At 39.2% G+C, this 144,179-nt stretch overlaps 1 long non-coding RNA gene across 1 annotated transcript; it reads right to left on the minus strand.

Moving 5' to 3' along the window:
- Positions 1-45,293: 45,293 nt before the first annotated feature.
- Positions 45,294-89,339, minus strand: LOC115893868. Its single transcript, XR_004053891.1, has 3 exons — positions 89,258-89,339; positions 83,908-84,006; positions 45,294-45,408 (listed from the first exon to the last, which is right to left on the minus strand). It is a non-coding gene; the product is annotated as an uncharacterized LOC115893868 (long non-coding RNA).
- Between the last annotated feature and the right edge of the window lie 54,840 nt (positions 89,340-144,179).

Raw genomic sequence — 144,179 nt, forward strand, 5'->3', positions numbered from 1 at the left:
GATTTGCATTTCTCTAATGACCAGTGATGACGAGCCTTTTTTCATATGTTTGTTGACACAGGAACAGAAAACCAAACACCTCGTGTTCTCACTCATAAGTGGTAGTTGAACAATAAGAACACATAGACACAGGGAGGGGAACATCACACACTGGGGCCTGTCAGGGGGTTTGGGGCTAGGGGAGGGATAGCATTAGGAGAAATACCTAATGTAGATGACAGGTTCACGGGTGCAGCAAACCACCACGGCAGGTGCATACCTATGTAACAAACCTGCACATTCTGCACACGTATCCCAAAACTTAAAGTATAATTAAAAAATAAAAGAAAGAAAGCCCAGAGACAAATCCAGGGGAAGAGTTCACTGAAATGTTCACATTTAATTTAGTTCTATGCTCTTAGTCTTTGGCACTGTGCTGACAAGAAGAGCACAAGGTTAGCAGCCATACACTATGGCCACTTCTCAGTTTTTTCTTGAATGTTGTCTCCATTCGTAGTGTCTTTCTCAAGGGTAGTAGAAGCTAGGAAATGAGGTTATGGAATTTGATATAGATGAGGAAAAGCCTGAAGTCAGTTTTGGGATTTCCTGACTTTGCTCACTTATCCCCTTAATTTGCCCACTCAAAGGTTGCTCTAGCAAGGCTTATTCATATCTATTTTTGTTTATTTACTTATATATTACCTCATTAGACGAAGATTTTAAAGCCATACATATAACATACAAAAAATAGTAAAATATTTGTTTCTAAATCATCACAACAAAAGAAAAAGAAATTGCATTAGAATAGGAGAGACAAGTCAAGGGAAAAACAGAATATTGTTAAGCAGGTGATGGGATCCCTACCATAGCTGTTTTTAAATTTTCCCCTAAGTTTCCCAATAGATAAAGCCAAATCAGAAACTAATTAGTGACATATTCATGAGGAGAAAACATATGGGCTCCTCAGAAGCAGCAAGTATTTCCTAGTACTAAATTCTAAAATGAATTTATCTTATGAAGTGTCCTGTAGGGAACTCTGAGAGATGCAGTGAATAACATCAACAATGAAATTTGTGTATGCTTCAAATGCAATGGAGGGTTTCTCCAGCAGTTTACAATGTTATCCAACTGCATGTGGGCTCCTATGTCTTCAGGTCCGCGAGCCCATCTTTCTTTCTGCTCTCCTTTCCTTCTGTTGCTCAGAGTGCACGCAACCCTGGCATGCACACACACGCACACATACTCTCTCTCTCTGTGTGTGTATCTTTGCCTCTCTCTCTCTCTCTCTCTCTCTCTCTCTCTCTCTGGGAGCTCCCTCATGTCCCAGAGGGCATTTCACATTGGATGCCTGCTTTTCTCCTGCTTGTCAGCAACATATTTTTCAAATTAGCACTTGGTAGCTTTGAGGGAAACCCAGACCTTTTGGGGAAGACAGTGAGAGGCCAGCTGAAAAAAACAAGAGGTCTGTTTTTTTCTCAGCTTGTAATAAATTTGCAATACAAGCAAAGAAAAATAAACACCCAGATTCTGCAACTAATATAAAAGTTCCCTGGATTGATGTGTTACCAAAGCTTGGTCTTCCCCTAGATCCTCTGCTATTTACAAGCAGGGCGCTGTTTCTCATGTGGAAGACGCATGGCATGGCAGCTTTGGTCCTCCTCCTCCCTGTCTTCATTGCTGTGCTTCCCAGTGGGTAGACAAGAGGTGGATGGACAATAGGCAAATAGAAGGCTTTTCTCAGGAGACTCGGGGATTCCACCCTGCCCAGGCAGCCACAGTAGGTCCTGGTGAGAAATGTCTCTTCTGAAGCTGTGCTTTTAACTCAGTGAGACACCTCCCTGCTATTGGCAGAGGAGAGGCTCAGGAGGCCCAGCTGATCTTCATTAACAAATGGACAGATCTGTGCTCACGCCAAGACCTTCCTTGTGGCCTCTTTCCTGCCCCCTGTGAGGACTGTTCTGATCTTGACTAGGAACTAAAGCTAGGGAAAAGCCAAAAAGGAAAATTTCTCTGGGAAAAAGCTAGGACTAGATCAAGAGAAGTGACTTCTCCATTTTGATTAGGGAAGTTGCATTTAGAGTCCAGTGGAGCGCTGTAGTGGAGAAACTCCTGATTTTGTAGTTAAGGGGTAGGAAAATGTTCTACCTACTAAACCCTGGAAGCTGGCAACAGAAGATCTGGGTCCCAAACTCTCCCAAATCTTTTAGCTCCAACATTTACTAGCTGGATTGTTTTAAGTCAATCCTTTGTTTTAACTGAGCCTCAGTTTCCTGCTGTAAGAATGCTGACAAAGGAAGTCACCTCAGATCCCAGGGCTGTGGCGAGAATCAAGTAAGATTAAACATCAGGAATTACTTTGACAACAGTAAAATGCTAGACAAATATGAGCTGTTAATTTTATTAAGCAACAGTCTAGAGGCCTGACCTCTGGTACCAGCTTTACATGTGTCTTTGCCCTTGGTGCTTTCTCGGCTGGATTTATCACATTCTCCTATGAGCTGTCTTTCCCCCCGACAGTTATTTAATTCCTTTCTCAATAACCAAGTTCTCTGAGTGGAGCCCCAGTATGCATGGGGAGAATAAATCTATTCCTATCTTTAAGGAACTTAGATGAGGCAAGGCAGAGAATAAATAACTAAAATGGCCGAAGGAAGACAAGGTATAATGGAAAGAATACAAATCCTGAAGCCAGAAAAGTTGTTTTTGATACCAGTGCTGTCTAAGTGATACAGACTAAGTATCTTGGCTTCTCTGAGTTTTAGCTTCTTTTTCTGTAAAATGTGTCTGATAAAAATAATAATACCTGCTTCATACACTTACAATGAACATGTGGTAAGATAATGCCTACTCACAACATCGTATAAATGTTAAAAATATTATCTGAAAGGAGCTGGTGCCTTAACAATAAAGATAGCTACAACTTACTAAATTCTACTATGTGCCAGGTACTGTAGAAGGCACTTTACTGGTGTTATTGCATCTACTCCTCACATTAGGAGAGGGCAATTATCTCCATTTTACAGATGAAAAAACTGAAGTTCAGGAAGGTTAGGAAAGTAAGTTGTGGAGAAAGTGCTAGAACCCAGGTCTGTCTGATTGCAAAGCTCGCATTCTATTACCTATTTGATTTTTTTAATAAAGTGATATAGTAACAAATACAACTTCTCAGGATTCACTTACTAGAGTAACAGTGGACTTCTGCAGGTACCTTCCACGCATAGTAGACTTTCAGTACATGTTTTCTTACTTGGCTTCCCCCAGAAGCAGACCCAAAGACAAAGATGTGAATGTAAGTATAGGGGAGCAGAGACATGAGACAGCCAATGAAGGGTTTCTTGCCAAGCCAGAAGTTTGATTCCATTGGAGAACTCTGGGGTCATTGTAAAGGATTCACCTCAGATTTTTCCCCTTTGAGTGAGTGAACTAATATGGTATTTATACACAAACTCCTGTCTGGCATTAATTTTGGTTTTTCTGAAGCAACCCAAGACACACACACACACACACACACACACACACATACACACATCCCACAGTGGAGAGGAAAGGTCTTTCAAGCAAGAAATGCAAATGCTGGAAACCATAGCATCACTGAGTACATAAATGAACCAAGATCAAACGAATGAGCAAGTATGTGGTAGTGGTGAAGGGTTGGGTAAGAGAGGGATACAGAAAAGACAGGGAAAGATAAAGAGAGTTACCAAAGCACTGGCTTGAGGATTTAATAGGCTCCAATCTTTCTTATCATTTTATGTCATACATACTAAGAGACCTGAGGCAAATGAGATTATTGTTTCAATTTTTCATTTCCTCCCCAATTTTATAATTCTATAAATTTTATAATTTATAGAATTATAAATCTACAATTCTTTGCCATGTAACTTTGTGGTACCCTCCCTTTAAGTGGGCTATATTTCCTTACCCTTTAACTGGGTGCTTGACCATGTGACTTACTTTGATCTGTGGGATGGTAGCAGACACAACACAAGCAAAGGCTTGCAATAGGGTTGTTTACTGGGACTTGCACTCTTATATGTTATGCCAGAGTTATCCTGTTGGTTGCAAAAGACAGATGAGTTACACCAGCCAAGCCCAATCTAGATGAGCTATACTCAGTCAGTTACAGACATGTGAGTGAAGCCAGCCTAGATCAGCTGAGCTGACCCACAGGCACATAAGCTTAAAAAATGCTTATTGTCATACAATGCCCAGACTTTTTGTGGGTATTGAATGCTCTGAAGCCATAAATAACTGCTGCAAAAACTGTACTTCTTTATTCTCTGATAGTACCAAATATTCATCCAAAAAATTAATTCATCAAACATTTTGTAAGCAGCTACTTTGGGTCACCATTTGAAATTATTTATTTATTTGTCATGTATCATCCCATCACTGAACTGTGACCTTCATGAAGTCAGGAACCTTTTCTGTCTTGTTCATTCCTATATTCCAAGGGTCAAGTACAGTGTGTGTCATACGGTGAGTGCTGAATAAATATATATTCACTGAAGAAATTGGTATCAGTTATTTTGATATCTACTGCAAATATTCAAAATGTCATTCTGATTACACTCAATTTATTGGAGGAGACAAATGGACACAACTCTAATTTCTCTTATCATCATGTTATAGAAGCATAGAGAAATATATAACTCTAAGTGGAGAAATACTGAAAGACTCTGCTGAAATAATGGCACTGGAGCCATTATTTGTTGACACAGAATGAAGACTGATGAAAGTGGGAAGAGAGGACATTCCAATCAGAAAGGACATCATAAATGAAAGTATGGAGGTGTACAAGAATACCTAGAGCAGCTGAAGTAATAACACAGGCATACAGGGGAACAATGGGTAGAGTCCAACTCTGAGGAACCATAAATGAGATGCTACAAAATTTGTACTTTGTCTTCTAGGAAATGAGGAACTAGGAAAGATCTTTAATCATAATATTAATACAACTTTATCTCTTTCAAATAGCTCTTTAGACAGCCATGTGGGAGAAAAAATGGATTTACTACATATTCTAAATAAATTTGCCTTGCATTACTGTCCTTCCTTAAGCCTTCTTTGTCCCAGTGGCAAATAACCACCATAAGCTCTGAGATGCAAGTTACATATGCTCCCTTAAGTCTCCTCCCTTTCTTTCCCCTGACCCCAAAACCCTGAGTTTTCTATACCCCCACCCAAATACCTAGTACACATGCTCCACCCCTGTGGCACATCTGATGTCAACTCAAAAAACAGGCATGTTAAAATTAATCAGAAATGCAACTTTCACACACTTGGGAATCTTTCAGCACAGCTAAGATTAAGAAATCTTAAAGGTAGATGAGACAACCCTCACTTGCAAAACAGCAAAGGGAAATGTTCATGTGTAGAAAGAATCCCACTGGGCAACTGTTTCCTGACCTTAGTTAGACTCCCCCAGGGAGTTAATCTAAGGAGATTCAGCACATACCAAATAATATAACTCCAGAAATCATAAATGCAAGAGCCAAATTAAAGTTACACATGGTAGAAAGTATCTGTTTTATATAATCAAAATCATTATCATCAATACTCACTAAGTCTTCTTTCAATATGATTATAAGCTGGGCAATATAATATTACATATGGTCACTGACCTGCAGCTTAATCATCTAACTCTCTTTGACTTATGGGGTGTATCAGCGACCCATTGCATTTCAGTAGGTAACGTGTTATGAGGTGAATACAGACAGTATATGACGGAAATAGCCATTTTTTATGTACTCCATTGGTTCACAGAATCAGAGAACTAGGTGGTTGTGCAGTATATGATCTCACTTCAATCTATATCATTGGTAGTCAGTAAAAGAATAATATCCATGGTATGTGGCCCAGAATATGTTCACAACAGTGTGCCCATAGTTCTAGATGTAAGAATAGCTTTATCTGTACCCAAGAAGCCAATAAAGTCATTAGCCAATCCATGCATTCTGCCTATTCAAATACAAGTCTAGAGAGATATCCCCTTATGTGCAGATGAATAAAAGAAAAATCCAATATAGAGCATGTGAAGTAAAATTGCAGCTAGAGGGAAGGATAGCATTATCCTTAGTAATCCAAGAAGACATGATATCTTTGAAAAATAACATATAAACCAAAAGATAATTTTATTATATTACAATAAATTTACAAAAGAATTCAAGATGGCGTGACTTCTGTAAAATGAAAATAATAAGTATAATAATAAATAAAAGACTAAAAAGAAAGGAGAGGTAAAAGGATAATAGGATAAGGTGCAAGAGAGTTAACTGAGATTAAAACAGGAGCCAGGTAAGAGTAGAAAGCAATAACAGAAATGATATCCCTGTTAGAAATAGAATTGGTGTTGTGATAAATCAAGACACTCATATAGAGGGAAAACTGAAGTCTCTAAGAACTCAAAGGAGAAGTCAATAATTTTTAATTAATTAGGTAAACAAAGAAAAGGAAAAAGAAAAGTATGATATAATCTAAGGATGAGATAATTTCAGAAATCTTGAGTAAGATAAAATAACCAAAGACATAACTGAAGAAAACTTCCCTGAGCTTAAAAAAAAAAAAGAAAATTTTGACTTTTAAAAAAATATTTGACCCAGAAAAACTAAGATAAACAAGCCCAAACCTAGATATCTGGAATTTTTGTTAATCATATAGTTAAGGGAAGAGTGGTGGTTGTTATCTTGAAAGAAACAAAATTCAGACTGGCTTCAAAATTTTACTCTGGAAAACCAAAATATCAGGAGGTAATAAAGCATTCTGAATACTATGCTTTGTAATATGAGTATTCTGAGCTAAGGGAAATCATTTTCTTCATGTGATTTTGTGTTATATGTAATATTGGAAGAGCCTCCCAATTGGTCACCTTTCCACCCACCTCTCTGCCTCCAATACATCTTCCATATCCTTTGCATCGATCCTGCTTCCTTGCTGAAAATCTTTTAGAGCTATGTGATTTTTTTAAAGTATGATAAAATATTAATGATATAATCTAGATGGTGAGTATGCAGTCATTCAATGTTAAAATTCTTTCAATTTTACTGTGTTTTATTTTTATAATTTAAAAACTATTTCACATCATCCTCATTGTCGACTGGATAGAATCCAAATTCCTTGCATAGTGTACAAACCTCTTCAGAATCTAACCTCAATCTACCTCTCTGGTAGCACCTTCTGCCTATTATTCTTACCCCATCTAGTCACCATGAACTCCTTGCTGTTCTTGAAGTACCTCTGTTAGGAGGTCCTAAAAGGATAATTTTGATTGAATTTGTCCCATAGCAGCTGAGTTTGAGGACAGAAAAAATATGAATACTCTGACATTTCATACAAGTTATGTTTTACTGTAGTGTGCAGTACAGGCTATATAGCTTATGAGGTACAGTGCAAAATGAAATTTCAGAACCCCTTGTTCAAAAATTCTTAAGAATTTCAAGATGGCAACAGCAAAGCAATACACCAAGCGTGAGCCCCACCTTTTTCGTTTGGAGACAAAATCTCATTTTGACACCCAGACTGGAATGCAGTGGTGTAATCAAAGCTCACTGCAGCCTCACACTCTTGGGCTCAAACGATCCTCCCACCTCAGTCTTTTGAGTAGCTGGGACTATAGGCATGCACCACCACATTTTTTTTTTAGAGATGGGGTCTTGCTCTGTTGCCCAGGCTGATGATATTGAACTATTGGGCACAAGTGATTCTCCCGCCTCAGCCTCCCAAAGTCCCAAAGTGCTGGGATTATAGGCATGAGCCACCACAACCAGCCTGTGGGCCCCTTTTGAGTGCCGTTCCCTGTGTGATCACTCATGGAGCCAGCTGTAACTACCTAAGGATATCAAACTGACTGAGGCTTCTCAAGTATTTACCAGTTTCCTTGAGTGGCAGTAGTGGTGGTATCTGCTTGCCTGTGGTGATGCACTGACAAGGAATGGGAGCATTCAAGTGGAAGATTACCAAGTCTTTTCTGTCTTCCTAACATGTCTTTTGCAAGCTGTATTTCAATTGAATGTCTAGGTCCTGCATACAGTTTCCTCTACTGCTAGCAGAGTCATGGTGTTTTATTATGGCACTTGTATTGCAAAGAGGTAATGATGACTGGTTTATGATCAGACCCAATCTTTATCTCCCACTTGAAAAGACTTAGAATGAACTGAGTAGGGCATTCTAAGAGAATAGAATTTTGTGCTAGTCAGTCTTCTCATTCAACACTATAGAACATGCTGTGTCACTCTAGTTATCAAAATATTCTTTACATTACTCTGTATAATTTTTAAATTTCTTCATGCTTTAAAAATATACTGTTTTTATTGTTGTCACAATTATAAGTTAGATGTTTTTTCTCTATCACATCACCTAAAATTTTTTTTGTTCTACTTACTACATAAACTCTATTAATGTTTATATATTTATCTCATATGTGGTGATTTTACTAAACTCGTTCATTCTAAGAGTTCTACAGTTGATATTTCCAGGCTTTCTATGACTATAAACTCATGAAAATCATCATGTCTTTGTCTCTTCCTTCACAATAGTTATGTTTCTTATTTCTGTTTGATGTCCTATTGGGTGGTCCAGAACTTTCAGAAAAAAAGTTGTGTAAAAATATCTCATTCTTGATCTTGGTGGCAATAAGCCTAATATTTCACTATTAGGTATCATCATGACTATTTTTAAATAGTTCATTTTCAGCACATTGCAAAAATCCTACTCTTAGTTTGTTTTTCAAAATCTGAAATAGCATATTATTAAATGCCTTCTTACTACCTACTAACATAGTGTAGCTCTTGTCGTTTTGCCTAGAGTTGTGATGTACTATGTTAATCAATTTGTTTTTATTGTGGAATAAATAAAGGAATTATCTTCATATTCCTAGAATAAATCACTCTTAGTAATTAGGGGTGATTCTTTTGACATATTACTGTATTCAGGTTGCTACCATTTTATTTAAGATATTTGTATCAAATACATAGTAAGAATGTCTATAGTTTTCTTTCTTATAATACTAGTATTATGTCACTCCAAAAATATATTTATATTGTGCATTGACCATACATGGAGAAATCAATATAATATTGTAAGAATTTCCATCCCCACAATGTTTACTTCTTTGATGGAAGCACTAATCACTACAAATTCCCCCAAAAATAGAATATTGTTTTTTTTTTTTTTTTTTTTTTTTTTTTGGCAGAACAGGAGAATTCCAGAGACTTCCATTTGGCCTTTTCTACTTATATTGTCCCTTTATCTAAGACTCATAGAGCCAAGATAAGAATTCTTCTAGTTCCTGAAGTTGTATATTCCAACTATACTGTCACTGTACAGTATATTCCTTCTATATAGTGAACCTAGTTGTGCACTTTGCGTGGAAGGAGAAATGGCCAGATGTGTGATTATATACTGACTCATGGGCTGTAGGAGCTGATGGTTTGGCTAGATGGTCAAGGACTTGGAAGAAGCATGACTAGAAAACTGGTGACAAAGAAGTTTGGGGAAGAGGTATATAGATGAACCTTGCTGAGTGAGCAAAAACTGTGAAGACATTTGTATCCCATGTGAGTGTTCACCAACAGGTGACCTCAGCAGAGAAGGATTTTAATAAGCAAGCAGATAGAATGACCCATTCTGTGGACATCACTCAGCCTCTTTCCGCAGCCACCCCTGTCATCGCCCAATGGGTCCATGAGCAAAGTGGCTATGGTGGCAAGGATGGAGATTATGCATGGGCTCAGCAACATGGACTTCCACTCACCAAGACTGATCTGGCTACAGCCACCACTGAGTGTCCAATTTGCCAGCAGCAGAGCCCAACACTGAGCCTTCGATAGGGCACCATTTTGGGGGCTGATCAGCCAGCTATCTGATGGCAGGTTGATTATATTGGACCTCTCATCATGGAAAGGGCAGAGGTTTGTCCTCACTGGAACAGACACTTACTCTGGATATGGGTTTGCCTATCCTGCATGCAATGCTTCTACCAAGATTACCATCCATGGACTCATGGAATGCTTATCCATCTTCATGGTATTCCACACAGCATTGCCTCTGACCAAGGCACTCATTTTACAGCTAAAGAAGTACAGCAGTGGGCTTATGCTCATTGAATTCACTGGTCTTACCATGTTCCTCATAATCCTGAAGCAGCTGGATTGATAGAATGGTGGAATGGCCTTCTGATGTCACAATTACAATGCCAACAAAGTGACAATACTTTGCAGGGCTGGGGCAAAGTTCTCCAGAAGGCCATGTATGCTCTGAATCAGCATCCACTATATGGTACTGCTTATCCCATAGCCAGGATTCACAGGTCCAGGAATCAAGGGGTGGAAGTGGAAGCAGCACCACTCATCATCACCCCTAATGATCCACTAATAAAACTTTTGCTTTCCGTTCCTGCAACATTATGTTCTGCTGGCCTAGAGGTCTTTAGTTCCAGAGGGAGGAACACTGCCACCAGGAGGATACAACAACAATTCCATTAAACTGGAAGTTAAGATTGCCACCTAGACACTTTGGGCTCCTCCTACCTTTAAGTCAACAGGCTAAGAAGGCAGTTACAGTGTTGGCTGGGGTGATTGACCTGGACTATCAAATTGAAAACAGTCTACTACTCCACAATGGAGGTAAGGAAGAGTGTACATGAAATACAGGAAATCCATTAGGGTGTCTCTTAGCATTACTATGCCCTGTGATTAAGGTCAATGGGAAACTACAACAGCTCAAGCCAGGCAGGACTACAAATGGCCCAGGCCCTTCAGGAATGAAGGTTTGGGTCACTCCACCAGGAAAAAAACACGACCAGCTGAGGTGCTTGTTGAAGGCAAAGCAAATACAGAATGGGTAGTAGAAGAAGGTAGTCATCAATACCAGCTACAACCACGTGACCAGTTGTAGAAACGACTGTAATTGTCATGAGTATTTCCCCCTTCTTTTGTTAAAAACATGTTTATGCATGTATACACTTGTACTAAGAAAATATTTTCATTTTATTTTTTTCCTTTATGATGTGACATAAGATTTATTGACTTCATATCAGCATTTAAGCATTGTTAACTTTATGTAACAGCATTTGAGTTGAGATTGGTGCATTTCTGGTTGTACAGTCATTAAGCATAATTATGACCTATTATTGTCTTTATTTGAAGATTATGTATGATCTCAGGAGATGGGTATGGGTTCAAGTTGACAAGGGGTGGACTCATGATGGTTAATACTGAGTGTAAACTTGATTGGATTGAAGGATGCAAAGTATTGATCCTGGGTGTGTCTGTGAGGGTGTTGCCAAAGGAGATTAACATTTGAGTCAGTGGGCTAGGAAAGGCAGATTCACCCTTAATCTGGGTGGGCAGCATCTAATCAGCTGCCAGTACAGACAAAATATAAAGCAGGCAGAAAAACATGAAAAGGCTAGACTGACTTAGCCTCCCAGCCTACATCTTCCTCCTGTGCTGGATGCTTTCTGCCCTCAAACATCAGATTCCAATTTCTTCAGCCTTAGGACTTGGATTGGCTTCCCTGCTCTTCAGCTGGCAGATGGCCTATTGTGGGACCTTGTGATAGTGTGAGTTAATACAACTTAATAAACTCCCCTTTATATAGATAGATAGATAGATAGATAAATAGATAGATAGATAGATAGATAGATAGATCGATCGATCGATAGATATCTATACAGACATAGATGTATCTTAATAGTTCTGTCCCTCTAGAGAATCCTGACTAATACACACACCTTACAAGGTGTATTAGCATTCTCTAGAGGGACAGAACTAATAGGATAGATATGAATATATGAAGGGGAGTTTATTAGGAGAATTGACTTACACGATCACAAGGTGAAATCCCACAGTAGGCTGTCTGCAAGCTGACGGGGCAGGAAGCCAGTCCGAGTCCCAAAACTTCAAAAGTAGGGAAACTGATAGTACAGCCTTCAGTCTGTGGTTGAAGGCCAGAGAGCCCCTAGCAAACCACTGGTGTAAGTCCAAGAGTCCAAAGGCTGAAGAACTTGGAGTCTGATGTTTGAGGGCAGGAAGCATTCAGCACAAGAGAAATATGGAAGCCAGAAGACTCAGCCAACCTAGTCCTTCCACGTTCTTCTGCCTGCTTTTATTCTAGCTGCTCTGGCAGCTGATTAGATGGTGCCCATCCAGAATGAGGGTGGGTCTGCCTTTCCCAGTTCACTGACTCAAATGTTAATCTCCTTCGGCAACACACTCACAGACACACCTAGAAAAAATTCTTTGTATCCTTCAACCCAATCAAGTTGACACTCAATACTTACCATCACAGTGTGGCAGGTCCCTTTGGATAAAATTAGGAGGAAGACTCCCAGTACATAGCTGTGATGTGACTGTGGGGTTATGCCATTCCAGGAATGCAGTCTCCTCTTTAATCAAAATATGTCATGACCTTACTCAGGCTTGGGGATTTGGTTACTGGACATGATCTTTTTAGTAGCTCATGTCAGGCCATAGTTCATCAGATTGCAGGGAATTTTCTTTTTTCAATCATACAAGTCAAGAACTTTAGTGTGCTGCCTTCCATTTTGGTCCTAGTCACTAACCAAAGATCCCTGCCAATTCTGATAATGGTGATAACCTCTGTTCTTTCTCCTCTAGTTGTTAAGTGTCAGGAATGAGTCTCTTCACCTCCAAATCTTCCTATGCTGATTTCACCATCAGTAAATGCTGCTTTCTCCCATCAGTATCCCTGGTCTTACAATAAGTAAAGAAAATTCTGTATGTAAGCTTCATTTAATATGGAACGAGATTACAAAACAATATCTTGATTTCAGTCAACCAACCAAACAGAACTGTTCCATCTGCTAAATACGGCACACTCAATTCAGAATTTCTGATAAGCACACCCATTTCAAAGTATTCAGCCCTATGTAAAGTTATGTTTTTCCTTCCCTGATTGAACACCCAGGCAAGCATTCTCACACACATTCTTCAGAGTCTTGCCAATATAAATTGGCAAAGTCCTACAGTCATTTTGGTGTTGAAGTCTTTTTCTTCTGGGTTGTCTTCTGAGATGTGCTGAATTCTTTTAGTTTGTTTAGAAATAAAAAAGGACAGGAGTACAAACTGGCTTTCCTTTAAAAAATAATGCTCTCTGGTAAAGAAGTTACAGTATCATTTAGCAAGATATTACTAGCATTATTATATGTAAGAGAGAATGGGCTTTTTGGTTAACAAGGAAAGCTGGGAGATGGGATCTCCTTTCCAAGTCTTCGGGTATCATTCTTTTCCATATCTTTCACATAATACACCTGTTAAGTCTATGCATTTAACTGACATTGCACCTCAGTAAACCACATTTTGTTTGAACTAGCAAAAGGAAAGACAACTCTTCAGCACAGATATTAACATTTCCTGGGTTTCTATTTATTTGTTAAGCCAAGACATTTGAACAAGTCTTCCTCTTTCTTTAAGTTACTCAGAGCTATTAGAAGCACCTACTCTCTCTGACCATTCTGGCATTCCTTATCCTCTCCATGCCAGGCTATTTCATGGTTATGGCCCCTTGATTTCCTAAAGCCTCCACTAGGCACTTCATTCTACATGACCACAAGATATATAATAATTTGCTGTTTCATAAATGCATGCCAGGCACTGCCAGTTTCCCTGACAATCTGGATCTTCACCGCCCTCATTTCTAATTAGGGCAAATAAACAATTCTAGTTGCACACATGCACGCACACACACACATGCACACACACACTTCCCTACCTTCTGAGAATCATTTGCATGTAATCCTCTCCTATGACAATTTCTACACCAGTTAGGGTTCTTGGTTGAAAATAACAGGAATATTTCCAGGTGAAAGTAACTAGGAAGGAAAGTGCATTCAAAACTCTGGTACATATGAACTTTAAAGCAGTTTTTTCCCGCATTGCCAAGACAATCCTAAGTCAAAAGGACAAAGCTGGAGGCGTCACGCTACCTGACTTCAAACTATACTACAAGGCTACAGTAACCAAAACAGCATGGTACTGGTACCAAAACAGAGATATAGACCAATGGAACAGAACAGAGTCCTCAGAAATAATACCGCACATCTACAGCCATCTGATCTTTGACAAACCTGAGAGAAACAAGAAATGGGGAAAGGATTCCCTATTTAATAAATGGTGCTGGGAAAATTGGCTAGCCATAAGTAGAAAGCTGAAACTGGATCCTTTCCTTACCCCTTATACGAAGATTAATTCAAGATGGATTAGAGACTTAAATGTTAGACCTAATACCATAAAAACCCTAGAAGAAAATCTAGGTAGTACCATTCAGGACATAGGCATGGGCAAGGACTTCATGTCTAAAACACCAAAAGCAACGGCAGCAAAAGCCATAATTGACAAATGGGATCTAATTAAACTAAAGAGCTTTTGCACAGCAAAAGAAACTACCATCAGAGTGAACAGGCAACCTACAGAATGGGAGAAAATTTTTGCAACCTACTCATCTGACAAAGGGCTAATATCCAGAATCTACAAAGAACTCAAACAAATATACGAGAAAAAAACAAACAACCCCATCAAAAAGTGGGGAAAGGATATGAACAGACATTTCTCAAAAGAAGATATTCATACAGCCAACAGACACATGAAAAAATGCTCATCATCACTGGCCATCAGAGAAATGCAAATCAAAACCACAATGAGATACCATCTCACACCAGTTAGAATGGCAATCATTAAGAAGTCAGGAAACAACAGGTGTTGGAGAGGATGTGGAGAAATAGGAACACTTTTACACTGTTGGTGGGATTGTAAACTAGTTCAACCATTATGGAAAACAGTATGGCAATTCCTCAAGGATCTAGAACTAGATGTACCATATGACCCAGCCATCCCACTACTGGGTATATACCCAAAGGATTATAAATTAGTCTACTACAAAGACACATGTACACGTATGTTTATTGCGGCACTATTCACAATAGCAAAGACTTGGAATCAACCCAAATGTCCATCTGTGACAGACTGGATTAAGAAAATGTGGCACATATACACCATGGAATACTATGCAGCCATAAAAAAGGATGAGTTTGCGTCCTTTGTAGGGACATGGATGCAGCTGGAAACCATCATTCTTAGCAAACTATCACAAGAAGAGAAAACCAAACACCGCATGTTCTCACTCATAGGTGGGAACTGAACAATGAGATCACTTGGACTCGGGAAGGGGAACATCACGCACTGGGATCTATCATGGGGAGGGGGGAGGGGGGAGGAGGGAGGGATTGCACTGGGGAGTTATACATGATATAAATGATGAATTGATGGGTGCTGACGAGTTGATGGGTGCAGCACACCAACATGGCATAAGTATACATATGTAACAAACCTGCACGTTATGCACATGTACCCTAGAACTTAAAGTATAATAAAAAAAAAAAAAAAAAAAAAAAAAAAAAAAAAAAAAAAAAAAACAAAACTCTGGTACAGGAAAAACACTTGAAGAAACTGGTGGAAGACTTGAGTGTATTTGAGAGGTATTATCAAATAGAACTGTCATAACAGACACACTGGGAAACTTCATCACAGAATGGTTTGATTAGTAAGACAGTGAATAACTCAATAATAATAAATTACGAAGCTAGAAGACCAAGCCCATAAACCAAGGGAAACCAAATACGCCAGGCCACAGCTAGTGTGCTGTCAGGGACAGTACCATCATTGGGCTCAGGAGCCACTCCTACCATTTCAGAATATCTGCTCTGCTACTGTTTCTTTGCCTTACTCATTCAGATTCAAAACCCTGGGATGGCAGCTTGCACAAGGCCCAGTTTCTGTATCCAAGGAGAGCAATTATATGACCATCTGAGAATATATTATGGGATGTAGGTCTTGCCTCCTATAAAAACTCACACAAATGTAGGAAAAGAGCTCAGAAGATGCATTACCTCCCCCACAACAAAAAATGCTTTCTACATGAAAAATTCCTTTATTTTCTATGTGAAATAATGTATGTGTGTAGCTGTTCTTTCAAATTTTGAAATGATTCACTACTAAAGCCATATGGCTCCAGGGTACTTTATTAATAATTATTTATTAAAACTATTTATTTTATAATGATTATTAGTATATTTTAAGTACTTGTATTTGGCATATTCAAGGGTGACTAATACACAGCTATTGCCCTCAAAGAACTTATAACCAATGCTATGATTATTGTATTTCTTCTTATACTCAAACATTAAGCAGAATGCCCGGCACTGAATAGGTGCTCAGAAAAGTTTTCTGGGGATGCCCTCTCTCACCACTCCTATTCAACATAGTGTTGGAAGTTCTGGCTAGGGCAATCAGGCAAGAGAAAGAAATCAAGGGTATTCAGTTAGGAAAGGAAGAAGTCAAATTGTCCCTGTTTGCAGATGACATGATTGTATATTTAGAAAACCCCATCGTCTCAGCCCAAAATCTCCTTAAGCTGATAAGCAACTTCAGCAAAGTCTCAGGATACAAAATTAATGTGCAAAAATCACAAGCATTCTTATACACCAGTAACAGACAAGCAGAGAGCCAAATCAGGAATGAACTTCCATTCACAATTGCTTCAAAGAGAATAAAATATCTAGGAATCCAGCTTACAAGGGATGTAAAGGACCTCTTCAAGGAGAACTACAAACCACTGCTCAGTGAAATCAAAGAGGACACAAACAAATGGAAGAACATACCATGCTCATGGATAGGAAGAATCAATATCGTGAAAATGGCCATACTCCCCAAGGTTATTTATAGATTCAATGCCATCCCCATCAAGCTACCAATGAGTTTCTTCACAGAATTGGAAAAAACTGCTTTAAAGTTCATATGGAACCAAAAAAGGGCCCGCATTGCCAAGACAATCCTAAGTCAAAAGGACAAAGCTGGAGGCGTCACGCTACCTGACTTCAAACTATACTACAAGGCTACAGTCACCAAAACAGCATGGTACTGGTACCAAAACAGAGATATAGATCAATGGAACAGAACAGAGTCCTCAGAAATAATACCACACATCTACAGCCATCTGATCTTTGACAAACCTGAGAGAAACAAGAAATGGGGAAAGGATTCCCTATTTAATAAATGGTGCTGGGAAAATTGGCTAGCCATAAGTAGAAAGCTGAAACTGGATCCTTTCCTTACCCCTTATACGAAGATTAATTCAAGATGGATTAGAGACTTAAATGTTAGACCTAATACCATAAAAACCCTAGAAGAAAATCTAGGTAGTACCATTCAGGACATAGGCATGGGCAAGGACTTCATGTCTAAAACACCAAAAGCAACGGCAGCAAAAGCAAAAATTGACAAATGGGATCTCATTAAACTAAAGAGCTTTTGCACAGCAAAAGAAACTACCATCAGAGTGAACAGGCAACCTACAGAATGGGAGAAAATTTTTGCAACCTACGCATCTGACAAAGGGCTAATATCCAGAATCTACAAAGAACTCAAACAAATATACGAGAAAAAAACAAACAACCCCATCAAAAAGTGGGGAAAGGATATGAACAGACATTTCTCAAAAGAAGATATTCATACAGCCAACAGACACATGAAAAAATGCTCATCATCACTCGCCATCAGAGAAATGCAAATCAAAACCACAATGAGATACCATCTCACACCAGTTAGAATGGCAATCATTAAGAAGTCAGGAAACAACAGGTGTTGGAGAGGATGTGGAGAAATAGGAACACTTTTACACTGTTGGTGGGATTGTAAACTAGTTCAACCATTATGGAAAACAGTATGGCAATTCCTCAAGGATCTAGAACTAGATGTACCTTATGACCCAGCCATCCCACTACTGGGTATATACCCAAAGGATTATAAATTATTCTACTACAAAGACACATGTACACGTATGTTTATTGCGGCACTATTCACAATAGCAAAGACTTGGAATCAACCCAAATGTCCATCTGTGACAGACTGGATTAAGAAAATGTGGCACATATACACCATGGAATACTATGCAGCCATAAAAAAGGATGAGTTTGCGTCCTTTGTAGGGACATGGATGCAGCTGGAAACCATCATTCTTAGCAAACTATCACAAGAACAGAAAACCAAACACCGCATGTTCTCACTCATAGGTGGGAACTGAACAATGAGATCACTTGGACTCGGGAAGGGGAACATCACGCACTGGGGCCTATCATGGGGAGGGGGGAGGGGGGAGGAGGGAGGGCTTGCATTGGGGAGTTATACAAGATATAAATGATGAATTGATGGGTGCTGACGAGTTGATGGGTGCAGCACACCAACATGGCATAAGTATACATATGTAACAAACCTGCACGTTATGCACATGTACCCTAGAACTTAAAGTATAATAAAAAAAAAAAAAAAAAAAAGAAAAGTTTTCTGAGAGAATAGTTTCCAAATGCAAATTTTTTTAAAAGAAGTTTCGTTTAAAATACTGTTGTGTTTGTTTAGGTATTCTCCTGATTTAGTGAAGCATTGTTAAGATTAATCTTGAAGAAATCAAACCCACAATTAGATAACTGGATGGGGCATTATGGGTGATTCCATGCATACAGAAAACCAGTAAATCTATGGATTATGGAGGGACTGGAGAAGCCAAGTGTAGGTACCAATATCTTCTTCAAAACTGGGTCATTCAAATGTAACAGTGAACCAAAAGTAGTGAAAGTTACGTGTATTATACACAAAAGTACAATAAAAATTGTTTTTAAAATTGCTGAACATTATTAATGGTAACCCCAGAAGGAATACAGAAAACTAATACTTAAATTGAGCCAACCACCTAATTTTGTGAGTATACAGAGTGACTGCTAAAGACAAGGCCATCCACCATTTGTCAGAAACATGTTGAGATTTGGAACCATCAAAAACTAAACCATCCAACTCAGCCAATCCTTTAGATGAAAATTATAAATATTCTGGTAATCATAAGAATCCCTTTAAAAGGGAACATATGTTTACAGAAGATACCATTATGGCCCTGCTTTCTTAACCAAGGAGTCCCAACTCAGGCACCTGAATAAGGATACGAGGCCAGAATTAGACAGGAAATGACCATTTCAGAAATCTCTGGCTAACTATGAGACATGGGAGTGTTTTCTTAAGGCTTTCTTTTACTGCTGCTTTTTTTTTTTTAATTTAATTTTATTTTTTTTTTGCTAACTGGTCCAGAAGGAAAATTACAAGGTGGAATGAGAAAAGGATGAAAACTCCCAGCAAAATGATGACATGTCAGTCCTTTTTAAAGATGCTTGGAAGAGTCTTTACAATGGCCCCTGTTGATTTTTAAGCATCCAAAATGTGAAAATCATTGCATTATTTTTCATCATGCCAGAAGGTATTTGCATTTTTATTTTTGTGTGGTTGGGGCAGATGAATTCCTAGAAAGGAAGCTGGCACCATGCCAACTCTCAGCAGCTGGTGTGAATGGGGATCCTGCATCTTCCAGGCAGAAAGGTGACTAGTAAATGTGTTGTGTTGCTGTTTCCAAGTAACTTTTTTGACATCCACCATCCCATCACAACTCCATAAGATAAGTAATTAAGATCCCAATTTAACAAAGAAAATTCAAGAACAGTGAGTGACTGACCAAACATCAGTTCTGTGTAACAAGATTTGGCTTCAACATTGATGCCTCAAGCAGATTTGGTTAATGTGATCACCCAGGCAGGTGTCACCTTCCCCCCAATTGCTCTTTCGAAGCTCCACAAAGAAACCTCCCAGCCAAAAGACCATCTTAGTGACTTTTCTTAAAAGCTACAGCTTCAACGGAAACTCCAAACCAACTTTGGCAGTCCCCTTGAGTGTAGGTAGGAATTGGGACTTTCCTCTAGCCCATATAATACAGCAAAGGGGGTGGGATGTCATTCCTGTGATGAGGTTACTGTACATAAGACTTCACCTTATCAGTAGACTCAGTTTGGCTCTCCTGCTGGACTTGAAGAAGGAAGCTGCTATGCTGTGAACTGCCAAGGCAGAGGTCAACGTGGTGGGGAACCGCAGGTGAACTGTAGGACCTGCAGATGTCCTTCAGCCAATACCCAGAGAGAAACTGAAGCCCCCAGCTCCCATAGTCCACTGAGAAATGAATTCTGCCCACAACCTGAATGAGCTTGGAAGTGTGTTCTTCTTCAGTCAAGTCTCCAGATGAGAATGCAGCCAGCCAGACACTGTGATTTAACCCTTTGAGACCCTGAGCAGAAGACCCAACTGAGCCATGCTTAGATTCCTGACCTATAGAAACTACAAGATAGTAAATATGTGTTGTTTCAAGCCACTATGTTTAGATAACTAATGCAAGCAAAGCTAGACTTGAACCGAGATTATTCTATCACAAATCTTTCTTTCTTGAGTTGCACAAGTAAGAACCAAGCTACGCAGCTACAGAAAGCTTATAAAATGTAAACCTAACTGAGGCCGGGCTCAGCAGCCCCAGTGTCCCATTACTAAGTGGCTATCCCTTCACTAAGGAGCTATGCTCACTGACCACCTCTCCATAACCATGAAAAACAAACAATGAACAGGATCGGATTCATCTGGGTCCTCCCTTCTACCTAGAGACGTCCTGGCATTACGGAAAAAGCCATGAAAATCTAGGTTTGCCATTCCTGTGCTTATCTGGGCTCATTTGAACTAGTCATATCAGCTCCCTTAGCCTTCATTATTCTTTCCTTTAAAACAGGGGGCATCAAACATACTTTGCAGGATTATAGAGGAATCTGGAGCTAAAATACATACCTGACACATATTAATAATTATATATAGAAATTGTTAATATTATATCATCTATGTTATTTTCCCCATATGACAGATGCAAAACAAAAATGACTTGTCCAAGACCATGCAGCTATTAATCTGCAAAGCTGGGAATGGAGCCCAGGTTCTCTGATTCCAACTATAGAGCTTTTCCTATTACATTCTCCTTCCTAATTTTTGAAAAACATTCAAAATACAATTTAATTTATGTGAATTTGAAAAAAAATATATTCCATTCAGTTCTTTGAGGAGAAGGGTTGCTGTGTAATGAAACAAAATATTTGAGCTGCCTCAAATCCTTTGCAGAAGAGGCCAGGATAGCAATGCATTTCCAAAAAAGATGGGAATCCCTGGTTTAAATAATTATGCCTCAGATAACCACGGCAATTAAGCAGTTCCTTAGCATCAAGTTTCTAAATTTTGGCAGAGGCAATTGACTTTTTCTTGAATTCTTTCATCCTAGTTACAAAACTGGATTAATTGAATCACTACGTCCAAGTTCCTTCTGAAATCTTGGGGAAGACTGCTACCATAAGCGTGAAACACATCTGTGACAGAGTATTAAGGCTTTATCCACAAATTACCAAGGGACCACCAATTCTCTAGGACTCGTGGCAGTCAACACATTCTAATTTAACAAAGAAGAAAAAGTCTGCTGTTTTGAAATTAACACAACCACGGATATATTCACCAAAATGAAGTTTGGCCGCAGAATTCAGTACCACACTTTTTTTCCTAGTTTGTCCACCTCATAAGCAGGTGAGGGGTTCTGATACCTCTATATTGCCTAAGGAAGTCAAGAAAAGTATCAGATAGGGATTTGAACTAGACCTCCTTTCAGGTCCCATACAGCCCTGGGAACCCATGATTCGAATGTGTATTTTGCTATTCCAGGATACAAACCACAAGTCTGTGAGGGAAACCAGATTGAAAATAAGACTCATAGGTTCTATTTAAGTGCTGCTGCTTTGATTCACATAGCTAGAGAAGTTTGCTAGAGGCACTTATGCACCAGTTAAACTACAGGCACACAAGCATTTCTATTTACTGCCTTAAGAAGGAAAGGCAAGAAGGGGAGAGCCACCAAACCAGGAAGAAACAGAGGTGATGTTCAAAGGCCAGCTAAAAGCACATTCAAGGTTTAAAGCAATCTAGAAATGGGAAACCAGGCCACTAAATAATAAGCATTAGATGAAACAGCAACAAACATTAGATTAAGAAAAACATCCATAAATATCAACTAATATAGTACTTTGATTAGCAAAAATATTGCATTATTAGAATATATTCCCAGTAGAGAAATGGTAATGGAAACTATTAGATCTCCTGGGAAAATGTGCATAGAAATGGAGATAGAGAAAAAGAAAAGGAGGAGAGATATGGAACAATTATGCTGCATCTGTTTCTTACACATCAGCGGGGGGCACTTTTCCCTAAATCAGTTGAACAGTCAGTGATGTGAAAGATGAGGGCTCATTAGGCAGCCTGCAGACAGCACCTGAAATGGTTTGTCAAACAGTCGTGCCTCTGAAAATCAACAAGGAACCAGGACGTGACGCTTCATTTATAGGGGGAAAGGCAAAAGCAATCAAGACCCAAAGACAGGGCAACTGGGCTCTATGTAGGCTCGTTATGCTCAACTCTGCCAAAAAAAAATGACAAAGAAGCAGAATGCCAGGGTAGGAAATAAAAATTAAGGCAGCAACAAGGAAGGAAAGGACAAATATTTCTTGAATGTTCAGCAGGTGCCCTGTACTGCATATCATCTCTTTTTCATTTACAGCAACCCAGTACAGTGGTATTGCTTCCACTCTTCAAGATAATGAGACAAAGAATAATTTGCTCAAAGTCACAGTGCACTAGATTCAAAAACATGTATGTCCAACTGCAAACTCAAGTCTCTTGAACACAGCAAAGCTGTTTTCCAGAAAGTACAAAATATTAAGGATAATGTCCATCAGTGAAAGAGACTAAGAAAGAGTTTTAGGAGCTCAGTAGAGAAAACAGCTGCAGACCTGTGAATTAAGAGCTGATTATGGATTCAGCTTTTACTTCTCACATGTCAGGAAATGGAGGATCCACAGTTCCAGCAGGAATGAAGGGGAATGGGGGAGTAACTCTTTGTGGACAGCATCTTTGTATGTCTTTCTTTCTCTACAATAGGGATTTTGCTGAGGCACTGGTCCAAACATTCTTGGGTAGTTCCTACAAATGCTTACCAAGTCAAGTACCCCCACTTACATGGAGAACACTGCATGTGTCCTTCCAGACCAGGAGCCATTTGTCAGACTGTGTGAATTATCTACTAGAGGAATTTAGAGTTCTCTATTGAACAGAAAAGGTTGGAAGTAAGAAATATTGCTTAAACAAGATAAGTCTCAGATCTCCTTTTGACCTCAGTTTTATAACTTAACATGCAGCCAGGAAAAAGGCTTTTATTCACAAATATTTAATGAGCCTCTACTATGTGCTGAGCATTAGGTTTCATTTCACTCGTCTACTTATTATCAGTCTTAGAGAAATCCATAGAAACCGTCAGGTCATCTTACCCAACTATCATGTGAAAAGAAAACTCACCCTTAAATTCAAGAAAAAAAAATATTTCCTGAGAAGTCAAGATACCATGGAACCAAGAAGCACAAAGCATGGCTCCTATTGTCTAAAAGGTTTAAGATTATACAGTATGCAAATGTAAGTCCCCTTGCTGATTCATAAGAGAAGCTGTTATCAGCTTAGCTTCTGCCTTCCCTAGCATTTCCACTACCAGAACTTCCATCTGAAGTCATGTTCTCCTTCAGGTTCCAGTACAACAAACAAAAAAGCAAAAACTAGTCTGGCTCATGGACTCTTCAGAATCCTTATTGGCTTCATGATCCTCCTTTACAAACCATAGCAGCAGGTTATGTCAAGCCTTCTTCCAAGTTCCAACAAAAAGATGTAACAAAGGTTATGGAGGTTAAAATCCCCTTCCTACCACACCACACCATAACAGTACATATTTTCCAGAATCCTCACAGAATTATAACAGCCAATCATGAAAAGCATGAGGCACATTTTCAGGAGGGACAAAAGGAACAGAGAGTGCTTAGCTCTGCTGTAGAGATGTCTGTCCTCAATTATATCATCTCATGATCTTAGATTCTTCTGAGGGTTCTTGGCATCTAGCGATGAATTGTACCATTGCAAGAGCCCTGGAAAAGTCTAGACTAAACCAAAGAATATACTGAAGAATGCTACGAAAGTGGTATTACGATTGTGGAAGTATCACTTGAATCTATATGTCCTTCCCCAATATCCAGCATTACTAGATTAGACAGCACTACATTTACATAAATTATTTTTTAGTGCAGAAAAGCAAGAGATTTGGACAGTATGGTTGCAATTATTTCAAGCCTAATGAGAATGTAGGTTATTAAGCAGCCCATCCATAGACAAGAAAACAGAAGACGCTTGAGTGTTACAGCAATAACTAACTGGAGAAGAACATGAAGAGAAACGTTGATCACTGCAGTTTTGTACTCAGACCCCAACTAAATCTCCAATACGCTTTGCTCCAATTCCCATTCAGGACCCACCTTAGTAATCCTCCCCAAACAACCAGCCCTGCCCAGCTGTCAGCTCAAAGTCCTCCACCTGCCCAGACTGTAACCAGTGGAGCAATTCAGCAACTTCAACTCTAAGGTCTAGAAACAGGGCCTGTTTCTTCAAGAGGGGCCTAGACATCCATGTGAATTCCATATCTTAACCTACCTAACTGGGGGACCTTGGGTTATTTAACATCTCTATTCCTCAGTTCCTCCATCTTTAAAATGAGAATTGATCCCTACTGGGGGACCCGCCCCCAATACTTCCATGTAGGTTCTTTCTTTTTTCCATAAGTGTCAACCAGCCAAGAAATAAAAAGAAAGAGTACAAAGAGAGGAATTTTACAGCTGGGCCATGAGGGGTGACATCACATATTGGTAGGACCATGATGCCTGCCTGAGTCTCAGACCAGCAAGTTTTTATTAAGGGTTTCAAAAGGAGAGGGGGTGTAAGAACAGGGAGTAGGCACAAAGATCACATGCTTCAAAGGGCAAAAAGCAGAACTACTACTAAGGGTCTAACAAAGATCAGATGCTTCTGAGGGAACAGGACAAAGGGAAAAAGCAGAACCACTGATAAGGGTCCAACAAAGATCACAGGGCAAAGGGCAAAACCAGAACCACTGATAAGGGTCTATGTTCAGCAGTGCACATCTTAAACAACAGAAAACAGGGTTCAAGAGCAGAGAACCAGTCTGACCACAAATTTACCAGGGTGGAGTTTCCCAATCCTAATAAGCCTGAGGGTACTGCAGGAGACCAGGGCGTATCTCAGTCCTTATCTCAACCGCATAAGACAGACATTCCCAGAGCAGCTGTTTATAGACTTCCCCCCAGGAATGCATTCCTTTCCCAGCATATTAATATTAATATTCCTTGCTAGGAAAAGAATTTAGAGATACCTCTCCTACTTGCATGTCCATTTATAGGCTCTCTGCAAGAAGAAAAATATGGCTCTTTTTGCCCAACCCCACAGGCAGTCAAACTTTATGGTTATCTTCCCTTGTTCCCTAAAAATCGCTGTTATTCTGTTCTTTTTCAAGGTGCACTGATTTCATATTGTTCAAACACACATGTTTTAAATGTTTTAAAATCAATTTGTACAGTTAACACAATCATCACAGTGGTCCTGAGGTGATGTACATCCTCAACTTATAAAAATAACAGGGTTAAGAGATTAAAGACAGGCATAAGAAATTATAAAACTATTATTTGGGAACTGATAGATGTCCATGAAATCTTCACAATTTATGTTCCTCTGCCACAGCTCCAGTTATTCCCTCTGTTTGGGGTCCCTGACTTCCCACAACAGATCCCTAGAAGGATTAAATTAGCTAATATATGCTAAATGTTTAGAACAAAATTCAGCCCATTTGTGAGAAACTTTGTAAGTGCTTGTCATTATAATAATAATTATTATTATTATTTTCCTTCCCACCACCACAATTACTTGTCATAGGCTATATGAGAGGTTTCTGGCTTGATTTCTCTCCTGAACCCAGATCCTTGCCCAAAATCTCAGCCACCTATGTCCTAAACATGACAAGGCTCTCACTAGCTCCCTTTCCCAGTAAGGTGCAACTTTTCTCTTTATTTGCAACACAGAGTTCTGCCATGAACCAAAATACACTCTGATACCAAGAATCACACCTGACTGGACCTACTCACCTTCTCAGCTCTCTAGTTTTGGCCTATGTAGCTAAAACAAACCCAGTAAGGTCTGGAACCTAGAGGGACCCAGAGGAGAAGCAAATGACTAAAGGTAACAGGTCCCAGGGCTCTGATCAAGCTGAGCAGTATTTTTCTAAGGGATATAGACCTTGGGAAAATACTGAATATATGTATGTGTGTGTGTGTGTGTGTGTGTGTGTGTGTGTGTGTGTGTGTGTGTGTGTGTATGTATTTTCCTACTATTTATTTTATTTCCCTGGATATATATAATTTTCATTATGCATAAAATAATAATTATTATGATGATGACAAGCACTTACAAAGTTTCTTACAAATGGGCTGAAAGCTGTTCTAAACATTTAGCATCTACTAATATATATCCAGAGAAAGAGTCTGGGTCACATCAGTGAAGAAAATCCAGAGAAGCAGTCTCAGGTCTTTGCTGTAAGGTTAAGCTAAAGCAATAAGCAAGCAAATAACCAAGATGTCAGAAACCAACAATATTGGACACAGGTCAAGAAGTAAAGTATGAAATGGCCTAAAACAAGTAGTTCAAGCCAAAGACATGAATGGCATGCCCACAAGGACAGAGATTTTATTTCATTTGTTCCCTTGTATAACCTCATACTAAAACGTCCTCCAGTATTCATGGAATGAACAAATGAATGAATCATCAGATTGTAGAGTTCCTCTCGATATAGTGCTACCTGAATGGTACAGGAAAACCAAGAAGAGGATAAGCCTCAAAATGCTAAGGATTTGAAGACCTAGACACAGATTTTCTAGGGATCAAGTCCGAACATATCTCCAGCCTGGACCCTGGACAGCTGGCTTGATTCTCTGGTCTTCATGGTTTGGGATCTCTCCTCTGCTATTTGAGCAGAGGGGACTTCCCTTTGTCATTGCACTGATTACGCTGCACTGTAATCTTCCACTTCTCTGTCTTCTGGACTGAATGTGACACAGGACCTGGCACATAATAATAATTCAGGAACGTTGCTTAATGGCCCTTCCCTAAGGATCCTCCCAGAGAGGTGAATGGGCAAAGAACAAGAGAATAATTCAATTTGGTGGTTTAAATCTTATTTTTGCCTGGACAGCAGGGCACTAATTTCAGCAAGAGGCAATAAGATAAATTCAGAACTAACTAGAAAATAACCAAAAGAGTTTGACTCTATATCTCTAGACTCACTAGGATGGCAAGGGAACTGAAAACTGAATTTAAAAATTAAAAATAACAACAACAATAATAATAATGGCTGACATGAAGAGTGAATGTAGGAATATTAGTTGATGAGGTACTGAACCTGAATCAGCAGAGCCACGTGATCGCCACAAAAAAATTATGCAGCCCTCAGTTTCAATGTTAGACTAGCACCTAGAACAATGGGGAAACAGCCCTGCTCATCTCTGCACTAGCCAGACCACATCCTGAGGGCTACCTGCTCTCAGCTTAAGATTTCACACTCTGAGAATGAAAAAAACCAGACATATTCAGTTGAGCATACCGGTAAGGTAAGCAAACTCAAACCTATAACAAAATAAGACCTGTCAAAAACAAAGCAATACAAAACAATACAAAAAGTTGTTTGGCCTGGAGATGGCCTGCAGAGGCATAACAGCTATAGTCAATACCAAAAGGCCCATTAGACTAGAAACTGAGGCTCAAGGAGGTTAAGTTACTTGATCAAAATCACACCATGACTTGGTGATATATACCTGGGAGTCAAACTCAAGTCTAATTCTAAAACCCAAATTAAGCATAAAATCATTATGCTTGAACTGGAAAGACCTTGATGTCTTAGGGAAACCTCTCTGGGTCTCAAGTCTCCATCCACACAAGGGCAAAGCTACATCACTTCAAAGCACCAGTGGTGTTTTGAAGATCTCTGCATTTTATGTACATTCAGTGAAGGAAAGAAGACCTGAGTGTCCTTAGCAAATTGACCCCAAACTTTCTCACAGGATCAGGGTGCTGATACCTACATGTTGGAACAGTACCTTTAGCCATCCTAGCCTGACATGTGTAATAACAGATATTGGATCAGAGTCACATTTATCAAAGTCCCATCAGGACAATGGCTGGAACCCCCACATTCATTCAACAAATACGTTTGTGTGTCTGCTCAAGCCAAAGCCCCATGCCATGTGCTGGGTGCATAGTGGTTAATAAAATGGCATTCTAGTGAAAGAGACATGCATTGATCAATAAACCATAAATAAGTTGTATGTAATTACATCCTGTGATAAAAATAATGAAGGCAAATAACTAGATTTTATAAGAGAAAATAACAGGCAGCTGGGGTTTAGTAAACAATGCAAGCAGTACATAACCCACAGTGTTCTCTCTGGGAAAAGTTGTTTTTTGTTTTGTTTTGTTTTGTTTTGTTTTTGTTTTTTTATTGAGATGAAGTCTTGCTCCATCTCCCAGGCTGGAGTGCAGTGGTGTGATCTCGGCTTACTGTAAACTCTACTGCCTGGGTTCAAGTGATTCTCCTGCCTCAGCCTCCCAAGTAGCTGGGAACACAGGCTCATTGTATACAGGAATACAATAACGTGCACCACCAAGCATGGCTAATTTTTTTTTTTTTTTTTTTTTTTTTTTTTTTTTTTTTTTTTGGTATTTTTAGTAGAGACAGGGTTTCTTCATGTTGGCCAGGCTGGTCTCAAAATCCTGACCTCTGGTGACCCGCCTGCCTCGGCCTCCCAAAGTGCTGGGATTACAGGCATGAGCTACGATGCCCGGCTGAAAAAGCTGTTTTAGAGCAAAGTTTCCCCTAAAGCCAAAATTGAGAACTTAGAGGTTCAGGCACACCTTAAGTGAGCTCTTCAGACCTTCAGTAAAAAGGTGGGACAGAGAGAATGATGTGCCCCAATAAAGAGGAGGCACTAGCTGAGTATGTGTTACCATAGCAGAATCAGAAACACAAGAGGAGTTGTCTTGAGTTGAGTTCCAGAAAGGAAAAAGGAAGAGGAAAGCAGGCAGGAAGGGGCACTGCATATGAGCAGTATTTGCCTTTAACACAGGACACAACCCACTAGTGGCAGTAGCAGTAGAAATGACAACTTATGTCCACACAATGACTTATACATGGACGTTCATATCAACTTTATTCATAATATCCCAAAATGGGAAAAACCAAAATGTTCAACAGGCAAATGAATAATCATGGTATATTTGTGAAGTGGTATAGTCATCAGCAATAAACAGGAATGCATTACTGATACACTTGATGGTATTGGTGAATCTCACAGACATGCAAAGTGAAAGACCCAAACATGAAAGGACACGTATCATATGATTCCATTTACATGAAGTGCTAGCAAGACAAAACTAATCTGTAGTGATAGTAAATCAGCACTGGTCCAGAATGGGGGAGTAGGTACCAGAGGCAAGGGGAAGAGATTGAAAAGAGAGACACATTGAGAGAATGTTCTAAGGAAATGGGAATCTTCTATATCTTTATTGGGGTGAAAGTTACATGGGTTTGCAACCTATACATTAGCATGCATAAATTTTGATGTATACAAATCATACCTCAGTAAAACTGGTTTTAAAATCTCCTCGTTCTTACAATTTTGTCCAATATTCTTTCAGAAGCTGAAACAAGTTCCTTAGAAGGAGGAAGGTCAACACCATGACAGTGCTGTACCCCAAATCACCTCGCTATCCTGGAGTTTAATTAATGGCTGGTGAATGTCAGCCCTTCCTGGCATCCAGTCCACTGCCTGAGAACTGAGGACATCCTGTTCTCCCCTGACAAGGAGCAGCCAGCCCCAGCACTTCTAGCACTTCTTTCAGAAGGCCTGACAGGCACTAATTCGTACAGACCCACGCTGCCAGACTACAGCACCCCTGGTGGTCATTCAGAGTAGGACCTTTTTGGGGAAAGTATTTTTTATAAAGCCAAGACTTCTACCCTATAAAACTCATTATGTTGTTGTTGTTATTTAGCAAAAGTTTTTGAGGACATAGTTCTCTACTTTATCCTGTCCCCGGTAAAAAGAAACATAAGAGAAATTCTTCTTTGTTCTTAGTCCCAGGATTAAGTGTGCTAAACTGCTTTTCACTTATGGATACTATTATTGTTTTTGCCTTAACTGCTCAGAAATTAAATGTGTACCCCACCTCTAGCAAATGTCCACACATTTTATTCATTAACCTTACCCAAGTTTTGAACTTATTTCTCCGTTATTATTTCCTTTTTTTCCTCATTTCCTCAATTGCTTTTTTAAATATAGATTTTATCTTTTTAGAGTAGTTTTAGGTTCACAGCAAATTTGAGCAGAAAGTACAGAGTTCCCATATTCTCCTCTTCCCCGCCCCCAACCACACAGTCTCTCCTGCTATTAATATCACACACCACAATGATATTATACATTTGTCACATTCCATGAACCTATAATGATACATCCTTTTCATCCCAAATCCATCATTTACATTAAGGTTCACTCTTGGTGTTATATGTTCTATGGGTTTTGATATGTGTATAATCACATGTATCTACCATTATAGTATCATACAGAGTAGCTCACTGACCAAAAAATCATCTGTGCTCTGCCTATTCATTCCTCTCATCTCCCAAATCTCTGGCAACCACTGATCTTTTCACTGTCTCTGGAGTTTTATCTGTTCCAGAATGTCATACAGTTGTAGTCACACAGTATGTAGCATTTTCAGATTGACCTCTTTCACTTAGTAATATGCATTTAAGGTTATTCTATGGTTTGATAGTTTATTTCTTTTTAACACTGAATAATATTCCACTGTCTGGATATACCAGTTTATTTATCCATTCACTAACTGCTTCATTGCTTTCAAGTTTTGACAATTACGAATAAAGCTGTGTTAAAGATCTGTGTACAGATTATTTTGTGAACATAAGTTTTTAATTCATTTTGGTAAATACCAAGGAGCACAATTGCTGGGTTGTAAGGTAAGTGTATGTTTTAATTTGTAAAAATAAACTGCCAAAATGTCTTCCAAAGTGGCTGATATGGTTTGGCTGTGTCCCTATTCAAAATCTCATCTTGAACTGTAATAATCCCCAAGTGTCAAAGGGATTATTACAACAGTATGGTCGTTTTCCCCATACTTTTCTTGTGATAGTGAGTGAGTTCTCATAAGATCTGGTGGTTTTATAAGGGGCTTCCCCCTTCACTTGGCTATTATTCTCTCATCCTGTCTCCTGCCACACTATGAAAAGGTGCCTTCTGCCATGATTATAAGTTTCCTGAGGGCTCCTCAGCCATGCAGAACGGTGAGTCAATTAAACCTCTTTTCTTGGCCAGGCGTGGTGGCTCATGCCTATAATCTCAGCACTTTGGGAGACCGAGGCTGGTAGATCATTTGAGGTCAGGAGTTCTAGACCAGCCTGGCCAACATGGTGAAACCCCATCTCTACTAAAAGTACAAAAAAATTAGCCGGGCGTGGTGGTGGCACATCTGTAATCCCAGCTACTTGGGAGGCTGAGGCAGGAGAATCCCTTGAACCCAGGAGGCGGGGGTTGCAGTGAGCTGAGATGGTGACACTCCACTCCAGCCTGGCAACAGAGCAAGACTCTGTCTCAAAGAAAAAAAAAAAAAATTCTCTTTTCTTTATAAATTACCTAGTCTCGAGTATGTCTTTATTAGCAACATGACAGTTCACTAATACAGTGGCTGTATCATTTTGCACTCGCAACAGCAACCAGCAACTAATGAGAGTTCTTCTTGCTCCACCACTTCCCAGCATTTGGTGGTGTCAGTGGTCTGGATTTTAGTCACCCTAAAAAAGTGTGTATCTCATTGTTTTAATTTTCAGTTCCCAAATGACATATAATGTGAGCATCTTTTCATGTGCTTATATGCTTGCTTGACATTTGTGTATCTTCTTCGGTGAGGTGTCTGTTCAGATATTTTGCCCATTTTTTTAACTGGGTTGTTTATTTTCTTATTGCTGAGTTTTAACAGTACTTTGTATATTTTGAATAACAGTCCTTTATCAGATACATCTCTTGCAAATATTGTCTCTCCATCTGTGGGCAAGTGCCCTGTCATTCTCAATTACTTTTTAGAAACCTTTTTGTAGTGTGTATTTTTAAAAGTCAGCCTGATCCTTTCTGAGACAAATTCATATATTGATAATTTTTACATAGATTTTACATATAAAATAGAATAGGGAAGGCTATGTCACAGGTGATTTCTCCTGCTTTGTTATCTGTTTCACTTTGTTTTAGCTCATTTACTGACTGTCAAAGCTTGAACGAATTCCTTCCTCTTAGGACCTCAACTTCTTCTGTAAAATGAGGTAGGTGGATCAGATCATGCCCAGCGTTCCTTAAAACGTTCACAGGACACATGCCAACAGTCCAGCCAGTAGAGGGCCCAACCCTGGCTCATCTGGTGGCAACAGAGAGACCTACACCCTGAAAACTCTGAAAAATGGATTCAACATCCTGACATAGGGCATGATTCTCAGTGACTCTCTCTAATCTTCACTAACATCTGTCTGAGCAAAAAACTGTATTATTTGATTAGCTTTTTGGAGGAATATCTGGGATAGAAATGTCCCATGCTCAACTATTGGCTGACAATATGGAAAAACAGACATTATTGATTACAAATCAATGTAGGGGAGATTGGGAAAAACACAGAAGTGAAAATATTTTGCAAATCTAAACCTGAAAATGGTTAGGAAAGAAGTCAAATAACAATAAGCATTTAAAGTTCATAGAATGCTAGCACCTCCAAGTATTCTCATAGCCCTTAGCATCACTTAAATTGCAGTGAAGATTCCTTGGAAGCTCAAATTCATTTTCTGTGATTCCCAATCTTACCTGGTGTTACTAGTCACACTTTGTTATTTTATTTTGTTGTTGTTGTTGTTGCTTTATGGATGAATAAACTGAGGCTTAGATATATTAAATAATCTAAGACCACACAAGCAACAGAAAGAATGAGGGACCAGGTCTTCTAACTTCTGGTCCAGAGCTCTTTCCACCCCACACTCCTGCGCCATGATTGGTTCAATTTTAAACCTTTCTTGGGTAAATATCTCCCTTCTATGTCCATTTCCATTCTTTCCCCTTCAATTCCAGCCACTGGCCAGTTTTACAGGGCTTTATGGACATATTTCAGATGACTCCAAGTCAGGAGAGATTTTTAAAATCGCAGATGTCAGGATGAAGAATTGAAAATAATCCTAAAAGGCTGGAATGCAGAGCAGAAGCCAGTATGCTGAAATTTTACAGGTTTAATATAAAAATCTGAACAAGTTATGTCCCACTACATGCTGTGTGCTGTGTTGTAGCTCCAGGTTTCTTGCTGAGAATGCCTTTCCACCACAGTCTACCTAACCAGGACCTGCAGTTAATCCTGCAAATCCTAGCTGAATTACCTCTCTTCCTGGAAACCTTACTTAGCACATTCAGGCAGAATCATCAAATCTTTCTTGTGTCACCTAGAACACACTTCTGTTGAGGCACTGGCCTCGATTCCTATATAAAATTATATGTGTCTATGTCTCCCTACTCTGTGAAAGCCAAAAGTAGATAGTCACAAGAATCTTGTGAGCATTATAAACTATTTCTTTACATGACTGAAAGTTCCTGGGGAGTAGGATCTGGGTCTTATTAATGCCCATAACCCCAGCCAGCACCAGGCCAAAGTACATAAACATCTGCGCCACACAGTATTCTAGTGAATGAGACAAAGTTTATATACTCCTGGTTCTTATGTTCTAGCAGAGAGAAGCAGATAATATGCATCAAGGTAAAAAAAAAAAAAAAAAAAAAAGAACACTTGAGATTGCTGTACTAGGAAAAAAAAAAAAAAAAAAAACCTAGATAACTTAAGGGGCTAGCCTAGGGTTATTTTTTTTTTCTTTTTCTTTTACATTAAAGTTCAAGGATACATGAGCAGAATGTGCAGGTAAATGTGTGCCATCGTGTTTTGCTGCACCTATCAACCCATCACCTAGGTATTAAGCCCCATATGCATCAGTCATTTGTCCTGATGCTCTCCCTCCCCTCATCCCCTTCCCCGACAGGCCCTGGTTTGTGTTGTTTCCCTCCCTGTGTCCATGTGTTCTCATTGTTCAACTCCCAGTTATGAGTGCGAACATGCGGTGTTTGGTTTTCTGTTTCTGTGTTCGTTTGCTGAGAATAATGGCTTCCAACTTCATCCATGTCCCTGCAAAGGACATGATCTCATTCCTTTTTACAGCTGCATAGTATTTCATGGTGTATATGTGCCACATTTTCTTTATCCAGTCTATCATTGATGGGCATTTCAGTTGGTTCCATGTCTTTACTATTGTGAATAGTAGCCTAGGGTTATTTTTAACCAGGGCAAGAAGAGCCTTTGGAAAAAGCAACCTGAGCTCAGACTTGAATGATGCCTAGGAGCCAGCCATGGGAGGGGAATCTAGGGAACAACTACTCCAATCAGAAGAGCAGCAGTGCCAAATAAATCATGGAGACAGGAAGAAGCATGACACATTCGAGGGACAGCATTAAACTGCTTATTAAGTTTAAAGTCATTTCACAATCTTCCATGAGGATCGGGGTGAAAGATAGAAGAGTATGTGATTAATTTTTCTCAAATGCCTTCCAGATCCCTGGAACTTCACATATGTGATCTCATATAATTCTCACAACCACAGAGCGGATTTACCCCATTTTACAGATGAGGCCCAGAGAGGAGGGGTGGCAGAAGCCAGATCTGGCAGACCTGGCTTTGGTTCTTCCCACCTTGTCACTCTACAGCAGTGGCCTCCTCATGTAGTAGAGGAAACGAGAGAAGAGCACAACGTACTCCAATGCTAGGTAAAAAGCCCCAAGTAGCACTGAAATGTACAGCCCAACAGCTGTTGGCATTTTAGGACACGAAGGAATGGAACCCACCCATCTTTCCAGCTTCTGTCCATCTGTCAATGCCACAGCATACCACAGGCACCTAGCGAAGTCTTTGAAAAACATTTTCTGAGCGATATGTTAAGTATCCAATTTGAAAAGAAAACTGGCTATGAAAACTGAGCTGTGGATAATTCCCTAAGCTCTTTCCCCTTAATTATGGTGCACACAGACAGCCAGCGAAACAAAGACTTAGGCCCTCTGTTGATTCTCTGATGCCTCATCTGAAGTCTAGGTATTTATTTTAATTCAGGACTTGGTTCCTTTTAAAGAAAAATCAGAGTCCCTGAAGAGATTCTCCTGCTAAGATTTCAATCTCCATTTCCTCCGAAATGGATGTCAAAGACAAAATCCCCAGGATCCTTGTGACAGTCCACTTTGGGTTTCTAATTTTGACAAGGAAACCATAATCTGATGGTTTAACCCCTGAGGATGAATGCAAGAAGGAATGAGAATCAAATGGATGAATCGATCAAATAGAAACAGAGGTCTGCACAAAACAACATTCATGGAAATAAAATCTCCTGAGGCTCTAAGCTAATAGAAGCAGCTGGTGAAGACCACCAAAGACAAGAGAGTGAGAAAGGGCTTCCAGTGCGAGAAAGCAGAGTGGCTTCTCAGGGACAATGGAGCAGAAATTAGCATTCCAATGAACCAGCACAAAGGGACCCTGGCCAAGCCTGGGAAGGAGGCCCCTCTCCTCCTGGCCACTTCTTAAGGTCCATTTGTATCCCTCTGCAGCCTTCCCACAAAATAAGTTGGTTTCCTACACGTTATCTTCTTCTGTATTTTTAATCAAAATATGTTTTCTGCTTCATTTAGCTAGAAATAGAGGGCTCTTCTGCTTGATATTTGGGCAAAATATGGCCCCAACATTGAAACACTCACTTGTTATCAGAACTGTGCTGTCTCCCTTTCCCTTTCTTTTAATAAAAGTTTGGATTCCACAGAGTGTTCTTCCACTCTTAAGCTCCAAACATTTCAAACACCACAAAAGATATGACAAGATGAAAGGAAGTGTCCGCAAATAGACAGCTAGACAACTAGTTAGCAGCTGTCTGCTTTTCTTCAGGGTTTGCCTTTCTTCAACTTCTTTTTCTGCAGGGGGGGAAAAAGTTTATTTTTCATTCTTGAAGAAGCCTGACTACCGACTGACACTGACACTGACTCTCTCTCTCTCTCTCTCTCCCCCCCTTCCCCAACCCCCTCTCTCCCTCTCTCCCTCTCTCTCTCTCTCTCTCTCCCTCCCTCTTCCCCTTTCCCTCTCTCTTTCTACGTCTCTAACATTGGCCATTTTCCAAGCCTGTTGAGTGTTAGAAGGAGAAAAACACTTACCACGCCATGTGTAACCCTGACCTTTGGAACTCATTGTCCTTCTGGGGCACCGTGTGGAGGGCTGCAGCAGCTAAGTAGAATTGCTCATTCTCCATCTTTTATAGTCCAATGTTTGCAATTTAATGAGGTTTTGATGTTCCATCAAGTAAGGGCATTTCTTTAACAAAAGGAACCTGAAACACAGGTTTTGATTTAAAAACCTGCCCAGGCTTTGGAGAACTGATTTAAATCTATTTTAGATCTGGATCAACTGAGGTTTGATTTGAAGTTATTCCTCTTGTTCCCTAACAGATCAGGCAAGGACATTATTCTTTAATTCTTGATTTTAATTGCAGCTGCTTTGCAAATTTCTCACCTTTCCTCTCTCCAGGTCTTAAGCTCATGAGACGAAGATTCTGTAGCATAAAGGCAAACCTTTAGAGTGCAGCTGAGAACATCTCTTTCCTATTAGTCCAGATCCCCTCTCAGATCTCAGGTTGATATCACTGGATGGCAGAAGAGGCAACAAGAGCTTCCCTGTGAGTTAATTGAGGGCTGGAAGTGTGTACCTCTGCTCACACTGGATCACCATTCCCCCCTGCCTATTAAACACTGCCATGGAATCTTCTGATGTACCTGACCAAACCCTACCCATCTTGCCTATTTTACAAGCTGGGTATAAAATGAACATCACATGTAAAACCACTTTGCAAACCAAGGGTGATGCAAACTATCATCCTCATGCTCATCACCTGTTCCTCCCCTAAGGCTTCCCTTTCTTGTGGGAGACCATATCCTCCACCTGTCCAGGAATTAGATGGTGCCTAAGGATTTTCCTCTCTCTTTTATTTATTTATTTATTTTTTTTGAGACGGAGTCTCGCTCTGTCACCCAGGCTGGAGTGCAGTGGCCAGATCTCAGCTCACTGCAAGCTCCGCCTCCCAGGTTTACGCCATTCTCCTGCCTCAGCCTCCCGAGTAGCTGGGACTACAGGCGCCTGCCACCTCGCCCGGCTAGTTTTTTTCGTATTTTTTAGTAGAGATGGGGTTTCACCGGGTTAGCCAGGATGGTCTCGATCTCCTGACCTCGTGATCCGCCCGTCTCGGCCTCCCAAAGTGCTGGAGGATTTTCCTCTCTTAAGCATCACCATAACCCATCCATCTCTACCAATGTCAATTACCTCTCCTAACCACCTCACAAATGTATCCCTGTCCTCTCCCACAGCCTGGATGGTGCCCATGTCTAGGACCTCTTCCCCTCCTAACTGATGTTACAGCCTAAAGTCTCATTTCTCTCTAAATCATCCTCTGCTGCAAGAAAGATTTTTTAAAATTGCTATTATCACCCCCTTTATTACCATCCCTAAGCAATTCTCACCTGCTTCGGCATAAAGTTTAGACATAGTCTAGGTTCTAGGGCCCCTCACAATCCAACCTCTGTCAATTTCCATGGCTCTTGTCCCATCACTCACCCCTCACCCCAACACCAGTCACACTGGCCTTTGCACTCCCAGGCTTCCATGATTTTCTTTAAGGCTGCCCCTCTGCTAGAATGCCCTTTCCCCATTCCAGCCTGATCAACTTCTCAGTTCACTCCATTAAAACTTTCCCTGCCATGGTTTTGGTTAACGGTCCTGCCCCTGTTCTCCCACAACACTGTAAAAACACCGCTATCACTGCAACCAGCAGTAGGCCACTTACTAAGCCTCATTTGCTGTTCCTCATTCCTGTGCATTCTGGCCAAAGAACAAATTGTACATTTCTTTTCCCACAGCCTAACCCAGGACTAGGCATCAATAAATAGTTGATAGGCGGATTAACTAATAATTAAATACTTATCTATGAAATAGGTCAAAGTTTTCAGCAGTCCTGTAAGTTGTGGTAGAAAAAAAAAAGACCAAGAGGGCCTCTTCGTGAAAGATCACTTAAGGCATCTTATCCATCTAGAATTGACTGTATGTGGGACAAAGGATGGTATGTACCATGCCATAGATAAAGAAACATCCTGTGCTCAGATGGGCACTTATGAGGCATAGCTTACTCAGTGACAGGGCTAACCCTTCCAAATCATATTGAAGCAGTCTTAGGGTAGCAGAATGAGACTTGGACTAGAGTCCAAAGTCCTGGGTCCACTGACATGTACTCACTTTGCAACTCTGTGGAAGTTATATAACCTCTCTGATCCTTTTTCATGAAATAGAAAAACACTGCAGATCCTGCCTATTTCACAAGCTGGATATGAGATTAACATCACATGTAAAAGCACCTTGCAAACCAAGGGTGATGCAAATTATCATCCTTATTTGATTTAAAGTCAGCTTAGCAAATATGCCTGAATTTTTTTAAAGTCTACCCTCCACAGATGTTCTCCTATTAAAATCTTGCATATATATTTACAAGCAAGTAGGACATAATATATAATAATAATTTGAAGTAGTAATTAGTGTGTTTTCCTTCATGTCTGCTTTCATGGAATTTCCTCACTGTTTTTCCAAGGACATCCCCTCTTTGCCTAGACACCTAGATGTGAGCCACCTACTGCTTGGAGGTAAATGACACAATGAAGAACTAGAAAACCACAAGGGACTATTCTTAAATATTGAGTTCAAAAGCCACTGGGCTAGATGTAAAACAGATTGAGAGCAGACATTGAGAGGAGATTGTTTCTGTCCCTAGACTAGATAAAAGTCTCCACAGGCCAAGAGAAAGGAAGAGGAGGAATCACATAGACAAAATGAGTGAGATGGAGAGACCACAGGCATGTGCCCCAGCAGGAGCCATTCATCATCATCGTCAGCCTGGGAGCAGAAAGAAAACCTGGCTTCCCCATTGTTGTCTACTAACAACTACCAATCAATGGAAACCAGTGCATCACTCATGAGATATTCACCTCCTTTCTGCCCTTAAAGATTTCCCAGCCTCTTATACAGTCCACTCCATGTCAAAAATGCTTCATTCAATGGCCCAGATCACTTGTAGGGACACACATACACACACTCACATACACATGGCTGCACACACACACACATGCACCCATGCACTGAGTAAAAAATAGGGCCCAGAAGACACAGAAGTGGTTATCCTCATGTTTGTGGAAGTGAGACTAGATGCAACCAGCAGAAGATCTCCCGCCAAGCTGACACTGGGACACACACACACACAACCCTATCTCCTTCCTTTACACATTGTAAAGTACCTCTCAGTCTTCATACAGAACATCAGAAATTGAACTGATAAATAAAGGATACATTTTTAAGGGGATAAAAAAGCTTGGCTTCTAAACAAATACAGTAGAATATTTACTATGAAGAATTGACTTAGAATAACATCAAGGTCTTACCTGAAGTAGCTTTTGTCATAAAACTTCCTTCTGAGTGCATCGTCCTTACATATCAAAAGTGTTTGGTACATTTTGCTGAATACTGAGGAGCATTTATGAAGCCAGGTGATGTTAGGTGCAGAATGGCTAAATATTAGCACTCACGAAGTTGGTGAGAGAAAGAAGGGTCACCTTGGATGTGTTACACAGAAAGTGCCAGAGCATCCATACTTCTGTCCAACAAGAAATCTGCTTATAATTCATACTCTGATCTTTGTGGCAAGAAGCAAGCAGGATTCAACCCACCCCCACCCCCCACATCTTATAGAGCACAGTGGCTGACCCAAGCCTGGAGCATGAAGATGAGGAAAAGGCAGAGGGGGTGGGCAGAATCCTGCAAATAAATGAACAGCCCAACTCCTAACGGAGTAGTAGAGAAGTTACAGCAGGTTCATGGCCACGCAGGTTGGAGACAGGAATACTGCACGTAAGAACAGAAGCCAGCAGGATACACAGAGCTACTGCCCATGTGGAGGTTACTACAGACGATGAAGGAAGAGAAATAACTGCCTAGGCAGCTATAACACAGTGGGATAAGTGCTAGGATAGGGAAAGAAAGGCTTCCTGTAGTGCCTCCTATTACAGAAACACCCTGGAGGGGAATTTGACATAGCCAAGGGTTAAGGGCAGCAGCTAAGAAAGGTTATTGTCAAAAGTAACTTTTTTATTGAGAAATAATAATTCTATATATTTATGGGGTACAAAGGGGTGTTTGATACATTTAAGAATGAGTAAGAGTTTTCTAAGTAAATTGGATGTGATGAGTGAACCAGGCAGTTGGCGGTGTTCTCATACTAGATATTCAGGAAAAAAAAAAACAAACCCACAGATCCATTAAATCTGGCTCTCAGAGCTTTGTGGGTTTGTGGACGTTGTTTTTAATTACTGTCATTAATGAAGGTTTTCACATTAAAATTCTGATTTCTGATTTCTCTTGAAATACCCTCATGGTAACAACTGACTAGAACTGAGTAATGACTGCCCCTTTAAATGGGGTCTGATTTACCGCAGTTGCTATCACTTTTTCTTGTGCCTTTCTATGGTCTGAATGTATCCCCCCAAGTTCATGTCAAAACTTAATGGCAATTAATTATTATTAATATGAGAATGGTAAGAGGTGAGGGCCTTTGGGGCCACCAAGTTATGAGGGCAGAGCCCTCATGAATGGGATTAGTGCCCTTATACAAGAAGCTTGGGGAGCCCCCTTTGTCCTTCTACCATGTGAGGACACTGTTCATCTCTCCTGTCACATGAGCACACAGCAAAAAGGTTCCATCTATGAAGAGCAGACACCAAAGCGGCTGGCACCTCGATCTTGAACTTCCCAGCCTCCAGAACCATGAGCAATAAACTCCTATTATTTATAAATTACCCAGTTCTGTAATTTTGTTACAGAATCCAGAATGGACTAAGACATGCCCCTAGCAGTGAGGCCTAGGTCAGCTCCATTTATCATTAAGCTTGTGCTATTGTCTTTTAAATAGTACAGTTCAAGGAAAAACAAAATGTTTCTTATGTTCATGTTTCTATCAAAGGTGGAAAAGGTAGGATAGCGCAAGAAAGACACGTTTCACTCACTCTTTTCCCACGTAGTAATGGCCGTCCCAGCCCCTGTATACCTCTGAGTGCTGAGTCCTGGCCTAGACCTACATGAGGATAGGAACCACATCTTGTTCACCTCTACGAATGGCACTTGGTAGAGAAGAAATGAATGCTTTTTGAGTGATTTTTTTTTAATGTACAATTGTCTACAATCCAGTAAGAACATATTTTGTTCAGAGAACTGGAGGGAAAATTAGGATGAATATAAAGAAATAAGGAGAAACCTGGCATGAGGGTAAAGAGGAAGACAGAGGCCACATCAGGAAGGTCTAGCCAGGCTTTCTAGAGTAGAGAGCTTAAGAGCATTGGGAACGTTTTGAAAGGTTTTAAGCAGAGGGAGTATACTTCCCTAGACTTACATTTAGAAAGAGCTCTCAGCAGCATTGTAAAAACTGCGTCAGAGGAGCTTTCATTTTTTTCATATACAGGCTGGTCTAAGAAGGCATCACAATGGTCCAGGTGAGCACCAACGGCCTGAACTGGACAGGGGTGGTCGCAATGGTGAAAAAAGAGTTTTAAGGCATCAGAATCCCCATCAGAAGCTGACCATTTGAGGGCAGGGAAAGGAGAGTACAGGTCAGACTTAGGCCCAGTGGGTAGAGCCATCCATGTCTAGAAATGAACAAGGCTTCCATGAATGCACTGAAGTGAGATGAGGCCACCTTCCCTAGTCACCTTTTTCTGTTCCATAATCCCTTGTCTTTCTGGAGGTTTAACTACTATTTCAGCTAGGGTTTGATAGACAAAATATTGGGTGACCAGTTCATTTGAATTTCAGATCAACAAAATTTTCTTTAATATAGGTATGCCTCAGAAAACATTTGGGCATCCTATATTTTTATTTGCTAAATCTGGCAACCCTGGTTTCAGCCCCATTTCTTCCACCAGGGTTCGCCATTGTAACCCACCCTCATCTCCCAGAGTGATGGATTTGGGCAGGCATTTTCTTACCACAGGGTAGAAATCTCCAAACGCTGTTCTAGAGCAACCTTACATTTGGAAATTGATGGAGTTGTTTTTCTGTAAAATATTCCCGTGGCCCATCAAGTTTTGGTGTAAAAAAACTATCACCATGCTCCCTCAGTGCAGTTTCCAAAGGAAGCAAGTGAGTACCCCAAAGGCAGAGCCAATGAACCAAAATCACAGACACAAAAGGAGACAGGTGACAAGAGAGAAAGGGCAACTATGAGCAGAGAAAAGAAGAGGAGTGGTGGAACAAAGAAAACTACATCTATCGTGAATCAGGCAGAAGACTCCAAGGTCCGCAGGGAGTCTTAACATACTCACATACGGGTGATGGAATTATCAATAATATTCTATTTCTTCATCTTCACACTTTTCTATATTTCAAAAAGTGCTACACTGAATATGTGCTACTTTTATTTTTAAAAATAGTAAATGCTATTTTAAAAAGGAAAAACAGGCAGGCTATTCAAAGTTTTTGCTACAAAAATTTTAAGATTTGTCTTCAAACCCATGATAGCAGTTAGCACCATTTGAGTTTACGGGGCAAATGCATTTGTAGCAAAATTGGTGGAGGCGGCTAGGTTGTCTGATGACTGCATAAGTGATAATAAATCCAAAGTACTTGCACCTAGGAGCAGCACCTCCTAACAAAGAAGCTACTGGAACTAAAATGTCTCAAACCTTAGAGAAATCCTGCAACATGCCACATCTTTTTAGCAGAACTTTCACAATCTGATGACTCTATACACCCAAAGTGTAGACCCAGAAAAGGAAAATATAAGATGATATGTTTTCTTGGTTATAATGCTTTTTTCCCCCACACATGAATTCCAATGGGTGCAAGCTACTCTCTCTAGGGAGGAGGGGGAAAGAGGTAATCATGACAAATTATCCTTTTTCCAAGTTATCATCATCTTGCTCTGTCTCTGTCAAATTGTTCCTCCAACACAGCAGCCTGCAAGCCCTGCTCAGCCTTCCCCTTCTAGTGCTATTTATACCTTTTGGATCAAACCAGCACTTTTGCATATCTCAGCCATTTCAGGGGCTGTGATGGTGAACTGTACCGTTTTCAATCATTCCCATCAGAGTCACTCGTCGTCATGTCCCTGAATATCTGTAAGGACAACGCATTCCACAATCACTTCAATCTAAATCTGTCGATAATTATGATAGAAGGGGATAGTCTAAGTTTCACCTGTGAAGGAATGGGTCATTTTTCAAACCTACACATTGCTTCCAAATTATCTGCAAGCAGCAACACAACCTTGATCTGCAACTTTGCAAAGAAGTGATTGTGAGCCTCTTTTTTATAATTCTCCCAGGAAACAAATCACTATTTCTCCTGAACAAAGACTGTATTTTTCTCCTTAAGCAATTTTCTTTCTTTCATGTTGTTTGTTAGGTATTGGCTTATTTTATTGAAGAGAACACTCATGGAAAAAAAACTCAATATTCAAGGTGTTGGAGCAGATAAAGGAGGTAAAAGAAGGGAAGGAAAGGAAAGAGTGCGACAAAGAAGGGAGAGAGGAGATGGGTGGAAAGTATGACATTAACGAGGTGATGATGCTTGTCCTGGAACAATCAGCTTAGCAGAACATTGCAGCTGCTTCTTTCCAACTATTTTTCTGAATGGGAAGTAAGTTAGAGTGGCTGCAGAATTTTTAAGCTTCCCCACAATGGTTTAACAAACTTCCCTTACCACAGACTCATTTCTCCCACCACATTTCCCTCTTTATTTAGTCAACATCCTAGAAGTTTATATCTAAAGTATTTTAAATTACTAGATATAAATAGACTCAAAACAAATTATTGATGCTATGAAATCAGGAAGTTTAAAACTGAAAATGATACTTCTGTAAAACTTAAAGGGAATAATAAGGTGTAGAAGGATAGGAATTTTTTTTAACTCCAAGGCTACTTTTCCCAACCCATCAAGAGTTCACACATGTGGAAAATTCAAGAACATGTATGGTATTTACTAGAAACTTGTGGGTTTCTAAACAATCAATTAGGCTGTGTTTCACTCATCTTCCCCAATGAGGGTTTGAGAAAATATATAGGAAGGAGCTTCACACTAGCCAGCATTTCTCTTAACCCTCAAACAAGGAATGCACTGAGTAGCTAGATTGTGTCTCCATGACCTCAAGGGAAAACTAGCTTTCACGTTAAATTTCTACCCAGTGAGGGAGAGTACAAAGAGTATGGGATGTGGAATCATGGGACCTTGATCAAGTCTTGCCTATTTATAGATATGGAGTAAGTCAGTCTCAGTTTTCATACCCTTAAAATTATAATAACTAAAAATCTGTGAGCATTTAATAACATGGATGTTTTAAAACACTACATAAACTATAGAGCCCTAAGTGTTTTGTTATCAGAAGCAACTATCCTGGCTCAAAGGGAGGATCAGTCCCCACATCATCCTCATCATTTGGCTCTGGCGTTTGCTTCCAAAAATTAGCCAGAGACGTTTCTATTTACCCTCTGAGCATGCTCAAGCTCTGTAAAAGGGCAAAATAAAATTTAAAGAGATGACCCTTGCCTCCATGATTAAAATGTGTCTCTAGACCAAAATGCTCACATCTAAAACTAAATTAGAAGTATTTTCTGTATGTTTCTTACAATGAGAACAAGGTAATTTTAAAACGCAGACAGGAAAGCAAGATGGAAACAAATGAGCTTGCCCTAATAATGATAATAGTAGCAAACTTACATGGAGCCTTCTCTATTTAACCCTCACTCTACTCCTGTGAAATAGGTACTTTTACTAACCCATTGTACCGATGAGGAAGCTGAGGTAGAAGGCATGGAAGCAACATATGCCCAGAAACTCCTATGGGTTCTTCAAGCTAGAAATGTGTAACTTAAATGAAGATGTAAATTCACAAATCCTCTCTCTATTTTCCCATTTCTGTCTCCATGCAACTGCTGTTGTACGACTCAGCTGGACAAATGGATGAGTCTTTTACCTAGATACTTACCCCAAATGTTAAAGGCAGAAAATATTCTTTAGTGCATCATGGTTGCAGCAGTAGTACGTGAGAAGCACCAGGAGGAAGGCGAAGCTTGCAAAGAAAGGTTGAGATTTCTTAATTCGTTTTTCCTTCCTTTTTAAGAAATTCTTCTTACAGTGCCAACTTGGAGGTTTCTGTATCTTATTTTTATTAGGAATATGGCTTTTCCACATAAGTGCTAATTAGATCTTAGAGATTTTAGAGGGAATTTGAGATATTTCTTGCTGTTATCCTTGTCCTGGGCAACCCCGATTTGTAGAACCATAAAAGCATCTGTAGAGGAATCAAGAGATGAAGAATCAAAAGTGAGGGAGGGGATCACGGCAGATGGGAGGCAGGACTACATTGCAGCTCTGACTTAGATGAGCAGAGCAGCACGTGGAGGCTCCCATCATGAATTTTTACTCCAAAATGATTGCAGGCATAAATCAGGAAGCCTGAGAGGACCCACAGACCCCCTGAAGGAAGCAGATTGCTCCTGTAGGACCCAGGAGACAACCCAAATAGTGTGCTGGTATCCATGACAGAGAGACCGACAGATGGTTCACATCACAGGACTCTGTACAGACAACCCCCAGTACCAGCCTGGAGCCTGGTAGACCCAAGACAGAAAGTGTTCTTTAGTGGACAGCATCATGGTGGTAGCAGCAGTACATGAGAAGCACCAAGTCTACCAGGCTCTAGGCTGGTACTGGGGGTTGTCTGTACAGAGTGGCCAGATTCAGAAAAGAGACAACAATCACTACAGCTCTGGCCACCTTGTGGGACAAAAGAATCTGAAAAACAGCCTTCTGCCCTAGACTTTCCCTCTGACAGAGGCTACTCAAATGAGAAGGAACCAGGAACCAACTCTGGTAATATGACAAAACAAGGTTTCTAATACCTCCAAAAAATCACACTAGTTTACCAGCAATGGACCCAAACCAAGAAGAAATCCCTGATTTACCTAAAAAAGAATTCAGGAGATTAATTATTAAGCTAATCAGGGAGGCACCAGAGAAAGGTGAAGCCCAATGTAAGGCAATCCAAAAACTGATACAATAAGTGAATGGAGAAATATTCAAGAAAATAGATAGCATAAACAAAAAACAATCAAAACTTCAGGAAACAATAGACACACTTATTATAGAAATGCAAAATGAACTGGAAAGTCTCAGCAATATAACTGAACAAGTAGAAGAAAGAAATTGAGGGCTCAGAGACAAGGTCTTCAAATTAACCTAATCCAACAAAGACAAAGAAAAAAGAATAAGAATATACTAACAAAGCCTCCAAGAAGTCTGTGATTATGTTAAATGACCAAACCTAAGAATAACTGGTGTTCCTGAGGAAGAAGAGAAATACAAAAGTTTGGAAAACGTATTTAGGGGAATAATCAAGGAAAACTTCCCCAGCCTTGCTAGAGACCTAGACATCCAAATACAAGAAGCACAAAGAGCACCTGGGAAATTCATCAAAAAAAGATCATCGTCTAGGCACATTATCATCAGGTTATCTAAAGTTATGATAAAAGAAAGAATCTTAAGAGCTATGAGACAAAAACACCAGGAAACCTATACAGGAAAACCTATCGGATTAACAGCTGATTTCTCAGCAGAAACCCTACATGCTAGAGGGGATTGGTGTGCCTCCTCAAACAAAACAATCACCAGCCAAAAATTTTGTATCCAGTGAAACTAAGCTTCATATGTGAAGGAAAGACACAGTCTTTTTCACACAGACAAATGCTAAGAGAATTCGCCACTACCAAGCCACCAGTACAAGAACTGCTCAAAGGAGCTCTAAATCTTGCAACAAATCCTGGAAACACATCAAAACAGAACCTCTTTAAAACATAAATCTCATGGAACCTATAAAACAAAAATACAATTTAAAAAACAAAAAACCAGGGTATACAGGCAACAAATGGTACGATAAATTGTACCTCACATCCCAATACTAACATTGAATGTAAATGGCCTAAATGCTCCACTTAAAAGATACAGAATTGAAGAATGGATAAGAAGTCACCAACCAACTATCTGCTGCCTTCAAGAGACTCATCTAACATATAAGGACTTGCACAAATGTAAGGTAAAGGGGTGGAAAAAGATATTTCATGCAAATGGATACCAAAAGCAAGCAGTAGTAGCTATTCTTATATCAGACAAAATAAACTTTAAAGCAACAGCAGTTTAAAAAGACAAAAAGGGACATTATATAATGATAAATGGCCTTGTCCAACAATCCTTAATCCATCAGAAGAAAGGAAATAAAGATCAGAGCAAAAATTAATAAAATCTAAACAAAAAAATAAAATTAAATTAATAAATGAAACAAAAAGCTGGTTCTTTGGCAAGATAAATAAAATCGATAGACCATTAAGATTAACCAAGAAAAGAAGAGAGGAAATCCAAATAAGTTCAATAAGAAATGAAACAGGATTATTACAACTGACACCACAGAAATACAAAAGATCATTTAAGGCTACTATGAACAACTTTATGCACATAAACTAGAAAACCTAGAAGTGATGGATAAATTCCTGGAAAAATATAACCCTCCTAGCTTAAATCAGTAAGAATTAGATACCCTGAACAGACCAATAACAATCAGTGAGATCTAAATGGTAATTTTTAATTACCAACAAAAAAAAGTCCAGGACCAGATGGGTTCATAGCAGAATTCTGCCAGACATTCAAAGAAGAATTGCTACCAGTTCTATTGACACTAGTCCACAAGACAGAAAAAGAGGGAACCCTCCCTAAATCATTCCATGGAGCCAGTATTACCCTAATACCAAAACCAGGAAAGGACCGATATCCCCAATGAACACAGATGCTAAAATCCTTAACAAAATACTAGTTAACCAAATCCAACAACATATCAGAAAGATAATCCACCATGATCAAGTGGGTTTCATACCAGGGATGCAGTGACGGTTTAACATATGCAAGTCAATAAATGTCATACATCACATAAACAGAATTAAAAACAAAAATCACATAATCATCTCAACAGATGCAGAAAAAGCATTCAACAAAATCCAGCACCCCTTTATGATTAAAACACTTAGCAAAATCAGCATATAAGGGACATACCTTAATATAAGAAAAGCCATCTATGACAAACCCATAGCCAACATAATACTGAATGGGGAAAAAGTTGAAAGCATTCCCTTTGAGAACTGGAACAAGACAAGGATGCCTACTCTCACCACTCCTCTTCAACATAGTACTGGAAGTCCTAGCCAGAGCAATCAGACAAGAGAAAGAAATAAAGGCCATCCAAATCAGTAAAGAGGAAGTCAAACTGTCACTGTTTGCTGATGATATGATCGTTTACCTAGAAGATCTGAAAATCCTCCAGAAAGCTCCTAGAACTGATCAAAGAATTCAGCAAAGTTTTCCAGATACAAGATTAATCTACACAAATTAGCAGCTCTTCTATATACCAACAGTGACCAAACTGAGAATCAAATCAAGAACTCAACCCCTTTTGTGATAGCTGCAAAAAATAAAATAAAATACAATACTTAGGAATAAACCTAAGCAAGGTCATGAAAGACCTCTACAAGGAAAACTACAAAACACTGCTGAAAGAAATTGTAGACTACACAAACAAATGGAAACACATCCCATGCTCATGGATGGGTAGAATCAACATTGTGAAAACGACCATACTGTCAAAAGCAGTCTACAAATCCCATCAAAATACCACCATCATTCTTCATATAATTAGAAAAAAAAAAATTCTAAAATTCATATGGAACCAAAAAAGAGCCTGCATAGCCAAAGCAAGACTAAGCAAAAAGAACAATCTGGAGGCATCACATTACCTGATTTAAAACTATACTATCAGGCCATAGTTACCAAAACAACATGGTACTGGTATAAAAATAGGCACATAGACCAATGGAACAGAATAGAGAACCCAGAAATAAACCCAAATACTTACAGCCAACTGATCTTCAACAAAGCAAACAAAAACAAAAATGGGGGAAAAAAGCAAACAAAAACATTAAGTGGGGAAAGGAAACCCTTTTCAACAAATGATGCTGGGATAATTGGCTAGCCACATGTAGGAGAATGAAACTGGCTCTTCATCTCTCACTTATACAAAAGTCAACTCAAGATGGATTAAGAACTTGAATCTAAGAACTGAAACGATAAAAATTACAGAATATAACATTGAAAACCCTTCTAAACGTTGGCTTAGACAAGGATTTCATGACCATGAACTGAAAAGCAAATGCAATAAAAACAAAGATAAATTGCTGGGACTTAATTAAATGAAAGAGCTTTTACATGCCAAAAGGAACAGTCAGAGTAAACAGACAACCCATAGGGTGGGAAAAAATCTTCACAATCTGTACATTGACAAAGGACTAATATCCTGAATCTACAATGAACTCGAACAAATCAACAAGAAAAAGAATCTCATCAAGAAGTGGGCTAAGGACATGAATAGACAATTCTCAAAAGAAGATACATAAATGGGCCAACAAACATATGAAAAAATGCTCAACATCACTAATGATGAGGAAAACGCAAATTAAAACCACAATGTGATACCACCTTACTGCAAGAATGGCCATAATCAAAAAACCAAAACATAGTAGATGTTGACGTGGATGCAGTGAAGAGGGAACACTTCTACACTGCTGGTGGGAATGTAAACTAGTACAACTGCCATGCAAAACGGTGTGGAGATTCTTTAAAGACCTAAAAGTAGAACTACCATTTGATTCGGTAATCCCACTACTGGTATACACACACACACACACACACACATACATATGCATATATACACATACATATATATACACATGTACATATATACACATATACATATATATACACATACATATATATATATATATATATGATGGACTACTATTCAGCCATAAAAAGGAATGAATTAATGGCATTTGCAGGAACCTGGATGAGATTGAAGACTAGTATTCTAAGTAAAGTAACTCAGGAATGGGAAATCAAACATTGTATGTTCTCACTGATATGTGGAGCTAAGCTATGAGGACACAAAGGTATAAGAATAATACCATGGATTCTGGGGACTTGGAAAGAGTGGGAGGGGGGTGAAGCATAAAATACTACAAATAGGGTACAGTATATACTGTGTGGGTGATGGGCACACCAAAATCTCACAAATCACCACTAAAAATTTACTAATGTAACCAAACACCACTTGTTCCCCAATAACCTATGGAAATTAAAAAAAAAAAAAATTTGAAAAAAGAGATGAGGAATCAAGTGCTCAGAAAATAACACTGATAAAACCCTAAACCAAGCATACAAATTTATAGAGACCCTAATAGAACAACAAACCCTTCACTCTAGACACCATCCACAGTGGCATCCAGGATGGTGCCGCAACAATCTTTAGATTGTTGCCAGGGGAGGTCTGAGCTCTTTAACATCAGTTGAGCCCTTAGTGTGCCTAAACAGGCATTGCTCTTAATCATATGTGACCAGTTCCTTCTTTGCCCCTTCAATGGTGGCTCCAAACCTCTCCACTCACCTGAAGCCCCCTATGTCTTCCCTTCAACCCTCTCCTTCAGATGATCTCACAGACAATATTCAACAGACAAAACAAGTGAGCCAGCCTGAATTTCCTCATCCTCTTTCGTCTACACCAACAATCATCTGACTCACGCACTCCCTCTTAAACTTCTCCCTCCAGTTCCCAAGGAAGATATGTTCCTCCCACCGCTCCAGGCACATTCTTCCAGTTGTTCTTCATCTTATCCCTTTCCACCAGTGGTCCTTCAATCTGTGATGGTCCAGATTCTCCTTTCTCCTGGATCCTTCCTTTACTCCTGGGAAACACGAGCAAATGTCTCGTGTCTCCTAACTTTAATGTCCCTCCCCTAGCTAGTAGCTACCGCCCTCTCCTTCCCTCTTTTTATAACCATGTGTCTAGAAAGAGTTATCCAGTTTCACTGTGGTTAGATTCTATCATTCACTCCTCAACTCAACCCTAGACACTCTCACCTAGAACACCTGTGAACTCCATATTGCACAAGCCAATGGATACATCTTAATGCTCACCTCCATTATCCCTCATCAGGACTACTACTAGCTCAATTATCTGGGAAACATTTATTTACCCCTAAAATTTGGTTTAAGAGAGTCACCTCTTCTGTGATTCATCCACAACCTCTCTAGGGGTCTAGGGTGACCTCTCCCTCTTGGCACCTATGCAGTACTGAACACTGTATGCATACTTCTGCTACCCATCATCTCACCTTGTACAGCATTTAACTCCTGACATCTCTCTCTCTGCTCCAGGTGTGTAAGTTTCTGGAAAACACAGGCAATGTGTTTTCAGTACCTGACATGTAGGCCTCCAATAAATGTATCTCAAATTGAACTGAATTCATTCTAGTCTTAAGTTCCTAGAGAGTAAGTTCAAATAATGCTTATTTGGTTAAGAAAATCTTGTGGACTGATGTAAACTAGAACCAAGTCTCTGAGTTTTTATCAAACAGGAAGAAAACAGAAGCATGAAAATATTCTCCACATTGAAACTAAACTTCACGTTTTGATTCAAGTTCACAGTTGCCACCGCTTTGGGTATGTCTTATGTACATGGTTACACACTAATGTTAATAGTAAGAAAAGAAGTCTCTCTGGGAAGATGCAGTGGTGCAGCTGAAAAAAATCCCCAAACAGAAAAAAAGACACTTGGGATCTATTCTCTGCTCTGCTAATAACTCACTTGGTCAAGTCCCTTCTTCTGTCACCCTATCTGAAAAATGATAGGGTTGAATTAAATGATCGATAAGGGTACTTCCTGTTCTGAATGGCTAAAATTCTGGGTTTTTCTAGCTTAAAAGATTTGATGTACAGAGTACAGCTGAAGGTCACAGATTTCAACAGGCTGAGAAACTAGCCTCTGGGAAGGGATGTAAGCAAGGATGTTGAAGTCAACAAGGTCAGCCAGGGCTGGAATTCAAGATAATTTCTTCATCTGCAAAATGGGAACAATGGTGGTCATCTAAATTAACCCTTGTGGTAATTGTGAAGATGAGTTTAACTGATCAGGTGAAAATGCAATATCAGCAGTCAAGCAAGCACTTTAAAAAGTTTATTTTTGTTTTTCATAATAAATTATTAATAAGAGTAGCTAGCTATAGGCAGAAACTACAGTAGAAATTTCTCAAGAACTTAAACACATAAATCAACAAATACTCTGTCCTACTCAGTTGAGAGCAGTTCCTCTAATATTCATCTAAAAAAAAAAGCAGATTTGATATCTCTAAGAGCCATCTAGATTCACTATAACCACAGTAAGAAAGATTTACAAAGGTTACCCTGATATTTGAAATATATTCAAACTGCGTTATTAATAATAATAACAAAAACAATAGTTTTTCAGGATGCACTTTAGAGTTTACAAGACACTTTCATTTTACCCATGAAGATACTGAGTCTCAGAGAGGTTAAGTAACCTGCCCAGTGCTTCACTCCCAATAAAGAAGGATGCTGGAGTTTACCTTACATAAACCAGGATTCCATTTCCCATGGAACTACTAAGAAAATTTCTAAAATACATATATAAAGACATAGACAAAGTGATACATGCGATAAATAAAACTGAAACTCCCCATGCTACAGAGCTCATAAAAATGATCAGTGTGTGTGTATAAAATTTTCATTGTTTTAGAATGAAAAACCTGACAAAAAGGCCAGAGAAATGTATCCCCAATCACATAGCAGTATCTGAAAATTCACTGAGTCCAACTTTGCAATGGGAAGGTTTGCTCCTAAGTAGATGGCAAGCAAGGTTTCATTTTCCAAGGTGATAGCACGCAAGAGGACATGGGGAGAATAGGACACACACACACTGAGCAGAGATTTCCCAAAACCTCGGACCCTCATTGTATAAACACACAGGCAAAGTAGTCACCAAAGGAAATGGCACTTGCCCAGAGATATTTCCTGGTATATAAAGTCTGTCTTTTATTTCACCAATGCACTACTTTGTAAAAGCATAACATTCGTGAGATTCCTAACTCCATGCAAATCCAAACACTCATGAGAGGGTGGGAACTTCTTAATTGCGGCCTTTCACAGACTGGTGGGGTCTAGGGTTACTAGGTGGCAGACTGGAGGTTAAAGCTAAGAAGAAAGTTCAAAGGAAGCCTCTCCCTGACCTCCCCCTTGATCAGCAGGTGGATTTGAGGGGATTTGCCTGGGAATATCACATCTACTCTGTCACTTTAATCAAGAACCTTACTTTTTTAAATTTTCTAACCCATTGCAGTAACATTCTAACTAGAATCTGAATGCCTAATCTCAGTCCCCTCCAATTTATCTCTTCAGTGACAACTAGTGATTTTTGTAAAATGCCAATCTGACCATGTTACATCCCTTAATTAAAAAAAAAAAAATTAACCTTCCAATAAATTACACCTGCTTTCAGGATGAAAGATAAATCTCTCAGTGCTGAATCTAAAGCTCCCTCATCCTCTGCCTCCCTCCTGCAACTCACTCTCAACCCTAAAATTCAGCCTTCCCAAGTTAATTTCAAGACACACTCCCATGGGTACCATATTCTGCCATGTACCCATGCCTCCACTCAAATCAGGCTTTTGGTTGGAAATGCCCTTTCCCTTGTCCATTAGGCAGCTCCTATAATGCTTCAGCGCTTCCGGTCACATGCTACCTGGTCTAAACATCAGCACCCACCCCTAAACCCCCCCCCAAATTAGTTGCTGTCTCTGTGATATGCTCCTTCAGCCTTCTACTGACCTGTTTCCTAGCATTGTTCTCAGTATGTTACAATTGCCCCCTGTCTTTCCCCCTAACTAGACTGTGATGGCAGGAGGGATTATGTCTTATATATCAGTATATTCCCAGTTTTGGCAAGGACACAGAATAGATGTTCAATGCAGCTTTGTTGAAAAAAAATGCCCATGGAGCATTTATGGAACTCCATAAGTGCACTGTAAGTATTGGGCACTGCATGTATACTATATTAGGATCTCTAACTTTGTTAAATATCAGGGGAACAAATTGCTGGAGTGATTAAGCGAGCACACCCACTTACTGGCAAACATTGGCTCACTGACCACATCCAATTTCTAATAAAGGTTTTACTTTTTATGTAGGTCACAATAAAATACGAATAAAGTAATATAATTAGATTTTCTACCATTATTCCCATCTTACTTTTTTCAGTGCTAAAACATCTTCATTTAGTAAGATAAATAGAGCGGTAGTAGACAGCAGTTTTGTTTGGGTCTTGCTTATTTGTTTACGCCCTTACTTGGCAATCTAAAAATAAGCAAGTCAATATTGGTCTTTGTAACAGTCAGGGTCTCAGCAGGAAACAGAATTCTCCCCAGATGGTTCAAATAAAGAGACGTTAATGAAGAAACCACTCACAGAGCTGGGAGGGGTGGGAGAATAAACAAGGGCAATGAGATGCCCAGAAGGGTCAAGGGGAGAAAATTGTGTCACTGGAGCCTGGTGAGTGCTGGAGCCATGGAGAAGGGGCCACCAGCAGAAGCCATAGCTTTGAAGGAGTATCACTACCTCTGACATGCCACACTGCAGCAGAGTTTCTCTCCTGTTACCACTCAGTCTCCTGCCAGGGACTCCCATTGGTCAACTGGAAGCCAGCCAGCAAGGAGCTGGTACAGCCCACAGGTCAGCCTCTTGGACACAGAGCAGGCCTGGGATGGGCCCAGAATGAAATGAGGGAAGAGAAGAAATGAGGAATAAACTGCACAGTTTCCCCCAATTGTTAAACTGGTCCGTGAAAACCAAATCTTGGCTACTACTGAACGAGTGGCCTGAGCACCAAAAAGGGAAATAGAATCCTGAATTATAACTTAATCCCTTTTAGTTACTAGCTGGGTGACCTTAAGCAAGTCCTTTAACTTCTCTGTAAGATATTTTCTTCATCTGTAAAGTGGAAATAATAATCACTATCATACCAACTCCCACGGTTGTTGCAAGAATTAAAAAGTATACCATATATGCAAGGACTTATAAACTGCCAAGTACTATAGTTTAATTTAACCAACATTTATAGTCCTTACTGTGTGCCAGGCTCTGTTCTAATCCCTTACCAAACACCAATCCAGGAAATCCTTCATGCAGGTTTCCCCCACATACAATATCTTTTCCTCATAGGGGCAGAAAAATATTCAAAGGATGAATGATACACTCATCATTACTTTCAATGTTATAAGAGGAATCAACTTCATTCATTCTGAAACAAGAACATTAAGTTAATATTTACATATTACACTAAGAGGCTGTAAGATATCCTGATTATTTTATTCAAAATAACACTAAAATTTACCTTAATTTCATGGATTTCACTACTGGAGGAAAATAAGAACCAGTGGCAGACTATGGACATTTACTATTGCCATTATTCTTCTTACTATTTTATTGTCAACCAAAATTGAGACTCTGCAGCGGCCTAGAGATAAACACAGATCATTCTCCTGGGAAAATAACACATTTTTATGGCATTTCTTCAGCTTGTTTTTCCAAACACTCTATAAAAATAATAATCATGGACACCATAATTGGTTCCATCAAAAATGAATAATCAGTGTGGTTCATCGCCCACTCATTTTGCCAGTTAGCCAACTATGACCACCTGCAGATTTAGACTGGTAAACAGGCTTAAAGAGTTGTTTGTTCCAAACCTGTTCCAAACGCTGTTCCTTGTGCCTGGAGCATTCATAAAACATGTTCACAAATCATCACAGACAGAGAATTTCCAGTGGAGATTTTAGAGGGCGTGGCTGGAGGGCAAAAGTCTCTGAGTTCAATTACATATTGTTATTAGGAGTATTTCTCATCCTAGAGCTCCACAAATCCTAAGCTATAATAAGGTTGCAGAAAGAAGATAGGCTCTGAAGTCACACTAGGACTTAAATTGCAGATTCTCCACTTACTAGGTATGTGACCTTGGGTAAATTACTTAATGTGGCTGAACCTTGACAAAGTAGGAAAAGAATTTCTGCCTTATAGGATTATTGTAGAAATACATGAGATAATATATGATGCACCTGGTCTGGTGCCTAGCATATGGCTAGTGCTCACTAAATAAAGATAATGATGCTGATGATAAGGAAAGCCTATGATGTCCTGACCCAGAAGGGGTGGCTGTGGAGGAAGACATCAAAAGTGGATGAATATATCGGGCGGAGCAAGATGGCCGAATAGGAACAGCTCCAGTCTCCAACTCCCAGCGCGAGCGACACAGAAGACTGGTGATTTCTGCATTTTCAACTGAGGTACTGGGGTCATTTCACTAGGGAGTGCCGGACAATCGGTGCTGGTCAGCTGCTGCAGCCTGACCAGCGAGAGCTGAAGCAGGGCGAGGCATCACCTCACCTGGAAGCGCAAGGGGGAAGGGAATCCCTTTTCCTAGCCAGGGAAACTCAGACACACAACACCTGGAAAATCGGGTAACTCCCACCCCAATACCGTGCTTTAAGCAAACAGGCACACCAGGAGAATATATCCCACACTTGGCCGGGAGGGTCCCACGCCCACGGAGCCTCCCTCATTGCTAACACAGCAGCCTGCAGCGATCTATCCACACGGCAGCAGCGAGGCTGGGGGAGGGGCGCCCGCCATTGCTGAGGCTTAAGTAGGTAAACAAAGCTGCTGGGAAGCTCGAACTGGGTGGAGCTCACAGCAGCTCAAGGAAACCTGCCTGTCTCTGTAGACTCCACCTCTGGGGACAGCGCACAGCTGAAGACCAACAGGGGAAGCAGCGGGGGCCTGTGCAGACGCGAACGACTCTGTCTGACAGCTTTGGGGAGAGCCGTGGATCTCCCAACACGGAGGTTGAGATCTGAGAATGGACAGACTGCCTGCTCAGGTGGGTCCCTGACCCCTGAGTAGCCTAGCTGGAAGACATCCCCCACTAGGGGCAGTCTGACACCCCACACCTCACAGGGTGGAGTACACCCCTGAGAGGAAGCTTCCAAAGGAAGAATCAGACAGGTACACTCACTGTTCAGCAGTATTCTATCTTCTGCAACCTCTGCTGCTGATACCCAGGCAAACAGGGTCGGGAGTGGACCTCAAGCAATCTCCAACAGACCTATAGCTGAGGATCCTGACTGTCAGAAGGAAAACTATCAAACAGGAAGGACACCTATACCAAAACCCCATCAGTACGTCACCATCATCAAAGACCAGAGACAGATAAAACCACAAAGATGGGGAAAAAGCAGGGCAGAAAAGCTGGAAATTCAAAAAATAAGAGCGCATCTACCCCTGCAAAGGAGGGCAGCCCATCGCCAGCAGCAGATCAAAGCTGGTCAGAGAATGACTTTGACGAGATGAGAGAAGAAGTCTTCAGTCCATCAAACTTCTCAGAGCTAAAGGAGGAATTACGTACCCAGCACAAAGAAACTAAAAATCTTGAAAAAAGAGTGGAAGAATTGACAGCTAGACTAATTAATGCAGAGAAGGTCATAAACAAAATGACAGAGATGAAAACCATGACACGAGAAATACGTGACAAATGCACAAGCTTCAGTAACTGACTCGATCAACTGGAAGAAAGAGTATCAGCGATTGAGGATCAAATGAATGAATTGAAGCGAGAAGAGAAACCAAAAGAAAAAAGAAGAAAAAGAAATGAACAAAGCCTGCAAGAAGTATGGGATTACGTAAAAAGACCAAATCTACGTCTGATTGGGGTGCCTGAAAGTGAGGGGGAAAATGGAACCAAGTTGGAAAACACTCTGCAGGATATCATCCAGGAGAACTTCCCCAACCTAGTAGGGCAGGCCAACATTCAAATTCAGGAAATACAGAGAACGCCACAAAGATACTCCTCCAGAAGAGCAACTCCAAGACACATAATTGCCAGATTCACCAAAGTTAAAATGAAGGAAAAAAATCTTAAGGGCAGCCAGAGAGAAAGGTCGGGTTACCCACAAAGGGAAGCCCATCAGACTAACAGCAGATCTCTCGGCAGAAACTCTACAAGCCAGAAGAGAGTGGGGGTCAATATTCAACGTTCTTAAAGAAAAGAATTTTCAACCCAGAATTTCATATCCAGCCAAACTAAGTTTCATAAGTGAAGGAGAAATAAAATCCTTTACAGATAAGCAAATGCTTAGAGATTTTGTCACCACCAGGCCTGCCTTACAAGAGACCCTGAAGGAAGCCCTAAACATGGAAAGGAACAACCGGTACCAGCCATTGCAAAAACATGCCAAAATGTAAAGACCATCGAGGCTAGGAAGAAACTGCATCAACTAACGAGCAAAATAACCAGTTAATATCATAATGACAGGATCATGTTCACACATAACAATATTAACCTTAAATGTAAATGGACTAAATGCTCCAATTAAAAGACACAGACTGGCAAACTGGATAAAGAGTCAAGACCCATCAGTCTGCTGTATTCAGGAGACCCATCTCACATGCAGAGACATACATAGGCTCAAAATAACGGGATGGAGGAAGATCTACCAAGCAAATGGAGAACAAACAAAAGCAGGGGTTGCAATCCTTGTCTCTGATAAAACAGACTTTAAACCATCAAAGATCAAAAGAGACAAAGAAGGCCATTACATAATGGTAAAGGGATCAATTCAACAGGAAGAGCTAACTATCCTAAATATATATGCACCCAATACAGGAGCACCCAGATTCATAAAGCAAGTCCTTAGAGACTTACAAAGAGACTTAGACTCCCATACAATAATAATGGGAGACTTCAACACTCCACTGTCAACATTAGACAGATCAATGAGACAGAAAGTTAACAAGGATATCCAGGAATTGAACTCATCTCGGCACCAAGCGGACCTAATAGACATCTATAGAACTCTCCACCCCAAATCAACAGAATATACATTCTTCTCAGCACCACATCACACTTATTCCAAAATTGACCACATAATTGGAAGTAAAGCACTCCTCAGCAAATGTACAAGAACAGAAATTATAACAAACTGTCTCTCAGACCACAGTGCAATCAAACTAGAACTCAGAACTAAGAAACTCAATCAAAACCGCTCAACTACATGGAAACTGAACAACCTGCTCCTGAATGACTACTGGGTACAAAACGAAATGAAGGCAGAAATAAAGATGTTCTTTGAAACCAATGAGAACAAAGATACAACATACCAGAATCTCTGGGACACATTTAAAGCAGTGTGTAGAGGGAAATTTATAGCACTAAATGCCCACAAGAGAAAGCTGGAAAGATCTAAAATTGACACCCTAACATCACAATTAAAAGAACTAGAGAGGCAAGAGCAAACACATTCAAAAGCTAGCAGAAGGCAAGAAATAACTAAGATCAGAGCAGAACTGAAGGAGATAGAGACACAAAAAGCCCTCCAAAAAATCAATGAATCCAGGAGTTGGTTTTTTGAAAAGATCAACAAAATTGACAGACCGCTAGCAAGACTAATAAAGAAGAAAAGAGAGAGGAATCAAATAGACGCAATAAAAAATGATAAAGGGGATATCACCACCGACCCCACAAAAATACAAACAACCATCAGAGAATACTATAAACGCCTCTACGCAAATCAACTAGAAAATCTAGAAGAAATGGATAATTTCCTGGACACTTACACTCTCCCAAGACTAAACCAGGAAGAAGTTGAATCCCTGAATAGACCAATAGCAGGCTCTGAAATTGAGGCAACAATTAATAGCCTACCAACCAAAAAAAGTCCAGGACCAGATGGATTCACAGCTGAATTCTACCAGAGGTACAAGGAGGAGCTGGTACCATTCCTTCTGAAACTATTCCAATCAATAGAAAAAGAGGGAATCCTCCCTAACTCATTTTATGAGGCCAACATCATCCTGATACCAAAGCCTGGCAGAGACACAACAAAAAAAGAGAATTTTACACCAATATCCCTGATGATCATCGATGCAAAAATTCTCAATAAAATACTGGCAAACCAGATTCAGCAGCACATCAAAAAGCTTATCCACCATGATCAAGTGGGCTTCATCCCTGGGATGCAAGGCTGGTTCAACATTCGCAAATCAATAAACGTAATCCAGCATATAAACAGAACTAAAGACAAGAACCACGTGATTATCTCAATAGATGCAGAAAAGGCTTTTGACAAAATTCAACAGCCCTTCATGCTAAAAACGCTCAATAAATTCGGTATTGATGGAACGTACCTCAAAATAATAAGAGCTATTTATGACAAACCCACAGCTAATATCATACTGAATGGGCAAAAACTGGAAAAATTCCCTTTGAAAACTGGCACAAGACAGGGATGCCCTCTCTCACCACTCCTATTCAACATAGTGTTGGAAGTTCTGGCTAGGGCAATCAGGCAAGAGAAAGAAATCAAGGGTGTCCAGTTAGGAAAAGAAGAAGTCAAATTGTCCCTGTTTGCAGATGACATGATTGTATATTTAGAAAACCCCATTGTCTCAGCCCAAAATCTCCTTAAGCTGATAAGCAACTTCAGCAAAGTCTCAGGATACAAAATTAATGTGCAAAAATCACAAGCATTCTTATACACCAGTAACAGACAAGCAGAGAGCCAAATCAGGAATGAACTTCCATTCACAATTGCTTCAAAGAGAATAAAATACCTAGGAATCCAACTTACAAGGGATGTCAAGGACCTCTTCAAGGAGAACTACAAACCACTGCTCAGTGAAATCAAAGAGGACACAAACAAATGGAAGAACATACCATGCTCATGGATAGGAAGAATCAATATCGTGAAAATGGCCATACTGCCCAAGGTTATTTATAGATTCAATGCCATCCCCATCAAGCTACCAATGAGTTTCTTCACAGAATTGGAAAAAACTGCTTTAAAGTTCATATGGAACCAAAAAAGAGCCCGCATTGCCAAGACAATCCTAAGTCAAAAGGACAAAGCTGGAGGCGTCACGCTACCTGACTTCAAACTATACTACAAGGCTACAGTAACCAAAACAGCATGGTACTGGTACCAAAACAGAGATATAGACCAATGGAACAGAACAGAGTCCTCAGAAATAATACCACACATCTACAGCCATCTGATCTTTGACAAACCTGAGAGAAACAAGAAATGGGAAAAGGATTCCCTGTTTAATAAATGGTGCTGGGAAAATTGGCTAGCCATAAGTAGAAAGCTGAAACTGGATCCTTTCCTTACCCCTTATACGAAGATTAATTCAAGATGGATTAGAGACTTAAATGTTAGACCTAATACCATAAAAACCCTAGAAGAAAATCTAGGTAGTACCATTCAGGACACAGGCATGGACAAGGACTTCATATCTAAAACACCAAAAGCAACGGCAGCAAAAGCCAAAATTGACAAATGGGATCTAGTTAAACTAAAGAGCTTCTGCACAGCAAAAGAAACTACCATCAGAGTGAACAGGCAACCTACAGAATGGGAGAAAATTTTTGCAACCCACTCATCTGACAAAGGGCTAATATCCAGAATCTACAAAGAACTCAAACAAATATACAAGAAAAAAACAAACAACCCCATCAAAAAGTGGGCAAAGGATATGAACAGACATTTCTCAAAAGAAGACATTCATACAGCCAACAGACCCATGAAAAAATGCTCATCATCACTCGCCATCAGAGAAATGCAAATCAAAACCACAATGAGATACCATCTCACACCAGTTAGAATGGCAATCATTAAGAAGTCAGGAAACAACAGGTGTTGGAGAGGATGTGGAGAAATAGGAACACTTTTACACTGTTGGTGGGATTGTAAACTAGTTCAACCATTATGGAAAACAGTATGGCAATTCCTCAAGGATCTAGAACTAAATGTACCATATGACCCAGCCATCCCACTACTGGGTATATACCCAAAGGATTATAAATTATTCTACTACAAAGACACATGCACACGTATGTTTATTGCAGCACTATTCACAATAGCAAAGACTTGGAATCAACCCAAATGTCCATCTGTGACAGACTGGATTAAGAAAATGTGGCACATATACACCATGGAATACTATGCAGCCATAAAAAAGGATGAGTTTGCGTCCTTTGTAGGGACATGGATGCGGCTGGAAACCATCATTCTTAGCAAACTATCACAAGAACAGAAAACCAAACACCGCATGTTCTCACTCATAGGTGGGAACTGAACAATGAGATCACTTGGACTCGGGAAGGGGAACATCACACACTGGGGCCTATCATGGGGAGGGGGGAGGAGGGAGGGATTGCATTGGGGAGTTATACATGATATAAATGATGAATTGATGGGTGCTGACGAGTTGATGGGTGCAGCACACCAACTTGGCATAAGTATACATATGTAACAAACCTGCACGTTATGCACATGTACCCTAGAACTTAAAGTATAAAAAAAAAAAAAAAAAAAAAAAAAAAAAAAAAAAAAAAAAAAAGTGGATGAATACAAGACTTGGTTTTCTCTTCAGACAGGAATCTGTGCTAATCAATGCTCCTTGGCTGTAATGAGCAGTTACCTTTTGTCTGCCTAACATTCCTCCCTCTTTCTGGGAACAGCACTCCCCATTGGAATGAGAATGGAGTCTCCCCTTCTCCACCTCTTCGACTTCAGTATACTCCCCACACCACCTCTGGCCACAGAAAGCAAGAAAAACTGATCAGAGTCCTTCCACAGGACTTTCCAAATTGGAACTAAGAGAGTTTTTTCCACCCCGGAGTCAAAGCTAAGAGGATGTGAGCTAGCACCTGTCTGTGCCCAAAACTTGGCGAAAAGAAACTAACATGCAGGGTAAGGTAAAAGCAAAGCCAGCGCATGAGAGAGAAGCCTGGTGGAAATTGAGTCCCTGGTTCCTGACATCCCTAAGGCCAGCTGTACCCCTGCCCATCCATTCTACAGTTTGGTATCAGAGCCAATAAATCTCCTTTCTGTCTAAGCCAGTTAACTTAGTTTCTGTCATGCTCAATCATGCTGAGTAATACAGGGGCCATTCATCTAAATACAGGACAAAATCTAAAACAACACCTCTCCACCTCTTCAGAATTCAGAGTAGCAGAGAAATATCCATGAGAGGAAGCCTTGGTAGTAGGGGCAGGGGAAACTGCATTTCTTCCTCTCTTCAGTCAGTCATTCAACAACCATTACAGAATTTTATTATGCCCCATATGCAAATCCAAGATAATTCATCATTTTCTATATCTTCATAGTCTAGAGATCAATGTGAATTAATAATCATTATATAAGAAAATAATTTTATTAATGAAGGTATGTACAAAGGGCAGAGAGCATAAGGAATATTTTTCAGGCCTTCACAGAAGAAAAAAGCTAAGCTAAGACTTGAAAGTTGAGATGAGTTTGCTTTTTCAAACTCTCTCTAGTGAAAGCCCAGTTTAGTTTGAGTGAGAGTGTGTGTGTGTGCATGTGTGTGTGTTTTATTGCCAATCCTTTGCAGGTTGGTTTATGGTCCTACTACATCTGAACTTGTACCACCTGTGACTCACTGTACAAGTTCAATAACTCCTAAACTGTCAATAACCTCTTCAATGACACGTTTACTAATCAAAGTCCTGTATGTTACAGCAATACTAAGTTGTTATAAATTTTTTTAAATGCTCACTTTCCATTTCTGTATTTATTTTGTCCCAGAGTAGTAACTAACCCTTCATGGCCCAGTAGTGTGCTAGAGGAGCAGCAGAATTCTAGAAGGCAGGCTGGGCCAGAGCATCTCAGGCAGCATAGTGAAGGCTTCAGAGACTTCAATAACAAGGAAAATGAAGCTCCCTCTTGGAGTTAAACCATAAAATAAACACATAGTTACAGGCACCTTAACCATGTTGACTGGCTTCTAGATGAGAGTAAGACTTCACTATATTGGTGATATTATAGTCTTGAGGCAAGAAGCAGAAATCAGAATATTATAAGGTCATCATAGAAAATAAAGAAAAATTAGGAGGAGCATCTCCAGTATCTGCCTAGCCCTGGCCCAGGGTCCCCATCCTGGCCCTGGATCTGGCACATGTTAGATGGCTGCTTTTATAGACCTTTCTCTTTCTGAAATTACAGGTGTTACAGAGTGTCTGACTTTGAATCCCGCTGCTATGTCCAGCTGAACTTTCAGCATTCCTGTTGTAGAAATGGATGCATCAGAGCTAAAGGCCACTGAACACAGGGATCTTCCAACCTAGTCTTCCCTTTGTTCTAAGCTCTGACTCTCCAAACTCTCCTCGTCCTGTGGTGCCCCATGAGCTGGTGTTAGGAGACAGACCTCTGGTTAAGTCAGTGAACATCGGTCAGTTGGTACGAGAGACCTGAGTTTTCTCTCACACATAAATGATGAACTGGGAATCCTGGTATATAAGTTGGTTATCATTACATAATAAACTATCTAAAAGCTCGGTGGCCTCAAACAAGATGCACATATTACTGCACAGAAGTCTGTAGGTCAGCTGGGTGTGCTACTGATCTGAGCCAACCTTGGCAGATCTTGGCTGGGCTCACTTATGTGGTCTGCAGTCTCCTGGTAGATCAGCTGAGGGCTGGCTGCCTAGGGGTTGGCTGGCTTCTGGCAGCTGGCTGACTGGTGACTGTAGGAGCAGGGGTGACTCATCCTCTAAAAGCTGGTTTGGTCTTGTTCACATGACAGTGGCAAGGATCTGAGAGTGGAGGCTTGAGCGGCCTCTTGAGGCCTAGGTTTGAACTAGAACACCATCATTTCCACTTCACTCATTTTGCCAAAGCAAACCACAGGATAACCCAAATTCAAAGAGTGGAGAAACAGGCTCCATCCCTTGATAGGAGCAGTTACAGAGTCACATTGCTAAGGGTAGGACTTGGGGGCCCAAGAATTGGGGCCATTTTTGCAATCCATCTGCCCCATCTGGCTTCCACTTTGGGTGTTTCCTCTGGATGAGTTACTGACCAAGTATTAAGTTTCTGAATCCGCCAAATCCAGCCCCTGAACCATAGAAAATTCCCCAAGGTAAATGCCACTCTCCGCAGCTTTGGCAAGCAAGATCCACATCTGACTAGGTGCTTTTTGTTTGTTTGTTTGGAGACAGGGTCTCACTCTGTCAACCACGCTGGAGTGCAGTGGTATGATCTCAGCTCACTGCAACCTTTGCCTCCCGGGTTCAAGTGATTCTCATGCTTCAGTCTGCAGAGTAGCTGGAATTACAGGCAACATGCCATCAGGCCAGGAGAATTTTTGTATTTTTAGTGGAGACAGGGTTTCACCATGTTGGCCAGACTGGTCTCAAATGCCTGACCTCAAGTGATCCTCCCACCTCAGCCTCCCAAAGTGCTGGGATTACATGTGTGAGCCTGACTACGTGCTTTCTTTAAAACTCCAATCAGTATCAAGCTGAACATCCTTTTTGGGGGAGGGAGAGAAGGAGCATTTAAGTTAACCAAGGAGCTCATGAGAAAATGTTATCCTTACGTTAGAAAAAAAGCATGCAAGAATATGGGAATGATAGGATTCAAAATTCAATTCACTCATTTAGTTATCCATTCAATAAATGCTGGTTTAATACCTTCTAAATGCATGATGCACCTAAGATGTTTTGGGGCATATAAAGGCAATTTAGACCTGCATAGTGCCCTTAAGGGAATATGACCTCATATATAGTCAGTATCAGAGGGTTTGGTGCCCAGTTCCCCTAGAAACTACAGTTGTTTACCTATTTCTCCTCCAGCTGCCTACGAGATCCTCAAAATTGTGGATCTCATTTTATCTACATTTAACGCATATTAAGCACTCAATGAATGTTTGCAGAAATACAATTAAATAAATATCTGAACAAAAGAAAACTATAAACATTGACAACATAATTTACCCTTCACAAACAAAATGGTTTGATTTACCCACTCCCCATTTAACAGAGTTAAAACATGTGGAAATGATACAACTTACCCACAAAATAGTGACACTATGGCCCCTTTACAAAAAGCTTAGTGAGTTTATAAGTCAATAAAAAGGGCATTTTTGTTTTTCCCCACTCCTCTGTAGGAGCGTCTCCTCCGTTGGAAGGAAGAAACAAGACAAACAGCAGCCTGCATGCTTTTGAAGCTGGACTATCAACAAAGGATCTTCTCCATCAATTCATTACCAGCAACAGAATGCAGGCGGTTCTCAGAAATGGCTCACAAAGAAGCACAGAGAAAGGCTCTCTGAAGGCAGAAGCAGGAGATGTTTCCCTCCTGAAGATGGAAATTGGACCTACAGGCTTTTCTGTGGAGTCAGAAGTGCCATGGCCATCTCGGTGCGGGTGATTCAGAGAGGGTCAGAACACTTCCTCCAGGCCACCCAGGGGAGTTTTCATTAGAGCCATAGAAGTCAGATTCCCCAGCTGCCCTCCTCCTGGGCTCTCCAGCCTCTGCCAGCACGAGGCCCAACAGGCAGTGCCCCCAGCAGAGGAACAAGAAGCATTGAGGAGGAGCACCAACTTGAGCAGCTGCCAGCACCATCTGCGCATTCCACCGATGGAGGAGACAGAAGCAGCCTCAAACCCCACTGAATTTAAAGAACAGGGATGTTAAAGAGTGAGACTGATGACATCAGCTGGACTTCACGGGGGCCAGGACCTAAGGGGACTCAGTGGGTCCACTCAGCTTTCCAGGCTCCAAAATATGATTTTGCCCATGCACTCTGAGCTTGTAAGAGCTGCTGTTCCAACTAATCTCATTTTTAAAATGATCTTTTTGAAAAATAGACTATTTTTTAAAGTAGTTTTAGGTTCACAGCAAAATTGGGCAGAACAAAACAACTATATTTTTAAATTTATAATTGGTTCAATAAACATGCCTTGAGCTGGATGAAAGTATAGCAAATAAGACAGCATTGTCCCAAAACCGAATTGCTCAAAGTGGATGAGACAGAAAAATACGTGTAAGAGTTTCCCAAGTTAGTGAAGGGTTTAGGGGACATTTTATTTTAGGAAAAATTGATGTCCTATGATCTCTCCTTGTCCAAATCTAAGGCCAAATGAGCCTTAGAAAATCCCTGCAACCGCCTTCTCTGAATCCAGGAAGTCCTCCATGTCCATCTCTAATATCCTACTCTAATGCTTCACTTTCTTCCCATTGCTCCTGTTTTCACGTGAATTCAACTCCACTTGGCAGCTCCTTCAGGGGAGTGACCCACTGGATGGTTTCCAAACCTGGATTTTGGTTTCTGCCCCAGATGCTGCCTCCTTTATCACATCCACATGTGGGTGGGCTATTTCCCAGGTTACTATATCTGAGCCCAGAGCTCCATGACCCCTCTGGCTTGGTAGGGAATGGGGAGATTTGACCATTGCAGGCAGTGGAAGCAGATGTACAATGGCAAAAAACCCCTCTCTGAAGAGTGCTGTGCCTCACTCAGATCCCAGTGTCTTCAAATCAGGAGAAATAGGTGTTTGGACAACATTAACTCCACACCCAGAGAATCCTAAAAGTGAGTTCTTCAGGTTGTAGCCAAAGCCCCATGAACGATTTATCCCTATCAGAAAGGTGACTGAAGAGTGAATTCTCAATAACCTGAGAACACACACTGCTCTTCTTAATTCAATGTGAACATCTTTAATGTTCATTAAGTGACATATCTGAGGACCATCACCCCAGCTCTTTTCTTAGGAAGATAGCCAACCTCAGCCATTCTAGACTGATGTCTACAACTGCCCCCCTAGGGAGGGAAATGCCTTACAAATGCTGATGACCTCCAACTGTGAGGTCCTATGTCTTGCTGCAATCCCTCCAACATAATTGAAATGAGGTATTTCACTAACAATCTCCATAGGTTCCTCCCCATTCCTCCTCCTAGAGAGAACTATTTCCTTGAAGCCACCCTAGGCCTCAGCCCACTCTTATACCCATCTGTAAACACAGCCTGAACTATTCCATATAACAGAGTTTCCTCTCCCCATCTGAATTGGGAGCTCCGAGAGGGCAGGTGCCACATCTTAAGTCATTTTTTTGTGTATGCTATGAACACACATTCAATGTGTGCACTAAACAATGTGGAGCAAATGAGCCTCCCTGTAAAATTGGAAGAAATAACCAAATGGACGTCAGAGGTTCACTAGGTGCATTACATGGAAGGATGTATGAAAAATCCCCAGCATGGAACATAGTAAGTGCTCAAAACTTATTTGCTGCTGGTCTGTGTTGTTAATATCTTAATTAACTCACTCTGGGTCTTAGCTCCCTCATTAGTTCAATAGTAATAAAATAGGTACTTTATTGGGTTACAGTAACTAAATGAGACAACGCTCATAAGAACCTAGAATGCTGATGTTCTCACTCATAGGTGGGAATTGAACAATGAGAACACTTGGACACAGGAAGGGGAGCATCACACACTGGGGCCTATGGTGGGGTCGGGGGAGCGGGGAGGGATAACACTAGGAGAAATACCTAATGTAAATGACGAGTTAACTGGTGCAGCACACCAACATGGCACCTGTATACATATGTAGCAAACCTGCACGTTGTGCACATGTACCCTAGAACTTAAAGTATAATAATAATAAAAAAAAAGAACCTAGCATGCTGCCTGGCACATACTAGTCCCTTTGTAAATGGAAGAATTAATACTAATGCACTGAGAACTTGCCTCCCCTTCTTCCCTATTTCCACCCATGGAGAGGGGTAGTTGATCTGGTCCCTCTGAATTTAAGTACTACTAGAAGACCTAAGGTACATGAGGTTGAGGGTGCTCCTCTCCCCAGGGTTCCTGGGAACTCTGAGAGATACCCTGCCCAGTGCTACCGCAGACGGCTGTGATGGGGCTCACCAGAGGCATCAGCAACCTGCCCCAGGAAAGCTGAGCATCTGAGCGAGGGACACACACCCCAAATAGGAAACAAATGCCTACCACTGGTGAGGACTGCAGAGGGATGCTACAGCCCACTCCCCTGGGTTTTATGAATTTTAAAGCCAGGGCAAAGAGAACACTGCTTGAGAGCCTACTGAAAGTCATCCATTCATTTGCTTATCTAACCATCCATTCAGCCACCCATCTGTTCATTTACAGCATAGAGGCTCCGGAGGTAGGCTTCCTGAATTGAACCCTGACTCAATCACTTACTAGATGTGTGACTTGAACAAAGCACTTAATACCATACGCCTCATATTCCCCCTTTTATAGAATGGGAAATAATAACAATAAATGCCCCATAAGTTTATTCATGGAAAAAACAATCCCTGAGTATAGCACCTGGCACAGCATAAACATCATCACATGCTACCTGCTATTATGACGATGATGATGATGATGATGATGATGATGATGATGATGTAGGAAGCCTGCACAAAGTGGAGGATAGAGCTGCATAAATCAAACTGCAGATGGAGTGCACACAGGCAATACCATCAAAGCCAGCCCTGAATAATTGGGGCTAGGGCTGCTGCTTCTGTTATTAGGCTGTTTTAAGATCTGTTGTGTTTTCAAAGGGAAGAAGATATGCTGCCACTTCCCTTGAAGTTTCCAGTTTACACGGGTCAGTTGCACACCTGCAATTAAACCTTGAAGGGATTTTGGGAAGCCCTCTTTTTCAGCAGCTACTTTTTTTTAACCATCCTTTTCCAGGTTTGTTCCCACAGTCACCTGTCAATGTGTCACTTCCCTTCAACCTGCCCTCAAATGCACTTGCTAAAAAACAATTTACAAACTCTCCTTGTTACCAACAGAGATGCTGAGAAAGAGAGAGGAGAGCTGGAAAAGCTACCGATTCTCTTTGATGAGTCAAAGATTCTAGCATTTTCCTTTCTTGATGCTCTGTCTTTGACTGACATTGAGGCCTGTTTATAAATCTCTAACCTGAGCCAGTGATCATTTCTCAAAATCTAAAACTGCAGACCAGAATCAACCTTAGAATTGATTGCAGTGGATTTGTTTTGGTTGCTCATTTCTCCAGAGCCTTAACAAGCAATCTTTCAAGGCTTGCTGGTGGGAGGGATGGATGGCCTGAAAGGAAGTAAGTGAGGTGATAAGAGCTCCCCAGGCTCTCGCACCACCCCTGCTTTCTCTCTACTACTGGGTGATTTCTTCTCTCTACTACTTTTTGAAGCTACCAATTAAGTCTCTCCACCACCCTCTGCCTAAGTCAAGCACTGCTTCTGCTTATGCCAAGTCACATTCAAATTGAAAAAATTAAGGAAGTGTAGTAGCAAGAAAGATGGCCCTAAAATCCTGTTCAGTGAGTTTCAATAGTTCCATTTTTTAAAATTACCAGAACATCAAGACATGGTGCACGTAGGAAAAATACGTGATCTACACGTTGGTGTGTACATGCAAACAGGGGATGACCCCCTTGTGTCACACTGGAAGCCTCTGACAACATCAGATTCTAAATTATTAAAGTAACGAAAATTTAAAATGGCCACAGCCCCTCACAATGCCCAATAACAAACAGCTGTATCTCTAATAAGATGCGTTCTCAGGCCACAAGCCCGGAGCCTGCTGAGCCATTCCGCAGCTCATCTTGTTCACCAAGGCCTTTGCAGCTTGAAGGTGACAGAGTCCACACCTGCAAGGGCAGGGTCATCCCAGCAGCCACCATGGCCCCTTCAATCAGCTAATCCCAGATATGACCTCTTTTCACGGAGACAAGAAACTACATGGATCTTTCCACTTGGTCACATCCTGGGGATGGAGCCTGGTACACGAATGTGCTCAGAGACATGCCAGCCAGACAAATTAACTAACAGGCCTGGGGCACAGAGGCCAGGGCCACCTGTGCAGGCAACCTGTGATTAGGCAGGCTCCTGGCATATCAGCAGAGGGACTATGGCCCAAGGGACAGAACCACATACCCTGTTAGGCCCAAATTTGCCCTGTCAGCCTGCAGCCTGGACAACCTCTGTTCCCACCAGCTTATACAGAGCTGAAAGAATTGTAGGCACCTTCGCCACTGCTGAGAGTAATTGAGCAATAGCCTCCCAGCAGGTTGAATCACGATATGTTCCTTGGGAAATTATATACTTTTAACCTCTAAAACAATATAATTTAAAAGTGAAAGTATTTTTCCTCAATAGTTACAGAGCCTCTTATTTCCTCTAAAGAGCTGAGGTGGGAAGTTATTTTGCTGCTCCTACATATATATTTAAAGAGATACTTACAATGGATTCACCTCCAAATGTAAGTTTTGGTAGAGAGGTATTTAGAAGGCCTCTGAAAGTAACATTTCTGTATAGGAGTTTACTTCCAATTAACCCAGTTTTGTAACCAAAGTGTATGTGCCCACTCCGACCCCTTACAGAGTTTCTATTTATGACAACAGAATCTTCCCAAACACCAAGACAAGAAGAGTTATAGTCATGGTGAAGAATGAAGGTGATCTCATCACTACCCTTCATTCCTCATATTCCCTCATTCAATAATTCCATCACCGAGAGTTAGTCAACCATCCAATCTGGCCTCTTTTTCATTGAAGTGGCTCTTGTATTCATTCCTATTCAGTTCCAATATCCCTACACAAGGCAAGACTCTTCCACCCTCATGCTGGGATCACTGTGTCCGTTCCAATTAAACCCCCTGGGTTCCAGCAGCTTCTCCACATGATACAATCCTGCACACAGCTGCTAGCAGCATCCACTTTCTGCTACTTTTTGCGAGGTCACTCCTCTGCTCAAAAACCTTCAATGCCTTTTATCCTACCATGGTATTCAAAGCAGCATTCTCTGGCCATCTCACAAGCAAGATCCACCCTGCCTATCCTGCTGTATTCACAATATTTTTCAGCAGGTACTCACTATTCCAGTCACACCAACAATGTTTGGACCCACAATCACATCAAACTCATTCATATCTGAAACTTCTGCATCTTTGCTCACCCTGTTTCCATCATTTGGAATTCTCTGTAATCTTCTCACTTCCTAACTCAATTCTAGGCATCCTCCAAAGTTTACTTCTTCCATGAAGACTTTCTTGATTGCCTTGTGCCCTGCTATTCTCCCACAAGTGCTATGTCAGTCAACGTTGTGCTTTATTATGGACTATTTGTGACCAAGTCACTGTTTCTTGTTTTTTTCCAATGTCCTATTTTTTCAAAATTGCAAGAATTTGAGCGTCGTAAGTCATCCGTATCATTTTTTACACGAAGTCTAGAACTGATTAGCAAATAGGCAGCTTATGCAGACTTGGAAATAAATGAAAAGATGCTGTGATGCCAACCTGAGCTCATCAAGGACAAGTCACACCAGACTAGCTTAATTCCTTCCCGTTCAGGGATTTTAGAAAGGTATAATAGGAAAATAGAATAAATGCAATGCTCTGCATTTCACCAAAGTATTTAACAAAGTCTCTCCTTCCCAAAAATTTATGAGCAAAAGTACCTTTGATGAACTTTCTAGATAATCATTTGATTATCTAGAAAGGATGCCAATCATTGCACTGCTGTCAACCAGCTAGGAGAGCTCTAGTGGTATGCTCATGAGTCTATCTCAAGAATATTTTTGTCAATGGCAGAATGGTAATATTTATAGCACTCTGGGGAAAATACACAACTTGGAGGGAAAATTATAATATTGAATGACCAAATAAAGTTACAAAATTTTCTGAACTGGCTGGTGAAAGAAACAAAGCTGTCAATATGGCATTCAATAGAGACAAATTTAAAGCTTCACCCACGTCCATTCATCCAATATGACAAGTATGGAATTCCAGTTGCTGAAGTTTTTCTGATATAAGTTATTTTTTCATTTTTATGATATACAAAATATCCAGTATCCAAAAGAGGGCTGAACTATATGATGTCAAAAAATCTTCCCAACTTTTGAGATCGTAGTGATATGTGATTCTGTATATCTCTGTCTCTATCTCACACCGAAACTAGATTGTAAATCTATTGGCATGAACATCATGAACATCACGGTATAGGGAAAAGAGCATGGAATTTGGAGACAGATAGACATGAGTTCAAATAATAGTTTTTCCAGTTACTCGGTGGATAACTTCTGTTTCTTTTTCCACAAATTAGAATATGTGCAAGGTATGATAGTTGACTTGGATAATGTTCCAAACATATGACCTAGTCTAATGTCTGGCACACAGTGGGCATTGAATAAATGTTAATTATAAATATTTCTCTGTATCCTACCCAGCTGATAGACTATTAGGAATAAATTGGAATTTTAGTAAGAAATCATTTAGTTCTTTGATTTTGAAGAATGTCTTAGCGAGGTTACTTGCTCATTAGAAAAGGTTTGAAGAGGTTTGAAGATGGAGGAAGAATAAATACAGGTATTCTAGCAGAGGAATGGCAGGAGGAAAGGCACGGAAGTGTGAATATGTAGAACATGGCATTTGCAGAGAATGGGAATGACTACAACCCAATAGGACTAAAGGTTGGAGAGAAGGTTAGGTTGGTAGAATGGCTCAGATGGTGCAGACCTTGAAGTGCCACTGAGCCAAACTGTAAGCCATGGGTACTTTCTGATACTCACATGATAACTCACCTCTATACTCTCTTTTTGGCACATTTTAGGAATATTAAATAAATATTATGACCAAGACAGTTTCTCTTTGAGAGCAATGGCATGACAAAAACAATTCGCAAGAGATGTCTCTTCCAGCAGCAATCAAATTATTTCATCCTCATTTTTCTAGTTTGCTTTCAAAAGCCAAGGTTTACTGATTTGAACCAGGTGCCCCATTGTACCCATGCAGTCTCTCTAGCCAGCAGAGTTTGAAGGTCTATTTCACCAGTTCTATTCTTTTTCTGACACTAACATATTTGACAGGAATATGAGTAGGTGGAAAACACAATGTTTTCAATTGAAGTTCACTAGCAAGTCTCCAGTAGAGTTATTTTAGAGATTAAAGAAAGGATCATTTGGACACATGAATTTGAATATGATTTATAGATTACTTCCACAGACATAGAGTTGCTTATCTCTCAGACAGCTGTGAGAATAGACTTAGAAATCACATAGGAGGTACGTAGTCCCTAGAATGGGAAAAAATATATATTAAATCTTAAAGTGGCTGATGCAGCAATTAATATTTCAACCTTCCTTGTGCAAGGAAGAAAAGAGTAAGATTACAGGGATGTCGGATTCCCATGAATATGTGATTTCAGACTTGCGGGGAAAAATGCCTAATTATGTATTACAAACCTAAACCCCTCAGGCACTAATGGGCTATTTCACAATGTTTTTTAAAAATTGTGGAGACTAAAAAATTGTTTCTATCAAGGTTTCAGTAGCATATTTCTAGCACATTCCTAAATAAGGTTATGGAAAAGAAACAGTATATAGTCAAGCTCCTGTGAGAATGAATTTTCATTGCTTTTTAATTTATCGACAAGTATTTAGTAACCATGCTCTGTGGGGCTAGCAGACCACATCCTTTTACCCTCTAAACCCCACTCATTTTCCAAAACACACAGTTTCTTGCACAAATACACAAGAAAAAAGATATATGGGTCAGTCCTAAAAGGTTTTATCATCAGTTTAGGGATAGAAAACAAACAGGAAAAACCTATAAAAAATTTTTGTGCATTCACCTCGCTGACCCTGACTTGAAGTGCTTCTGGAGTTCCAGAAAGGCTCTAGGTGAGCTAAAGAAGTCAAAAGAAGTTTCAGAGAGAAAGTGCAAAGGCATCTGGGCCTTTGAGGTAGAAGGCAAAGGAGGCCGGGTCTACAATGAAATGAAGAATTTGTATGTTTGGCCAAAGGGAAGAAGTCATTTAAATGAAAAAGGAACACCTTTAAGTTCATCAAGCACTCTACCAACTCTATACACACTTTCTCAAAAATTGTATTCTGCCTTGCATTTCCAACTGATAGACCCAGCGCATGCATCACCTCCCCATTTATTGAGGTCAAGTTGATATATTGATATGATAGAAAAAAACTTCTTATGAAACCAAATATAAAGGAAGCCAGCTGTCACAAGAAATATTGAAGAAATCCTGTAAAATATAAAGCAGCTAGGACAAGTTCAATGAAGAATAAGAGTTGGGAAAACTATAGCTTAAAAATAAACAATCAAAGCAGTCCTTCCCAAGCATATGACAGAGCCTGAATGGGCAGAGGACTCATTATCAGGATAATAAACTACAGAATTACAATAGGAGTGTGAATCTTAATCAGACCTTTGCTGTGTCCTCAGGCTTAAAGAGCCTATGAGAATGGCAGCAGCATTTTATGCCCTCAGGATAAAGCATGACAACTTCTCTCTAGGAATATTAGAAATGTGACTGGAAAGGGAGTTAGTACAGGAGATGGGGCCTGAAAGAGTTTGAATAGATGACTATACACTTCCACATTAGACCAGATGGATGGGAGATAGGAGAAGTCAGCTACATTTAGGAGTAAAATAAACTAAAGTTTTCTAACTGCAGAGTAAATTTCTATTACTTTGGAAATTGTGAGTAGTTTGCCAATCTACATGCTTCTTCTTTGTTTATGAACCTTATCTCAAAATCTGCCAATCTATTCACCTTTTTGGAGCCCTAAGTAAGACCTCCCAATCAAAAGAGAAGCCTACTGAGAAAACAGACTTCTAAAAAATGCAGAGAAAATCCCATGTAAGTTACCTATATGAATCAAACCACTCCTTCATTTATAATCAGGATCACAAGACATTTGAGGAAATAAATTTACATTAAAACAAGATGAACCCAATATGACATCAGAAGAAATAAAAATGATTCAGAAAAGTGAAAATAATTATTAAATGTTTTCAGATGTTTCTTTTAGAGATATTTGAGTGGGTGTTGAACACACATAAAAAAATGAATAGATTATAAAAGCTTCTATGAAATAAGAGTAATCAGAGTACATGAACAAATGTTGGGAAATTAAAAATATGGTTACTGAACTTTAAAAAATTCAATGTATGGAATAGATGATCACAACAAATAAGGCTGAAGACTGGATAAAGAAAATTTCTCATGAAAAAGAGCAAAAATGAAAAGAGATAGAAAATATGAGCTTTTGGAAGATAGAGCTAGGAAGGCAACATATATCTGAGTCCTAGAAGCAGAAAATTGCAACAATAGAGGGGGAAAAATAATCAAAGAAATAAAGGTGAGTGGGAATCCTAGGGGTAAAGAAAGATAATTCGTAAGAATGAAAAGACCAGCTCGATGCAGGGGCTCACCCCTGCAATTCCAATACTCTCAGAGTCTGAAGCAGGAGGATTGCTTGAGGCCAGGAGTTTGAGACCAGCCTGAGCAACATAGTAAGACCCTGTCCGTAAATTTTTTTTAAAACTTAGCCTGACATGATGGCCTATGCCTGTAGTCCCAGCTGCTGGACAGACTGAGGCGTGAGCCCAGGAATTCAAGGTTATAGTGAGTTATGATCACATCACTGCACTCCAGCCTGGGCAATAGAATAAGACCTTGTCTCTAAAACAAATACATAATAATAATGAAAAGACCTACCAAGTTAATGTGTGAACAGAAACAATATACATCTGAACAAATCTTGGTGAAATTTCAAAAATCCTAAAAATTATCATAAAGAAGGGAGGTTCTTACAGAGTAACAAGATCAGAGTGATAGCATACTTCTCAACAGCAATAAGGGAGCAATTCCTTCAAAGTTCTGAGGAAGATGTTTGAAATCAGAAATATATACTTAGCCAAAGTGTCAATCAAAAGTGAAGTAAAAATAAAGACAGTTTTAGATATTCAAAGATTTTTAAATGTTGCTCCCTTATATTTCATATTTTTTAAAGTTCTGATGAAGGACTCCAGTAAAACAAAATTGGAATATGACAAGAAAAATGAGAGGAGATAAATATTTGAGAAAAAAAATTACATCTGAACACGACCCAGAAGAAAGCAAGCTCCAAAGAAATGAAGAGAGAAAACTCTCGCTTCTGTGTCTTAGGGATCTGTTGAGTGATTTGGGACTACATTCCTTTCTCTTTGGATCCAATCTCTTCACAGGGATAAGTTTTATAAATACTATTTTTCCTTGGTTAATAATTGCAACTAACCCATGGATAAAGCATTACCAAAAACAATTGTAGTGACAACAGAATGTAAATATTTTAAAACTTGACAACATAAAAATAAGTGCAACAAAAATCTAGAACAAAGGGGAAATGCAGAAATAAATGTAAATGTGCTACATAGTGGGAATTCCACAGATAATGTCTAAATATAAGTCATCAAACAGAGAATGGAGAATTTTAAAGCTATAAAGCTAACCATTAGAATATCAATAAAATCTCAAGAGATAAAGAAGGGGAGGGAAAGTGTACAATACTAAAAATAACCAAATACCTCAAATTTTCATAGCAGGATGTCAAAATATACTCTAAAATGTTGATATACAAAAAACATAAAATTATATGACTTACAATTTTAATTGTTGCCACCAAAAATCCAAAAGCAGAAACTTGAATTTCTTAGGGATAAAATTGGGGTACAGGGGGGAAATAGACAAGATAAATGTTTACTTTCCATTTTAAACTCATGAGTAGTTCAAATAATTTTTTCTGTTTACATAGGCAGGTTGTTTAAATTAATTCAAAAAAATCATAAAGAAAAAAATAAGTTATATTTTCTCAGCTTATCAGTGAGTGGTGCCCCCAAAATGAGCTGGGTCCTTTTAGGTATTAGGAATTTAATATGGCAGCTGAAGCCAAGAACTGGTATGTGAGATTTGAAGGTCAAAAATTTTAGACATGTAAAATCCACAACAGGGCCAGATCAAGACTAAAAAGACGTGTAATTGATTAATAAGCATAGAAAAATCATTCATTTATACATGCATTCATTCACTCTCTCATTCACTCATTTATTCCCTCTGACTCATTTTCCAACTTACAAATCATTAATTCTTTCATTGATTCACTTATTCAATGGTTTATCAGAAAACATAAAGCAGGCTCTCTCTGCCTTCAAAGAGTTTAAAAAATCAGCTGGAGGGAAGGCAATAACCTAATACACTACTCTCAGAAAGCACCGAATCATGCTAAAAGATGGGCATGGGCGAAAGTCTCATGAATGGGATAATAAGTGTACTGGGTTTTGAAGAATGAACAACCTCTGACTCGGAGGAAGGAATTTGTTTCGTTTTACATCTTCATACTTTTATTTTTAAGTTTTATGCTACCCTTTGAGATATTGAGGATAACGGTAGTGAGTAAGCTTTCTATAAACTAGAGGTAAGAATCCATAGATCTACTATCTCGCACTAGTCAGAATAGCAATTATTAAAAAGTCAAAAATAACAGATGCTGGCGAGGAGAAAAAGGATACTTTTACATTGTGGGAGTGTAAATTAGTTCAACCATTGTGGAAGACAGTTTAGCAATTCCTCAAAGACCTAGAGGCAAAAATATCATTTGATCCAGCAATCTCAATATTGGGTACATACCCATAGGAATAAAAATCATTTTATTATGAAGATACATGCATGCATATGTTCATTGCAGCACTATTCACAATAGCAAAGGCACGGAATCAACCTAAATGCCCATCAATAATAGACTAGATTAAAACATGTGATACATATACACCATGGAATACTGTACAGCCATAAACAGGAATGAGATCATGTGCTTTGCAGGGACATGAATAAAGTCTGAAGTTATTATTGTCAGCAAACTAATGCAGTTAACAGAAAACTAAATACCATAGGTTCTTACTTACAAGTGGGAGCTGAATGATGACAACACATGGACACTTGACAGGGAACAACACACTGGGGTCTGTCAGAGGGCTGGGGGCAAGAGGAGGGAGGGCATCAGGAAGAATAGCTAATGGATGCTGGTCTTAATATCTAGGTGATGGGATGATCTGTACAGCAAACCACCATAGCACCATAGTACATGTTTAACTATGTAACAAATGTGCACATCCTGCACAGGTACCCCTGAACTTAAAATAAAAGTTGGAAATCAAAAAGAAAAAGAATCCATACATAAATCCACAATAGAGCAGGCAACTAGTCCACAGAAGAAAACAAGACCTTCTTCAACCACAGAGAAAGTTCTATCACCCCCTGGGGTACTTGTTTAAGCTGTGTCTGGGTCCTCCAAAGGGGATAAGTTGCCCTGAGTAAGATGACTGACCACCCCAATTTTCCCAGGACTGTCCTGGTTTTAGCACTTAAAGTCTTGTGTTTCCAGCAGCCTGTCACTCTCAAGCAAACTAGAACAGTTGGTCACTCTAGAGTCAGCATTCAGTTTCTAACACTTCAAGACTTACTTCATTTGATTCACACCATGAGTTTACTGTGAGTTGAGATACTCGTATCCCTACTTTTCTGATGACAAAATTGAGGCACGAAGGGGTCCACTGATTGCTAAACGACACATACACAAAGAAAGTGGTAGAGCCAGGATTGAATCCCAGGTCTGTCTGCTTTTATCTAAAACTCTCTCTCCAACAACCTCACTCCATGCCCTGTGTTTCTTCACATAGACAGGCGTGAGAACAGAGGTAGTACATACTAGGGAATTTCAATTCTCCGTGTGCAGAAGTGACAGAGGAGCAGGAGACCTTGAGTTCACTGGTACCTTGCTCCAACCCAGTGAGCTAGGCAGCACAGTTATGACGATAAGGCAATATCTACATATAGCATTCAAGATCCACAGAACTGCTTGCAGGGTCTGATGAAATGCCATTTAATTAGACAGGTACTCAATAATTTTTCTGTAAATTGAGACAACATGGCTCCTTATTTTCTACAGCATACATAGTTTATCATTCCTGGATAGTCATAATAGTCATAATAATAATAATAATAATGTACCACTTAGGCACGGTAGGATTTTTTTAACAAAACCTTTGCAATACCTTGTCAAGGATGTTGAAGATTACATATCTATCCAGTACAAAGAGGAAACTTCTGAGGCCTCTTCCAAGCCTAAAAGATGACAGTTATCAGACTCAGAGACAATGTACCCATATTCCTGGATAAAATCTTTGCCTATGTGTACCCTACTAGGGATTTTTTTAAAGAATAGATTATATAAAAAAGAAAGAGAAGAGATCTGGGAGAAAATGAGATAAGAGGGAAAAGAGAGGGTGACAGAAATAATGAAACAGGTAGATAAAGGAAGGAATGAAAGAAAAAGAAGAGCTAGACCTGCATAATGAGAAACTAGAACAGATAAATGAAAAACGACAGTACGGAAAGTCATGGAGTGTTCAATTAATTAGTTATTGTCCATTTCCTTGAGAGACCTCTAACAAATCTGTCCTTGTCAGTGACAGGAAATCTTTCTGAATTCTTTGTAAAAGGATATTAATGGCCACTGCAAGCTTCGGCAGCCCTCCACTGTGATGCTGTGATGCAGGGAGGTTGCCGAAGTTCCTCTAGGTCATACCAGGAGCCAGCCTTGGTGCAGGAGCGACTCCTCTCATGTGGACACAAAGAGTACTCCTCCAGCCCACAGACTGTCAACCCTCTATCCTTGACTGGTACATGGGAGGCTGACATTTAATACCCTGAGGATATAGATGTTTGAAAGCTGGTTATTGTAACAAAGGAAGCCATCCAAACTCTGCAAGACCAAATGGATCAGATAAAGCTGACACAGAGATAAATCTGTTTTACATCCATTCTTGCACAAGTTTTGCTAATCTATGTAGTTATAGCTTTCCCACTGAAGGGGAAAAAAATAGCCCACCACATGTCGGCAAGTCCACATCGCATTCCTATTTTTAATCTCCAAGGTATAACGTTCTGGGCAAAGACCATTTTTACACTGACTTTTGCATGAACTCCATTCATGTAGAATGACACAGGAAGAAAATAAAAAAGGAGGATGAGAGAGTATAGGGAGGGGGGAAAGGAGAGAGAGAAGGAGAGAGAATTCTTCTTGAATGACTGTGTAAATGCAGATTTTGTTTTAAATGAATGAATTCTGCTCCATCAATGACACAAGATCGCTTCTCTCCCAGGCAGTCAGACATCTTCTCTTCATTAGCCAGTATTTATGCTGCCAGATTGGACTTTCATATGGGAGCCTGAAGCAGGAATGGTGCAGATGGCAGGAAAGCTCTCATGAGATTGATAACGATGAAGAAAGATGCCACATTAAGTCAGAAGGTGCCACTGTTAACATCCCAGCTCGGAGGAGAATATTTCTAGCTAGCACTCCCCTCCAAGGTCTGTTTCTCTTCCAGCTTCAACTAAAATTCATCCCCCTCCCCAAAAGCTCTCTGCCCTACTCACTCTCTTTCTGGCAAGTAAGGGATACTTTGGATTTCCTGTCCTTTGTGTTTCAACAGTTTTTGCCTCGGGTACTTAACCTTTGCTTTCCAAAGGTGGCTGAGATCCTAGCTGTGGAGAGGAGCTGAAGGGAGCAGGGAGGAAGGGAGAAGGCATTTTAGTCCATGTTTGCTCTAACAAAGGAACCACTATATAAGAAGTTCGGAGCAGGAAACCTGAATGGTATTTATTGTTTCGATTCAGGCCCTCATTGCATCTGCTGCCTTTCAAAGATAGACGCTGTGTTCACAAAACCAGAGCCCTGCCTCAAAACCTTTGAGAAATGGCAATCTCCAGGGTGTAGGACAGACAGAAAGTCAACACCACTGGAGGATCTGCAGTGCTAGGCAATTGCTGCTAGGATGGAGGAGCAGAGCCTCCTAACTTCCGACTTGCAAAGGAGGGACGGAGACTCATTTATGCCTTCAGTTGCTGGCTAAACTAGTTGGTTCCTCATTCAAGGAAAACACAGGTCCTCATCTGTGAAGTCTGAGTCTTTCCACTGCAGAATAAAAGAATCCACTATGTTTCAACAAAAAAACGGAGCAACATCTTCTTCTGATTTTTAATCTCCATGGTCCTCCTTACTGATTTTATCTGGTCAGTGACAAAGGCTCTCTTTTGTGACCAAACTTGAGTCAGGCTCCTCTGAATCCTTTCTGACTAGGGCAACAGTGGACTTCCCTCTCTCTCCTTTAGAATCTAGTTTGAGAAGGAATCCTGCTAAGTCGGTCACTGAAAATCCCTACCCTTTGTTTCTGACCACCCCCTACATCTCATCACCCTGGTCTGCCTTCAGCAAGAATTCTATTGAGTCAGTCTAGCAAGAATCCCTTTAATCCCTCATGTTTTCCTTTTAGCAATTTTCCATCTACCAACCCCCACCCTGCTCCTTGGTTATAAATCCCCACTCCTCTTTGTTGGAGTCGGAGTCCAGCCCAATCTCTCTCCCCTACTGCAAGACCCTATTCCAGTGGACCCTATATCCATCACCATAGCCCCACTTGAATAATGTCTGCCTTACCATCTTGAACAAGTGCCACGAAGAACTTTTTCTTTCACATCACAAAAACATCTTTGGCATTAAAGCAGGGAATGAGTTTTCTGGTTTCTTCTGACATCCCAGCCTACCTGGATGGCAATCTGACACCAGGCCAGGAAGGAGAGTAGATGAAAAGTGCTTTAGCCCTCAGTGCAATCAGATAGGGAGAGCATTTCCCTTGTTCAGAAACAGTCACCCAGAAACCAAACCAACAGACAAAATGTGATACAATGAGACTTGCGAACTTAGCAAGTTTGGAAAATTTGGCTGCTTTCACGCAACCTGAGTTATATACTATCAGAGTCCATCCTAGAAAATGTAGGCTGGAAAACAAAGGGAGGCCACATCAAGGGCCCCTGTGCAGCAATCACAAATTCATGTTGGTGTGTAAGCATTTAATTAGCTTCCCAGGTTTACAGGAGCTCCAGTCAATTTAAGACACTCTAGTAGCTCCTCCTAGACCACGCCGGTCCTCTTGGAAGCCTGGACGTAGAATGCCTACCACCAGGGAAGGGTATTCGGAGAATCTTAATTGAAGGAAATTCCTATTTTTATGTCTATATGATGTACCATCAGCATTTCCTCCCCCACAAAAATACACAGAGGGGCAACTAGTCCAAATAACTGGTTTAAATCTGTAAATTACAGCACTGCTTCAAGGAACTTTTAAGGTCGTTTTGTGTCTATGGAAAAGTTAGATGGCATCATAAAATTTTTAGAGCTAATGTAATCTTTATACAGTGGATTCATCTCCACTGATGAGATGTGTTTGAGGCACTACCCCTCTCTCCCTTTCTTTTGACTGTCCTTGAGTCCTGAGAAAGAATTACTGCTCCAGTGATACTCATGCCATGACCGCACAAAAACATCTTCTACCCTTTGGGATGCAAGATCTCAGATCCCAGGCCTTCATTTTACTTTTCTCTACCAAGGGAAGTGTTGCCTAAACATGGTTAATTTTCTGAGTTGGTTGCATTTCAGCTGTGGAGTCTAATCCTCTCTTACATCTCCTGTGTGTATTTCTTCTCGGCACTTCGGTCTTTAGTGACCTTCTCATACCATTTCATTAAATGCCCTCCGCCTCGGTAAATTACAGTACTTTGAAGCCTTGGAGTTTAGCATATAAAAAAGCAAGCGCCTCTATATACTGCCCTGGGATAAGGTGTGATGAAAATCCCATGCAAGCTGAACTGTACTTCCTAATCAAATGGGTGTAACAGATGGCTGTTGGAGCGAACCATCACAATGGAAATATCTGCAGTTCTCATGGTAACGGAATCTGCCAGGTCTGAGGGATTTGCTGTTTTTCAGGACATCTGAGCTGCAATCTCTTTCGAGCTGTCTAGCAGTCTCCGTCTCGCTCTCTCTCACTCTCTCAGCATGATGGAGATAGAGTTGAAAGGTGGAGCTCGATTTTGCATTCCAGCTGTGATTAAAGACACAGGCACACATCCTGGGAGATAATACGCTGCATATTCATTATGCTATCTAGAACCTCTTTAGCTACTGGGACACGACTGTCATACAATTACAATATGCCTTCTTCAGGAGTAAAGGGGGGTTGGGATGAAGAAGATCAGAGAATGACAGTGGGGAAAATATGAGGAATTAAGATGCATGAGACGTACCTTGTAATAAAGATATGGAGCAATATTAAAACGAGCAGTTGTTTCCATTTCATGGCAACATGTCAAGATGACTTAACACAGCAGGATAAAACATCTGGCCTGGGGAAAAAAAAATACATGATGTCAAATTTCCAAATCACAATGTAGACTATGTGGAAGAAAAACAACAGATAAGCAACTGTGTACCTTCCCAATAAGTGAAAGCATGTGGAAGATTTCTTTATACTCCGCCATCAGAAAAGAGATCCATCTCATAAGGTGGAGGTTAGCATATAGACACTGAGCTTTTATTATAAAACTAAGGTTTGGGCTTAAACCCACAGGACTGCCTTAGAAAAGGGTTTTTTTATTATTTTTTTTCCTCATGCTATTCATAACCTTCTGATTTCACAGCAGTGCTCGGAAAGGGGAAAAAATCAGTCACAATTCTATTTTATTAAAGTCTTTTCCTCCAAATCCCTATCGATTTAAAGAAATAAGGAAAAGTATACTGTCTTCTTTGCTATAGTACCTCCTAGAAAACACACACACACACGCACAGGGTTGATTCACAGCTGCCTGGTCCCTTGGGTATTTCAGCTTGAAGATCAGACAACATATAAGAATTCAGCCATGACTCAAAATGGAAACAAAGAAGACCATTCTTAGCAAACCCAGCAACGTGAAATGAAAAACTACAGGCTGTAGGCTGGAGCCCCTAGCATGCTTACTACCCCCCACCCATTGTCCTTGAGGGCACTACTGTTAAATACATATGACAGCCAAAGAGATGAGGAGAATAGTTTCCAGAAAGCAATGATTGGATCTCCCTTTTCATGAGGTAGAATAGGCAGGACTATGTAAGCCTGTAAAGTAGCTCTTGAGAACAGGCCCTGGGAGGCAGCATTGTCTCCCTCTCATACAGCGCCTGAAGAACATATTATATTATATAACCTTTCTCCAAAGCCTGCCTTGCTTTGACTGGGACCCTCTTCCTTTAGAAGCCTGCCAATAACAACTTGTGGATGACAATCTCTGTCTTAACAAGCCGGATTAGTTAGTTTAAAGCAATGAACTGAGGCCATTTGTGCAGATGCTAATCAAAAAAAGAAAAAGGAAAAAATTAGAAAAGACCCATGAGCCTCCATCTCTTGTAAGTACAATATAGATAAAGAGGAGCGCGTCCCAGGGCCACATCTGTGAGCTGACCTCTAAGGCACACAAAGGTCTCCGGGGCTGTGGGGTTATAAAAGGAGGGAAGAGGGTTTGTATGGGGCCAGTAGCAGACAACAGTGGCTCTGAAAGGGCAGTTATCGGAGGACTGTCTGAAGCTTTTTTCCCCCTTGGAAATTGTTCTTTATTTGTCTCTTACGAGGACTTTGCTTTTGCTTCACAGACACTTCCCAGCTCCTAGCACAGAGCCTGGCACATAGTAGAGGCGCAGATTAAATATTTGATATATAAAAGATTAAATGGATAAGGAAAGTTTCAAAAATGTTCAAATGTCAAGAACAAACATACAAATCCCACAAATATATGACTGACCTCTCCTTCCTCTCTTCACCAAGAACAAAAATAAAACTGTATTAAACACAACAGTCAGCACATTCAGAAAGACATTCTGTATCTTTGAAGATCAATGGCCAGATTGATTATTAACATTCAACCATGACTGGCACTTTAAAATATACACACAAAAGGGAAAGCTACTCAGCGGGCGATTCAGATTTAGAATATTGCAGAAAATGTAAGTCCATTTTTAAAAAGTAATCTGTCATTTCATCGGCTTCTCTGAGAGGTCACTTTTTTTTTACACCACAACTAGGAAAACTGACTCATGAAGGAAGGAATGTTTGGTTTCCTTTCAAATATTCTGAGAATAACATAATATGCACTCTATTACATTTCAAATCTGAGTATGTAATCAGTGTGAGAGAGAAAAACAAATTACTAGAGAGAATACTAGCTGTCACATTCCAGAGGCTGAAATACACACACACACACACACACACACACACACGCGCGCGCGCGCGCGCACACACACACACAGTTTCTATTGGCTCCTTAAATTTTAACTGCCTTCAGAGTACATTTTTTTTTAGGAATTCTCTAAGCCAAATGTTTGCTGGAATGCTAACCTCCTTAGAAGCTCAGGATGTCCTGCTGAGATCATTCAGTTAGAAGACATTCAACTGCCCTACAAGTTAGAGAAGGGTAAGTTTGAGAATTGGAAAGACTCTTAAAGAGCAAAACATAAAAGCTGCCTCTCTGGGTAACACTCATCTCTAACTCTCATAACAAATAATATTTTTGTACAAGAAGGTTGTAGTCAAACTCAAGAAGATACAGATATAACTTCAATGTTCCTTCTATAATTTATAGATAGAAAATAAGCTCTTCGTATATATTCAGCTCATACTTTCAGCCACAGAGATTCTTTTGTTTTATTATCAATAATTATCTCATTTTCTCACGCCCCTGTCACCTTGAGCTGAGGAATAGGATCTAACTATGGTGTTGCTGCTTACAATAAGTTTTAGGATCCAGTTTGTTTTAGACCTCACCTAATTCTCTGGAGTGTTCAAAGCCCAGGTAGTACAATCAGATCTGTCCTTCCAAAAGAGCTCTTTTATTACCAACCTTCTCTAGAATAGATCCTCAAGAATTGAACTAGAATATTTTGTTGTAGTTGAGTTCATCAAACCTGAGTAGGAAACCCACTACACACACACACACACACACACACACACACACACACACACACATATTCAAGGTTCTGGGGGAATATAAAATAAGTCAATACCTTCTTGTCCTAAGAGTTTACAATCAAGCTGGGACAGTTAAGACAAGATTACTAACGGTTATATATAATATCAGGTAGGACAAAAGAAGTATAATTCAAGTACTCTGCAGAGGCAAAGGAGGGTTGATAAAGGGCTCTACGAAAAATTGAAAATTTGATGATATTTGAAGGATTATGTGTAAGAGTTCAACAGACTAAAACAAAGACATGAACAAAGACATCCCAAATGGAGGAAATGACATGAACACAGAGGCAGAAAAATGTTAAGAATAGTTTGGGCACACTGAAGAGACTTGTTTGACTAAGCAGAGGAAAGTAGAAGAAAACAAAGCTGTGGTCATATGAGAGGAAATAATATTTAATCCCAGGAGCATTTGGGAGTTGTTGACCATTATTGAGCAAAGAAACATTTTAATTGCGAACTCCAGCTTCACTAGATTTATAAAATACAACGCTTTTTGAGGTTTCCAAGGATGCCCCAGGCAAGCAACAGTCCCAAGGGTGCATTACCAGCAAAAAATCCAGGGGAGTCCCAATTTACATGGAGCACCTTTTTGCCCACTGCAAGTATGATCTTTTAAGAGTCAAAACAGCAAGATGTAAAACCTGTCCTATTTTGCATGTCTTTGGAAATAAATAAACCTTTTCTATTTCAATACTTGGCATCGTGACAAGACCTAAGAGGAACTAGAGAGATAATTAATAAGGGCATGAGGGGAAAGTGCAATTAAAAATGGCAAAGACCACTTCGTAAATAAGTGCTTCATACTGAGAAAGATTATTACTGCGATCTCCAGCTTCAAACTGAAATCAAATCACTCCGAATGGATAATTTGAACATTATTAGGGGGGAAAAAGCCATCATGGTTCCTAGCCTCTAAATTACAGGAGAAACAAGATTTTATTCTGACTTCACCTTTCTGTCAGTTTAAATCAACAAAATAATCACAGCTTAGTCCCAGTTGGCATAACTCTCCATAACCTCAAGTTTTAATGTTCTTCAGTTTCCTAACCAGAAGAGGAAGTTAGATTGAGAATGCCTCAAGAAGAATCTTTTCCAGGGAACTATAAAAAAAAAAAAAAAGTCTCCTAGGAAACAAGAAAGGCAAACTCCCTTTATCTGAATAAGAGCCTTTGTTGGAAATAAAATCTAGCTGGAGCGAATCTGAAAGCACAAACCCCACCAGGCTTGGAGATGTTTGAACCTCTGGCCCAGTTTACAGAGCCCACTTAAAGTACCGATGTTTCCCATCTAAAAAGCAGTCCATGTGTTTGTCACTCACAGGAGAACTTTTGGCTTCTGCCTTTTGAATGGAATGATTCAAAACTGTATCATTTCCTGCAATTTAATTTCATAGCTAAATGCAAAGTATAGGAAGAGAAGGTCACAGGGACATGAATCTATCTACAGAAAGTGATCACACTCCCTAGGCTGCCGTAAGTGGAGATTTAATTGGATACAGTAGGTTTTGCTATCATTGCAACATGGAGATAAATTATTTTTAAAATGGCCAATGACCATTGGCAGCTCAGCAGGAATAGGGGTCAGAGAAGAGTATGGCTTCCAATTATGGCTTGAGATAGAAAGAATTGCTTACATCAATTTCAGATGGTTGTGAATAGCATCATTATTTTATAATCACCATCATTATTGTCATCATCGTCATCATCCTGACTTATATTTTTTAGTAATCTTAGAAAGGAACAATGACCAGAGGGGAATACTGTGTACTGTTCATTCTCTCTTTACCTTAGGTTGAGGAAGTCCACTAAAATAAAAGTGGAATGCGTAACTCCTATCATTCCTGCTCAAAATAATTGGCCCAAATTCCTTTAAGTCAGAAGGCAACAAATTATACCTGCAGTCCAAATCTAGCATTCTTCCTGTGTTTGTAAATAAGGCTTTATTGGAACACAGCCATACTTATTCATTTATGTATTGTCTATCGCTGCTTTTACAATACAATGACAAAGTTCAGTAGTTAATGACAGAGACCATGTGGCCTGCAAATGTTGAAATATTTATTCTCTAGCTCCTCACTTTGCTAACCCCTTCTCTATGATCATCATCATTATCATAATCATCTCTTCCATTGTAGAAGCCATGAAGTATCTGAAGGTTTTAACACATCTTGTTTGATAACACCTTTCTGATAGATGAAGATGGAGAGAACTGCAGTGCCCAGAGACATCTCAGACTAGCGTCACTTCTCTATGAGAGATTCAGACTTAACATCCCCTTCATCATGGGACACTCAGGATAAGGACATCACTCTGTTTATATAGTGAGGCCCAGTGCTCCTTGTTGTCAGTAAGACTGAGAGGCATTAAGCTTTATCTATGGACTAGGGTGATTCATCAGGAAATGACAGTGAGGGCTGTTAAACTTGGAAACTGCTTATTAAACCACCTTGTGTGTAATCCATTTGTAACTGCACATATTCTCATCCATCTGGCGTGGAAATATATAAACGAAGAAACATCAAAGTTGAGTATTAACCTGATTGGACTCTTAAAAACTGTAGGAGCAGAATAAAATACTGGAAATAATTTAGAGCCTAGACTCACCTTAGTTCAAATCCAGATACCCATTAGCTATGAACATTTGGACAAATTTCTTACCCTCTTGAAACGTCCATTTCTTCATCTGCAAAATAGAAATGTTAATAGATAACATTTATTTTGCAGGGTTGTTGTAGGAATTAAATGAGGTGATTCCTGAATAATGCCCAGCACAGTGCAGTAGATGCTCAAAATGGCAATGGCAATGATTACTGTATTTGGCTTTAACTAAGAAGGCAGTAGAATTCTTTCCTAAGAAACACTGATTTCAATGCTCTTAGTCAATTGGGCTGATATGCTTAAAAGTTACTTAATTTTGTATTCAACTTGTTTTTAATATTATACTTAAAATATTATAGCTTGCATTTTTACATCACTTCTACTCCCAAAGCTTTCTAAAATGAACCCAACATTTCTGTGTCAAAAGTATGGCACAAGGGTCAGGTATTTGTCCATTTAACAGATAAAGAAAGTAAAGTTATACCTAGATTCCTACAGTAAGTGCACTAAGTTAAGTCTCTGGCTGTAGTGCCTCATGGCTCAAGCACTTAGTACTACCCTGGATGTTACGTAATAGGCTTTTAAAAGTCAACCCTAACATCCTGGGGAAGGCAGGGATCCCAGTTAGAAAGTGACACTATATGGAATGAAAGCCAGGGCAGAAGATGCTGAGAAAGAAGGCAAGACATTCAAGAAAGAAAGAATCTAACAGAAAGATGATGCTTCAGAATTCAGACAAATACAGCAGTGTGCCTTTAAAAAGGACCACGTCTATACTTCTATATTGCTTACTATCTGAAGCTAAGCCAGAGGGATGTACATAGTGAGATCTTTGTCTCATTTCAGGAAGGATACAAGATAAAGATTCTGTGCCAGTAATCTTCCTTGGATTAATGGTTTCTCTTTTATCTGCTGTATTTCTGCTCAGATGTCTTTTCTCTGAATGAGTCAGAGGAATGCAAATGCTGGGTGCAGTCCGCCTGAAATATTTAAATCTAGTTTTGCAATGTTTTGCAGGTTTGGAGGGAAAAATTACACACATACACTTACATATGATGAAGGAATGGCAGATGAGAATTACAGAGACATCAGCCAGCAATACAAAAATGTGGTATTTCAATTTGACAACAAATTCATTTTTCTTTTTCCATGTCTTTGTTTCTCCAGATCAACATTTAGATACTTGATGTGAGTGGAAAGAATCTGCAAATTCTTTTGTGAGACTCGGAATCTCATCAAGAATGTATCTGACTACATGGGAAACTGATTTTACTTTGGCTCCTAAATGACAAGCCTTCATTAAGCAGTGAGCATCTCTCTTCCTCTAAACGGCATTCTCTATATCCTTATAAAAGGTGAGACATATTGGATTGTTGGACATGATTTGTGTTCATTTTCCTGATTCTTCCTTTTACTGATATACTCTGAACTCTTTATTCTTGCGTTCAGTCATAGACTTGCAGGCAGGGTCTCACTATTGTGACTAAGAGGGCTTCCTCTAAAAGGAAACCTGAAAGGCATTAATATTCAAATCCTCTGATTTGGTCTGCAGTGGCCTGATGGAGCTTGCACAGAGCTCCTATGCTGCAAGGGAACAAATCTTGGGAAATACAGCTGAGTAAATTGGAATTTAGCTTCTGTCCCCATATGCAGTACTTAACATGAAACCCTTATAATGAAAGGTCTCTTCCAAAGGCTTTTATTGCTGCAAGAAAGAGTTCCTACAATGTGAACCCAAGGACAGAAGGAGGCTTTCTTATTTTCCTTTCCACCTCATGTGAAAGAATAATCTCATGCCTTTAGGACAAAGCCTTCTTTAGACAACAAAGTGAAATGCTTTCAACATCCATGAACATCTCCCAACATCAATGAGACTTCTATTCACAGATGAAAAAGGAAGAAGAAAAGTGTTGGGCATGAACAATTGGTCAACACGGCATTACCCTCAAAAACCAGAAAGCCAGAATCTGAAATGTGAAACATCTCTCACTCCTATTAAATTAGGATTGATGAGTTCTCAGGGTTGTTCAACATCCTTTGACTTTACTTAAATGATTTATAACTCTTCTCTATGCCATGGTTTCTAAATTTTCTCCAAGCATGCACCTGAACTAAGACTGGGGAAGGCATGACACAAGTATACAAAATCATACTTCTTTTTTTCAAGGAGTTTTTGTAAATTGGTCTGTGAAATTTTATTCAGTATTAACTAAGCACCTAAAACGTGCCAGGCACTGTGCTAGATACTGGGGCACAGATATGAGTAAGACATAGTCCTGGCCCTCAGAGAGCACACACCTGGTAGAGAGAGAGACGAACCAATGTCTGCAATGTCATACAAGCGCCAGAGCAGAGATGAGTGTAAAAGAAGACCAACCAGGAGGGCAGATACACACACACACACACACACACACACATATACATATATATACATATAACCTTCTGTATATATGTATGTATATAGGTATGTGTATATATATACATATACATACATATGTATATATATACATATAACATATATATATATATATAACATGTAACCTTCTGAAATAGGCCCCTGGGTCTCACACACACACACACATACACACACACACATTTCAGAAGGTTACATGTTATAAGAAAATCAGACTTCAGCCTCTCCAAGTGAGATTTCAGTGGCATCAGCCTCTGCCTGGCAGTCATCTCTCCAACTCATTCCCCTTCTAAAAAACCATTCAAACAATAAAATACTTTGAGGTCTCCGGCAGCTGCAGACATGAATACAGGTCTTCTTTGGACCCCATTTAGTCTGTCAGCAGACTATCCGTTGTAGGCATCAAAACGAGAAGCAGCAGAACAGCAGAGCAGCAGAGCAGCAGAACAGGGTACCCAAGAACAGGGACAGTCTGTCTCAAAGAGGCTCAACCAAATTTCTGTCTAGCATGGAAATACATCCTGCCAGTACAGAAATGCAAAACACACTGTGAAACAACTAGCCATTTGTATTTGCATTCCCTTGGAAGGGTTCCAAGTGCTTCTGCCATCCTTTGTGTATTCTCCAGAACTGAAGAATGATCAAGGTATATGTTAGAGTCCCAATCTGAGTGGCTACAGCTTACCCACTGAGTCCTCTTAGGAAATCCAAATGTGATACACCAAAATGCCTTTGATCTCTTGACACCAGAATTTAATGCATCATTTATGCTACAAAGAGAAAGATTTTACATCTCTACAAACATCCCAGCCAAAATTCATAGAGATTTTATATCTATACAAATACACCTTCCTTGGCTAGAATAGCATGTTGCTGAGAAGGATTTTTAGGATGCTGGTTTAAATGAGATGGAGGCTAATTTATTCTCTGAAATGATATCGAAGCTCTGCATCACACAATGTAAAAAAATGACTAAGTCCACTCATGCATCAACCAGAATAATTCTGGCAAAGTTGATGCTGACAGTATTTTAAAAAAAACAATGATGGAGGAGTCTGGCCTTGTTGTTGTCATTTTAATTGTCACTATGAGTGACGAAAAATGCATTTCCTTCTCCAGCATACATATCTCTCAGCTCTGTAATACCTTAACTGGGTCTGTGTCACTCAAGGGTGTGATTAAAAAATAAAAAGGAAAGGAAGTGTATATGTAAGATGTAAGAGGAAGAGGGAGTGTGGAGAGGAAGAGGGAGTGTGGAGAGGAAGAGGGAGTGTGGAGAGGAAGAGGGAGTGTGGAGAGGAAGAGGGAGTGTGGAGAGGAAGAGGAAGAAAGAAGGGGAGAAGGAGAGAGACAAAGAAAGAAAGAGCCAAGTGAGCAACAGAATCTGAGGGAGAGAATGCGACAAAGATAGAGAAAAAATGATATACAAACAAGGATTGTTTTGGATGGCTCTTCCTGAATATCAAACAAAGGGTGCTGTTAGTAATCTCATGAAAAAGGCTAGTTTTTTTGCATCAAATCAAGAAACCTGCAATGTTTCCAAGATCTACTCAGAGTTTTCAGGCAAGACAGCCCAGAATTTCTTGTTAAAAGCTTAAGGGCTCAATTTATGCTAAGCATTCAAGGAAATGTCTCATCCAAACAGAGTATCATTTTTCATATTAAAGAAGCAAACCAATCTCAGAGCATAAATGTTATTATTCACAGTCGCAAAGGAAAATGGCATTTACATTCTCTTCTTTCATAGGGAAGGAAGAAGGAGATGCTCCCTTCTTTGGGGCCAGAAGAGAGCTCAGAAATCCTGTTTCTCCTCCTGAAAGAAATACATTTTTTTCCTCAACCCCAATAGGTGAGTCCACAAGCCTCCCCCAAGGCATTGATTGCTTTGATGGGTCAGTGTACAGTATGTGCATGTTGCTTTTAAACATATGTTTGGGGGGAAGAATCAAAGCTAATTTCAGTGTGTGAAAAGCTAGCAGATTCCATTAGTGATTGTGACTTTACTTCAAAGTGATAAGGCTGCTGGATGCAGGTTCTCCCGAACTGAATGTCCAAATGGGAATTTATGATGTAGAACTTCAGTTTTATCAACTATTGGAGTCAACACACATACAAAAGAAGAAATACTATATTTTTCCCCTAGCAGAAATTTTAAGGTTAATGCAGTGAACCTGTCGTGCTTTTTTTTATCATTTTCTCCCTAGTTTTTTCTTCTTGAAAACTTATTACAGTGGGGATTAGGGTCACTGGAATCAACATTTCTGGTTTTCATATTGATGGATCTGAAAGAATGCACATTACATGACCCCCCTCCCATAGCTTCTTCTACAGATGACCATGGAAAACTGCCAGAAATAATTCAAATGGGATTAGACTATAGCCCTGAACTCTCCTTACAACACTGATATCTGGTAGTACTCTTAATAATCTTGGTGTCAAATCCCAGCAAGTCATACCTTTATGGATAACAACCCCAAGTAGAAATTAGAAGAGAACATGGTCATTGATACTCAATGGATATTATTACACTCAAAACACAACAAATCCATAAATGTACATAAATAAACAACTCATATGTCCAAAAGAAAAAAATATATATGTACTGCTAAATCCTCAAAATAGAGCACACTTTTTAAAGAAAGTTTGTTATAAAACAACATTTGCTGTTGCCCCTATAAAACTAGGTGGTCTCCATTTAATGAGATAAGATTTTTTTTTTTTTTACAAGATTTACCTTACTCAGGATATGAAGAGTTAAAAACCGGATCCACCAGTTTCATAAGAAAAGAAGTCAGGACTCATGCCAGTTTAACATCATTTCAGGCAGCGTAATAATACCCTTCCCCGTTCTATGTCCAGGAAAGGGAAAACAGAGTCATTGAGAGTGATACTGGAGTCCTTCCTTGTTTTATTTGGCCACAGTTCCTCAGCAGCTATTGTTTGCTGTGTGTTCAAGCACAAGTTGCTATAATCAGTGGAAGAAAATGTAAAGACAAAGAGTGGCATGAGAGATAACTAAATTCTACTGAGTGTCTACCACGTGCCAGGCACAGTTGATTATCTGTTTCATTTCTCATAGATATCTTGTGAAGTACATTCTCATTCAAATACCATTTTACAGATGATGAAACGGAAACTCTAACACTTGCCCAGGATGGTATAGCTGGTAGTTGGTGTAACAGCAAATAAACTCAGACCCATCCCATCTGATTCTAAATCCCATGTTCCAGAAAACTATAGAGCAATGGTATTCAAATTGTGTGCCAGTGTTTTAGGGGTTCTGTCAATGTTTCATTTAAACTGTTTTCCTCAAAATACATTTTAAAATATCTTTAAACTATAATTTTTTAAAGGTACATTCAGCCAGGCATGGTGGCTCACACCTGTAATCCCAGCACTTTGGGAGGCTAAGGTGGGTGGATGACCTAAAGTCAGGAGTTCTAGACCAGCCTGACCAACATGGAGAAACCCTGTCTTTACTAAAAAATACAAAAAATTAGCTGAGCATGATGGTGGGCGCCTGTAATCCCAGCTACTCAGAAAGCTGGGTCAGGAGAATCACTTGAACTCGAGAGGCAGAGGTTGCGGTGAGCCAAGATCGTGCCGTTGCACTCCAGCCTGGTCAAGAAGAGCAGGACTCTGTCTCAAAAAAAAAAAAAAGAAAGAAAGAAAGAAAAAGAAAAAAGGTATATTCGAGTGTCCTGTATTCAATGTCCCTTTTGGAGACTACCAGGATATTAACTTGTTTCCTCATTGGCTGTGTAAAATACTGCTTTTACAACATTCAACATTTCATATGTTGAATTTTGCATAGAATTTGCATCGACTAAAAGACGAGTTTGAAAATCATTGCTGTAGGGCATGCATTCTCAGTAGGGGCAAGTATAACTACCAAGGGGATGAAATTTGGTTCTTGAAGGCCAAAAACCTTAGATATTACCATGGTTTGCTCCCTGCTTCCCAAAGGTCATCGTACAGAAAGAGGTATCCAGTATTTCTGTGGGATTAAAATTTCACAGGGGCCCTCCCTGTGAAATTTAAGACATTAAGCAAAAAAATTTAAGACATTAGCAAAAAAAAGGTCTTAAAAGGCTGTTTATGAGGGAGATAATGAAAAAAACGTTGAGAAACACTGCTCTAGAGTATTAAGAACTTCAGGGAATTTGAAACAGAGAAGAAGGACAGCTTGGTCCTCACTTGGCCTGGGCAGCCCACCTACTTGAATTGTAATCCTTTGGGGAGTTCTCCTTGGATGCTGTCCATTGTTAACAAGCCTGGCTTGTTTGGAACCTTAGAATTTTCTATCTGTAAAATGGTCTTACCAGTTCCAATCCCTCTGTTTCTGGGATGAGATTTAGCAACTTGAGCCAGCCCCCCTCATCATATAGAAGGAAAAATGGAGGTCTGGAAAAGGAAAGGATTTGTCCAAGGACATAGAACTATTTGTGCCAATCAAAACTTAAACCTAGAACAGTACCTTACACAGGGTAGGTGCTCAAAAAGTATTTTGTCAGATGAGTGAATAAAGGGACAAATGACTTCAATTTAACCAGGAGATTTAATTGGGAAGATCGGATATAAGAATATTTTAACCAACTGTATGCCACCAACTGACAGGGAGAAAGAAGGGAAAAAGAAAACCCCTGACTAAATAAATTTCCCCAGTGGGTAGGCCTCTAGGAGTCACATCACACATCATAGCCCCAGCTGAAGCAGAACAGTGTTGGGAGTCAATGCAAGTGAGTTCTTCCTCTGGCTGACCCAACCACAGATCTTTCCTTTGTTTGTTTTCCTTTCTTTAATGCTCTTACCATACTCCTAGCATAGTACCATCTGCTGAAGCGGGATGAACAGGTAGCTTTAAAATGATGATAGCTCTGGGAAATGATAATCACTAGGTCATAGAAAGCTGCACTGCAGTGTATAAATAAGATAAGTAAAACTGCTGAGGACTGCATGTTTGCTTTAATAAAATGTGTTTTCCTTTTTTGTGGAGAATGCCTTTCTCAAACGCCTGGGGAGAGAAACTGAACTATAGACCAGAAACATGCAGACGGTTCCAGAATCTGGCAATGAGGGTGGGATCAGAGGGGAGAAGGATGAAATATTACCTACTGAGACACAAAAGGAAAAGGGTTGGACCAGAGCCTTTGTGTTGAATTGCTGAAGCAATGGAATGAGATAAGAACTTCCAGGTCTAATTCCAAAGCTCCCTTTGGTAGAGGCAATATGCTGCAGTGAAAAGAGCAAGGGTTTGGGTTACAGCACAGCTCTCAACTAACTATGTGACCTTAGGAAACTCAATCTCTCTGAACCTTGATTTTCTCATACATAAAAAGTAGATAATTATCTTAAAGGGATATCGCAAGGTTTAAATTAGAGAAGATATGTAAAGCACCAACCATAATGCCTGATATACCTTGTGTTTAATAAATGGTGCTGGTGATGATGCAGTGATGAGGATGCAGATACGCAGATGACGATGACAATGAAGATGATCCACAGGCCTTCTCTAGAGAGTAGTAGCTGCATGTACACACTGAGTCCTGAAAATCATCAGTGGTTTAGAAGTTATCATGTTCTGTGAGATATGCTATTGGAAAGTGTAATTCATAGAGCGAGAATTCCCTTTGCGAAGGGTTTCAGTGAGTAAGAACCAAATCTAAAAAGATGTGCAGCTTCTGAATTTTTGCATACTGTCTTACTTGGGCTTTCTGCAAATCCAAAATATTTTCACTGACATTTTCACATTTTATTCCCATACCAGCAATGTAAGGTTGGCAGCGTACATACTAGATGCCCATTTGACAGATGAGAAAATCTGAGGCCTCAGGAAGTTTAAACCATTTAGTTACTAGCACGGCCTCGTACAGTGAGAAATGGTACCTGGACTGAAAGCCTGGTTGTCTGCTTGCTATTCTAATGGTACAACATGCCAATTACTTTAAAAATTTCTACCTAGAAAGAAATGTGGAACACACGCAAGTCTGGTGCAGGTGCAAGTGCGCCCTCTCTGCATCCCTAATGCGTAGCCATCTATTCCCTACCTGATCATTTCCACCTGAGTCAACATAGCATTCTCATTATTCATCCACCCACTCTGTCCTCCATTCCTGACTCAAAGTAGAAAATCTAGGGGAGACTAATGAAAGAATCCTTCCTCTTGAAAACTAATAAAGTGAGATGTCTATCAAACCAGATACATAAATGGCATCATCCAACCATTGTGCAACTGCCAGGGAAGCAAGACTGAGCTCTGGAGGGCTTTGCTGTATCTCAATGGACAAAGTAGAGCTAACTTCTGTCTGCAAGATTTCAACCCTGTTGGGGATACTGTCTCTACCCTCAAACACATTTCTGAAGGTATAAATGATGTATCTTCCTTCTCACAACAGTCCTATGAGGAAGATAGGGCTATCCTTTTTCTTCAAGTGGGGAAACAGGAATCATAAATCAGCTACCATATGCAGGAACACAATACGAGTTCATTGGAAAGCCAGGTCTTAAACACAGATTTCCTCACTCTAGTCCTATCTTCTTTGTGCTGTACTAGATTGCTGCCTCTATCAATTAGAAATCTGGCAGCAACAGAAAATCCAAAACCCAAATCCGCTTGAACAACAACAACAACAACAAACTTTTGTAAATAAATAGTTCAAGGAATAAGTCTGGTTTCAGGCCCCAGGTAAAAATCTGGGGTAGCTCCAACTTCAAACCTTACATAGCAGCTCCCTAGCAACCACAAGTTCTCCTCTCACAGAGAAGACAGTTCCATGCTACAAATCCTCTTATTACCACCTTCCGTGGGGGAAAGAGCATTTATGTCCCTGCATTTCCATGACAGGTGGTGAGCTTTACTCTAGTTGGATCAGCTTAAATCATGTTCCCATCGCTACACCATCATGATAGAAAGAAGGACAGGACACTTTGATGGGCTAATCAGGACCCACCACTGGAGTTAGGGTGAGGTCAACCCCACTCAGTCTACATAAATGACTATGGTGGAGAGGTGCTCTCTCAGTGGAAATTCAAGGTGCTAATATCAGGAAGGAAAGCTAATAGAAACTGGGCAGGGACTCCATAATGACAATCTTTGAATTCCTACCATGTGTCAATTGCACTGCCAGTCTGGAAGTAAACTTTTAAAAAGAAAACACCAATGTCTGCCTAGGCAGAGTTCAGTCTGGCATACCTTGACCCAATGGTAGAAAACAGGTGTTGTCTTAGTCAGTTCAGGCTGACAGAATACATAGAATGGCATGAACAATGGACATTTACTTCTCACAGTTCTGGAGGTTGGGAATTCCAAGGTCAAGGTGCTAGCAGCAGATCTGGTGTCTGGTGAGGGGTTTATTCCTGGTTTGCAGACAGTCATCTTCTTGTTATATCTTCACATGATTAAGAGAGAGAAAGCAAACTTCCTCATGTCTTTTTATAAGGGCACTAATAATAATGAGCACTCCATCCTTATTACCTGATTGCCTCCCCAAGGTCCTATTTCCAAGCACCATCCCATTAAGGGTTAGGATTTCAATATATGAATTTGAGAGGGGACGCAAACATTCAGACCACAGCAGACAGTTTTACTGTTGATGGTACTTTCAGTCACTTCCCCAATGTAGCCTCTAGCTCACCTAAATTGCTGTCCTGTCCAGACAGAGTCTGAGCCAGGCTGGTGAGAGAAACAATGGAGTGGTAAGTTCAAGTTGTTGTCTACCTACAAGGCAACTAGATTTATGTCTTATATAGTAAAAGGGGCAGTATGGTACAATGGTGAAGAGGGCAGGCTATAGAGTCAGACTGCTTAAGTTTGAATCTTGAGTCAACCACTTCCTAACTGTGTGAGCTTGGGTGAGTTATTTAACCTATCGGTGCTCCAGATAGGTTAAATAGTAAAGTAGTAGCAACCACTTCATTCTGCCATTATAATGTGAAGCCAGGCATAGATGATACCTGAACAAATGAATGTGACTCTGTTCCAGTAAAACTTTTTCCTTTTGACACAGGGTCTTGTTCTGTTGCCCAGCCTGGAGTGCAGTGGCACAATCACAGCTCACTACAGCTTCGACCTCCTGGGCTCAAATGTTCTTCTTCCCACCTTGGCCTCCTAATAGCTGGGACCACAGGTATGCATACCCAAATAAGTTTTTTTGAATTTTTTGTAGAGATGGACTCTCACTGTGTTACTCAGGTGGTCTCAAATTTCTGAACTCAAGTGATCCTACTGCCTCAGCTTCCCAAAGTGCTGGGATTACAGTCATGAACCACCATGCCCAGCCCCAGTAAAACTTTATTTATACAAATAGGCAGCAGGATAGATTTTCCTGACATCAAGTAACAGCTTCATATGACAGCTAATGTTAAAAAGCCATAGCAAATAGCATATAACTTTATTATTCTCTTCCATACAAAATTCCTCTCTCTCAATAGATTCTACTTCCACCCCTTTTTGCCTATGCTGATCATAGATTTATTATTTCAGATATGTACACATGAACTGTTTGTCTTAATTTCTTAACTTGATGACATAAAAGATCAAGAAAACTCCCCACTTCTCTAATTGGATTATCTTTCACATGTTTAAATTGTCTTGTCCATATGACTTAAAGAGGAAACATTCAGCAAAAATCTTGGCATGTTATATACAACCCAATGCTGGGGTGATGCATAGCAAGTAAAGAATAATAACGGTGATTATTTGCTATAAATAAACTCTCAACCTCATTAGCGAATGTTCACTTGCAGATATTTACTCCCATCAAAATGATTTCCTTATGTTACAAGCCACCCCTCAAGTTTCCTTCTCTACAACTACACTCCAGGTCCAGAAATCACAACTCAAATTTTATGGTGCTCAGTCATGCTGAGATGTCTCAAGAGACACAAAAACCAACGCTGGAGTTACAAGTTAATTCTTCCTGCTGGGTTAATAATTAGGTAAAACCAGTTTGAAGCAAAGGGAAATCAGTGTGTCTGGAGTTCAGAATGAATTAGTGGGGAAAGAGGCAAAATAAGGAATTACAGAGTAGGAATATAACTGCTTCTCCTCTTCTGAAGTGGTGCACTGGGCGGGAAAGGGGAGAGGACAAGGAGAGCCATTCAGGAGCCTGAACTTATAATCGGCAAAGAATCCCTGAACTCAGAATCAGATCCTTGTCTGTGAGGAGACCTTTTAGCTAATCAACATGAATAACACTTCTGTTTATTGGTGAGACAAAGACTTAAAACTTGATAAATTATAAAACGTCTCTCCCCTTAGCACTTCTGCTGGCAGCCTGGCTCATGTTAACTTTTATTTTATACCAAAGCATCCTCCCATTAACTCAGCATTTTCCCTCAAATTTGTATAGTAAAGAGAAACTTCACATCTCATGTATTCATTTTGTTAGGATGTCTGCAACACCCAGTCAATATGCACCAATCAATATGCACATTACCCAAAATGCCAAGTGACAACCCTGGGAAACACATGAATAAGGAAAAGAGAAGCTGACAATTTCTCTGCTCATTGGCACAGAAATGCACTGCCATATTTTATGTCTTTCAATAGCGAGGTACGTGGGTGAGGCCATAAATGGTCCATGACTTTGTTACTAGGAAAGAAACCAGTGGAGGTGGGAATATTCCATGTATTTGGACAAAACTGTACCAACGTTACTAGAAATAAAAATGCTCTCATCCATTGTACTCCCCTGTAGAGACCCGGACATATATCCAAAAGCACTTAGTGTAGTTAAGTCTCAAATATACCAAAGCCAAGATTAAGTTTTAAAGGACTGAAATGCCACAGCTTTGTTGATCATGCTACTGGTGCCACCTACAGCCTATTAACTTGTGAGGTCAGTACTCAAGTGTTCACACAACTCTGAGCTTTTTACTCTGCTTTCTACAAGGAGAGCTCCTGATCTCATCCAAATAATACAAGCCTTTTCCATCCATCCCTTTCCCTAGGACTTGAAAATCTTAGCGCAGGCTGGGCACAGTGGCTCACGCCTGTAATCCCAGCTCTTTGGGAGGCCGAGGTGAGTAGATTGCCTAAGGTTAGGAGTTCAAGACCAGCCTGGCCAATACGGTGAAAACCCCATCTCTACTAAAAATACAAAAATTTGCTGGGCATGGTGGTGCACACCTGTAATCCCAGCTGCTTGAGAGGCTGAGGCAGGAGAATCACTTGAACCTGGGAGGCGGAGGTTGCAGTGAGTCGAGATTGTGCCATTGCACTCCAACCTGGGCAACAAGAGCTAAACTCCTTCTCAAGAAAAAAAGAAGAAAACTAAAAAAAGAAAATCTTAGTGCAAGGAATTAAGGAATCACAAAAGTCCCAATTGCAGAGAGAAAATTAAATGGGCTTGAAGTCAGATGAGCTGGTTTTGAATTTCAAAACTGCCCTTACTAACTGTGTGCTATAGTTTGGATAATGTTTGTCCCTCACAATGAAATCTGATCCCCAGTACTGGAATGGGGCTTAATGGGAGGTGTTTGGGTCAGATACCTCATGAATGGCTTGGTGTTCTTCTCATGGTAATGAGTGAGTTCTCACTCTGTTAGTTCTCATAGAAGCTGGTTGTTAAAAGGAGCCTGTCGTCACCCCTTCTCTTGCTTCCTCTCTCACCAGGTGATGTCTATACACACTGACTCCCCTTTGCCTTAGTCCATGAGAGGAAGCAGCCTGAAACCCTCACCAGAAGCAGATGCCAGTGCTATGCTTCTTGTACGGTCTGCAGAACCATAAGCCAAATAAACCTCTTTTCTTTGAATTACCCAGCCATGGATATTCCTTAATAACAAAAAAGAAAAAAGAAAAAAGAGAAAGGACTGACACTGTGGGACCTTGGGCAAGTTACCGAAGTAACTTGGGTAATGTTACTCTATTTTCACTTACAAAATAGGAATAATAATATCTGCTTTCTAGGGTTGCTGTAAGGATTAGAGAAATACATGTTAAGTGTCTAACATATAATAAGGCTCAATAAGTAAGTTATATTTTTCTGGAAAGACAAGTCATATGAGCTTAACATATAATTTCTCCAGCCTTGCTCTCTGCTCTCCCCTATGTTTTGATCATCTCAGGACCATAGGAAAGGCCATGATCCAGAGTGCTTAAGAAGAATAGGAGAAGGACAAGTAAAGGAAGAGGAAGAGAAGCAGCAGCACCTTACTAAGTAACACTAAGTACCAGGGATTGTTCTAAGGTGTTCGTAAATATTGACTCAGTCTTCATAGCAACCCTATAAGGTTGGTACCATAATTATCCCCACTTTACAGATTAGAAAAGCACAGAGAGGGGGATATATGACTTGCCCAAGATTGCACTGCTAGTAAGTGCCAAAGCAAGGATGCAAACCCAGGCAGAATGGCTCCAGAGTGTGCATTAGTGACTACTGCTGTAGGACCCCAAAAAACAAATATGGAATCTACTCAAGTAAAGACATCAGAGAACTTTAGGGGATGAGTACTTTTTTGTTTGCCAAGGGTACCAGGTCATAATTTTTAATATAAAAGAGGTAACTAATGAGCTTAAGGACACTCTGTTGATATAAATAATACAGAAAAGGCTATGTTTGTATACATACTAGTGAAGAAAGGTGACAAAGTAGGTTATGTCCATCGCAATCTATGTCTCTTCAGATGAACTGACTCTAAATCACTGGAGAAACTGAGTATGCATAGAAGCACATTGGTTCCTGCCCTTCCTCCCACATCCTCTTTGCTCTTTAGCAGCCATTGGCCATATCACTGAGTGTTCTTGTTGCTTGAGTGGTACCTTTGGAAACTGAAAGATATGTATGGAAGGGAAAGGTCCAGGTATCTTCATTGCCTAGTCTTGAGGATGGAAATATAGGCAGACATCCTGGTCAAAAACAAAGAGGGAGACTTGGTTCAGATGTCAGGAAAATAGCTTAGCTAGACTGAGTGCCAAATGGAAAAGGAAACTCAAAGATACCTTAATCAGAAAACCATGGCTACACACTCCATAGCAGGGAAAAAAACATCAGGTTACATGGGCAACGTTATGATTCTCTTTCATTTACTTTACACAAATGTGAGTGTTCCAAAGGCACTCTGACAAGGGTTTCCTTCACTTCATACTCTGGCAAAATGAAGTCTATTAGAGCCATGTTAACTATTTAAAATACCAAAAGATACCTATTATTGGAACCATTTTCACATATAATGGGGTAATGCAATGTATAGATTCAAGGAGTTCTCTCGGTTCCCTCACAGTGACAATTTTGTTGTTGCTGCTGTTGCTATTGTTACAAGTGCTGGAAGTTAAAAGCAAGCATATTTCTGCATGTTCAACAACCTCCCAATCTGGAGAGCCCATGTAATTTAGATACACTTTAAGGTTCACAGCTACAACCAAAATGTTAGCTTCTATACTAAGTACACAGTACAAATAATATGGATCCAAAAAGTACAAAGAGATAGAGAATAGGAAACTCCAGAGGTAGAACAGAAGCAATACACTCCTGCTGGGGACAGCCAGGGAGGAGAACCTCACAGGAGCTATTAAAGTCCAACTCTCCCTCCTCGAGAATAAGAACGGAAAAAATGGAAATGAGCTGGCTACAAAGTAGGGAAAGGCCAAGATCCAAGCCTCTCTGCTGTAGCACAGTGGGAATTACTCATGGAAAGGACAGAGGGAAGGGAGGGGATTCTGTTGATTGTAAGAAGTACCAGAATCAACCCAGCTATTCTCTTCTTAAACTTTCATGCAGCTATGCCCTCTGGTGTCTTCCAAAAAGTCCAAAATGAATTATTAGGATATCAGTGAGTCAAAGCATGATGTTCAGGATTCTTCCATATTGCTAGGATTTTCATAAATTCTAAGATTTTTATCTTAGAATTACAAAGCTACCTCAGATTAAAGCTATAGGGAATGGTGTTGAAAGAATGCAACAGCTTTAATGTGACCATGAGCTTTGAAAGCTACAGTAAGTAAACCAGATACCTGGTAGTTTACATTCTAAGCAACTCAAAGGCAATTGCTAAGGATAGCATAAGAAATGAGGCTCATTTATGTGAATTAACTGCTAACATCCCCTGCCTCTCTCTCTTGCATACACACACACACACACACACACACACACACACACACACACACACATATTACTTGCTCTCTGTAAAAAGCCACGTTATAAGCGGCCCTATAGAGAGGCCCATGTGGCAAGGACACATGGCTACTTGCCAACAGCCTCCTGACAACAGTGTGTAAGCTTAGAAATAGATTTTCCAGCCTTGGTCAAGTCTTTAGCACTGCAACCTTGTCTGACAACTTGATTGCAACTTCATGAGAGGCTCTGAGACAGAATCATCCATCTAGATAGCTCCAAAATTCCTGACCCTCAAAATCCATGTGAGATAATAAATGTTTTTCATCTTAAGCGACTACATTTTCAAGTAATTTTTTATATAACAATAGATAACTAACATTAACTCTTGCTTAAGTCATATAGCTTAAACAGAGTGGTATACCCATTTCCCAAACCTATGCCATTGCCACTGCAATATTCTGCCAAGCCTATAGTAATCCTGCATTCCATAATTAATGGCTTCTGTCATGGTTCTGCAAGAAACAAAAACCCAGTCAAGCTAACTCAAGTAAGCTCAAGCTAATTCAAGGCTGGGTGTCCAATAATGTATCTTTCCATAAATAATATCTATAAATGCTAGAAGAAAAAATATAAATACTTGATGGCTCCAAGAACTGAAAAAAAGCAGGCATATTTTGAAAGGCAGTCAAACTTATAGTAAGAAGTCAGCACACAGTGATTTATAGTTTTTGCAGGTATGCCCTAAAGGCAACCAGAACCATGACCAAAGCAGCATAGCTGAAATTCCAAGAAAAAGTCTCCTACTTTTCTAGCTGGAGGAACTAGCAAAATTCCAGGCAAAGTAGACAATCAGAAGTTGTGGGAGAAGAAAGCCAGGAAAGAATACCACCAAATTTTGTTTGCACGCAGCTCACATTTCTGGATGACCCCTGATTATGTATGAATGGGTCAAATAGAAAGCAGCTAGCGGTTAAGGATTATAGAATTAAACTCAGTTCTGAACTTCCACTCAGCAAAGGTATTACAGGCTTCATTTTAAACCAAAGGAAATAAGATGCCTGCTAAAATGAAACATCAACACTCTTTAGAGCAATATAACAAAATTCAGAGTCTCTATAATAATGCCTCTACAGCATCTAGGATAAAATACAAAATTACTCAATATACAAAGTGCCAGAAAAATGTGACCCAGTCTCAAGAGAAAATGCAAACAATAGAAGCCCATGTCAAGATGACCTATATGTTGGAATTATCAGGAAAGAATTTTAAAATAGCTATTGTGAGTATACTCAGTGATGTCAAGGAAATATAATAAATATGAAGATTAAAAAGCTCAGCAAGAAAAAAATAACATACAAAAAAGAAATGAATGGAAATTTTAGTACTGAATACCAAAACATCTCAAATGAAAAATTCAGTGGATGGTCCTAATAGCAAAATGGAGATGAAAGGAAGCAGTGAATTTGAAGATAGATCAATAAACATCATCTAATTTGAAAAAGAGAGGTAGGGGAAAATTTTTTTAAAAATAAGCAGAACCTCAGGGACCTATGAAATAATTTCAATATATCTTACCAAGAAAGACACATGGGGCAGGAAAATATTTTAAAGATAAACACCAGAAAACATCTCCAAATTTTTTAAGATGTAAATGTACAGATCTAAGAAGCTCAAAAAACCTCAAAGAGAATTAATGCAAAGAAATCCACATCTAAGTACATTATAGTCAAACTGATGTTCAGGGAAGAGAAAGAGAAAAATTTGAAAGCAGACAGAAAAGAACATCACATTACATATAGCAAAATAATGATAGAAATTATCACAAACTTTTCTCACAAACCTTTCCCAGAAACTATAGAGGCTAGAAGACAGTGGAACATCTTTAACATGCTACAAGAAAATAACTGTCATTCTAGAATTCTAAATTCAGTGAAACTTGCTTCAAAAAGGAAAGTGAAATAAATATATTTTTAGGTAATGAAAAACTAAGGGAATTGGTCTCCATCAGAACTATATAAAAAGGTCTTCAAGTCGAAGGAAATGATATCAAGGGAAATCTTGGATTTTCAGGAATGAATGAAGAGTAGGAAATACAAGTGGTAAACATATGGGTAAATAAAAACACTTTCTTCTTTTAAATTCTTTAGAATACAAATGATTATTCACAGCAAAAAGTATGACATTTTCTTGTAGGATTTACCATGTACTTAGATGTAATATATGTGACAACGATAACTTGAAGAGTGGTAAGATAGAAAGCAAATAGACCTATCTATGTATTACAATAATTCTAGTTTTTACCATATTAGCACTGCATAAACTGTGAAAAGAATGTATAGAGCAAACATGTTTTTGAAATGTACAGAAGTATAATTTCAAATGAATAAGTATCCTAAAATGGAAATTAAGATATTGAAATAACCCAAAAGAAGGTAAGATGAGAGTGGGTAAAATGAAAGGGATTCAAAATATATAAAAAATAAAATGGCTATCTAAATTCAGCCATATCAGTAATTATATTAAATGTCAATTGAGCTGAACACTGCAATTAAAGGGCACAGGTTATCAGAATGGATTTTTTAAAATGAACACCTAACCAAATTCTATCTACAGGAGATATATCTTAAATATAAATTTAAAAGTTGAAAGTAAATGGACAGAAAAAGACATGCCATGTGAAAAGTAACCATAATAAGGCTACAGTGGTTGTGATAATAGCAGATAAAATAGATCTCAAGAGTTTTAGAAAAAATAATGAAGAGTATTTTATAATAAAAGGATTAATCCATCAGAAAGGCATAGAAATTATAAATGTGTGTGTACCTAATAACAGAATTTTAAAATAAGCGAATCAAAAATTGATAAGATTAAAGGGAGAAACAGATGATTCTACAATCAGAGCAGGAGAATTTAATACCCCCCTTTCAGCAAATTACTTAAAATCTAGAAAAAAAAAAAAAGAAGTAAATACATAGAATAACTGAACGTGTCATTCATTTTTGCCTACTTTGTATTTATAGAGCTTTACACTCAACAACTACACAATATGTGCTATTTTCAAATATACTTGATACATTCACCAATATAGAATATATGTTAGGTCATAATGCAAGTTTCAATAAATTTCAAAGGATTGAAGTTATACAAAGTATGTTCTTTGACCACTAAAAGACTAAATTATAAATCAATAACAATAATATAACATTATAATTACAAAGAATACTACAAATGTTTGGAAATTGGACAACAGATATCTCAATAATCCATGGGTCAAATAAAAATCAAAAAATTAGAAAATATTTGAAACCAAATGATAATAAAAATACAACATAGAAATAAATTTGTGGGATGCAGTTAAGGCAGTAGAGGGAAATTTATGACTTTAAATGCTCATGTTGGGAAAAAGAAAAAGGAATAATTTGTAATTAATGTCCTTAAGAAGCTAGTGAAAAAAAAGAACAAAGTAAACCCAAAGTGGATAGAAGTAAATAAAAAGCAAAAATCAATGAAATAGGAAATAAACAACAAATAAAATAAAGCCAAAAGATGATTTAATTTAAAAAAATTCCTGCATCTCTAGCTGAACTGAGTTAAAAATGGTGGTAGAAAGGGGAAGACACAAATTACCAATATCAGGAATAAAAAGGGGTTATAACTCTAAATAGTACAAATATTAAAAAGTTAAGAAAAATTGACAAGTTAAATGTAATAAACACACTTTTTGAAAACTTGTACAGCACAATCAAGAAACAGATAACCTAATATCTACTAAAGAAATGAAATTACTTGTTTCAAAAGAAAAAAAAAGCCTATCTATAAAAATTTTATTTAAAAGCCTTCAGGGCAAGATATCCCTGCTGGTGAATTCTACCAAATATATGAGGAAGCCAAAAATAACAATTCTACAGAAACTCCTCCAGAAAACAGGAAAAAAAGAGTATCATTATCCTGATACTAAAATTACATAAGATATTACAATTTTAAAAACTACAGATTCATATCCTTCATAAACACAGGTACAAAAATCTTTTAACATGTTAAACCTAGCAATATATCAAAGGAATAGTTAATATATCATGACTAAGTGGTATTTATTCCAGTAATGCAAGGTTGGTTTAACATTTAAAAACAAAATCAATGCAATTCACCATATTAACAAAATAAAGAAGAAAAAAATTCAAAGGGGGGCTGGCCAAGATGGTCCACAGAAGCAGCTAGTGTGCACTGCTCTCATGGAGAGAAATAGAAGGGGCAAGTAAACACAGCACCTTCAACTGAAGTACTCAGTTACACACACTGAGATTAATTAAAAAAAAAAAAAAAAAAAAAAAAAAAAAAAAAAAACACCTTGACCGACAGAAAACAGAACAGAAAAAAGCAAGGCAGGACTGCTCACCCAGAAGCAACAAATAACAAGGAGCCAGGGGAATCTCCCCTGCCCAGGGAAGTGGTGAGTAAGTGAGTGACCCTTGGGACCCACACTACTCCCATAAATCTTTGCAAACCTCAGGTCAGGAGACTCCCTTGTGAGCCCATTCCACCAGGGCCCACAGTCTGACATGCAGAGCTACATGGAGTCTCAGCAGAGCAGACACTCAGGCATAAGTAGAGCCCTGCAGGCTTTAGATGCCCAGGTTTCCCAGCAAAGCAGCAGCAACTCCAGCAAAGCAAGAGATTAGGCCCCTGTACATACCCCTAGAAAAAGGCTGAATCCAGGGGGTTGAGCAGCAACAGTCTTCAGGCCCTGTTTCCACAGCACCTCACAAGATAAGACCCACTGGCTTGGAACTCCAGCCAGCCATGGGTAGCAGTGTTACACCTCCCTGAGATAGAGCTCCCAGAGGGAGGGGTGGGCCACTATCTTGGCTGTTTCACAGCCTTAGCCATTGATGCCTTCAGGTTCTGGGAAATCCGAGGCAACCAAGGGACTGGACTGATTGCCCCGCACAGTGTAGCAGCTCTATGAAGAGTCTGCCAGACTGCTTTTTCACATGGGTCCCAGATTCCATTTCTCTTCACTGGATAGAATCTCCCAACTAAGGTCTACGACCACCCTCACCAGTGTTTTCCAGATGGCAGCAATTCCAAACCTCCCTGGGACAGAGCCCCCAGAGGGAGGGGTAAGCCACCATCTTTGTTGACTTGAAGTCTCAGCCATTGTCACCTTCAGGCTTTGGAGAGTCTGAGGTGACTAGGGGCTGGAGCAGACTCCCAAGACAGCACAGTTGCTCTATCAAAATGTGGCCAGACTGCTTTTTCACAGTTTCCTGACCCCATTGCTCCTCACTGGGCAGGACCTCCCAACCCAGGCCCCCAGCACCCCACTCCACCAACAAGTCTGAGCCAGCAACAGGTCCATATCTGGAGCTCCCAAAAGAAGGGGCAGGTCACCATCTTTGCTGTTTTGTAGTCTTTACTGTTGATATCTTGCGGTACTGCAGCAGCTCTGTGGAAGAGTTTCCAGAATGTTTGTTACATGGGTTTCCAATCCTGTATCTCCTCACTGGGCATGTTCTCCTGGTGTGGTCTCTAGCTACCCAAACTGGGACAATCAATCCAGTAGCAACTCTGCAACCCCTTGGAAGAGAGCTCCCAGTAGGAAGCATAGGTTGCCATCTTGACTGCATCACAGCCCTTGTCCTTGCTTTTTCCATCTCTGGAGAGTCTATGGGACCAAGGCACTGGTCTGAATGCCCAGCATAGAGCACCTACTTCATGCAAAAGTGAGGTATTGGTTCTTACTTCTCCTCACAGGGTAAGGCCGCCCGACCTGGGACTCCAGCACCCTGCCTCTGCCCTGACCACTTCAATCAGAGGCAGCCCAGCAGTTAAAGGGACACCCACACACAGAGATAAGAAAGAACCAATGCAAGAACTCTGGCAACTCAAATGACCAGAGTGTCTTATGTCCTCCATATAGCCACAGTAGTTCTCCAACAAGGGCTCTTAACCAGGTTGAATTCACTTATATTACGGAAGTAAAATTCAGAATATGGATAGGAATGAAGATCACTGAGATTCAGGAGAATAGCAAAACCCAATCCAAGGAAACTAAGAATCACAACAAAACAATACTGAAAGATGAAATAGACAGTATTTTTTAAAAAACTAACTGATCTGACAGAGCTGGACGACACACTATGATAATTTCACAATGCAATTGCAAGTATTAACAGCAGAATAGACCAAGCTGGGGAAAGAATCTCAGAATCTGAAGACTGCCTCTCTGCATTAAAACAGTCAGAAAAAAATAAAGAAAAAATAAACATGAATGAACAACACCTCTAAGAAATATGAAATTATGTTAAAAGGTCAAATATATGAATCATTGACATCATTGAAAGGAACAGAGAGAAAGCAAACAGTTTGGAAAACATATTTCAGGATATAGTGCATGAAAACTTCCCTAACCTTGCTAGAGAGGCCAACAGTCAAATTCAGAGAACTCCTGCCAGATTCTACACAAGAGGATCAGCCCCAAAAAACATAATCAACAGATTTTCCAAGGTGGAAATGAAAGAAAGAATGTTAAAGGCAGCTAGAGAGAAAGGGCAGGTCACCTGCAAAGGGAACCCCCCATCAGGCTAACAACAGACCACTCAACAGAAACTCTACAAGCCAGAGGATATTGAGGTTCTATTTACAGCATTTTTAAAAAACAAAATCTTCAACCAAGAATTGTACATCCAGCCCAACTAAGTTTCCTCAGTGAAAGAGAAATAAGATTCTTTTCAGATAAGCAAATGCGGAGGGAGTTTGTTACCACCAGACCCACCTTACAAGAGATCTTGAAAGGAGCACTAAACATAGAAAGGAAAGACCATTACCAGCCAATACAAAAACACACTTATGTACATAGACCAATGACACTATAAAACAACCATACGAGCAAGCAGGCATAATAACCAGTTAACAACACGATGACATGATAAAACAGACACATATTAATACTAACCTTGAATGTAAGTAGGCTAAATGGCCCCATTTAAAAGGCACAGAGTGGCAAGCTAGATAAAAAAGCAAGACCCAATGGTATACCGTCTTCAAGAGACCCATCTCACATGCAGTGACACTCATGGGCTCAAAATAAAGAGATGGAGAAAAAAATCTACCAAACAAATGAAAATTAGAAAAAGAAGCAGGGTTGCAATCCTAATTTCTGACAAAACAGACTTTAAACCAACAAAGATAAAAAAAGACAAGTAAGGGCATCACATAATGGCAAAGGGTTCAATTCAATAAGATCTAACTATCTTAAATATATATGCACCCAACACAAGAACACTCAGATTCATTAAGCAAGTTCTTCGAGATGTACAAAGACACTTAGAATCCCACACAATAATAGTGGGAAACTTCAACACTCCACTGACAGTATTAGATCATTGAGGCAGAAAATTCACAAAGACATTCAGGACTTAAACTCAACATTGAAACAAATGGATGTGATAGACCTCTACAGAACTCTCCAGCCAGAAAAAAACAGAAAATACATTCGTGTTGTTGCCACATGTCACATACTCTAAAATCAACCATGTAATCAAAATTGAGGGAAAAAAGTCACTCAAAACCATGGAATTACATGGAAATTAAGCAACCTGCTCTTAAATGACTTTTGGATAAATCATGAAAGTAAGGCAGAAATCAAGAGGTTCACTGAAACTAAATAGAACAAGGATACAACATACCAGAATCTCTGGGACGCAGCTAAGGCAGTGTTAAGAGGGAAATTTATAGCACTAAACACCCACATCAAAATGTTAGAAAGAACTCAAATTAATAATCTAATATCAAAACTGAAAGAACTAGAGAAGCAAGAGGAAAGTAACCCCAAAGCTAGCAGAAGATAAGAAATAACCAAAATCAGAGTTGAACTGAAGGATATCAAACAAGCAAAAAAAAAAGTAAAGATTAATAAATCCAGGAGTTGGCTTTTAAAAAAATTAATAAGACAGGCCACTAGCTAGACTAATAAAGCATAAAAGAGAAAAGATCCAAATAAACACAATCAGACTTGAAAAGGGAGATGTTATCACTAACCCCACAGAAATATGAATAATAATCAGAGATTACTATGAACATCTCTATGCACACAAGCAGAAAAACTAGAAGAGTTGGATAAATTCCTGGACACACACACTTCACCAAGACTGAACCAGGAATAAACTGAATTCCTGAACAGACAATAATGAGCTCCAAAACTGAATCAGTAATAAATAGCCTACCAACCAAAACCAAAACAAAACAAAAAAACTCAACCCAGGGCCAGATGAATTCACAGCCAAATTCTACCAGATGTACAAACAAGGGATGGTACCATTCCTACTACAACTATTCCAAAAAATTGAGGAGGAACTCCTCCACAACTCATTCTATGAGGCCAGCATCATCCTAATATCAAAACCTGACAGAGATATAACAAAAAAATAAAACTTCAGGCCAATATCCTTAACAAAGTTTGATGCAAAAATCCTTAACAAAACACTGCAAACCAAACCCATCAGCACATCAAAAATCATGGTCCACCATGACCAAACAGGTTTTATTCCCTGGGATGCAAGGTTGATTCAACATATGTGAATCAATAAATGTGATTCATTACATAAACAGAACTTAAGACAAAAACCATGTGGTTACCTCAATAGATACAGAAAAGGCTTTCGATAAAATTCAACATCCATTCATGTCAAAAACTCTCAATAAATTAGATACTGAAGGAACATACTTCAAAGTAATAAGAGCCATCTATGACATGACAAACCCACAGCCAACATCACACTAAATGGGCAGAAGCTGGAAGCATTTCCCTTGAAAACTGGCACAAGATGGCCGGGCGCGGTGGCTTACACCTGTAATTCCTGCAGGCTGGGAGGCTGAGGCCAGTGGGTCACGAGGTCAGGAAATCAAGACCATCCTGGCCAACATGGTGAAACCCTGTCTCTACCAAAATATAAAAACTTAGCCAGGCATGGTGGCATGCGCCTGCAGTCCCAGCTCATCAGGAGGCTGAGGCAGGGGAATCACTTGAACCCAGGAGGCAGAGGTTGAAGTAAGCTGAGATCACGCCGCTGTACTCCAGGCTGGCGACAGAGTGAGACTCCCTCTCAGGAAAAAAAAAGAAAAGAAAAAAAGAAAACTGGCACAAGATAAGGATGCCCCCTGTCACCACTCCTATTCAACTTAGTATTGGAAGTTCCGGCCAGAGCAATCAGGGAAGAGAAATAAAGGGCATCCAAATAGGAAGAGTGGAAGACAAACTTATTCCTGTTTGCAGATGATATGATCATGATTCTGTATCTAGAAAACCTCGTAGTCTTGGCACAAAAGCTTCTTTAGCTAATAAACAACTTCAGCAAATTTTCAAGATACAAAATCAACATACAAAAATCACTAGCATTCCTACACACTTGACAGCAGCCAAGGCAAAAACCAAATCAGAAACACAAATCCCATTCACAATTACCACAAAAAGAATAAAATACCTAAGAATATAGCTAACCAGAGAGATGAAAGATCTCTACAGTGAGAATTACAAAACATTGCTCAAAGAAATCAGAAATGACACAAATGGAAAAACATTCCATGTTCATGGATACGCAGAATCAATATAACTAAATATATTTAAAATGGCCATACTGCCCATATAAATTTACAGATTTAATGCTGTTTCTATCAAACTACCAATGAAATTATTCACAGAACTAGAAAAAACCTATTTTAAAATTAATGTAGAACCAAAAAAAAAGCCCAAATAGCCAAGGCAATCCTAAGCAAAAAGAACAAAGTTGCAGGCATCATGTTGCCCAATGTCAAACTGTTCTTGTACCAGTAGCATGCTGTTTTGGTTATAGGCCAATAAAACAAAATAGAGAGCCAGGAAATAAGGCCACACATCTATAATCACCTGATTTTTTTGGACAAAAACAAACAATGGGAAAAGATGCCCTATTTAATAAATGATGCTGGGATAACTGGCTAACCATATGCAGAAAATTGAAAATGCACCCCTTCCTTATACCACATAGAAGAATCAACTCAAGATAAACTAAAGACTTAAATGTAAAACTGAAAACTATAAAAAACCCTAGAAGGCCACGTAGGCAATGACATTCTGGACATAGGAACTGGCAAATACTTCATGATGAAATCGCCAAAACAATTGCAACAAAAGTAAAAATTAATAAATGGGATCTAATTAAGACCTTCTGAACAGCAAAAGGAACTATCAAAAGAGTAAACAGGCAACCTACAAAATGGGAGAAAATTTTTGCAACTTATGCACCTGACCAAGGTATAATAACTAGCATCTGTAAAAAATTTAAACAAATTTACAAGAAAAAAACAACACGATTAAAATGTGGGCAAAGGACATGAAAAGACGCTTTTCAAAAGAAGACATACGTGCAGCCAACAAGCATATTTTTAAAAGCTCATTACCACTGATCATTAGAGAACTGCAAATCAAAACCACAATGAGATATCATCTCACACTAGTCGGAATGACTATTACTAAAAAGCCAAAAAATAATAGATGCTGGCAAGATTATGGAGAAAAGGAACACTTATATGCTGTTGGTAGGAGTGTAAATTGTTCAGCCATTGTGGAAAGCAGTGTGGTAATTCTTCAAAGAGCTAAAACCAAAACTACCATTCATCCCAGCAATCATATTACTGGGTATATACCCAAAGGAATATAAATCATTTTACTCTAAAGACACATGTACACATATGTTCATTTCAGCACTATTCACAATAGCAAAGACATGAAATCAACCTAAATGTCCATCAATGGTAGACTGGATAAAGAAAATGTAGTACATATAAACTATGCAATACTACACAGCCATAAAAAGAACGAGATCATGTCTTTTGCAGGGACATAGATGGAGCAGGAGATCATTATCTCCAGCAAATTAACACAGAAACAGAAAACCAAATACCACATGTTCTCACTTATAAATGGGAGCTAAAGAATGAGAACACATGGACACAAAGGGGAACAGACACTGGGACCTACTTGAAGGTGGAGTTTAGAAGGAGGGAGAGGAACAGAAAAAAGAACTATTGGGTATTAGACTTAGTACTGGAGTGGTAAAATAATCCGTACAACAAACCTCCATGACACAAGTTTACCTATGTAACAAACCTGCACATGTACCCCTAAACCTAAAATAAAAGCTTTTTAAAATCCTGTGATATTTTAACCTCTGAATAAAAGAGCACTTGACAAAATTTCACACCCATTCATGACAAAAACTCTTGGCAAATTATGGAAGTTCTTCCATGTGATAAAGAGTATCTAGGAAAAAAATGTATAGCTAATATTATATTTAATGATAAAATAATGAATGCTTTTCCCTTAAGATCAGAAAGAAGGCAATGATATCTGCTCTCACCAATTCTACTCAATGCTAATGGTGCTAGGAATTTAACAAATTAAGAAAAATTAAAAGGCATAATGATTAGAAGGGAATAAATAAAACTGTCTCTATTTGCAAATAACATGACTACTTATGTAGAAAACCCTCAGGATGATACCAAAAACCTACTAGAACTAACAATGGAATTTATCAAGATCTCAGATTATAGAAATAAATGTTTAAAAATCAAGATAAAATCAATAGTAATTGAATTTTTACATATTGCCAGCAAACAATTGGAACACAAATTTCAAAACTGCATTTATAATAGCACCGAATAAATATAATATCTTTAGGAATAAATTTAACAAGTGAAACAAAATTCCTATAACAAAAAGAACAAAACATTGCTGAGTTAAATTAGCAAAGATCTAAATAAATGGAGAGGTATACCATGTTCATGGATTAGAAGACAATATAATTAAGATGTCTCTTTCCAAATGTATCTATGGTTTTAACATAATGCCAAAATATTTCAACAGAACTTTTTTGTAGAAAATTACAAGTTAATTATACATTTTATATGGAAATCAAAATGACTTAGAAAATAAAAAGCATTTTCGAAACAGAAGAAAAAAATTGGTATATTTACACTACCTGATTTCGAGTCTTACTCTTAAGTCCCAGTAATCAAAACGATGTAGTAGTGCCAGAAAGATAGACATACAGTTCAATTTGCATAGAATATAGAACCAAGAAATAAATTCATATATATTTGATCAGTTTTCAATAAAAGTGCTGAGGTAATTTGAAAAAGAAAGGAAAGTTTTCTCCCCAAATTGTGCTGGAACAAGTAGATACCCTTAGGTGAGAAAATGAATATTGACCCTTATATCATAAAGAAAAATTAATCAAAATTATCCATAGGCCTAAATGTGATGGAACAAAAGAGAAGCAAAGAAGAAAATCCTTGCAACCTCAGAGTAGGTAATAATTTCTTAGGACACAAAACCACAAACCATTCAAATAAATTGGTAAATTAGATCTCATCAAAACTTGAAACTTTTGCTTATCAAGACATCTTGAAAAAAATGAAGAGATAAGCCATATCATGGGATAAAATATTTGTAATCTGACAAACAGCTAGTATTCAGAATACATAAAGAATTCTTACAGCTCAATAAGAAAACGGACAGAATTGTGAACAAAAGAATTAAACAGACATTTCACATAATACAGATGCTCCTTGACTTAAAATAAGGTTACAGCCCACTAAAATATTATTTCAATTGTGAATGAGAGTTCTTTCATGATTTGACTGCTTGTGTATTGTTGGTATATAGGAATGTTCACGATTTTTGCACATTGATTTTGTATCCGGAGACTTTGCTGAAGTTGCTTATCAGCTCAAGAAGCTTTTGGGCTGAGACGATGGGGTTTTCTAGCTATAAGATCATGTTATCTGCAAACAAAGACAATTTGACTTTCTCTCTTCCTAATTGAATACGCTTATTTTGTTCTCTTGCCTGCTTGTCATAGCCCGAACTTCCAATACTATGTTGAATAGGAGTGGTAAGAGAGGGTATCCTTGTCTTGTGCCAGTTTTCAAGGGGAATGCTTCCAGCTTTTGCCCATCCAGTATGATATTGGCCATTAAAAGAAGAAACCTAATATGCTTATTCCAAAAGATAGCTGTTTCAGTTCAAGCTGAGAAACACCTCTCCTTTTTTACTCCACCTTTGATATTTCAACAATAACCAAAGTGGATAAAAAATATTAATTATTCCTGTGGGAAAGCTTTCTCCCACTCTACCCACCATGCTTAGTATTTCAAAAGGCAAAAGAAGGTTTTGAAAAGTAATCACCAGCAGTGCCAGGGACCAAAGAAATCTACTCACTGTTTTTTGGCAAATGCAAGCTCTGCTATATATATCCTTGTTAAAAGGAATATACTCATTTAAAAAAATGTAAAAATCAAGCTTGAGAATTTAGAAGTTTTTGAAACAGATGGAAAAATAGCACAGCACTCAAGATACAAAGAAGAATATAATGGACCCTACTGTATTGACTGTCCATTCTTTGTTCATGTTTTCACTCTTTGTAGGCCTTGGTGGGAGACAGAGGCCACCTTCTACTACAGGTGCTAAAAAGATCAGAAACTTACTTTACCAGACTTACTTGCAGTTAGACCATGGACATGTAATCTAGGTTCAGCCAAACATGTGCATGCTTCCTGAACTACGAACCAGTGTCTAGTAATGCAAAAAGCAGAACAGTGGAGAATCCATTCAGACGGCAGAAGGGCAACCATGGCAGCAACATAGTTTCTGGAGGAAATAATGACAGAGGTGGAAGCTGTGGCACTGGGTGCTTGGCAAAAATAGCAGAGAATGCTCACCTGGCCAGTTCTGTGGTGTGATTTTGACAGGATTCCAGCCATGTCACCTCTAGGTTCAGTTATCCAGTGCATGCCCTCTATTCAACAATCCAGAGACTACCCAACATCAATACACTCAACTTAAATTAGCCAAAGTCAGTTTCTTCCATGTTAAACTAAGATCCCTGACTGATTCAAACAGCTGTCTTCTGAAAATTATTGATACAGAAGACTAAAGAAATGTAAAAATCATAAATTTTAGTTTTTAATTAGGTTCAAGAGAATACGGATACCATTAAGCAAATAAAAATTGGGAGTATCAGGTGTTAGACACAACTTTAAATATAGGTGAATGAAATACAGAGACATAAAGATAAGCTTGCTGAGATGAGAAGGAAAATAGAAATGAAATAACACCATCAAAATCTGCATTAGAAGCAGAAAATATAATCATAGACATTGTAGAAAATCAAATTAATTGCCTAAAAACAAACCTAGAAAATCCTTCAAAAATGCAAAGGGCAGGGAAGAGAAGAAAATAAAATGAGAAGATGGATAGATGTAGAGGTGAGAACAGAAATCAAATCTGCAGATAATTGATATTCCTAAAAATGAGACCAAAACAAATGGAACAAAATTGAAATAGAGCAAAAATCAAAGATAAAGGTGGGGGGAAAAAAGCCTTCCAGCATTAAAGAAAAATTTATGTCTACTAAATAAAAAGATTTAAAAGTACCAGTCAACACTGATTAAAAAGAGACCGACAGTCAGAAAAAACAATTGCCAAACATAAAATAAATTATTTTAAAAGATAAAAACATAGAGTCTTCTCAGATTTCTCCTTAAAACTAAACACCAAAAATAAATAAATAAATAAAAAAGAGCAAAGTCTTCACAGTTTTTTAAAGGAAAAACATGGTAACTGTGATAGTCAATTTTATGTGTCAAGTTAACTGAGCTAAGGGATACCCAGATACCTGGTAAAACAAGATTTCTGGGTATATTCGTGGAGGTGCTCCCAGAAGAGATTAGCATTTAAATCAGTAGACTGAGTAAAGAAGATCCACCCTCACCAATGTGGGCGGTCATCATCCAACCCATTGAGGGCCTCAGTAGAACAAAAAGGCTAAAGAAGGGTGAGTTTTCCCTCTTTCTTCTTGAACTGAGACATTCATCTTCTCTGGCCCTTGGATGTCAGAGTTTCTGGTTCTCAGGCCTTTGAACTCAAACTGAATTACATCACCAGCTCTCCTGGTTCTCAGCTTGTAGACGGCAGATGGTGAAACTTCTTGGCGTTCATAATCACCTGAGCCAATTTCCATAATAAATATATCAATATAATAAATAAATATGTGCATAAATATGTTTATATACATAATGACTAACTAACGACACAGTGATTAAAAGTGACTCAATCAGAAAAACTAGGAAGATATTCTCGACAAAAACAGGACTGACAGAGATTATGACCCAGATACAACTCAGAAAAAGTACTTGAAGATAGATCCTAACTCATTAAGAGTTAAATCAAAGAAGTCAAAAATGCGACTTCCATAGTATTAAAAAACTGAATATTAAATATTAAATATTTAGTATTAAATATTAAAAACCTGAGTATTATATTAAATCAGTAAACACAGAATTCAGGATAACCAAGTATTATAAATGTGGCTAGAAAATAGAAAATTATCTTGAAAGAAAATGAATAAAAAAGTAAAAAAGATAATTTAACAATAGCTCTGTGTCGATCGACGGTGTTATCAGAGTCTGGAAGTGGGTAGGGGAAAAGGTAAGAGTAGTAAAAACATGTTTACTTCATTACTATATGTAGGAAAAATTAAAATTGTTATGTTGATTTGTAGAGTAATACAGATAGAAGTAGGATTACCAAAAACAAAGACATCAATGTCCATAGAGCAAAAAACTGGAATTCAAAACAAAGTTTAAAAAAAATAAAAATAAATGACAGACATGTCATTATCAAAATATACCTAATTTAGACTTCCTATATACCTAATTTAGAATATACGTAGTTTAGAATTTTACCTAGTGTTGAGAATCTTCCTAACACTAGGTAAGATAAGTCTAAATTAAAATATGTTAAGAAAATTCTTAACACAAGGTAAGAGATAAAATTTATATTCTCAGCAAGAATGTTTTGGAGAGATTAAAAAAAAGTTGGTCAAAAAAGAGAAAAACAAAAGAGCAGAGATGACTATTAATATCAAAAAATGAGAATTTAAGGCAGAAAATGCAATATAAGAGAAAATGCCAATTTATACTGATAATGGTCACAATACATATTGAAGGCAGAACAATTGTGATTATATAAGTGGTGAATAATATCAAAATATCTAAAAACAAAACTTATACATGAGAAAGATATTTAATGTTGTAAAATTGTACAGTAATTAATAAAAGAACTGAAAAGATTCATTTAACTATTAGAAATTGGGAAAGGGGAAATAAATAGTGTAAGGATGTCAATTCTCACTGTCCATAGTGCAGAGTCAATTAATATTACCTACAACTGATAAATCAAGTAATGGCAGCATAAACACATTATAAGGAGGTGTGGAAACAAACCCCAAAGAAAGTAAAAACACAAAGACAAGAGAGAGATTAAGAATAAGAAAAGGTTGACAGATGGACTCTTGCTTTTCAGACAAACTCATTTGTGCTATTTAATTTTTTCTAGATGTATAAATTTTCTCGAAAGTTTTTTGTTTTTTCTTTTTTTCTTTTTGAAACAGAGTCTCGCTCTGTCACCCAGGCTGGAGTATCATGGCACTATCTCGGCTCACTGCAGCCTCTGCCTTGCAGATTCAAGCTATTCTTGTGCCTCAGCTTCCTGAGTAGCGGGAACTACAGGCATTTGCCATCACACTTGGCTAATTTTTGTATATTTAGTAGAGACAGGGTTTCACCATGTTGGCCAGGCTCCTGACCTCAAGTGATCCGCCCACCTCAGCCTCCCAACGTGTTGGGATTACAGACCTAAGCTACTGTGCCTGGCCTTGGAAGTTTTTATAATTGGTATATCATAATTGTATATATGAGGTACATAGTGATGTTTTGATACACACAATGTATAGTGATCAGATCAGGGTAATTAGCATATCCATCATCTCAAACATTTATCATATTTTTTATGTTGGGAACAAAGTTTAATCATGAAAAACCATATGAATCCCCCAAATTGTCAATTATATGAGTCACATTTTTTGACTACAGCATAATGAAATTTAAAATTAAAAGAATGTTTATGCAAATAAAGAAAAACAACTGCTTTGAAATCTTAAAAATTATGTTATAAATAATCATTAATGGGAAATCCAAATTACAGTGTAATTAGAAAATAGAAATGGTGGACATATTACATTACAAAATTTATGCAGTGCAGCCAAATTTATAATTGGAGCCAAATTCACAGCCTTAAAAAGTATATCAAGACAGACTGAAAATAAAACTAATCATTAGCAAAAGAAGTTAGAAATGAAGAACAGCAAAGCAAATCTCATAGCAGAAGGAAAAAAAGAAAAAGATGAATGGAATATCTCTATTTTGAAAACAAATAGCGATATTACATATGTGCAACTATTATGTATCCATTTTTAAGTGAAAAAAAGTAAATATAATAAAAGGTAACTTGTACCACCAGATATCAAGATGTACTATACAAGTATAATGATTGAAACCACAGAATAGACATACTAACAAATAAAAGTGAGTAGATATACTAGGTTGAAATTCACATAAGCATTGAATATTAATTACATTTCAATTCAAATAAGTGAAAATAGAGTTAAATATTTAATAATTTATTTGGGGAAGATTTTATATAGAAATAAGAAGGAAAACCTTACAAATTAACAAACGTAATATGTTCCTCGGTGGAACATTAATTGTAATGTTGGAAACATAAAAACTCTATTCAATATAGTATAAGACGTTAATAAAATTCCAATCACTTAGTTGGACTTTTATTGAAGTTTGTCGAAGTAACTTAGGAGTTTATCTGAAAGAAAAAGTTGGTAGTAATAACTGAACATTTTGGAGGAAAAAAGGTGAGGAGTTACCACCTGCCATATCAATAATAAAATATTCCATAGAGCTACAGTAATCAAACCAGTAATGTTTTTAAAACCAGAGAAATATGATAGAAATTACAGAAATGAAACTCTAGTATGTAAAAGAATTTAGGAAATGATAACATCACAAGTAAATAGAAGGAAAAAGGATTCTTCAAGAAATTGACCAGATTTAGAAAAAAATTTCAGTCTGAATCTTTACATCACACTTATCCAGAAATAAAAGTCAGATGAATAAAAGAGCTAAATGTAAAAAATGAACTCAGGAAATATTTGGAAGAAAAATGTATTAGAAAACATGTTTGGGGATTGAAGAAAAATGTTACGCTTTTCTTGTAAAAGTAATGGAGGACGTCTCAAAGAAAAGTGGGATAAAGTGGCCCTCATGAAAATTAAAATCTCGCATCCATATATTTTTAAAACAAAAATAGACCAGGCACAGTAGCTCTCGCCTGTATTTCCAGCACTTTGGGAGGCTGAGGTGGGCGGATCAGTTGAGCCCAGGAATTTGAGACCAGCCTGGGCAACATGGTGTAATAAAACTCTGTCTCTACTGGTGAGGTGAGGTAGAGGCTGCAGTGAGCCATGATCATTCTACTGCACACTAACCTGGGCAATAGAGTGATATCCTGTCTCAAAAAAATAAAAAACAAATATAAAACTAGGGAAAAGATTAGCACCACTAATAAATAAATAACAGCCCTTACAAATCAGTGTAAAAAACAATCACACAACAGAAACACAGACAAAAGGCACACACAATTGACAAAAGAAGAAAACTAAGTCATTAAAAAATATATTAATACATATTCATTATCACAAGGAGTCAAAGAAATATAAACAATCTTTTCTTTTTTTATTTTTCTTTTTTTTTTTTTTTTTTTTTTTGAGATGGAGTCTCGTTCTATCACCAGACTGGAGTGCAGTGGCATAATCTCAGCTCACTGCAACCTCTGCCTCTCAGGTTCACACAATTCGCCTTCCTCAGCCTCCCGAGTGGCTGGGATTACAGGCACACACCACCACGTCCGGCTAATATTTTTTGTATTTTTAGTAGAGACGGGATTTCACTATGTTGGCCAGACTGGTCTCGAACTCCTGACCTCGTGATACCCCCGCCTCAGCCTCCCAAAGTTCTAGGATTACAGGCGTGAGTCACTGTGCCTGACCGTCTAAAGCATCTTTTTTACCATAACTTTGGCTTGTTGTTTCTTTCCTAGCACTATTGCAATCTACAATTACTTGTTTGTTTATTGTCTGTCTCTGCCAATTAAACAGTAAACTCCTTGAGGGTAGGAGCATTGTCTCTCTTTTTCACAATTGTCCTAACACTTAACATAATGCCTGGTACACAGGGTGCTCAATAAGTAAATTAACAGATTTATTTTTTCTCACTATTAAACATTTTTATAACACTAACTGCCTGGCATTGTTGTACAAATATCAACATATTTCATTCTCAGAGCAACCCACTGAAGTATTTTATCATTAGTTTACAGACTCAAAAACCAAGGTACAGATTAATGAGATAACTAACTCAAGATCATAGAGCTGGTAAATAATAGCACCAGGGTTTAAACTGAGCCATTCTGATTCCTGTCTCTATGTTCTTAAGCACCAAACTTTCAACCCAATATGTATTATGTATGATTATCTTCTGCAATTTCATGTGTGATCTCTGGTTATTTCAAGAAAACCTTAGAGATCACAAATGACTCATTATGTTAGGTATAGACTAGTAATATTAGCAAATTTCAGAAATGCATTCATAGTTATCTGTTCACATCAGTGACTTCATTTGTTACACTTTTGCTTGTGTGCATGCTTTTTTAGTCAACTTAGGTTAGAACACCTTTAAATTTATAGAAAAATTGTGAAGATACATCCCACACCCAGTTTCCTCTATTATTAGCATCTTCCATTAGTATGATAAATTTGAGACAAATTATTAATCAATATTGATACATTATTATTTATTAACTCCATAGTCAGATTTCCTCGATTTGACCTAACATTTCTGTTCCCAGATCCTATCCAGGAGACCACATTGCATGTAGTTATCATATCTCCTTAGGCTCCTCTTGGCAGTGACAGTTTTTCCGGTTTTCCTTGTTGTTGATGACTTTGACAGTTTTGAGGAGCACTAATCAGGTATTTTGTAGAATGTCTCCCTGTTGGATGTGCCTGATGCATGATTATACTGGGCTTATGGGGTTTGGGGAACAGATTTATTTTTAATGATACAACTCAAGACTGGCATCAGTGCATTAAGATGAGTATTCTCATATATGGTGAGAGTAAAAATTGCTAAACCTTTCCTAGAAATAATTTTAGTAATAAGACTATCCTTAATGAAAGCAAGTGATTCCATTTCTAAGACTCCTAAAAAAGTTTTCAGAGATAAGAGCAAGGATTGAGCTACCACTCTCAAATCCACACATAAGAGGAAATAGATGAATACAGCTATATAAGACACATGACTAGGAAAAATGTCTAGAGGGAGCTCTTTAAAAGGTTCACAATGTTCCTCTCTGGATGGTGTAGTTATGAATGATTTTTACCTTTGCTCTTTTCTATATTAAAATTTTTTTTTACAATTCACATGTATTACATCTATCAGAGAAAACAATGTGACTTTTTTTTTAAGAAAGTCACATAAATACATATTTTAGCTCTAACTACTGTTTTTCACACCAAGGCTCATGATGGTGCCAAGGTAATCTGCAGCCATCTCCTGCATTCAAGATGCTTGAACTCTCTGCCACAGTTTGGCCCAGGTATCTGGACCTGTACCCTCTTCGGGACACTCAGCTAGCAGAGCTGATGTTAAGACTGTTTTCAGTCTATTCAATAATTGAATTCCGACTGTTCAACAGTTGACATTAAGACTGTTTTCTCCTTACACTTGTCATCTGATTTACAGAATCCTTATATTTACATATAGATTTTTTATCTTTTATTCTTTTTGTTTTTGTTTGTGTGTGTGTTTTCTTTCTTCCTTATCTCAATAAAATCAAGCTCAAGATCATCATCCTGACAATTCTATCACTATTTGGCTAACCAGTACTTCCTTTGCCTCAGTTCCCACCACCCTCCTTACGGTTTTTGATGTTTGTCTCGAGTTTTTTGCGGACCAGGTCAAATCTAATTCATCTTTGTTTTCACCATTGGTACTCAATAAGTCTTCATTCAATAAGTTGAATAAATTTTAAAAAGTCATTGCTCATTCATGGTTACTCTGAACAAACATCACCCACTATCCTGGTGCCATTCCCCTGCCTGGCCTACACTTTGGTCTTCTGTTCCCATGGGCATCATTGTCAATCCTTTGAGTTTTGGCAAATTCTGTGTTCCTTCATGAATTCTCCCCTGCAAAGATCATTTGTCCTGGCCTCTGCTGCTTCTGATTTCCTAAGACTCTATTTGCATATTGTTATACACTATCTTATAGTGTCCCCTGCTAATATCAAGTGTACCTGTGTCTCAGCCAGCATCCATTAGAGGGAAGTCTCCATAATTTGACCTAAGAGAGACCTGGACTTACAAACCAACATTGCCACGACCATCTTGGTGAAGATAGTCAAGTTTTTATACTCTTTGAGCCTCTGGTTAGCATCTGTAAAATGGAGATAATAACTCAAAGAGGCTGTGCAAAGATTAAGAGAAATAATACATACTTAAAAAGAGGGCAAGAAAAGAGCACCTTTATTGTTATTATTACCATTATTAAATATTTCCCCCCCTGGATATTTCATGGTTTGAGACTATGCCACTCCTCTGTATCTTCCAAAGCATCTCATCCAATATTTCTGACACAACCCAGTGTCACAGAAGTTAGAAAACATGTATTATTATACCATATGACCTTGAGCAAGTCACTTGGCCTCTCTGAGTTTCCTTATCTGTTAAAGAAGGGTTATATTATAATATCTTCCCTACTTATCTTGAACTTAGTTAGTGGCAATAAAAAGATAAGGCCGGGCACGGTGACTCACATCTGTAATCCCAGCACTTTGGGAGGCCGAGGAGGGCAGATCACAGGGTCAGGAGATCAAGGCCATCTTGGCTAAAACGGTGAAACCCCGTCTCTACTAAAAATACAAAAAATTAGCCAGGTGTGATGGCGGGCGCCTGTAGTCCCAGCTACTTGGGAGCTAAGGCAGGAGAATGGCGTAAACCCAGGAGGGGGAGCTTGCAGTGAGCCGAGATCGCGCCACTGCACTCCAGCCTGGGCGACTCCATCTCAAAAAAAAAAAAAAAAAAAGATGATGATGCACAAGAACTTTTGAACTTGTAAAACACCTATAACCTCTAAAATGTGACTGTGAGTTTTAGTTATTATTAAATATACTCAATATATACATATTGACTTAGAGTACCCTGACTCAGCCTCTTTTCAAATTTTGCTTAGTCCATTTTACCCCGCAAGTTTTCCCATGAGGCTCAAAGAAAAGCTCCCTCCCTAAGCTACACTCATACCACCTCTGACCTGTCACACCCAACACTGAACTGAGATGCTAGACTCCTTCTCTTTTACGGATACCACGGTTCACACAACTGATCATGTTCTCCTCTGTACTTTGGCTATGAGGAACCCAGATGCAAACGTGTAGCCCACCTCTAGCAACTACACAAGAAATTGTGTATTCTCATACTAACTACGCTCCTGGCTCCTAAGCCTTCTATTTTCTCTTTGACCTTGTCCTGCTACATGTATCTCTGCGAGCCACCCCAAATTCCTTCTGAAATGAGAAAGGACAAAAATCTGCAATGAAAGCTCCATCTATTCACTGAAGACAATGCCCTATTTTCTATTGCAGGGTACTATTATTCTATAGCAACTGTGACATCTATATAGACATTCATCAGCTCAACATCAATAGGAATGGCTATGGTAGACTGTTCACAAAAATTAACACAACAGAGTGCTTCTCTGTATGAACTCTCCTTTGTAATGCATCTTTGCAGCTCCTCCCATCAAAAGATGAAACTTATTTCCCAACTCATTTAATCATGGTGGGTTCTGTGAGTTGTTTCAGCAAACAGAATACCGTAAAAGTAATGTTAAGACAGTTTTGAGAGCCAAGAGAACTTGCACAGTTCTCCTTTCTCTCTTGAAATCCTGTCCAAACGTCAGGTAAACAAGCCCAGGTTATCCTGCTTGATGATGAAAGACACAGGGCCTGGTTTCCCCCATCTCTCCAGCCAATGGCCCACTAGTCCCCAAAAGAAAGCCACCCAGGTGACTGGTAGTAGATGCAAGACTGAGGCAATCCAAGACCAGAAGAATTACCCGAGTCCAGCCTGAGCTGCTGATCCATAGAATCATAATCTAAATATATGTTTATTGTTTAAGCCATTACATTTGGAAAGGTTTGTAAGCAGAAAAAGTTCATTGATACAGTGGTTGAGCTCATTCACAAGGCATGATTCAGCCAAAGGAAATAATCATTTAACAGTCATGAATAGTACATAGATATGAGATATAATCAGAATCTCTTTAAGATCATCCTCTTGGAAGGCACAACTCCATTACACATAAGAAAATGGAGTTTACTTGAAAGAGAAAAGGAGCAAACATCCTCACCAACCAATATTCTTGCAGCGCTAGCTGACTGCAAGCTACTAACCACAATACTTCCACGTCCTCTAGAGTCCCATTCCCCAGACACCTCCACACTCTGTGTAACTGCAGAAGAGCCTTGCCTTCACTATTCTCAAAGCTTGGATTTCAAACATCCCAGATACCAGGCAGAAACCTACTTCTAGAGGATGGTTTCTAAGACCAGAAACTCCCAAGCTGCCTGCATTTAATGAGACCTAGAGAGGAGGTAAGGAGAAAGAAACAGAGCCAAAGCATAGCATAGTGCTAGGAGAACAACTCTTGGATTCAGACTGACCTGACTTCCCACTCCATCCCTTATAAGTTTACTTACTGGACTTGGAGTTAGAAAACCTGGGTTCACTTCCAGAGTTACTCTTTATTCACTTAGCCTCATTTTCATCATTTGCAAAATGAAGAGCTTTGTTTTTTGCAGCCTTGAAAGTTAATGTTGAGAGTAGAGATTTATTAATGTTCATTCTAAACACTAGAATTTTTTGAGCAAATTATTCAGCCTATCTGAACTTCAGTATCCTCACCTTTGAAACAGGTTTAGTAAAACCTACCCCACAGTATTGATCTGTACATAAAGTACCAAACACAGTGTTGACATATAAATACTCAATAAACAGAAAGCAAGTTGGAAAAATGTTTGACTTTGCTGTTCGGATCATGATTTTTCTCCTAGGATCCTACTGACAGCTTATTATTAAGAATTTTAATTTTTGTACTACATCCTCTATGAGTCCTTTTTATTAGGAGTACCTAAAAGTCAAGACTCTTATCTTCTTTTATTACATGTAAGCAAGAGAAGTTTAAAAACAGAGAATGTTTTAAAAAATAGAATGTACCTTAGTCGAAACTGTAGTCTCAAAATTACTAATTTTCAAGACTGCAAAGAACAAAGCTTCCATTTTGAAAATAATGAAAATGAGGTCCAGCAAAGAAGTAAAATCTCCAGAAGTGAACCCAGGTTTTCTAATTCCAAGTCCACTTCTCTTTCTACAATTGAGAACAGTATCATCTTCATCCCAAGAACCCTAATAAATATTTGGCCATGATGATAACAAAAAAAAAAAAAAAAATTCTACAGGAAATGTTCCCAAGTCATTTCTCATTCATCCTTTTGGCTAGAAATCCAGATTAGCTTTTGTCACTGCCATATCATCAGGCAGGCTTCACTCAAGACCCACTTATTGTCTGCAAATGTTGCTATAATTAAATCCAAGTGGCCGCTGTGAGTTATCATCACATACCCTCTCCAACTATTAGTCAGATTTCCAGGGCTGCAGTTCTTTATAAAGAGGTCACTCACTCTTCTCTTTCCCCTTGGCTATCCCAGCAGGTTTTTTCTTTCCATTTCTTGGGCAAGAAACTTTTAAGCCAAACTCATTTTCAGGCAATCGGCCAATCTTCCCATTTATCCCAGTGACCTTACAGCAACCAGAATGTCTCTTGCCAGCATTGCTGATGAGGTTTGGGGAAAGTGAGAGGAAGAGCTCTGAAGCAGCATCTCTGAGAGCAGTGAGGACTGGGGGCTATTTCTAATAGAGTGCAGGACTGCTGTCATCATCATCACCAGCAATATCAGAATCAGAAATCCCTCCAGTTTGGAACACATTACATACTTTTTCCCCGTAGATGTTTACAATAATCCTTCTAGCAAGGGTAAAGAAAATTGTAGAAGCTTTGAGCCAGATAGGATTATCAGAATCACCTCATCCAAGCTCTTCACTTTACAAATGAGGAATCTGAGAACCTATGAGGGAAAGTACCCACCCATGATCATTTAGTGAAAATCGCAAAATGGGTCTAGATTCAAATTTCCCACCTGAAACTCTATTCAGGAAGCATCCCACTCTTTGCTCTTAGGATCCCAGAAGACTAACAAGCAATCGTAATGAAATAGGTCTTGAAGCTCTCCTGAAAGAAACACTCTGCTACCATTTTTAATCAACACTTGGAGTTGACCTTACTTCTCAGTTCCAGGGGTAAGAATATAGCCCAGACCTGGATAATTAGAACACATCCTCCTTCTGGCCACAGTTATTGGTTTGGGGATAATTAAATGACCTAAATAAGGCCAATGAGAATAATCTCCAGGATTTTTGCTGAAGCTTTTAGAAAAGAAAGTATTCTGGGTTCGTTAAAATGTTAAGTTGTAAGGCTACGAAAGCCTTGAGTTGCTAGAGGCCTCCTTTACTACAATTTAGAAAAAGCATTTCTTAGAATGACTCCAACATGGTAACATGATTTGAGCACCTGGATTCAACTATGCCTGAAGAACTAGAATTTTCAATGACATGTGTCAATAAATGTTATCTTTTTTAAAGGTAGTCTGACTTGTTTTGTTATCATTTATAACCAAATGAATCCTGACTGAAACACCAGCTTTCCTTGATTACTTTCAATCATGAATGAAATGTGAAGACTCCCTTGGTACAACATAGCTTTTACCAAAATCACTGACAACAGAAGCACCCCTTTTTCAATCCACTTACACACCTATACCCAATGGACCCCCTAAAAGTCATTGTTCCCTGAGTCTTCCATAGAACTAATCACATTAATAAATTATTACCAGACACTGCTTTTAGCATTATCTCTGACTATACCATCAAATTCTTTAAAATCCCCACAAGGAAAAATATATGTAATAATGAAACAAGAGAGCTTTTAGGATTCTGATCTACCTAATATAAAATGCTCAATTGTGAGAAAGTAAGTATCCAGTCCATCATCCAATTGTCTTAATACACACCCACCTCCCAGCCAAGGGGTTGTATTAACGATGTGCACACACACAGGACAGCCCATTTAAAACAGAGCCGGCCAAAAAAGTCATGGCAGCATTTTTTTTTAAATTCACTATAAAGTGCTCTTCTTAAGAAAACAAAATACTATTATTAAAACCATCCAGAAGGATATTGTCAAGCCACCTCAGCAGTCACATCTGCTTGGCCTTTTCCAAAAGACCTATCATCTAGGGGATGAAAAAGATTCTTGGAGAAGTTAATAAAGATGCTTCAAGAGTCATCAAATGTTTACCATGTGCTGTGGTGTGGGAGGTGAAATTGCAACCAAACAAAATAATAATAATTAGATTTGCTGGCACAGATATAGAATTGTGTAGTGAAAAGATAAAGCACTACGTGCCAGCATTCCACTTTTTAATGAATGCCTTACTAATGGCTACAATTTGTGGACACTGAGAAAGCAGAAGCTTGGCTATCAGAGACTGTCAGGCAAGGAAGCCATTCTTTCCACTGTAAACACGCTCGTTTCTCTGTACACAGTGAGGTATCAAATGCCAATAAACCCAAGAACTATTTTTCAAGTGTTGCATCACAGCCTCAGAACCAAAACTATGATTGGTAGACAGATAGATGGATAGATAGATGATAGATACATAGAAAGATATAGAGATGATTAGATGGATGAATATAGATAGATGATTGATAAATAGATAGATAAATAGATAGACAGATACTGCTTCTTAATTAATTCCACAATCAAATAATGCTCACACTTCTGCCATTGACTCCCAGAAAAAAATTAGGCATGTGATGTGTGCTAGAAAAAAGAATATATCCCTCAATCGAAACTAATAGCACCCTTAGTTTCAGAATGCATCCCATGCAAACAAAGCAAAAGACTTTTAATACCAGAACAAAGACCACATTGGAGGAAACCCAAGGAGTCTCTGAGTAGAGGATCCATACCTAGGTTTCAGGCTAACTACTCTGTCCAATTTCTGTCATAGAACTTCCATTCATTCTTTAAATAAATAGTTATTAAATTCTTACTGTGTGCCAAGAGTAGGTTAAGTGAACACACAATGGTGAACATAACAGGTATGGCCCCTGTTGTCCTCATGGTGCTTATAGTCTAAAGGAGAAAATAGATAGTAATAAGTAAATAAGCATGAATGTTGTTCCAGTTGTCTGTTGCCACATAACAAACTACTCAAAAATGTAACGGCTTAAGGCATCCACCATTTTATTACATCTCACAATTTTGAGGGTGAGGAATTCAGGCAGAGTTTAGCTAGATAGTTTTGTTCCACATGATGTGAATGAAGGTCAGTATTTAACTAGCAGATATGCTGTAGTCTCGAGGGTCCAAAGCAGTTCACCAGCACATCATATGCCTCAGCAGGGATGGCTGGAAAACAGGGCTCAGCTAGGCAGTTGACCAGAAAGCCTATACAGGAACTCTTCAGTGGAGCAGTGTCGGGGTAATCAGACTTCATGCTTAGGAGCTCCAGGTTCCAGGAAGTCTTCCAAGAGATAAGAAGCAGAAGCTTCCAGTTTATTAACATCTGAGCCTGGATACTCCCACATAATAATGTCTTCCATGTTCTATTGGTCTAGCAGCCATAGAACCTTCCCAGACTCAAAGGAGAGCACACAGACCCCACTTCTTCCTGATGGAAAGAGAATTTGCAGCCATATTTAATCTACCACAAATATATAATTCACCATTGTGATAAACACTGTGAAGTATGAAAACAGGGTGCCAGGAGATAGACTGGGGGACAGGCAGGGAAGAGAATCTAATTTACACTGGGAGGGCAGGCAGCCACGGACTCTCTCTAGCCCTGAAGGACAAGTAGTCATAAGCTGTTCAAGCTCAGCCCACCCCTATCATCACACCATGAGCATATCCCATCTTCAATGTCATCTTTTTTTTAAAAAAAAAAGAAAGAAAGAAAGAAAGAAAGAAAGGGAATTGCAACAAGGTGTTTTGTGTTTTTCTAACACTCTGGAAGACAGGCACATGCTTCAAAGCTTCTGAACTCCTTCAATTCTCTGAGGAATAAAATAAAATATATTCCTGAAAATTTATTTAATGACATGGTACAGCAAATTCTACTCTAAGATCAAATACAATATCTGTAATAGTACAATAAAATAATAGGCAATCAAGCAGAAAACTTTGTTACTAAATATGAATTATTTGGAAAGAACAATTTGTCATCTTAATGTACGAAGCATTAGATGCCTCAAAATCACCATAATTTACATTCACTTTCCGTTATGAAAATAAATATTTTAACTCAAAATTCCCAGGTATATTTATTTATCATGAAAATTATATAGCTGGTGAATGTGAGTGTGTATCTCTATGTAAATATCTAATCATATGTGTAATGCAATCTATCTGTAATACCCGGCTTTTATTCAAACACTGAGTGTCTACTTTGTGCCATTCTACCATCTTAATGTAAGAGTTCTACAGGTAGAATTCCTTATGCAATTGGGAACTGTCCTATTCTCTTCTTTCCTACACTGCCACTGGCCAAGTTCAAGACTGTTTCAGTCTCACCTGGACTGTTAGAACAACCTCCCTCTAGTCTGTTCCACAGTCTGAAATTTAAAGCCCTTTACAAGCAGGTTATAATCCATCTCTCCAGCCTCTTTTCCTACTTCCCCAGACACTCTGCAATCCAGTGCTTCCACAGCTTTGCCTGTAGTAGTCTGTCCACTCTCCCGCTTTGTTGCTGACTTAGCCTCTAGCCACATCTCAAAATTCATCTCCTCTGCAGAACCTTCTCTCCCCTATTCCCACAGGCTCCTGTCCTCAGTCCTGTCGTAGCCTGAACCACAGCATATTAAATTGTCCACTTACTTGTCGATCCCCGACCTCCACCCTCAGGCTGACTCTGCAAGAGCAGGGGCTGTGTCGTTTTCACCTTTTTATCTCCAGTGACCAGCAGGGCTTGGCCCAATGTTAGCACTCCAAAACATGGTTGAATATCTCCTCCCTCTGGCTCTCAGCTACCTTCTGGAAGATTGATTTGCTGGCTTGAGGAAATTTTAGCTTTCTTAAAACATCCAAAAGCCATGATGTCAACAGAGATATAAATAAAATATTTTTCTGTTTTTAAAGTTTACTTGAACATTATTGGGGTTTTTTTTTCCTATTAAGCAAAAGATTCTTCTCCGTACTCATTTCTTTGTCTCTATCTTGACATCTGATGCAATTTGCCTAATTTTATTTTTTTAAAAATTAAGTTGCAAAGCTCAGTTGTTGTGAATTTGGGAATTTGTCTGCCAAATATCATCCCAGCACACTCCAACCACCACAGTGGCTTATCAAACAGTTTCCTGAGAATGGCTCCTTCTGAAGGGTTCAGAATCCCCTGTGATACCAGAAACTGTCCAATGAGACAAGAAAGGGGTAGGGATTGAAGTGGGAACACTCCAGAACCTTACCACTTCCTAACACTAGGACCTCAAGCAAGTTACTTAACCTCTCTATACACCTCAACTTCCTCATCTGGAAAATGGGGATAGCATAAAAATTCTAACTTCCTCACAGTGTTCAGTGATGCAGTGCACATACAGCACCTAGCACAGCAAAGAACACCCACCTTTCTCTCCTCCTCCATCCCCAGACAATCCTTGCAGAAGAAAGCAGATTCCTACAGGTGGCTGACTGGGCCCTGCCACACAGTCCTGATCCAGCCCATACTCAGGAACTTGTCTCCTCTGCCTCTAGTCACCTTTTTCAGACCAGGATTCTCTGCCTCTAGTCACCTTTTTCAGACCAGGATCCCCTCCTGGGATGATGAGAATTAGAAGCTGAGGACACTATGTATTAAGTACTGGTCTCTCCTCAGTGCTTCTTTGACCTGGCTGAGGGTTGCAAGAGACAAATGGGTTTCTCCCCACCATTACAGGTGACTGCCAGCAATAAACCCATCTGCCTCCCTGGGCAGCACTGTAAGAGGGTCAGCACCCAGACATCAGCACCTAGCACATTCCTTTAACATCAACCAAAAGTCTCCAAACAGAAAAGAAACACTGAGACCCACCTGAATAAATTGTAGACTGCATTTCAATATAAGGACTTAGTTAAAACCAAGCTACTTCAATTGAGGTTTCTCTGGGAAGACAGTGGTAGGGAAATTGGGAAAAATCAGAAATCAGGGCTGGGAAGGAATTTAGAGAATCTCTGCGTTCCGCCCCTTATTTAGCAGAAGAGAAATATGAAGACCAGAGGAGAAATATGAAGACCAGAGAAGAATAATGACTTGCTCCATGTTACACAGCAAATTAATGGTGGAAATGGGAGAGGAGACAAGAGGACTTAAAGTCAACTCCAATATTTTTGCCAATGTGACACTAAAAAAGTAAATGGTCATTGAATAGACTTTATGACTTGGGATGGTGAGGACCTTTAAGAGCAGAAAGACCATCCAAGTATGGACTAATTGATTGATCAAATCATTAGCGAATCCCCTCCATGTGTCTGGCACTGAGACATGGATTGACAGATTTCCTGCCCTCATGTGGTTTAGTCAGAGCAGGTTAAGAGGCAAGGAGGGATAACACACAAGTAAGCAAATACACCAAAAAATCAGTTTGTCACCAGTGCCATAAAGGAAGTGAACAAGGTGTTGTGATAACAAACAATACAGTGGAGAAGGTTGCTTTAAATAAGATGGTCCAGGAAGGCCTCGCAGAGGAACTGGCCTTCAAACTGAGACCATTGGGGCAAGATCCAGCCATGTAAGGAGCCAGGAGAAGAAATACTAAGGTGAGGGAGAAAAAAGCAAGAAGCAGGAAAGAGTCTGCTCTTCTCTAGAAATAATCAGATGTCAGTAAGGAGAGGAGCTTGGGAGCAAAGCAGAGACTGTCAGAGGTGCGAAGAGACAGGAGGGCTGAGGCAGATCCTGCAAGGCCTTGTGGGCCAAGGTGAGACATTCATTATTTTGTTCTAGGTACAACAGAAAGTCAGGACAGTTCCAAGCAGAAGAGAGATGCATTTTTCTCTCATTTCTTGTAAGATCATTCTGGCTACTCTGTGATGATAATGAGAGGTGAACAAGCAAGGAAGCAGAGAGCATACGTCGGAACCATGGCAGGGGTCAGGCTAGAGAGAGATCATGGTTGCTTGGACTCCAGTGATGATGCCAGTGATGATAGAAGGAAATACGTGGATTTATGATCAATGTAGGAACAGAACTGAGAGAATCTGTCAATGGATTAGGGTTAACTGAAAGGAAGAATCTGTTATTTTACCTTGGTTTGTCACTTACGGGCTGGCCATGTTGAAATTTAGAGAAATTCTAAAGATCTAAAATGATTCTGGGGTGATAGGTGGCAAACTCTGGTTTCCTCCAGGTAAAGTGAAGTCTAGGCAAGTTGGTAGATCTGTTTATGTCCTGGTTTTCTTAGTTGTTAAGGTGGGATAATAACACCTACATTGTCCAGTGATCAAATGGATTTAACGAAATAGTGCCTGGCACAGAGTGGCCCTTGATAAATAGTTTCACTCTTCCTAAAACAACAAATCTCATTTGGGATTACGTATGATGTGCTGAAGATTTTTTTTTTTTACTTAGTCCACTTTAAAGCATAAAGCTTTCCAATATTCTAAATAAGTATTTTCTAATACAAACTAGTAGAGTGCATCATTATTTTATTATTAGGAAAAACCATATAGACTTTTCCCTAATAGATCTCTAAGTCTATTTTCATTTTTTGTAGCTGTTTCCAGCTCTCAAAGTTAATCTCAGTTCATTTTATTGTGATTTAGTCTGGAGAAAGTCTTAAAACTCTTAAAGTTATCAACTCATGAATATGCCAACATGGTTAAAAGAACTAAAAGGCAATTGTGGATCTGTCAGCCATCCATTATAAGTTTCAGTTCTGGGTCCTCAAACAATATTTTCAAAGGTGTTCTCTCAACAGAAAGAAAAATAATGTCTCATTTGTGAATTCCTGGGGAGCAACCACTTAGGAAGAATAGTAGATCTCAAAAGGGTAAACATTAACAACTTGTACCCACTCAACCCATTAAAAAATTCAGCATCTTTTTCATGCCAAACTCTGGAATTACAGCAAGCAGCTCTAGAGCTTCAGTGAGACTCTAAGATAATAGGGAAGAGTCTGGTTTCTCACTCTGTTACAAATGCTTCCAATGTTGGGACACAGAGAATGAAGATTTAAAGCAGAATAATCATTATTAGAAGATCACCTGAGATTTTCACCAAACATGTATAAACACGTATATGGAAAATGTGTTTAAAATTCTCTATAAAATCTTTGGTTTGTCAGTTTGTTCACTGGAAGATCCAACTTTATATAATCTCTGTAATTTCTGACCTAACATTCTCATTGTAGAATCATGCTTTATGCCTCAGGGAGAAAATTTTTTTCCTCAAGGCAAGTAATTTGGAGACTGTAATAAGAGTTTGATTCAGCTTAGCTTGGATATTAGGTCCTTATTCAATTTTCCCAAATAGAAGTAGAGATTATACATACAATTTCTTGGAACTATGAAGTGGTATATGGGGTACACCCACAAAACTACATATACACATTTGCTATATTTCTGAGTATGCCTTTGAAAAAGATGAACAATATTCAACTACTGATAACCAAAGGACTTGCTATTTTAAGAGGAGGTGGCAGTATAATATGTTTCTCAGGCTAAATATCTCCTCTCACAGTGACTGTCATTTAAATTCTTGCCTAGCAAAGGGATTTTTATGGAAGGTTAATGCCTCCTATAACATTTATCCTGGATGGTGGAGCTTTTCGCATAATTTTCTGGGCTTTATTCCTGCAGTGTTATAGAACCTTATCTTTTCTCTAATATAATAGCTTGCCAGTAAAGAGCCAGTGCATATAAAGACAGTCGTTATTTCTCAGTTCAAGCCCTGATTTAATGAAATTCCAAATCTCTAGTGAAAGAGGGCTTGAGGGTAAGCCATGAAGAAAGCAGGGTAGGCCCAAGGCAAGCTGTCATGGCTCTACCTGGGACTGAGCTATCAAAGGTTACATAGGACACAGAGCCCTGGCCAGTGGAGGCTGCAAGGAAGAGCGTAAGGCCAGGGGACAGAGTCAAGAGTGACATCATAGCTTTCTTGAAGGGGTCTTCAGCAGGAGGAAGCCTCCCCATTTGCATTTGAACTAATTTGCCTTTCCATAATTTTCCTAATTAATTCCCTTTCACTATTTTGACATTTGCTAAAAAAGCCTGGCATTCCAATAAAACATTTTCTTCCCAGTTACCGATCTATCTTTCCTTCCTTATCCAGCAATTGGCCAACAACACTGATAATAACTGGCAGATAGTGTTCTCCTCACATTGGGACCAGCAATATTTCTGATCCCACATGCCCTTCTGGAATCTCGCTACTTCCTATCAAGAGGCAAAGTCTATCTCACCTCCCGCTGACACTAGACAGGACTTTGTGACCACCTTGCTGAATGTAATATATGAGTACATGGTACATGACTTCTGGGGCAAGGCAATGGTAAGCAATGTGACTCTCATCTGATTCTAGTCTTTAGAATCCAGCCACCACACTGTGAGAAAGCCAAAGCTTTCTTCCTGGAGAGATGACACAGGGAGGTTACATGGAGAACAGCCAACCTCAACCACCAGATACCTGAGTGAATGAGTCTTCAAATCATTCCAGCCCTCAGCCTTTGAGTCTTCCAACTGAGGCCTCACATGACATAGAACAGAGATAAGCTAACGTCACTCTGCCCTGTCTGAATTCCTAACCCATGGAGTCACGAGCATAATAACGGCTTGTTTTATGGTGTTTTGAAGTAATTTGTTTCATTGCAATAGCAGCTAGAACAATGATACACTATAGTATATCCTTTGTAGGAAATTATAAATGTTTGCTGCAAACACTTCTTGCTCTCTAATGAAGTCTCATTAGGTACATTCCAAGTGATCCCTTGAGTCAATCCTTAACCACCTAATAGTCAAAGGCAGCAATAAATCAATGAAAAGGGTCTTTGGATTACCCCCCACCCCCAGACCTGGGCCCTTTCTTTTATTGGCCTTGGCTAAGTTATCTAACCTCTCTGAGTTTCACTATTTCATCTTTGAAAAAAGAATAATAATTCCTACAGCAAGAAATAAGGCATGTGAAGCTCTTGTTTTCGGTAGGACCTAGATGACCCTATTGACACTATTGAGAATTCTTCCCAGTGCATGCCTCCTCTAGGAGGTCTCTGCCAGTATGGAACTTTTTGCTCTCTGTGCCTCCATATCATTCCTTTATACTCCATCTAACATCACACCTCCTTGAGCACATCATTATTACTTATGTATCAGAACATTTTAGCTAGGCCATTGCCTAAGGCTCAGACACTGCTGGCTATTGCTAAGAATCATCCATTCCCCATCATATCCTTGTACAGCATTTGGGTTACAGATTCCCACATATCACTTTATATCCACAAATTCACATAGGAGCAAAGGAGCCTCGTAGGAGAAATGAAGTTAATTAATACTCTGACTCTCTTGTCCTCTATATGTTTTTGTTCAAAGATTTAAAAAAGTTTCTCTAGTATATCAGGGTAGGAGCAATCAAAATAGGAAGAGAGACACAAGAGACCACTGAAAAGGAATTCACTGAATGGGACATATTGTCTTGATTGGTAAACTAAACACAGTAAATAATAGATTAATGGGACAAATTCTAGACCCTGTATGTAATAAACCAAGACCCTTACAGACCCAGCCTAGCTGGAGGCAGAAGTAGGTTTTCAGGAAAAATCGTTACAAAGACCTATACTCCTGGAGAGTTGTATCACTTGGAGCCTGGGTAGTTTTCCTCTAGAACTGTGCTGTTTTATATAGTAGCCACTAGCCACATGTGCCTACTCAATACTTAAAAGGTGGCTAGTCCAACTTCAAATGTGTTACAGAGTTAAAATATACACCAGATTTCAAAAACTCTAAACAAAATCATGTCAATCATTTCATTAATAATTGTAAATAGATTTCATGTTGAAATAATATTTTAGGTATATTGGGCTAAATAACACATTATGGAAATTAATTTCATCTATGTGTATATATACTTTTTTTAGTGTATCTACTGGAAAATTCAAACCTATGTATGTGATTCACACTATATTTCTATTGAATGATGCCATTCTAGAACATCCCTAAGAAAGGAAGCAGCAGAAAACCAGGTGGGCCTGAGTAAATGTATAGATATGTTATCTGCAATGGGATAACAGGCAAGTCCTGAGATCCTTGGGACCCAGAGAAAGCTTCATAACATACTCCTCTAGAGAAATAATAAAGTGTAAGCCCTGCTCTTATCAATAGCTGCCTTCCTCCCTGGCCATGGGGTGCTGGAGGCATCCAGAACAGCCAGAATTGCCAGGAAATCCTTGGTTGAGGAACTTCACCTCAAGGTAGTCATTTTGGTCTCTGCTCTCCTTTTCAGGCAGGCGATAAGTGAGCATCAAGGAGGACCAACGATTCATCACCCTGGGGGCTAGCACAAATATTGAGAACAGGCAAACTCAGAAAAGGCAAGAACTCCAACTAGTGGACTGAAGTAGGTCCCAAACCATGGTAACTTTAAAAATTCACACAGTTTTATTTACAGTCTTAAATTAGTAAAGCCTCCTAATTTTGGTTACATTTCTTTTTTCCCCTTCTATTTACATATTCATCTCAAATAAGAAGAAGAACTGTTGAATGGTTCTGCTAGACATTTGAAATATAGGTTGAATCATCACCAAACCCCTAAGACCTAGGTATTATTATCTACGTCTTACAGATAACAAAATTGAGCCTTAAAGATGTTAAGTCTTGCTCACGTTCTAGTAAATGACAGAACCTGAATTCAAATCCAGATCTGTCTCACTCTAAATTTTAGTCTTTAATTTTTAAGAGCTAGAGAATTCTAACTAGCAAAACAAATGTATGTTATAATGTATTTATATTGGTTAACTATGTACTTAAGCTTATGTATGTGAATTCCTCTTCAAAGATTATATGACCCAAAATAGTTAGATGATACCACAGATAGAAAGCTATAAGTAAGTTTCCACTTTAAGCACTGAACTCTCTGACCCTCAGTTTTCTCTTCCATAATATACTTACATATTGAAAACATGTAACAACATGTTAATTGAAAAAAACATGAAAATGACGGAAATTCAGGTTTCCATCAGGAACATATGAAAACTGCATTCTGAACCTACCTAATCTTGTCTCCTACTAGCTTCTATAACCCTTGAATATAGGGTCTTATCAAGCTAAAATCGTCTTTTAGTTATTCAAAAATCATGCAGTAGATATAGTTTTGTCCTACATAGTTTAGTCTTTATTGTGAAGGCAACAGAGCCCAGTTTTTAAACCAGGCATGAGACAATCAGATTTGCATTGTAGAAAGATCCCTGTGGGGTACTCACACATACTGGTGGGAGGGTAAATTGATACAATCCTTTTGGAAAGCGATTTGGCGAAGTGCACTAAGAGCTCTAAAAATCTTTAACACAGTAATACCAGTTTTGTGCCTACTTTAAGGAAATAATTCTAAAACCAGAAAAAGCTTTGTGACAAAGCATCCATTGTAGCATTACTCATAATGGCAGAAAAAAATGGCAATTTTCTCACTACCTGACAATAAGGGAATGGTCACGCAACCTTCAGTACATCCACTAGGTAACATATTACTTAGCCATCTAAATTATATTTACGAAAAGTTACCCATAACATCAAAAATGATGACCTACTAATGTTACGATTAGTAATACTTTTGTAGAAGAGTTTAAGAATGGCCACAAATTTTTTTCCACCCTACACCCATGCCCTTGCAATTGATGTGTGACATCCTTTAAGAAGTGGAATATTTCTCAATTATTTGAGGGTAGATTGACCCTGTGACTTGCTTTGGTCAATAAAATATTAGTAAATGAGATGCAAGCAAAGACTTGAAAAGTATTTGTGCATTGATACTTGCCCTCTCACTATACTTGGAATCTTTCCATCACAGCATGAAGAAGTCCAAAGATAGCCTGTGGATGGTGAGAGATATGAGGACTTAGCTCTTCCTGTCACCCCTGACATCAGCCAGCAATCCCAGAAGGACAGTCATCTAGCTAAGTGGCAGCAAAACAGAGATGTACATGGATGCATGAGTGAGGTCAACCAAGACTAACAAAAGAACCACACAGCTGAGCCCAGTCCAAATTGCTGCTCCAGAGAATTATGCAATAAATCCACAGTTGTTATTTTAAGCCACTAAATTTTGAGGCCACCTGTTACACATCAAAAGCTCACTGATAAAAGTTTGATAATTTCTGAAGGTAAATGTTGGGTATGTGGGGGAGGGGATCATTATAATAATGTCTTTGTTTTTGTTTATGTTTAAAACTTTCCATAGGCTGGGTGTGGTGGCTCACGCCTGTAATCCCTGCACTTTGGGAGGCCGAGGTGGGTGGATCACCTGAGGTCAGGAGTTCAAGACCAGCCTGGCCAACAGAGTAAAACCCTGTCTCTACTGAAAATACAATTAGCTGGGCTTGGTGGTGGGCACCTGTAATCCCAGCTCAGGAAGTTGAGACAGAAGAATCACTTGAACCCAGGAGGCAGAGGTTGCAGTGAGCCAAGATCATGCCATTGCACTCCAGCTGGGTAATAAGAGCAAAACTCTGTCCAAAAAAAACACCTTTCCATAATAAAAAAATCTTTTAAATACACAGGCATATAGCTTGATCACAACTACTAAAAAGAAATTTTTCCATAGAAAACCACTGAAAGAAAAATTTACCATTGGTTGTTTCTGGGTGCTGAGACTATGAATTTTTTTAAACTTACATGTATCTTCCAAAGTATCTATAATAAACTTTATTGCTCTATCCTAAAAATAAAAGTTTATAATTGTATTAACTTTCATCTCACATACACCATTTCAATATAATTTCCTTCTATAGATTATGTAGAGAATTTGGAGGGGGAGAAACTAAATGCAGAGAGACAAATCCAGAGGAAATTAAAATAGCCGAGGGGGATAGTGATGGGGGTCCAAAATCAAGGAAACAACAGTAGAAAAGGAAAGGACGGGACAGACTAGAGAGCAGGGAGACAGAGAAAGAGGATTCATAGCTTTCAATGCCAGACATTGCCTTGCAATATGCTGTGGTTTGCATATGGCTTGTTTGTCCCCAACAAAGTTCATTTTAAAATTTGATCCCAAAATGGCAGGGTTGGGAGGTGGGGCCTCGCGGGAAATGTTTGGGTCTAGGAAGCGGATCCCTCACAAATGGCTTGGTGCTGTTTTCAGGGCAGTGAGTTCTTGCTCTGGTGAGACTGGATTGGCTCTTAGGGGAATGAATTAGTTCCCATGAGAGAGCGCGCTGTTATAAAACCAGGACGCCCCTTGGGTTTGATCCCCCTGTGCAGATGCCTTCTCCCCTTTTGACCTTTTCTGCCATGTTTCAACACAACACAAAAGCTCTCAGCAGGAGCTGAGCAGATGTCAGCATGACACTTCTTGAACAGCCTGCAGAACCATGAGTCAAATAAACCTCTTTCCTTTATAAACTACTCAGCCTCAGATATTTCTTTATAGCAACACTAAATGCAATAAGACACAATGAAAGGATACATAACCTGGGACCATGAATGAATTTCACGGGGACCTACAAACCCAACCTAAAAATGCACTCAAATTTGGGTTCGAGCATGTAGATGCATCTCTCTAGATAGATAATCCACAGGTTTCTTCAGATTCTTAAATAATGAATGTGATCCCAATAGCTGAAGACCCATTAAGACTTGTCTCCCTATAGACAGGGAAAAATTCAGTTTGGCCTTTCAACTCTATCCAGATCTGACCAGTCATAGGATGTTGAAGAGGGCATTGAAATGATGAGACCACAGTCTGGGTTGGTCCCTGAAGCATGACCTAAGTACATGATGGTCCAGGTGATAACAACCCTTCCGAACCATCATTCATCACATGCACTGTCCCAGTGTCCCTCAGAAGCTGGTTCCTCCTAGATTCTACCCTAAAGGAAGCCAAACCCCTGTCAAACAGCACTTCAGGGTATCAGAGACATGGCTGCAACTGGAACCCTGACCTCCAGTAAGCAAATGAAAAATAGTTTTCTAACATTTTAGGCTCAAATGGTCCCTGTTCTCCTCTCTAAATGCCTTTCTTGCCATGTTTCTCCTTGTTCTTCTTTGTTCTGGCCTATTTTAAGTTCCCAGAAGTCTGTGCTTCTGCCCCCTATAGGTGTTT

Source organism: Rhinopithecus roxellana, chromosome 16 (assembly GCF_007565055.1).
Source record: "Rhinopithecus roxellana isolate Shanxi Qingling chromosome 16, ASM756505v1, whole genome shotgun sequence".
Taxonomy (NCBI): domain Eukaryota; kingdom Metazoa; phylum Chordata; class Mammalia; order Primates; family Cercopithecidae; genus Rhinopithecus; species Rhinopithecus roxellana.